At 35.1% G+C, this 144,179-nt stretch overlaps 1 protein-coding gene across 1 annotated transcript; it reads right to left on the reverse strand.

The window, feature by feature from the left end:
- Window positions 1-8,811: 8,811 nt before the first annotated feature.
- On the reverse strand, window positions 8,812-87,904 carry LOC105382237 (protein embryonic gonad). The gene is made up of 3 exons (XM_011552088.3): window positions 87,576-87,904; window positions 49,022-49,099; window positions 8,812-10,568 (listed from the first exon to the last, which is right to left on the reverse strand). Exons 2-3 carry the CDS (start codon window positions 49,097-49,099, stop codon window positions 9,636-9,638), a joined length of 1,011 nt encoding a protein of 336 aa, XP_011550390.1. The 5' UTR covers window positions 87,576-87,904; the 3' UTR covers window positions 8,812-9,635.
- Window positions 87,905-144,179: the final 56,275 nt, after the last annotated feature.

Below are 144,179 nucleotides of genomic sequence, written 5' to 3' on the forward strand. Positions count from 1 at the left end.
GGAATAGTACGAGTATGTTTATTAACAGCATAATCCGTATACAAACAATATTTTTTAAGCTGTATTATATGAAACGCTCCGCTCCGCTTCGCTGCGCTCCGCTTTGTTTTTCGATATCTATGTGCACCTAACACGCTCCTCCTCGCTTTGCTCGTCGTCGCACCTATCTTTAGGTTTGGGTCCTAAGCTTTTTAAGGTTAACCACCGTAAAAATCCGTGCAATTGTATTGCTTTGTTCTGTAACTTAACAACAAATACTACAAATATTTTACCGTATAACAAAATTTTTACTCTATATTTGAAACGCTCCGCTCCGCTTCGCTGCGCTCCGCTTTGTTTTTCGATATCTATGTGCACCTAACACGCTCCTCCTTGCTTTGCTCGTCGTCGCACCTATCTTTTGGTTTTGGTTCTGAAGTTTTAAATACGTTTATGTATTTTTGTCAAATGTAATCAATTTAGTAAAATTAATAATTAATAATGCATCATAATGAATTTAAGCTAATTGATAAAATTTTTATATAGAATTTTAAATTGTAAAATGTAAAACTATACAAAATTAATACTTAAGTCACTTTAGTTTGGAAATAAATGGCATATTATATGATGAATTTTTGTCAAAATCACGAATTATCATATTTCCGATCGGGATTTTAATTTTTCGTGATTTTAATAAATCGGTATTTTATTTTTCGTATATTAAAGTATTCGTATTTTTTTACGTTCGTATATTTAATAATCGTAATAACAATATTCGTGATTATAATATTCGAAATTATAATTATCGTAATTTTTATAATTCGATATTTTTAAAAATCGGTATTGCAATATTTCGTAAATTACATATTCGGTGTTATCAAATTCGGAAAAAAGTTTTTCGGAATATTTGGGTGTTCCCATTTAGTAATTATACCTTCCGTTTGTTATACACAGTGAACGTTATACTTAATAAATTTATATAATATGGGCGTATACCTTGTCAATGTTATTGTCTATTCGTTTTTATACCTCGTATTACTTACCCCAAAACCATAGTTAGTTAGTAGATAGTTTTGTATCTTATTGCTTTTCATATAATAAAATTATTTTTCAGCGCCAAATATTATCGACACTAAGGAGTTTACATTCGTACAAAACGACGCGATTCTTCATCTATCGATATAAAATCGATATTGACCAACAACACTATCAATAACATCATCAAACAGAGCGCGCGAGGTTTGTTCAGGAATTGGAGCAAACTGCGGGTAATTCCAGTAGGAAGTCACCGGCTACTGCTTGCGTGCGCCCGCGCAAGAGCTGGGCTCTTCTTATACGACTCCTTTTTTTTACCCTCCTCCTTCGGCGGTCGGGTAAAAAGGATACCCTACCCTACCGGCCTGCGATACTTTCCATTAACATTGGGGCTTGTTTTCATCTTTTTAGCGTGCAGTCGGGTTTTTTGTTTTTATTGTATGTAATAGGTACGTGTACATACTTAGTCTGTGTACTTTTTGAAAGCAATTTAAATTAAAGTATATTTTTTCTTTTAAGTAAAAATAAACGATTGCAAATTACTAATATAGCTATTTTTAGGAAGTTTATACTTTTAGGAATGCAGTTTAGACCTGCGGTTTGGTGATGATTTGTACAAAGATTTCCATTCGAGAGAGCCATGTTCACTATGTGCTGGTAATTACACCCCCGCAGAGTATACATATAATACTAAACTATTTATTCTCATAGGAAAGATGTAAAATATACAAAATATACTATTTTATAAGCTGATCAGTTGCGCATGGTCCGAGGCAATATCGGCCGAGGTTCGATTCCCGTGAAAATTAAGTCGGCGGGCACGACGTGAGGCGTGCGCGAAATCTTCAGGGGTACACAACCACTAAAAATATATATTTTATGAGAATACGTATTTTGATAGTAAAAAACTAATCTTATCTTATTTATTCTTGCATTGAGAATCTATTTCCATACATTAGACATCAACGGGGATGTAGAGTTTTCTTTTATATCTACACAATTATTATATCCAAAAACATAGGTACATTGATAAAGTAGTCGATAAAATTTCTTTAGATTATTATATTAATTAGGTTCAAATTGTGCTTCATATTTAAATCTAATTTAAGAGAAATAAACTAAAAACTACTATACCAAAGAAAAATAACTTTTTAATAAAATTTTAGTTTATCATCTGACTAGATACCTTTTCTCCTGTATTCCCAAGGAGAGCCATAAATTATCGCTGCTAGTTTGGTATACTATCACTGCTGTCTGCTGTTAGTATCTAGTTTGTTTAAATGTAATCTTCTTTAGATATCTAGAACAAAAATTGTTGGTGACACCAGATCCGTAGCACAGGAGCGGTGGCCAACAAAGGGTAATGTTAACACAGGCTTTGCTATGAAAATAAACTTACTTTTACGTTTTAGATAATTTATTTAGTATTTAATGAAAATAGTACGTAGGAAACTATGTATAAATGCGATTATTTACTTTAAATTGCAGACAATAAATACATTAAGCCAGCTTTTTCCTTTTAGGAGTAATTTTGTGCTATGTCACTGCAACGCGAGTGTATATATCCTCAATCCTTTTCTTACTTACTTGGAGAATAAAGTTCAGCTTATACCATCGATCATGTATCTTTTACTATTACTGACAACATAACATAACCTCATTATCAAAGGCGAGTCAACTCACCGCTTCAAAAGCCCAGTTCATCAGTCAAGCTATAATGAACATAATATTATAATGTTGACGACTTTCGTCTTAATTACATGTCTTTACATCTTTATAGAACCTGTAGTGAACGGAGATGTAGAGTAATGTTTGGTATATTAAGGCCCTATTTCACAATGTCTGGTTAGTGGATACCTGTGAGATAAAATACATGCTGTCACTGTCAAAAAATAATAACAGAGAGTGACAGCATGTATTTTATCTCACAGGTAGCCACTAACCAAAAATTGTGAAACAGGGCCTAAGACTAGCGTTTCCGAGCTATCCTCGTATGGACTTTAAAGGGATTTCCCTCGATCACTGATAGATTTTTATATTTATTTTGTATACCAATATTACTTCCTTGTAAGCTAAATGTAAACCAACACACCTTTTTGGTTTCAAAATGAAATGTTATTCTTAATATATAATATGAAGTACCATTATAAATATATACTAATTTGTTTCCAAATATATATTATTTATATATATATTATTTATATACCTATGTATTACAGCTACCAAATTTTGTTTAACTACGATAAATATTCAAATGAAATGAAGTGCTCGAAGAATGTAAGCCATCTTGATTCTTATCAAAATAGTTCATCCAATTAAAATAACTAAGCCACACTAAATCTCCAAATACGGTGTCGATGATATCTACTAAAGATTTAATCCGGACTAAAAGGTCATTGAAATAAATAAAACCAAGGATAATGATGAAAAGATAGCTTTAATATACAGGATGTTGCAAAAAGGGTACACTAAGCCGAAACCTACATGTGCAGCATGGTATATCTAAGCCCGAAACTGATATCAGAATTTCAAAATTGGCGAAAAAAAAAACATTTTCCATAGAAACTTTGTTGGTCATGTGACTTTTTACTATGGAGAATGTTTTTTTTTTCGCGAATTTTGAAAACCTGATTTCAGTTTCGGGCTTATATACCATGCTGCACATGTAGGTTTCGGCTTAGTATACCCTTTTTGCAACACTCTGTATATATTTTGATACCGTTTTTTTTTGTACATAACATAGTCCAAGATTATTTTTTTTTAATACCACCAAACTAAGTAGTAACCTAAACAAAATATTGAGCAAACACATACATATTCAACGATCGATAAGGCCTAGACTTTCCTAATAACGCCGAACCCCACACCATAGGCGCTAGCCCGATAACCTTTTGTATCTACTGTGTTGGTAGGCAACGCACAATTAGCGGAGGTACAAACAAAATTAGTCCAAGTTTGCATGTTTTGTTTACCCTGTTAAGGCGAACTACTTTATTAAACTCTTCGTTAAGTGTACAAATAGAACACAATGTTTAAAAATACACACACACGCAATGAAAAAGTTCCAGTAAGAAAAACACATTTTCCTAAGCGGAAAAGGCTAGCTTAATTAAGCTGTGTGCAATAATGAGGTAAGTACATTTAAGACAAAAATCAAAAACAAAAAACGTGAACATATTGTTCAAATTTCCTATTGAAAGTTTAAAAAAAAATAGGTTATTTAGTGTCGGAATATTGTAAGTGGAACTGTTTCTCTGCTCGTTGGTGTAAAATAAACATCCACATGTATTTCAATAAATATAGATAGATCTTGGCAATATTCTTGGTTACTGAGTATTGGGAAGTAGGCTCTAAAAATAGAATTAGCATGAAAGTTTTGGGAAAAAATCTTTCAAATGGAAGTCATGTTTTTTTTTTTCAATTGGCGGCGCTAGTTGGCCACACTTCACCTTAAGCCTGAATAAATCTCGGCAGATAAGTCGTCCTCCACTAGGTGGCGTTGCGATGGAGATAGCCTTCCCTGCGCCGGCGCCGATGGGACTCGCGATTTGACTGCAAGTGCTGAGATATTTTGAGTGCATCGAAAGCGACTCAAGAGACGGGCGCTCTCTGTAGTCATTGTAGAACGGCGATGCAATCCGTAGCCTCCTCCAAGATTGTAGGGCTGTTGCCATACCCCCTTATTCATAGGAAAGTTTTAGGATGTTTTAGCTATTTAACTGTTTTGTCCCTGTCTAACTCAGCACAAATTGTTCTTTGACAGAGAGGGTCAAAACAGTTAGATAGCTAAAACGTCCTATAACATTTCTATGAATAAGGGGTAATCTCCACGCTTGGCAGGCGGGTAGACAGGAGATGCCACACAGAAGCAGGGCAGTTTTAATAAGTATCCCTAATACTTACTTATCTTATAAGGTTATTATAGGTTTTTTACTTTATTTTATCACGAGTTATATTCGAATCAATTTATGCATGCAAAGACCAATGCGTCTCGGAACTGTTTTTTTTACCAAACGTTTGTGATACAAATTGCTAAATAAGTCAGTGACAAATTAAAGATAAAAAACCTTATTTATTGGTATTCGTTGGTCACGGTCCGATTCTGTAAACGGTTCCAACTCAGCATGATTCATGTGTTGAGATGAGTTTGTACGCATTTTACTTATTTGGAGAGTCACTGACCTTCCGTGTTTTTTTTTTGTGTTGTGTAGAGTTTTCGAAACGACAGATCAAAAATTGGAGTAATTATAACTTGAATAACATATAGGTACCTAACTTAGATTATAAATTATAACATAGAGAAGTAATTAAATATTCCTTTGTATTAACGTCAAGAAGCCAGATTCTCATATTGCAAACACAGTGACCATCATGGAACCGTAAAACTGTATTAATTCACGTCTCGCGTATGTTTGTAGTCTAAACGAAAAATGTCAGTTTGCGAAAAAAAACTTTATTTCTGACCCTGTCTTTACTTATTAGTTATGGTATGGTGCTAATAATGCTAATACTACCAAACATAAAATTGCGTTTTTTTAATTGTAACCTGAGTCTTTTATCATACGGTACATACTAATTCATCAACTCCTTAGAGGACTGTTGACGATATCTAATTTAAATTTTAATTAGAAACCAATTTTGAAAGTAAAAACATACATTTCATTTAGTTAATTATAGCACTGACATTTTGCTAATCACCGGAATCACCGCTATACAGCTAATCCGATGTTATTGATGCCTCAATTTCCTACTCGTATTAATAATAAAAATACTCATTAAATTAGCCTCACTATTGTTTCAATAGTTACAAGAACGCTTGTCCCCTTAGTAAAAAGTGTTTTTTTTAAATAGCCTTTCAGGTGTCTGTTTTTTGCAGAAGTGATAAGCTTACTACATCTATCGAAGAACTTACTGTGTATTGTGTGTACTTATCCTTATTATTTATTATGTATTAATTTACTCTAAAAACTTAAAGGTTTTAAATTTAAAATCATAGAAGCAGAATGTAACCCTCGTAATTTAATTATAACCCTTACTGGTTCAACGTAAAATATCACATTCTTAAATTAATAATGCCTTAAAATCAGATACTTACCACAAGTATAATTGATGACAAAAACGTTTCGTCGGCTCATTACACTGCCCTGGTTTCGACGCTGTCTATTACAGTGAGGACTTAATAAATCAGCGCCATCTATGGAGATAATGATGAGATTTTTTGGCTGTCGCCGACGAAAGGTGCAATCTCAATTAGGCCGATATCTTTCTCGTTAAATCGGGTGAGTAAACTGGACTTTTTAGGCGTACAGTCCCTGCGAAAATTGTGTGTATGTTTGTTTGTAATTTTCTATGATTGTATCGTAACAGTACATATAATGTGAAAAGAAGCAGAGTCGTATTCATATAGCACGATTTATTAATAAGTTAATTTTGGCTTATAGGATCAAAAATAAATGAAGAACAGACAAAATTTTTATAATCATCCATTTTGTGGAGAAAAAAATTTCAAAGGCCAATATTGTTACGTTATTTCTGCAACAATTTGTTCTTTTGCTTCCTATTTTATTTTCTAACCACATTGATCTAATAAGTCAAAACCAAAAGTTTTTTTTACAAAACACTACACCTACGCTTTTGTCTCCAACTGTCCAAGTTTGCGCAATAATGTAAAACATTCATTCTTACACTAACGAGCTACATTTCTTTCTTTCTTTCGCCGCTTCCAACGCCTGAGTCTCGTACTCGTACATACATCGATATACCATCTTAATACGTATGTTTTAAGATATTTATTATCCGCTTACCCAGAGCCGCAGGATAAATGTGGTGAACTGTTTCGGCATTTTTTTGTTGAAAGCTAATTTATCTACAATGTCATTATAGGGTATTCATTGTAGCTTGTCAACGTAGTTTTTTCATATGTTATAATTTACTTTTAAAAGTATAGTTAACAATATTTTTTTTAAATAAACTATTTTGGTATAAAAAAAGATTGAAATTTGTCACTTTAGAGTTTGTACCATATACTTTACCCATAATACTCGTTTAATAATTTTTATTGCAATAATGTACTGTATTAGAAAATTTAAAAACGCCGAAATATATTTTACTTAAAATTTTACAAAACTTTCAATACTCTGAAATGACTAGTTGTCTACTGGACGTTTAAAAAAATATGATTTGTTACTTCGCACTGCGACATAACCAAAAATATCGTAGTTAATTGAACAAGTTTATATAATATTTTCCACCGAGACGTATTCAGGACTTGACAAGTAAGAGCAACCTATTTTTAATGCACACTATGATGAAAATAAAATCGATACTTACTTTAGTTATATAACGGGCTAACACTCACAAAACAACGAACACCATGGATCATAGGGAAATAAAGGAGAAATAAAATCTGACCCCTTAGCTTAATTTTCATCGTGAACGTGACGTGAAATTTGTAGGGAAATTTTAGTTCTGCTACCGACCGCCAGGGGCGCTGTTCACATTTTTATACAAAATTACTCGATGAATTCTACTTCACGTTCACGATGAAAATTCACGCTAAGGGGTCTGATTCTCACTGGGGCCCAATCGCTAAGTTAAAACAAAATAAAATATAACAATTCATTACTAGATTGACACTAATTAGTGTCAAATTCTATACATTTTGAATCCGACACTCATTTTCAAAACAAGCTCGCGAATACGTCCTGCCTCCAGAAGAGCTAGTACGGGGTGCATTTAAGACGTGACAAGAGTTTTACATCGCGCTCACTCACATCGCACAGCCTCAAGAGCGAGAGGACGGAGAACTCTTGCCACGTCTTAATAGCGCCCCATGCTACAGAGCCTGAATACGTCCGTAGTAATTTTTATGTTTTGTCGCTGCCTGCATTGTGTCAGAATTGGAACAGAATTTCTCTGCTAATAATACCAATTAATTCCGTTATGGTCCGTGTTATTTCCATTTCTCGGCAGGCCCTCTTTTTGTAGGCACATTTATTATGATGTTGTTTTGGCTCTGCCACTAATTATTTTCAACACTGCAAAGTATGACGCTCTACCTAACTAAATAATTCGTAAATGAACAAAATTACAGTATTAAATAACATAAATATACGTCTAAAATATATAATATATATATATATATATATATATATTTTTATATATATATATATATATATGATGATGATGTCCTCTTCGTCGTATCCGACAACAGCGACTCTTGCTACACTCTGTTATGTGCTCTTATGTGGCTGGCAAGTCCGAACTTCGTCTTGAACACCCTGTCACACTGAGCACAGTAGAGCTGTCCCATCCTGTTGTATGTATAGTTGTAGGAGGGCTTAGGGCGTGTCTTCCGAGAGTGGCGTTTCACGTCAAGGTCTTGAAGTCGAGACCTGTATATATATATATATATAGGCGACACTACGAAAATGAATAACGCTATGTCATATAGATATAGCATCTACCAAACTTCATGTTTATTATTATTTTTTTGTAAAAAAAATCATAGAGATTCTTCTTTGACAGAGATTCTTGTTCTGTGTAGTCACAACTGGTCACATGGTGACTTACATTTTTGAAGAACGGTAGTTAATACCTTATTACTTACTAGTCTTCTTGTACGTCAGTAAACAAATTTGAGGTTATTTATTATTCATAAGGTGTATTTTGAGAACTCGACAGTCAGTGACAAATCTATAGCATTGAGATGAGAGAACTACTGTTTGCTTCTGGCCTTTAGTGGCTATGGACACATGTTCTTAAGATTATCCTTAACAGTAGGTAAGTAAAATAAAATTTACAAACAAATATAAGACACTCGCATTTATTAAATGTTTCTTCAATATATTAATTTTTAATATTTTAACGTAAAAAAATGTAAACAAATAAAACATTATCTTATAAAACTGATAACAATATTCGCTGTAATTAGTACTTTGTGATGGAATTTTGAGCTGGAATGACTGACGTTAAACTTATACAGAAATAGTCAGGAAAGTGGAATTACTTAGGTAGTTTGAGTATTAGAAATAAGACTGTACTCAGATTTAAATAATAATTATATACAATTAAAAAGAAATGTAAAATCTGCAACAAATGAAACAAGTAACAAAACAGTTAACACACACATTCGAGAAAAAACTAAATAATTACACAAAAATCATAATTCTCCTAATTACTGACTGAATACAAACCCTAAATTAAAACTAATACAATAAATACTTAAAACAACAAAATTTAAACAAATCACTTTATCAAAACATACATCAAATTTGTACATTTCAATTTTGAGCTTCGTTTCACTGGCCTATATCCCACCTTTATAGGTATTAACTAAATTGGTAAATCAAAACACTGGCATACATTTCACGAACTGGCATTTTTAATACTTAACTCTTAAATACCTATAAGAAATCTATCTACACTAGAACATATTAAATATGGTAGCATTAATTCAGGTAAACTTAAGAAAGAAGGAATGTACAGGACCTTAAAATACTGTATGGCAGAGTATTTTTAAACGAAATAATTATATTCAACTAACTAACGCTAATGGAACAAGAAGACACATGGCGAAATTGACTCACGGTTGTAGGTTAACTATTACTAAGATTACTATCTCATCCAGTCAAAGGAAGTTGTTCAGTTCTTTTCGGGACCAAAGAAAGGTCCAGAGGGTTCTTCAAAATATCTTTGCCTTCATCATTCAAGTCGATGCTGAGTTCTGGCTCCGAGTCACTCGGCTCATTCTTAGGGCTTCTAAAGAGTACAGCAGTAGATTTGAAAGAAAGATCAATAGGCTGGTCCTGCTCTATGGCCACACCACCCGCCGCAGGAGAGTGCAGGATAGAATCGCCACCGTTGCGGTTTTGCCACGTGGACGTTATACCAGGTGGTACCGGCCGTATGTTCAAGGCCGGGATAAACGTACCGCTTCTCGGCGAGAAACTAGGAGTGGACGATCCGCTTCTAAACGGAGAAGTCGGTAAGTTAATAGACACGGCCGAAGACTTTCTTTTTCTTGTGTCCTTTGAGGAGGAATTCCTAATGGCATGTAACCGCACGTCCTTTTCACTGCACGGTGAAGACGCTGATCGGAATATGCTGAGGCCACTGGTACTTCGGGAGCTGTTGTCGTCCTCAGGGTCAGCTGATGATGCTCCAGAGTCGGACGGAGACACGCTTTGCCTCGTCACGTCTTCAGTGAATGGGTTTTTTTCGTTGTGCTTGTAGTATTCCGCCAGGGCTGCCGCTGGGAGCAGATTTGTCGGTATGAACGAAGGATTCATGGCGGGGTTGAATGCAGGCGGTGACTTACTCGTCTGAATGTGCTGCATGTGGTGTTGTTGCTGCTCCTGCAGTAAGCAGTGGATCTTGAACCAGTTGGATCTCCTCCCGTATCTCGAGCCAGACTTGGACATACCGACCAGCAGGCATTTCCGTAGCCGACACGCCTTGCAAGCCGTTCTATTCTTCTTATTAATGACGCATTCACCGTTGTTCTTGCACTCCGATATCGACGACAGGTTGTTGTAAGTGCGCCCGAAGAACGACTGGAACAATGAAAAAAAAAACACATTTAGTTACGTACTTCAATTAATTACAATATGAAATGTCGGGCCAAAAGGTTATAAAAGACATTACTGTAATGACATGAAAATTGGAATTTGGCCGGACCGAGATTCAGAGGGCGCACAATTATCGTATGCTAAACTGACATTTCCAATTTCGTGTTACTAATAACTTTGAGTAAAATATGGAAAAAGTTTTTGGCAAAATCGCATAAGGAATAGCAATTTATCGATGAAACGGTTAAACTGTTTTCTCTTGGAAACAATCAATTCAGGTTCACCAGTTTTGAAATCGACAGTATTTTGAATTAAAAGCAACATTTTTCAAGTAGTCATCGTAAAGTATGTGGGATGTATTAAAATCTGTGTCATAAAGTAGAAGGTTATATCTCACACTTAATATTACAGAAATATGGCCGATTTTGACATAAGAAATGGGGATTTTCTTGAATATTAAATAAATCGTAATGCCGACCTGCTGTGCGGCGTCTCGGCCCTCTTCTTACTCAATTAAACTCATACAAAAGCGTAAATTATGTGACGTTGTTACAGATTCCTTTCGGTTTGGTTTGTGGATACTTTTTTGCAGTAAATAAAGATTAAGCTTATTTTTTTTTTGGATTATACCTAATTACATTTCTGTATCACGACAATATTGCAAACGGATATTATCACGATTTTAATTGGAATATGTTTTCAAGTTGTGCGCGTCCACGCAATTTGTTGGGGCGCCATATTTGTATGACCCGCGCGCGTCTGCGGGCAATTTACGAAATTGTAGCATCAGATAGGCCTGACAATAAAAATTTACGGTTAACAAAGCATCTCTTAAAACTGCGTAAATCCCGCGCAATTGCTTGGAAACTTGAGATAATTCTGCAAACGCATAAGCATCTGACTCAGAGCGAGATTAGAAATTTCAGATAAGTCGGTTTCCTTATGGGTGCGGATCGGTGTTACAGATACCCTTCCGGACAATTTAAGCGTGCTGCCTCGCCAAGCAATAATGAAACTTGATCCTTCGAAAAAAGGAGCAGCTTTGAAGACAACGTTTAATATGTAATAGAGTTAGGTTGTCTTAATTGAACAGCATCTGCTCTCGTTGGGTTTAAACAGGCATTTGAGCTTTAGGTTTCTTTTCAACTCTTATTCTTGTGGATATAAAGTTTGTTTTGGAAGGTTTGCAATACTTTTGTTTTGTGTCTGTGAAGGTGGAGATCGATGTACGTGAGACGCGTGCGTTGTTTCGCAAAATAATAATATATAACAATAAGTACATATTCAATGTTTTAGCTAACATACATAGTTTTCAATATTTACAAGACGAAGTTGAAACAAAATAAAATAAAATCCTGGGAAGATAGTACTTGTTCTTAATACTTAGAAAGTACATACTTAGAAACAAAATATAAAATCAAATTAATATATATTATGAATAGGTAATTAGGCATTAACAGGTGAAATAATTTACAAATTAAATGTATTACACCTACTTAATATCGATATGGGAAATAAAATTCAACAGTTGAAAGCACACGTTCGTATTAACCATAAATCGAATATTTTACATAACATGCTTAAGTAACGATAAAAATGCAATAAGATCATAAACAAAAATATAATTTACAATGAGACGTCACAATAAATCGCTAGTTTCAACCTTAACGAGAACCGAAAAGGTCTTAAATTTGCTCAAAACAGATTTATGTCATTTGACCCACTGATACAAAGATTACCTTTGCAGTATGTAAATGTGGTAAAGTACGAAATTGTGTAATGTTACATGATTTATACGAGTATGTGTAGGTATATCACTTATGTAGATAAAGGACTTTACATCGGTTTAAATACCTAGTTGTAACTATCTCAAAATATTCATGATATTTTTATCAAAACAAGATTCACAGTCATGTGCAATCAGAAAAACAGATATTTATCCTTCCACAGCGCAAACAGTTTAGTCTCTACTTATCTATGAATATGTAAAATAAAAACTGTAGATTTAGGATTTAATAAAATTTTATAAGTAAGCTTTTTTCATACCTCATTTACTCAGGTACCTACTCAACATAATTGATGCCACGATGACTTGTCATTGTTCCGGCCGCCCTACATTCATACTATACGAAAGAATATACGCAATCCTACTAATATCATAAAGATAAAAGTTTGAGAGTGTGTAACTTCTACACGTCAAAATGGCTGAACCGATTTTAATTTTTGGTATGGAGTTAGCTGACACCCTGGATTAACACATAGGCTATTTTTATCACGGAATTGTTACGGGAAAATCTTTTAAGAGGAAGCGAAGCTCGCGGAAAATGCTGGTGTTCTATAAACTATAGTTATATTAGCGAATGTGAGATGTAACTAGGTACGATGATGGGTCCGTAATGCTATGAAATTATCTCGTACTACACCAGTGTAATGAAGTAGCACTCCTTGATATTTGTACGTGGACATAAAATTTAATTATGTTTACCGCCGATAAAACTCAGCGAGGAATTCCAAGCTTTATGTTCTTGTTGTAGGTGTGATATTTGTATGCTGAGAGTTTTGTGTGGCTCATTTGTTTAACTAGAAATTCAAGTGTGGCTGGGCTTGTATAAGCTAAATAATCATAGGTAATGAGAATTAATACGCTACTTCGAATGCTTTTAAAAGAGCTTGCTTAGTCGTTAACTGCACATTTAGTTTCACTGCTATGATTTGATGGTACAGCAGAAGCGTATAAATTGCAGTGTTTATGTGATGTGTAAATAAATATAAAAAGTGTAAAAGAATAAGAAAAATCTCATTAAAACACATATCTTCAACACTTTTTTTGCTCTCTATTTTAATATTTTGGTTTTTATCACATACATAGTAATATAATTATATAGATTCAATATAATTCTGTATTTTTTTTTTTATTTGACTTCAATTATCAGTATGCGGTGTGGGTGGATACGTATGTCTTTAGTTAAATATACTAATCACAACAAGTGCGACGAAAATAGCTTATTCTCGCTAATCCACGTAAATCAGTAGTAATGAATAAGGAAAAGTGGATCTGCCCATAATAGGTGGGTTTATCGTTGAACCGTGAGAATAGGGGCCCGCCTACACTAGCTCGAGAGATTCCGACTCCATTCGTCATTCGTGTAGTATTCTGAGTGCACAATTTTTTGGGACAGTTTTCATTTATAAACCTCGGTTCCCAATATATTCACTTCGCTTTAACTCCTACCTAAGAAAAGAACATATGATCGTCTGATCATTGATATTATGCAACACATCAGTCAGTCATTAGATGGGTGACCGATTTTAAGTGGTTGTTTTCTGGGCGTTAAACTGTGGATCCCGGTTGCTATTTTGGCAGGAGTCGTTAATCCAAGTCAGAGGCCGGGCAGCATGAAAACATCTGACAGTCGGGTTGCCCACTTACCCGACACCCTCTCTCAGCACAAGCTTGCATAAATGTTGGGGTCCATCAAGACGAACTAGGCCCACTTGTAGACTTAGGCCTAAAACCATAGGCCTAACTCCTTTATTGGAAGCGGTCGAAACGATCCAGAGTAAGTATAGTAACTAGGGATGTAACGTTTTACCTATTTACCGGTATATTTGGTTATTTAAAGCAAAACAATCGTGATATTTTGCACACGCTAAGTTGTGATTGAAGCTGGTTCAGCTTCAATTACAACTGAAACCATAAAACATAACATTACCACGATAACGCACGATATCAAATGCCAGCAGTCCACAATCAGATTAGTGTCTTCTCAAGATTTATTCTATTGTTTCTGCCCATAGATCACAGGCAATAGACGGTGGAATACTTACTCGTAAATGCCAATACCGAAAAAATATAATTACGATCTCCAATTATACCTATAATAATATCACCTTTTACATAATAAATACTGTACTTAGGTACATTTTGCCATGGATAGCAGGTGTGAGTGAGTAGGGTAACGTAACGTACCTTGGGACGCTTGTACCTCGGGACATTGATTGTATTTTAAAAACCGGCTAAATAAACACATTAAAATTCTACCCTAGGTATAGTATTTTACTCGCTTGGTAAAACTAGTGAGTCTCGTGATCATACCAGCATCGAGTGTGTGTTGAAGACAATATGAAGTTTTTTGGAGTCAAAAGTAGCTTTTGTATAGTCTTTTGTGTTGCTTTATCTCATTGAGGCATGCTCAAAATAAAGACATGGATGTCACGTATAACTTTTCAGTTATTTAATTTTATGACATGGCAATTATCTGAAAGATTCCTTTTAATTAAAAATAAAGATATTTAAATTTTGGTTAAATATTGCTTTTTTGTACCTTGGGACACGATTAAATTTGTACCTTGGGACACTGTTTCCTATGGCTTTGTACTATGGAAAATGCAAACATCTAAATAACGCCTTATATCTCTGTTTTTATTAGTGCCAGAGTGAAACTAGACAGAAGGGAGATGCTGTTAATCAATAAGAACAGAGATATAAGGCGTTATTTTGAAGTTTGCATTTTCCATAGTACAAAGCTATAGGAAACAGTGTCCCAAGGTACAAACGTGTAACGTACCTTGGGTCAAAACAAGCCTTTTTACTTTTATCTTAATTTAATAAAATCTGGCCACACTAAAGCTTTAGCACAAATACTAGTGATAATACATTATATATCCTACCGAATAAACAAAATTTCACATTAATATCTTAGTTGTACGCTGCGATAGCTTCATTCAAAGTTGGGGTAGTCGAAAATGTCCCTAGGTACGTTACGTTACCCTATACATTAACTTATGAACTTAGATTGCATTATTATTTAGCAATGTTGCATTTTTATAGCGTCATAGGTACATGTTTAACATCCGTGTGAAATCTTGTGAAATGAGATCACTACCATGAGTAATATGTTGTAATTTATAAAAATATAAATCAACCGATCATCTCTTAGTTTAACAACTTTTCTGAGATAAGTGTGTGATTCAAGATACCTATTTCTATTCATAGCAACCTTTAATTTTAATTTTTATTCTAGTTGCGGTGTTTTCCTTGTTTTACCAGATGATATATTAATTAGGTACGTTATGGGGATGTATAAATCAATCAAAATGTAACTTAGCATTAAATAATGTTTGAAATATCTTTGATGTTTCTGTTTATTGACATTAAATGCATTTATAATTTATGGTCTTACGGTGATTAATCTAGTTTCGTAAATTTCCGACAAATAAACAACAACGACGTTAATACGGTGGAAGACAACATCATTAGGAAATTCTTAAATGTTTATTCCTGAATTCATTTTAAGTACTTAATTATTTACCAATGTTACTATCAAATAACAAGTTAAAACAAACTAAGTTACGAAATGTCAAACATGCAACGAAATCTCTATATTTCTTAGTCACTTGTGACATTTTCCTTCCTGCGGTCTAGTTTCGAATACAAGCTCGAATTCGAAGAAAACTATTACTAACACACAACTTATTTCGCTCACGTCTTCTTATTACATGGAAGACCGCTAAATCCAAATATAAATATACCTAGTACGCTCACAATATCAACAACTGGCACGTTCTATTACCTCTAGAGTAAATATATCACATCACCCGAATTAGACTAAGCAAAATAGCGTACAAATAATCATCTGTACACTCGTAATCACTTATAGCACCAAACGAAGGTCTCATCTCTATTAAGGCGGGTTATAACAGATTTTTGTTTGACAGCCAGTGTTGCCAACACAACGCGTAGGTAAATGCACGTGTGAATAATTAGCATAAGCTATAAACTAGTTATTTGGATGCGTGTAGGTCGCGTGGGTCACAGCGTGGGAGGGAGTTCACAGGTGTTGCTCTATTGATGAAAATTATGATTTTAAATTATATATTGACTGCAAACTCGCCTGACATATATACGTATCATCATCATCATCAAATTACGAGCCAAATAAACATGGGATTGTGTGAGATTCTACATAACCATATAACTACAACCATCAAAATATTTTATACCATACTAAAACTGGCAACACCTACAGCCTAAACTGACCCAAATTATACACGTATTCAGAGCATTTTTATAATGGGTTTATTTATAGTGAATGACATCACCGTACAGTATTGCTAAGATTCTTTTATATATTTTATTTTTTGTCTCATTCTGCCTTTTATTTATGTTTAATGATTGATTGTAATATTATAATAACGTTACAAATTGCTATTCGATGTATGAAATAAAATAACGAAAAAGCTAACGATGAATGAAAAAAAGGTAACGATGACTTTTTTTTTTTTTCTAAGGGATCCTATATGCTGCGGTCCTGCGACCTTTGCAGCCTTGCCGAACGGTTGGGGAAGGCGTCGTGAGGCGCCTTCTCCCGTTATAAAGCGACTAAGTTGAGGTCACTTCAGGAGGCTTGCCTCCTGAAGTGTCCTCAGCTTAGGACGTCGCGGTGGGTGGGGGGTGGCGTGAAGCGCCCTGGCACATGTCGAAAGCGTGTGTAAGTTTGGAGGCTACGGCGTGTGCGCCGGATAGATACGACGTTTATACCGATTTATATTTTAGCTTCGTACTTTATTGTTCAAAGAAACTACTGGGTCTCTATTGATCTATTTTACCATGATCCTCTAATACACCACTCTAACCTTAACATATCAGCATGAGCTAAACAACAGTGATTGGTAACAAATATCCCTACAACAATAAAAAGGCTTAACACCCAACCATCGCCCCAGGGGAAGACTAGCCAATAAATTTAAATTATAAACGGACATTTTTATATTCAATTTGGTAATTTTATAAGATGCGACCGCGCGTGAGGTGTGTCGTGTAACTTTTTATGCGTTGTCGAAGAAAATAAACAATCGTAAAGTTAATGAATGCTCGACGTAAAACTTAAATTATGATTTGACAATATTGGGTGAGCGTGGGCGAGGGCTATCTTGGTACTTTAATGTGGAAAGGTTTATGCTTCAATGAACTATTCTGATTACCAAGTTTTTTTTATAGATTTGATAGAAAATAGTATTATGATGCATTTAAATGATATGATATCACAGTCATGGCTAGTTAAATTATTTCAATTTGCCAAGCTTTGCTTGGTTTTTTTGAAGATGAAGGATTATATTTATTGGTAATAAGCAGAAGTACAAATAGGCGACAAACATACAAATTATTCATATCATAACATTGAAATCGGTTTTATAATAAACTTATTCAACGCGTACCAGTTCATTAACTTCAGATCAATATACTGACCGAGATAATTGAATTTGGCAAAGTTTTGATAGCTAGTCAATAACGGTAATATATGATCCTGAATTTAGTACTTCATAGTGTGGCAATTACGAATGGTCGCCATTTTGTTCATATCAAGACCAATTCAATGTAATCGATACCTATTAGCTGGTGAGGTGATTCGTACATTTATTAACTTTATGACCTGAGATTTATAATTTATTAAAGTGTTGTCAAGTCAATTAATATTGTATTTGCAATTTCGATTGAGGTGGCTCGTGTTAAATACTTCTTTTGATTTATACATTAATTAAAGTATCAAATTGTTAAATTATAATTTAAACATTCAACTAATAATTTGAGCATATATTTTACAAATAAAAGGTCTTGTACACGAACCTAAAGTTTTTAATTTGAACAAGTCGCAGCTCCATATTATTATTTGCTTGTCATCTAAGCGTGTGGATGACATAAATTGGGATAATTTTTAAATAGTTAAATATTATGTACCTACTGACTCTATCTTGCTTAGCATCATCCATAATAATGCCAACAATTTGTCGAGTGCCAGCGAAATATTTTGTAGTCAACATTTTATAGCTGTTAATTAATTCGTGGTCTTTGTGTCATGACACATTTTGTAGTTTTTTAATATCTTTTGTTACGTTTTTTTATTATTGTGACATCGGTAAAGTTATCACCAAGCCTGAGTGTAATATTTTATTTAAGAGTTTAAATAATTTTATTACCTTTATATTTTTCAAAAGAAGCTTTTTCAGCAATACTTATTATACACTCACGGGCAATGAAAAGGTTCCACTGAGAAAAACACCAAATGACTTCTAAACGGAAAAGGCTAGCATAATTTTGCCGTTTACAACATTGGATTACATTTAACAGAACATCAGGATATTACCAACAAAACACGGTAATATTTTCTTCAAATTTTAATTTAATTTTTTGAAAAAATTGTGTTTGTGTGTGGTCGGCCTTTTGTGAGTGGAACTATTTCATTGCCCGTGGGTGTAAATTACAAGTAGCTAAAATACTTCTTGTCTTACAGCTAGGTAAGTCGTATTGATGTGCACGAAAGGAGCCTCCCCGAAAGATGGATAAACTGTATTTTATGTACAATGTACGTCCAGCAAACCCTGCGACCACGGCACGGTTCTGTTATCGACGTCGATAAACTCGTTTAATGCTCCACCAATCACAGCGCCACATTCATGACGATAATAATAATAAATACATAAATTATCGGTAAAGATCCCATGAAGCAGCAACAGGGCACGCATCAGCGACTGAAACTATCCTGACTAGCTTATCAATTTACCACGATGACTAACCCTAGACCAGTTGTATAGTGCTCGTCACAGACAGGTTAAGAAGAAGAGTACTCGCATTATATTAACTAAAACCTTCTCTAAATTCCCATGACCATTATTGTCAGAAGATGCCTGCACAGCCAGCTTAAGGACAAAGTAAACCAGTGATAATCGTAGTACTAAGTAAGGCTCTATCTTAATGTCCTGGCTTGCAGTGTAAGGTGCAGAGCCAAAGGTCAAAGTGTATGGAAAACCGAATGATGCATTTGATAAGAATAAATAAGGTATTGTAGGTAATGCTAGCTTTGATCGTGTTAGGCAGGCTTGAGATAATATTGATGATCGTTAAGATCTTTTGAAGTGCTACAGCAACTTAAATCACTATCGTTCTTATAATATGTCATTCCTTTTATTTACTATATTCTCTTATGTTCTTTCGCGTACTTTTTAAGTAACATAAAAACAGTGTCATGATCTTTACAAAACAATAATAACGCCAATCAAATTAAGACATGTCATTAAAATGACGTACAAATGATGCATCAAAATAGTTTAGTTCGACTACTAAAAAAACAGTATGGTACTGTGAGATTGAGGTTATCTTATTGGTAATTTATCATTTCTGTATTTCACCGAGATATCGATCTGTACGGGTGTCTAATGGCATAAGTAGCGGCTTCCGAAATAATGGTTCTAGCCTAGGGGTAAAGAGGAGAAATTTTAATTGTAGCCTTTTGGTTACGTTACAGTCTAAAATAACCCTTAATCAAAGCAGCAGCAACTGATTCAGAAGCAACAACAAAAACTCTCATTTTAATACGAGGTCGTAAGTTCAGATAAGTGTCAAAAATGAAACTTTATTTAAAAGAACAATACTTTATGGTAGCAACAAAAAACTTAGAGGCCCCTTGAATGAAAATTAAATTACTTTCCTTCAATCATTTGGTAATGATATCCAATTTTCGATACGACACGCTCGGATTTCTATAGAGCGTCTGACAGTTTGAGAAATAATAAACTTATTTTTTTAATACTGGTAGAAACAATTATTCTTAACTTATTAGAGATCCGTCCATTTGATTGATTTCAATGGTGTGTTGAGGTATTTTTCGACAGATTCAATTTAGTTTTGCCTCCGGACAGAAGATAGGTACTTGTTACAGTTGAAGGGCAATGATTTTGATGATATAATTTATGAATAACTAATAATTTGTTATTTTTTTTATATCTACTCATTGTTAGTAGTAAGTACTTCTATTATAATTGTACCTAAAATTAAGTTTTATGATATCATAATAACAATATATACTTAGCATTTAATTAGTCACACCGTTAAGTAATTAGGTATCTACTATTAGTTCAATCGCGATTATTAATATGAAAGTACCCAAATTACATAATTATCTACCAATGTAAAAGAAAACACTAACAGAACACCGGACAAACTAAAGTCCATTATTTACACAAGCTCCAATACAATGGACTTACCAAAAGCTGTCTAAATCCGACCATCTCATGTCGATCAAGTTAATATTCCCATCTATATAGCTCTATTAATAAAAGCAACGTTGCGACGTATTAAAACTCAAATTGCTAGGTAACGCTTTAATGATCTCGTATACGATAATTATAAATATATACCGTATGTAGTAATTACATTGTAGACGGCTAATACCCGGCACTTACCAGGCGGTTACTTGCGCAGATAGCTTTATAGTTTTGAGATGACTTTTTATTGGTTTGTTTTTTTTAGCAAAGTTTTAAAGATTGTTTTTACGGGTCAACCTTTTCTGTAAAGTGTGTTAGGAATCTATTTACAGTGGTTAACTAAATACTTATTCAAATTAAATATATTTTACTGATTTATAAGATACTAGCTGTGCCCGCGAGCTTCGCTTCGCCTTAAAAAGATTTTTCCCGTGGGAATTCCGGGATAAAAAGTAGCCTATGTTCTTTCTCAGGGTCTAGACCATACGTATACCAAATTTCATTCAAATCTGTTCAGTTAAAAGAGTAACAGACAGACAGACAGACAGACAGACAGACAGACAGACAGACACATAATAGTTAGGATGTAAGTTATGATTTCAACAAAGAGTACAATAAAAATATCAAAAATCGCAAACAGCATCTTAGCAGTTCCAAATAAATGTTATCTGTGTGAGTAAAATTCTATTTTTGTCTCAATAATAAATGAAATCAAAATTAAGAGATGCTCACATAATTTTATTAAGACTTAATACGAAAAAATAACAAATTTGATTGGACCAGATTCGGTAATGCTTTTTAAATTCGTCTCGGTACATTATGGTTTCCGTTCTATTTTCAAAAAAGGGCCCGTTATTAAAATTCACTTTATTCATTAATGATCGGGCCCTTTTCCCTACGACCGGCTTTTACTTTATTATCATTATCATAAAGATGCTAGTAATTACTTTAGCGTGAGATAAAAATAAAAGAGAAAGATAGTAAACGGTAGGAAATTAGATTGATTAAATATTGCTAGATGCTATAAAAATGATGACTTGCTGGTCTATTTAATGTGTAAACACAGTCGTAACCCGAGCGCTTTCAAACAACGACAGCCCGCGGAATCGCAAAATGCTCTATATTCTCACTAGCTGGCCTGGACGGAGCATACTGTATACTGTCATTGTGTAAACGCTTCTTAGTCCATGTATTTGATTTCCTTAGCACTTGTAAAATACATAAATATTGATGCTCAAACATAACTATAATATTGCACTAAAACTACTCATCATAAAAGATCTGAACCGAACTATCTAATTAACATAAAAAGGCCTCAAATAAGTTCAAGAATAAAACTAGGCAATGAATTAGCTAAGCTATGTGCCTCTTCTTAGCTTATTGAAGTAGGGAATCTCAGAATGTGTGGAGAACTGTAATCATATCGTGAAATTGCCTAACAAATCGCTCAACCTGTCGCAACGTAAGTCGTTTGTACTCCGTATGCTATGTTGCAGTCAAAGTGGTGTTGAAATCCACTATATTTTCTTACTAGGAAAATATTATATGAAATGAATTTTTTAGGTAATTTAAGGCGACATGTCTTTTTTCAGTCTCCTTAAAACTTTAAACGTTTATAAAACAATAGCTCTAATTATAATTCATTTATAAGAGTTTTAATGTGCAAAGTAACTATCTATACATTTTAGGAAAGAGTTAATAAAACATATTCAATTTCCTTCCATAATCTCGCCAAAAGCAAAATACCCGAACTTGAAACTTTACCAGCAGCACATAGAAGATGATACCGCGCACACTACCACACCCACCCGTGTGTCTACACGGTGACCTCACGCACACATTCACTCACGTTCACCTGCCGCGATCCACTCGTGCGCACTGTCACATGTTAGGGCTAGGTTACACTGGGTTCTTTGACTTTATTTAGATCTGATTGTCGTTCTTTTATGTTGGTGTATTTTACAATTTAGAATTAAAGTATAACTTCCTACTTTTACGTTTTATTAAAATCTTTATTATATTTTAGAGAATAATTCTATTACTGAACCTGTAAGAAATTGAGGAAAATGTTGTGGGACTTCTTGGGAGAGGCCTATGACCAGCTGCAGTGGTGATTAGGAGTTGATGATGATGCGAATAAGTATATGGGAAGTTGAATGTTATTTGCCTTTACTTCAGGCTGTGATTAGTCAATATAAACTATATTAATTCGTTTAGTTTATACTCCGCAACCGCGTGTATCAACTTTGTTATCATTCATATGAAGAAGAAAAACTCATTAGGTACTTCCATTTTAAATAACTTCTAACATGACATTTACAAGGCTTCCCCATTTCCTCTCCTAACAGGTCAGTTTCAAGTTACCGGTTAATCACTTGCATTTAATCAACACATACAAATCACCGTCACAATTTATGCGCCCAGTGTAACCCGGGCCTGCGTAAACTCTGACATTCCACACACACACACGCGAAACACGCACACACGCAAACACAATCCATAGACCCACAACGTCACCTGTCGACCTCCCTGGCCGTACGTTATTAATACTATACAACGAGTTCTCAACTGATCCTTTCTTATGGTCACTGCTGAATAATAATATCTGACTTTTAAATGAGAAGAATTTCTAGACCTGTTCCGTTGCTATTGGCGTACGTCATAGGTTAAAAAAAGAATTCCTTACAATTAAATTACCTACCTACATATGTTTTTTTTTTTTGTTTTATAGAGACAATAAAAGTTGAATAATTAGGCTTCGTATATTAATAAACTGAAACTGACCGAATTAATACAAATGTCAAGGTCTTGTTGGATAAGAAATCCTTTACTACCACTAGATATGGATTAGTCAGAATTAGAATACAATGACATAACATCCATGCACCTAGATAGTACCTACCTATTTCCAAAGCCTTCAGATAAATATTTTAATATCACTTTTATTTTTCACACAGAGTTCAGTTAAGCGTGATCAGCTGAGAAGAGGTCCTATTGGTCAACACACTCACACGTACACATTCCAATCTCTGTCTTATGTGTGCTTTTCAATGGAATCCTGAACGCAGACCCGTTTGATGCGCTATCCACTTTGCAATACGGTTGCTTTTGAAACGGGATAGGAAGTGAGATCGCATAGACCACAGAGAAATGTAACTTGTAGAGGTCGTGGGAAGGTAAAACTGGCGATTCGGTTAGTTATATATTAATACTTTAACGGTATACCGTTTTTGATCACAGTAGACCTGGATGGTGGGTATTAATTGTTCGACACTCGATGTATGACGGTGGCGGTACCGTTCAATTGTTTTTTTACTTTCTCTGTGTAAGTAGGAAGTGTTAGGTCGCATTTGTTGAGGCGTTAACTATCTTTAATTGGGTTTTCGTTTAGAAATGAGACAGGGTTTGCTAAAACTGATGGTTTGTTTTTTGGATTATACAGGGTGTTGCAAAAAGGGTGTACGAAGCCGAAACCTACATGTGCAGCATGTGATATATAAGCCCCAAAATGAAATCAGAATTTCATATTCGCTAAAAAAAACATCACGTTTCGCGATTTCAAAAAATTCTGATTTTATTTTCGGACTTAGATATAACAAGCTGCTTATGAAGGTTTCAGCTTAGTACTATACTCTTTTTGCAACACCCTAAATAGAAAAAAAAAACTTAAATATTTACTTAGACTGATTCAAGAAAGTTAGTCATAAACTGCTACGAACAATAAATTGATAAAAAAAAGTACATTACAGTTCAGTTTTAATATTTTTTTTTCAATTAGGTTAGGCTTCATTAGTTAATAGTTAATTTATATTATAACCTTGAATAAATGATAAAAAAGTACATTACATATTATATTATATAACCTAGTAGCTGCATAAACCAGATAATTTTAAACAGAATGTATGTTTTAAGATACATATATTATATAAACAACAATTTACCGTATGACCCTTAATCAGAATAATTAAAAGAGTTGAGACTGTTGACTTTTAATCTAGATTAACTTGATATAGTTTTTTTAAATCGCACCAAAAAGATACCGCATTTTAAAGTAATCTAAATTCACATTTCTTCTTATAGTTCATTAACTATTAACAGATCGATTAAATAATAGTTAATGTAGAAGATCAGTAATTAAAAAAACGAAGCACCGATAATTTATTCTAAATTTCCTTTTAGTAACGACATTTTTAATTAATTTGCTTTTATAATATGGCATCTGGTAGTTTTTTCACATTCGCAAGTTTATCGTTGGAGAGGTTGGTGAAATTGTGTTTTCTGTTCTGTTTGATGAGACCGCTCTGATGATGAATTCCGAGCATATACGGAATCACAGCTTAAGGCTGTCTGCCACTAGAGTGGATCGGAGCGGTGTGCGAGGCAATACTCGTCCAATAAAAGTGCATGAGCGGATTTTTAAGCAATTTCATCGATCGATTTTTGCCTCGCACATTGCTCCGCTAGTGCTCTGATCTGGTGGACAACACAGTGATAATTATTCAACAATACACGTTTTGCTGGAATACGTTTAATTACTAATACTCCTGTTTTTTATTTGAATAGGCAGAAGCAACTTAGAGATAGACGCGCTTTCAACTGTGTTGGCTATTTATTTTACTTGTTTGTTATTTATTTTAAAAGGTTCATGGGTGCTAAAACTGTAAAAATATGTATGAATAAATGATAAATTAACAATAATAAGTTAACAGCTCGATAATAGGAAGTTATTTTGAACAGCTCTATATAAGTACAAATCACCTTATTCTCCCAATATACCTGTCCACTCCATTTATCATGCTCGCATTAACATGCAGTTAATACCTTACTAAACCTGCATGAAATAAATCCGGACCCAAGGTACCTGATCCACTTATTTATGTAAATGATTAACGTGTGAAATCCACACTTCTTTACGTCTTCATAATGGCTTCTTAGACGTGTTTGACCATGTTCGTGCATTAGAATAGTAATGCCGGTAGAAGTGCAACTGTCAGATAATTCTCAATTTCTAGTAAAAGTTACCTGTTATTGTCACTATAATAATGACTATTTCATAATTAAAGTCAACTAGGTATAACTACATTAATATGTGGTTAAAATACGAATTTAATAATTACTCACTAATAATATATGTAGCATCATTAGTGGGTATCTTCGCTGGATAATTTATCTCAAGGTAGGACTAAACCCATCTTCAAAATCTAAAAAAGTCATGCATCATGACACTGAAATTCATCAACGAGCCTACGATTAATTTCGTACAAAATCACCGGTACACAATGTTCATTATTCGTCAAATTTTCTCTACGATTTCTTTTTTTGAATTCCAGTTAGCGACAAATATTAAACTTTCTTCCTCACTTCTCTCATCCACAGTGTCCTGAAGTTTTCTAGGCTCATTAGTTAAGTAAGCAGTGAAGTAAGGCAAACAATTCGACTATTAAGACCATGTTTGCACCTCGCTTAAGCACTTATGTTCCCGTTAGATGTAAGGTGTGTGGCGTGCTATTAGGGTTTCGGGACTGGGGTCACTTTAGTTTTAGAAGTTTCAAAGCACTTGACCACGATATATAGGAAAAGTACCAATTGCATGACAGCCATTGACAGCTCTCATTGTCTCTTTTTTTGATAAACTAGACAAACCCTTTTGGATTCCGAGTGCATCAAGACCTTAACGGCCGTTGAGTGTATAAAAGTAAAGTATACGTATACAACGAAAAATATTTAATTAAATTATAAACTGCTACTATCACGCTTAAAGGAACAATATGAACAGTATGTTTAGCTTAGCTGTATGTTCCTTAACAAGATTATGAAAATTGGTAGGGTACATGTTATTGACAAATGCCTTAAAATAATTCATTGAAATTTACGTAAGAATGTCAAGTCACATTTGAATATTATTACAAGCTTTACAAAAAATACAGTAACAAGATTGTGCCTCAGACATTTTCACCAGCATAATCTTTTTATAATAATGAAATATAAAATCTTAAACTTTTATAAATTGATACTTGGATACTGATATTGAAAAATAATCTTTGTGTAACAGATATAAGGCCTATATAAACATAATTTATTGAACCTATATAACAAGAACTTTAATTTAATCTACATGACAATTCCCTATCATTGGGTCGTTCTGTCAGATTAGGTTTCTATTTATAGTTTAACATGAACTTTGGCCACTATCCAGTATCGTTATTTTGAAACATGCCTTTATGGCCAAAATGGATTAAGTAGATTATCATAAGCTTTTAAGTATTATGTATTACGGCAAAATGCTCCACCAGGTAGGTAGCGATGGAACTGCGTAAATTTATAGTTACATTTCATTTCATTAAAATAATATAATAAAAAATATAAGCTTAACAAGTTCTGCTTGGTGACGCTTCCGCCAATCACAGAAACCCATGTCATAACTCGACGGTTAAATGGCGTAGTGGTTAGTGGCCCTGACTGCTATGCCAAAGGTCCCCGGTTCGATTCCCGGCTGGGGCAGATATTTTTTTAAAGGCTGATATTTGTACTCGGGTCTTGGGAGTTGATATTTATATTTAATATGTATTTGTGTAGATATATCAGCTGTCCGATACCCATAACACAGGTTCTACCTAGCTTGGGGTCGGATGGCCGTGTGTGAGATGTTCCCACATATTTATTTATTTATTTTTATAATTCAGTTCCGTTGAGTTCCGCTCAACCACAGTCTACTACTGAATATCTAATACAATTGTAGTTCTTAACATCTTAGTAGTTTCTATATTATCAAAATTCATGTATACTAAATGATTAGTGATCACAATAATTATAACTGTCTGGCAGCTAACGTAAAAAATATCTAGGCGCACGAATTTAACCTATACAAATTCAGTAAACTTTTGGCACTTAATTAAATTCAAATACACCACCAAGCAACCGGCAGTAATTAACGTAAATACCTACATGTTTATTACCAGTCATAAAATATTAAATGTATGACTGTTTGAAGAAGATGTAAATTATGCAGACAGAGTTTATACAGGCAAGTTGCCATTAGACAAGTACATAGACGAGACGATTGATCCTTGTTTGTTTAGACCGTGAAAGCTGCGCGCGCGCCGCCTACCAAATTGTCCTTAGTGCGTAAAAGAGGTACAGTTCCAATTAAATATATAAAAACTAATGTGGCCCATTGTTTATAATTTACTGTTGGATATGGACCTCCTCTATAGTAATTATTCCTAATTGACGTATGCTACTTTTTCTCTAATATTGTGCGGAACAGGCTAGAGTAAATTATTTATTTTTCTTGGTTCAGCCAGAAATATTTAAACAATATTTACATTTTTATTAGCTGTTTCATCCTCATTGTAATTTTCTAAGCTAACGCATTTTTATAAAAAAAAAAACATTTTGCTCTTATAAATTGATTATTTACTTAAATTATAAATACCTACATTCAAGTTACTTTTACTTCGCAATAGTTTGAGCACGCGTCTGTCGCCCGATGCGTCAAGGCAAGGCTGCCATTTCTTAGTACCGCGTAGACTTAACAATAAGCTACAGGTACTGTGAAAAAGTGTGCACACGGGAGAAAACCTTCTGTAAGTGTATTTGTCGTTCAAATCATAAAGTGGTAACTTATTTGATGAGATTTCTAATTTTATTACTTGTTACTTTATGTTTGTATGTAAATAGAAATACAGGTTGCAAGTTTAACTGATAAAGTATCTACCAGCATGCGTACTTATTATTGTTAAATATATACAATAAATGGTATAAATAAAATATGTATACTTGCGGTAAGTATTAATTATATTAAAAGATACGTTCTACGTATTTTACGTTGGCGAACGTTTCAAATAGCAGAACTTTTTTTTTCATGCAACGCGTTGATCTCTTTTATAGGAAACATCATACAAAAGAATTCAACGCGGAGTAAGTTTTTTTGGTCTCACCATAATATATTTTGTAAATTTTATACAAATAACCGTAAAATATACTATGTATGTATATTTATTAAATAGATTTTCCAACTTTCATCTTCACCGCTGGTCGGCTACCTCGACCATGCATTGTATTGTAATGGATCCGTGCCGAGAATTTACAACTACAAACATCGCATGGACTGACTGAACTATTTCGATTTAGAGTTATTATTAGGAAAACATTCAGAGTTTAATATTTATTGTTTTATTAATATGCAGGTATGTATGTATGTGTTTTTTTAAACAAGACTTTTGCACACATAATCATAATCGCATATCTTAAAAGTGGATGCAGCAATGCACCTCTGCCTACCCCGCAAGGGAGTACATTAGTACAAGGCGTGAGTGCGTGTGTGTGCATATCTTACGTCCGTACTAATGTAAACGTAACAAGAAAAAAATGCTTTTAGCATTAAGTCCACCTGATTGTACATAGTTACTTCTGTATATTGTGCAATAAAAGAATAAAATAAATAAATAAAAAATAGACTACTAAACTGACGAGCTAAGTGGTACACAGGTCTAATGTTAGTATGTAGCAATAAAACTGCCATGCGTAAGATTACATTAATTAAACAAAAAACTAATTTTATACCTAAAAGGGGTAGTCAACTGTTTCCAGTTCAGTACCAACACCCTATCACTGTGTAAGTAACTATAATTAAACCTGATGTAAACATTACTTAGTATTCAAATAGGAACATCATTACGTAAAAACGTAAGTAGATTAATAGGTCAATGTAGGGTTTAGTTTTATTTTTATCGACGAGCTCATTTTTATTGCAATCATGAAGTCTTGAACTTATCGTATTTTGTCCCTTTGTGACTGCAAAAGTCATGTTTTTTGATAAAATTATTTTATTTTAGCTAAAAAGTACCTGATAACTGATTTGAAAATTTCCTACTTTTATATAAAAGTTATAGTTGCCAATGTTGAGACACTACTATTGATATAATCAAAATATAATATTTCCAAAAAAAATATTTTTTTAAATCTTCCAAAATACACCACTATAAAAATACCAGAACTGCTAACGGTTGTACGTATAAGTTGGCTATCGTCGATACTACAATACATTGTCATGTTTATGTGTCCACGAGACTCATTTCATACAATAAAGATTATGTTGACATAACTGGATCTCCATTCTGATGCCCCTAAAAGTGCAATTATGACAAGAAAGAAAACGTCCAAATTATACAAGCCGTCAAAACTGGCTGTAAATAACGTCGATAAATGGATAAACCGTAATAAAATCACTGATAAAACCCATAGAGGGCGACACTGGCTGGAGAGAATCGTAAATAAGAGGCAAATAGAATTTCGAAACGCGTTAAAAGGCGTTCAGCTTAGAATCGAATGGTGAATCGATGCAGCGAGCGTGTGTATCGATAGGCTGTTTCGAGTGATTACTGTAATGACAATTTATGCGTGATTCTAGTTGAATATGTAAACGAGATGGCGCTGTCTGTAAGCGGCGCCGGACCACCCGTGTGACTGCATTCATTTTGTTTCTATTCTTTATCACAACACATTTTACGCTCGACATTTAGATCTAAATAGTTTTTTTTACAACGCATACACTTTTAACTATCTGTATCAAACCTAACATTATATCGTGTCATAAAACTCCATAAAAAAATTACAAACCGTTATGGATTTTCGTCTGTCAAACATGCGAAATTCAAATGATTGTAGAGCCAAATTGATCGTGACAACCTTTCGCATTGTGCATCAGACATCGAGTACTCGATACTGAATCGAGTTGGCTGCGCAAGTGGTCGCGCATCACAACATTATGTCGTGTGTGACGGCGCGTGAAATCTGTGCGCACGCGCGTCTGTCTGGTAATCTAGTTGCGTTTGACTGATGTTCGGTTTAATTTGTATTAGCGTGGGAATGGGTGCGGTTGTGTTTCAATTTGAAGTTCACAATATGTTTCTATCCATGTTATAATAAGGAATTTATGATTAATTTTGCTTCACTTTGCCTTATGCCAAAATTTTATTGAACCTTTTTAAGAAGGGCAAACACAAAAATAAACATGTTTTTGTATTTGCCCTTGAGTATAATTTAATTAAATGTATGGATGTAGGAAGATAATTATGAATCCCGGTAATGTAATTTTACTAATGTGACTTTAATTTAATTGAAAATTGTAGCAGTCGAAATTAATCAGTAATCTTGTTTTAAAATTCCCGAGTGAAAATAACAATTTCTAAAATAAATAACAGGATCTTAAATTTTAATAAATACCTACTTAGCTCATGAGAATATTAATTTTAGTCCCATTTTAAGTCTAATGTAACACTAATAATGGGTTTTTAATTCACGAACGGCAAGTGGTTTGTACCATTTTTTAATTTGCAATTCACTCTTATTTGTCAGGTATGTTAATTTAAAATAAAACTATAAATTTACGGGCCTGATTAAGCCATTCGTTTCCCACTGATATGCGTTTTATTAACAAAATTATTCGTTTTACTAACGATTATTGATGTTGGTTCTATGTAATATTTAGTATCAAATTCTCGAAAAACCACTACATTTCCAACAAATTATTACCAGCTCAGATAATTTTCATGTTAAAAATATTAAATTAACACGTTATTTAATCTGACATGACATATTGCTAATTCGGTGATTTTATGTATGGATGCTAAATACCTATACATACACTAGGACTATTAATGGAAATGAGGGCATAGCTAAATATGTAACTGAAAACACCTCGTTTTAAATTATGGTTTTAAGTTATATACCTACGTAGGATTCTATATTCTAAGACGTATCAGTGTAAATATTGAAATTATACATTTATGAATCGGTTTTAAAATTCTTTGCCACTTCGGATACAAAAAAAAACAATCTTAGGACACCCCTCGCTTTTGGTCAGGGTAAAAAATTATTGCAATGTCGGTACTTTAGTGCTATAGCAATAGCAACTTAGTCTCTATGTTACGGAAGCTGCCAACATTGTATATAAGTAAGAACTAGATCCCAAATCGGTGTCCTACAACACAGAATAAAATTATGTTTAACTAATTTCAACGACAAGATCTGGAACGAAAAGCTGGCCAGGGTGGATAATGCACATTCAGACCTATGGAAAATTGTCAAGTCGCTAAAAAACAAACCTGTAACGATTCCACCTCTTCTTAAGCCAGACGGCACCATGACTTCAAATGCTACCAAGCAATGCAATGAATTAGCTTCTGCATTTTTTCAAAACATGTCTCTAACTGCAAATTGGAGCGATGATGAAACAAATGAAATGGTAATGAAATCCCTTTCGGAACTTAATTCATACCACAGTACCCAGCTACATCATCCTGTGCGCCCTCGCGAAATATGGAAGTACTTAAAAAGTTTTAAATGCCGCAAATCTCCAGGCGTCAACGGTATCAACAACTCACTGCTAAAAAACATGCCCCAAAAATGCATATTAGTACTTACCAAGATATTTAACGCTTGCCTCTTCTTAGGCTATTTCCCTTCATGCTGGAAACTAGCTAAAGTTATAGGTTTAAAAAAATCGGGTAAAGACGAAACCATTCCCTCTAACTACCGTCCTATTAGTTTGCTCCCTTCCCTAGGGAAGCTACTAGAACGCCTTATTCGTGATCGTCTTCTAAAATACGCAAAGCATATAGATGAGCAGTTTGGTTTCCGACAGTCTCACTCGACCATTCAACAACTTGCCCGTGTAGCCCAGCATATTGCTCATAATCTTACGGTCTTATTCATAAAAAAACCTTAAAGTAGGTTTACTGAGCTCAATAGTTACGGAACACATTAAGCCTATTTGAGGTTTCGTAAAAATCTCTATTCATAATAGTTCCGTAAACCTTCAGTAACTATCATAGACCTACTACCTCTAGACTGGCAATCGCCGTGTGCACTATTCTCTTTCTCACTCAAACCATAGATGTTGCCGACAAAAAAATTAAACCTAAATATGGGGAAATTTAAGTTATCATAAAAACAAAACTTGAGTATATCGTCGGTTGATAGGAAAAAGACACTAAAGGCTAATTTTTCAATAGCCAGATAAAAGTTTTGCTGGGAAATAATTTTGATGCTGTTGCGTCTCAATGTTTCTCAATGTTTGTATTACCCAGATAACATTTATCTGAATATTGAAAAATCTGCCTTAGTGAGTTTTTCCTGTCAACCGACGATATAAGAAAAAAAAATTTACTCATACTTATTTGATTTCAATATAATTGTTTAATATACTGTTAGAAGGAATTATTCACAACAGCTTTGTGGCCGCACTCTTATCTCGAGGAATAACACAGAATAGAAGAAAGTTGTCTATGACATGTCTTGTCTATGGACTGAGCGTTCTCTGACGTTTACCGGCATCTTGTTCTCAAGCATAAATTGCGCATGGCTTCATGATTTTAATTTAAGCGAATCCTAGAAAATATAACATAGTAAGTCAATATTTTAACGCTTAAAAATACACAAACTGAGTTGATTGTATGATTCATTGTCTTCGTCCAATCGAAACAATCCTCTTCAAAATGTGCCGAACACAATTTTTGTATGTTTCTTTGGTTCCCAATTTGTGCGACCGGTAATGTCTATCCATTTTCTTGATATTTTTTTTCTGTCGGAAACCTATGAAGCAGAGATAAATGGATGAGCATGAGCATTATAATCGTGGGCCAAATATGTGATGGGGTTTTTTTTAAAGGAAACACGTATTTCGTATCAATACAATAAACTTTATATTATACAGAAGAAATCACAAATAGAAGAAAAAAACGAAACGAACGTTTCCTCACAATGAGAGGCACCTCATTTGAAAGAGGAGAATGACTTCTACAAAATACAATCTTCACAAAAACCGAATTCGTGCGCCCCATTTGTAAACCCAACCCGAGTCCGTTACAATTTCTAGTGTTTTCTTTGCATACTATAATATTTGTGGGTAAAATAAATTTTCAATAACTTGCAACACCATGTGATTTGTTATGATATGGTACCTCGTAATTTTTACTTAAAACTGATACTAAAAGACCTTACAGTATTAAAATTAGTATCGTTTTATATTAAAATCGAGCCAATAGATAGTACTATGATGAATGTAAGCTTGTTAAACTTGATAGTATCTACTTACATGTGAAAATATATCTCATCCATCATTCCATCGTGTTTTCGTTCAATATGCTCTATACAACCGAACAAAATCCACCCACCCATGTCACACACTCGTTAAGTGATGATAATAGTCTAATAAACTTAATAAACACCCACAAATCACTAGCAAATCAAAAATAAATAGCATTTAGAAAATTTTGTTGCAACTGTCAGCCTTTGTTTGACACAGATTTTTCATTTGTTTCATTGTTTGGCACAGAGAACTGACGTAAACAGGCGCCTCAGCAAAAAGGACAAAAAACATTTACAGCTTAACGTTTCTTTCTTACGCTTAATGTAGCTAAGCGTCTCTTTTTCGCAATGTCAGAACTGTCACGATTATACCCCTGTGGTAACTATAGTGATGCTAATAGATTTCACAGACCAAACATTTTGACATTTACCCTATTAAGTTGCCGGTCCGACGAAACCATAAACAAAAATAGCGAAAACTTTCATTCATTTATCAATCTCTATTATCTATGTTAGCCACGGCGCGGCACTTAAAAAAGTTTACGTTGGCTTAAAGGCGCAGTTGGCCAAGCCAAAACCCACAAAAAAAATAATTAAATTTTTACGTTACCATGGCAACTTATTTTCAGCAAATATTAACTCACAACAAATGTCAAATCGTCAATAAAGCAGAACAGCTGTTGACCGGCCGCCATGTTTTTGTACAAGAGGAGGCTTACGGAAGGTGTATAGTAGGGTCCAGCCAACTTTAGCATATCAAGGTTTTACGAATCAGTTGGAGAGTTCTTTAGCGCTATTGATCGTTTATGAATAAAGTTTTTTTGACATTTGCTTATAGCAGGCCTATAGGTCTCCCGTAACTTTTTATGAATAAGACCGTTAATCTGTATACACCCACAGGCATGTTTCTACTGGATCGAAAAAGCGTTTGATACCGTCTGGCATAATGGACTATTAAACAAGCTAATTAAAAACAACGTTCCCTTGGATTTAGTCAAATTAGTACAGTCCTATCTCTCAAATCGAAAATTTAGAGTTCATATGCAAAATTCCACCTCAGATTATTACAACGTCCCTGCAGGCGTGCCCCAGGGCTCAGTACTGGGCCCAATATTATTTATAGTATATATTAATGATATACCTAAACAGCCCCATACTCAGCTAGCATGTTTCGCAGATGATACGGCATCACTTACATCGTCTTAAGATGAAGAGCTGGTGATAGCGCGCCTGCAAATGAGTATTGACCTTATGTGTCAATATTTTAAAATGTGGAAGCTCAAGCTTAAGTCAAAAACCGAAGCCATTTTCTTTACTAGGAAATGAGCCCTGCCCAGGCAACTCTTAACTATTGGTGGATACCCTATTAAGTGAAAAAAATATGTGAAGTATCTTGGTGTTACCATCGATAGGAAAATTAACTGGAGTACCCATGTTGAAAACCTAAAAGTAAAGGGAATAAAACCGATAAATGCTCTCAGCCCCATACTAAATCGAAAGAGCAATCTAAGCCCAGGCACTAAGTTGAAAATTTATTACACTCTAGTGCGTCCCTGCATTACATACGCTGCTCCAGTATGGAGCGGCACATGCGTAACTAATTACAAAAAACTTCATGGGTACAAAACAAAGCTATTAAAATAGCTTTTAAAACCCCCTACCTTACAAACCTTAAAGAACTACATATATCTGTTAATTTTCCCTAGGTTGTGTAGTCGGGATCTTAATCCCGACTACACAACCTATCTTATAAATCGACATATCATAGTTACAGATTACCCCATCACTATATTCTCAACAGTGATGACGCACCGGCCGTTTGAATGCTGTTTGTTGCGACCACCGTCGTTTTTCTAATCTACCTGCAACTATTTAATAGTTTTAATTTGGTGTTTTATTAATTATAGTTTTAAATGCTTAAAATGTTAACTACACAACGTGAACATAATCTGTGACTTAATGATAACAGTATAAAGTGTAATAAGCCTTAATAGAATTATAATACTTACCTACTTAGCAGTGAGTAATAATTAATGCGTAATGTTACAATAGGCATGGTGTCTGTGTAAACAATTTGGTTATATCCTAATATTTTCACTGCTGTATGCCCCTGACTGTGTATTGGTATGTACAAATGTTCATTGTTATCTTTATGATAATAAAGACTTTTAAAAATCAAAAATCACCACATATATTATGGAGGAGACGCTATGTTGTAAAGGAGATTATTTAGCTTTTTATATAAAGTACTTAGTAGTTTCTGCTCGTGAGTGAATATTTACATCTGTTTATTTAATGTTTTATACACGTTTGGTTCTGTATCGTGAAAACTTCGATGCTCAAAACATTATAATTATTGCACATAATTAAACTATAATTTAAGAATGTTTTTCAAACGAACGCAACCTCTTAGTAGTGGGAATGTGCTAATAAAACTTATCGAGAAAGTAATCGATTTCATTAAATCGGAGGCATACTATTAAATCGTATCGATTCGAGTGAGCGCGCCGCATAAAGTGCTAACAGATGACCACCGTCGAAGTTTCCAGTCCGAAATTTCGATACAATTTGCCACGGTGTAATTCTACACGATTTGATTCGATTGCAATGTCCTTATTTTTACGTTCCATTCCGTTATTTCTCGGGTTTAAAGCGTAATTGCGTAACTGAAGGAGTTTTTAATGACACTTAAAATGCAATATTGCTTTTGGCGGCACCTTTTCATTAGTTCCAGATTGTTCATTTTGTAACGTAGCATAGATACAATTAAAAATATTTAGTTTTCTTAGGGCATTTTTTTCAGTCAGATAGAAGTCACATTTTGTGTATGTATAACTTTACGACCTTAGACGGGTGGCGGGTAGTGGTTGGATGAGGAAGGCCGAGGACCGAATGTTGTGGCGCTCCTTGGTAGAGGCCTATGTCCAGCAGTGGATGATTATTGGCTGATGATGATGATGATGATGATAACTTTAGTATGAATTAAAGTACATACTTGATAGTGACATCTACAAAGTTATTTATTTATGATAATATATTATTAACCAGTATTTTTTAAAATTGGCCCATATTGGTTTAAACTACAGTGTAACATACTATAAAAAATATATTAAAGTTTACCTGTCAAACACTGAAATAAAGAGCGGAAAATATTTACAACGAGCTTTCTATAATGCTTCTATATCACTGGGGCACTTCCTCGCAAGTTCAACAATGAAGCTAATCAGCGTAGTTCGATCTTCAAAAATCACTACCGTTAGTTTTGTACAACTGTTATAATTCAATCTCAATAATCAAGTCGATTCAGAATCGAATCAAAGCGAGTGATCGGAATAGTGACGCGCTGTCACTGGCTGGATGACGTGACAAAAGAAAAAAGAAAAAGAAAGTAAGTATTTGAATACGCTAACGATATTAGGTTGGGTTTTTATTTTGTGCAGACTGCAAAAGCGGTACAGGGTGGCGAAAGAAGTTGACTTGATCTGCTCATAATTTTGAAATAACTTCTGTCCTTCGATTTTAAAAACTTCGTGAAAATACACTTCTTAACACTCATACGAAAATTCAATATACCCAATACCCATCGACTTCGTATGAAGACAATCAATAATTTATATCAAATAAAATTTATAATCAATGACTACCTACATAGCAGTAGCTAGTAGATTTAGGGACCTGTATTGACTAGAAAAATCTCATGTCAATGGCGGCCAATTTGCACCCTAAGTGATGGTCCACAGCACTTTTGCAGTATGTAGTTACGGAGACCATTTCCTCTTGTGCGGAACTCCAAATGTCCCATACTCGAAATATCGTTTAACCTTAATGTGCCTTGATAGGCGGCTTGAAATTTTAATCGACATTTTACAAGAAGTGGGTGCGGATAAAATACTTATGAATTATTGTTCATTATAGGTATTATTATTTTGAGGTAATTTTCCTCTTTGTGTTTCAAGTGCCTTTGGTTATTGTTTTCAGGAAATTGATATATTTCTTTAGCTGTATGAAGAAGAGCCTGTTCGAATAAGAATTATCATGAAAAAACTAAAAATGTATCATCTTGTTTTGCTCACTGTACTTACAAATATTGCTGTATTTAAAAAAAAATAGGTTTAATATTGCGAATAACCATTTATCAATTTAAAAAATAATTATTATTATCTAACCAAGATTTTAAAGAAAATTTAGATCTTGTTAAATCATGGAATTAGTTATTACATTTCACTCAACTTCTTCCCATGTAGCGAAATGACGCATGCTTTTGGGACACCTGTATATACCTACATAATTATACGAAGAAGCTCCTCAGAAAGTCACGAGAGCGAATTATCAAAAACTGCTAACAAAAAACGCAAGAATCAACATTTCGTACGAACGAAGCCGTAACGGCGGTTCATAATTTATTTATTACCGAACACCAAAAACGTTGGCCGAATATTTTTGAATTATTCATGTGGCAACTTTTCATTATGCCCCATTATGCTATCTCTTTACCGCAAGTATTAATTTAATTTCAATTAGGTTTGCAGGATTTTGGCTCTGTTTTGGCAAAACGTTCCTTTTTGAACTGAGAATTTCTACGAATAATTATTTAGCCAATATCTATAGTTTCAAATATACTTTTGTAGTAGGTAGGTATGTAGTAATTTTGTAATTTTAAACAATAAAACTAATTAAATTCGAGACATTTCTAATCCAAATTAGAATTGATCAAATCGATCGAAAGCTTCAAAGGGTAGCGCTCTAAAACTCATTAAGAACACTTTATTAGCTAATTTGATCGAAAATTAATGCAATTAAAAATATTTATATGCGTGTGAAACAATAAATGTGACTATAGAAATTAATGTATCCTAATTTTTCTAAGATACCGAAACAGCTACCGATTTCCGGGATACGTATCATATTGGAAGAGTTACGGTCCCATTTACATGTGATTAGCTAGCGTATGTGATCAACTCTTAATTGATCAGATTGATCAGTTAAAATAGCTATGATGACTAAAATTGGAACCGAAGATTGTAGCGCAACGACCTAGCGACTATAAATTTGAAAAATAATAATATGATAGGTACATAGTATGTATGTTTCCCATTTAAATACCTACGTATCCGTTGTAAATTATTGTATTTTTTATTATTGTAGTCATGTTATAAATACCTATTTAATTATTTACGGAATCACTTTTTAACTTATTCATACGATCTGACACTTAAGTCCTATTCGTACAGCATTCTATCAAAGTTCAGTGGTGGCGTGGACTCTGATTAAATGTAACACTTAAGTATTTCTAACGCCCGTCGGAAAAGAGGAGTTTAATAAGTTTAACGTGTCTGTGTATTTGTATATTCGTGATAACATAGCTCCCAATCAGCTGAACCAATTTTCGTTATGTTTTTTAAAGGTCATAGGGTAATGTTATGGTTTGGTATGCCATGTATTTATTTAAATCGGCATAGCAGTTCAATATGACTTTTAGTGTTGAATGTCCGTGGTTTTAACTATAGTAAGGTTATTCACCGACAAACTATGAAGAAGAAGTAAGTACCTAATATTACTCAATGAAATAAATGACCGATATTAAATCCTAATATACGCGAAAATATGTAACTTGACCGGTACCTATCAGACTCTTGCTCTCAATCTAAATTGATTTTATTATTTCTACGAAATAAGATTCCACCTGCGGTAGGCTATTACAGAATGCCTATTTTAATCATTTAAACTGCTTTAATTTATTCACGATATCGATATGGTTCATTAGTATGTTTTAAGAAACGCTAGTCTAGGTAAGTAAGAGATATCATTTAAAATACTCAGAAATTAGAAAGTATTCTGGGTAGTTTTATTCACTAAGTATCTACGTAGTATTTATTATTCTTAACAAGTATTTCATGTTTAATGCATTTTAACTGGCTATCTATGTTTTTTTTACTGATTATATGCAATATCCCGTATAATGTACACTGTTAAATTTTATGAGTGAACCACATGAGGAAGGTCATTGCACCCAAAGTACAGAGGATATTTCATCATGAATATTGATTACCATACAAAATATTAGGTAAAGAATGTATATGAAGGGGACTCAATAAGTTTCAAGATTCTATTATAAAAAGCAGAATTATAATTAAGTATGTAACGAGCCGTTACAAACCAACCGCCCAACACACCTACCCTCACACCGCAGCCACAAGAGCGCCCGGCGTGTGCGAGACGAGGCGGGGCACCACACAGACGACTCCGGAGAATACAAGGGGCGCGGGGCGACCCGCCTATAAATAGCCGCCGGACTGCCGCTAGAGCACCATTCGCCACCTCCTGTTCCGACGAGTGATCATTCCGTTCCCGAGATCCCTCCCCGCACCCATATCTATTCAAGTAATCTATTCACGCACACTAATCTCACATCACCGGTCTCCCCGCGAGGTAGGTTGCTCAACGGACCGAGGCCTCTCGGTTATACGGATGCCTGGGTTGCCTAGTTGAAAGCATCCGTATACCCGACTAGACCCGACACAGTGGGCTGCCTAATTAGCGGAGCGAGGTCCCCCGGATACGTACATGGATGCCTGGGTTGCCTAGTTGAAAGCATCTGTGTAAGTACCGAACTATACAATCACCGGACACACACCAGCCTTCAGCCACACTCTTGTCGACACAAATACACTCCACAAATCCTGGAACAAGTCCACACGCACCACCGGTATTCGCCCGACCTCCTGTACCCTATATCCTTCCCCTTATTAAGATAGTAACGTCCGCGTAGGCCCCTTCAGGGCCCGACCAATATAAATATCAGTAATCGCGATAAGTATTTGTGCATTTGTGTAGTGTGTTAATATTAAGTACGTAAGCTGTAAGTACCTTAGACATATAAGTTAACTTGATTGTAAATAAAGCGGGTCCAGTGCCGCCTCAATTGTGTTACACTAATTAATCGGCATTATTAATTCTCACCCCGTACACCTACCGAGGTTATTTCCCTCCAGGGGCCTCAGGACCAAGATCAGAGTAGTTAGGACCGCTTCACGGTCAGTGTAGATCCCCCAGGCGACCGGGCACTCCTTCAGAGGCCGGCGTCAAGCTGAGCTAGCCTAAGACCGCTTCCCGGTACATATTAATTGAGAGTTATTAGGTAGGTACCAGCCCTAAGCACTAGGGACGTTAGTCATAAGGGTAAGTACCACATTACAATATAGCACCCAACCCCTACTCTCGGGGAAGGCCAGGCAGGTCGATTCGCCCAGGGGTCGCTCCCCGGTGATCCAGACCAGCTCCTGCCGAGCTGCTACATTACATTTGGCGCCCAACGAAAAATCCACATATTCTCATTAATATCTAATACTATTTAGCCCCCCGTAATAACACGTAATTCACTAGAAATAACCAACCGACTGACTAACCGTTCAACTTAAATATCTACCCGTAATCATTCTAAAAATAGACCGACAACCGACCGACCGACCCCGTTTCACAAAAATTACAATTCAAAAGTAAAGAGCAAATAAAATTTTGTTGGTCATTTTTATTTAAGTTGTAGTAACCGATTGCAAACTGGCCCCGTTTTATATTAGGTAAATATACAGCATCAAATGCCAACTTCTTGGATTTATAACCTTAGTAAAGAGGAATTAATAAGGGAAAGTAGGGAAAGGAAGCTACCGACCGTAAATTTAACCGTTGACAAGCTGAGGAAGCAGCTGTCCGACCACATCAGACAAGAAGAGGAGGAGACCTTCGAGATGACATCCGAAGACCAGACCAGAACCGCGAGCCAGCTGAACCTGTCATCCATCGTGAGGGAATGGAATATATCGTTCGACACCGCATGCGACCCGGTTGAGTTCATCGAGCGTTTGGATGAACTGACGTCATCAGGTGACGTCCCGCAGGACCGATTACTACAGGTACTACCTAAAGTACTAAGAGGTAAACCGCTGTTATGGTACAGGAACAACTCCGACAACTGGGAAAAGTGGGAAGACTTCCTGAAAGACTTCAAACTATTTTTCTACCCGGCGGGATACGAGAAAAACCTGCTCGAGATGATCATCGCACGAAAACAACACCACCGTGAATCTTTCGTCAACTACCTGACCGACATACAAACCCTGATGAGAAGGTACGGAAAAATGTCCAAAACAGAAAAAGAAGAAAGAGTCTACGAAAACATGAACGCGAACTACAAGTACTACATCAAAAAGCAAGACTTCACCAGCCTCGGGGAATTAATAAGACAGGCAGCCGAGTACGAGCAAATCACAGAAGAATCCTCATCTCAACAGTGGAACCACCGACCAGACCGACACCGCCAGACACCGAAAAGTCATCCAGAAACGTCACCAGAACCTCGTAAAATTCACGAAAAATACGACAGGACCACGTGCTGCTGGAACTGCGGCAAAGCAGGTCACTCTCACAAGGAATGCCGGGGCAGGCAAGTACTGTTCTGTAGCCAATGCGGAGTCCTCGGGAGACTAACGCGCAACTGCTGCAGAAGAGAAACCAAGTTCGGAGACACGAACATAACCGCCGAAGAAAACCGACCAGAACAACGAATTTTTGAAGACGTGAAAATAGGAAAAATCACCTATCGAGCACTAGTCGACACAGGCTCCACCAGATCCTACATCAGTAGAAATATTTATGAAGAGAACTCGAAAAACGCCGACACTGAAAAAGTCACAGGGATGCGAGTAACCGTCGCAGATGGCAGAGTCATGGACGTGAAGCTCAGAATAGACCCAGAAATCGAGATACGGCAGAGAAAAATAGTACACGAACTCTTCGTACTACCAGCAGAGTCACCGCCAAACCTAGTCATCATAGGGATAGACCTACTAAGAAAAGCAGGAGCCACAATAGTATGGAACAAAAATACCGAAAATACACCGAAAGTCACCGAAGTCGTCGCACCAGAATCAACGCCACCGAATAATAATATAATCAACAGCCCAAGAAAATCAAAATCCCGCAAGCAAAAGAAAAAACCTAAACAACAACATCCACCAAGGTATCCCGACACAGCTTCTATCCAGGAACGAAAAGAATGGTTCGACCGAAAAATGTCCGAAACCCGAAATTCGCCTCAAAACGACCCAACATTTATGATTAAAAACAGCTCACTCCATAAACGAATTGTAAATCCGAGATACGGGGTCAAGATCAATGCACAGTCGCAGTGGAAATTATGCGTTCCGACATTGAAGAGAAGGTCGATTATCGAACAACACCTTAATGAACCGACAACAACAGGCCACCGAAGCACGGGAAAAATCCTAAAAAGCATTGCCGAAACATATTACTGGCCCGGGATGTACAAAGATGTTCTTCATCATATGAAAAAGTATAAAGAACGACTAAAAGCATCGTCATCAAACTCGCCGCAACCAAATTCCACCGAACCGAAGCAATAAGATACCTACCGACGACGTCATCACCCATCGCCAGATGTGCCTAGCCGCGGTACTCATGCGATGCCGAACGAACCGATTATTCCAAACCTACCCTCAATCATCAACATAATGAAGATTGAAGACAAATAGCCATAAAAAGTTAAAACATTTGTATATTTATGACCTAGTCATTCCGTACCGTACCGTATAAATCTTATTATGTATAATTTGTAATTTAATTATAAATATACAACCGAAAAACCGCAATCTATATTGAAAATATAGAAATAGGTAAAAATGTAAACGCAAATGCACACATTTTACACCGTCCGTCCGTAGTATAATATAATATAAGTAAATAATAGACACACAGACATGTTAAACTTATAGCATCCACCTTTTCCCATCAAGTCACAAGTAAAAATTTTGCTCAGACTTAGAATAAGGATTGTAAATTTTTGAACGCAGCCCAATACGTTACTCTGTGAACGTACACAGGTTAGAATTTTAGTTGTCAAGTCAATGTCTAGTGTCAAACCGACCGAGTAAATTTCAGCGTAAGGGCACATGCCGTATAAATTTTAATTTATTTCATATGTAAACAATTTAAAACCGTAAAGCTGAAACCGTATAACTAATGCAATTAACAGGAAAATGTATATCAGCACACAATAAGTATATACACATAGCCTACAATGTAAGTAAAACCAACCATGCATTTTATCCTTGCTCATGTCTTGTAAAAAACAAAATATTCACATCTTTTATGTAGAAAAGAATCCCGAATATAATATACCGTTTCCGTCCGAACTTACCGGCACCAAGCAGGGATGAAATGCTCATGGACAATACCGTGTAACATTTTTTACCAAAGCTAATATTATACTGTGTAAAATTAACCTGATATAAATATCTAAGTAAATAAAATATATCCTGAATCCAGATGATAAAGTACGAACCCGTTTGTAAACAAATGCACCAGTACATGCACCGTTCTCTTAATTTTTCCTTGTATGTATCTACATGACCTGTGAATTTTTACCAGGTAAAAATTCTTCTGCTGAGGGGGGAGAATGTAACGAGCCGTTACAAACCAACCGCCCAACACACCTACCCTCACACCGCAGCCACAAGAGCGCCCGGCGTGTGCGAGACGAGGCGGGGCACCACACAGACGACTCCGGAGAATACAAGGGGCGCGGGGCGACCCGCCTATAAATAGCCGCCGGACTGCCGCTAGAGCACCATTCGCCACCTCCTGTTCCGACGAGTGATCATTCCGTTCCCGAGATCCCTCCCCGCACCCATATCTATTCAAGTAATCTATTCACGCACACTAATCTCACATCACCGGTCTCCCCGCGAGGTAGGTTGCTCAACGGACCGAGGCCTCTCGGTTATACGGATGCCTGGGTTGCCTAGTTGAAAGCATCCGTATACCCGACTAGACCCGACACAGTGGGCTGCCTAATTAGCGGAGCGAGGTCCCCCGGATACGTACATGGATGCCTGGGTTGCCTAGTTGAAAGCATCTGTGTAAGTACCGAACTATACAATCACCGGACACACACCAGCCTTCAGCCACACTCTTGTCGACACAAATACACTCCACAAATCCTGGAACAAGTCCACACGCACCACCGGTATTCGCCCGACCTCCTGTACCCTATATCCTTCCCCTTATTAAGATAGTAACGTCCGCGTAGGCCCCTTCAGGGCCCGACCAATATAAATATCAGTAATCGCGATAAGTATTTGTGCATTTGTGTAGTGTGTTAATATTAAGTACGTAAGCTGTAAGTACCTTAGACATATAAGTTAACTTGATTGTAAATAAAGCGGGTCCAGTGCCGCCTCAATTGTGTTACACTAATTAATCGGCATTATTAATTCTCACCCCGTACACCTACCGAGGTTATTTCCCTCCAGGGGCCTCAGGACCAAGATCAGAGTAGTTAGGACCGCTTCACGGTCAGTGTAGATCCCCCAGGCGACCGGGCACTCCTTCAGAGGCCGGCGTCAAGCTGAGCTAGCCTAAGACCGCTTCCCGGTACATATTAATTGAGAGTTATTAGGTAGGTACCAGCCCTAAGCACTAGGGACGTTAGTCATAAGGGTAAGTACCACATTACAATATAGCACCCAACCCCTACTCTCGGGGAAGGCCAGGCAGGTCGATTCGCCCAGGGGTCGCTCCCCGGTGATCCAGACCAGCTCCTGCCGAGCTGCTACATTACAAGTATATTTTTCGATACACTGCAGAACCACGTCCTAAAAAAATTTATCGTTAATTGTCCGCTTTTCAAACTTAAGACTGAAGAGAACTATTTGTATAAAACAACGATTTCACCCACGCATTGTCACAGTTGGGTCTATTTGTTTTCTTGTTATTTAAATAAAAACTTAATTATGTTAAAATTAATCTCAGGGCGGGCCGTCTAATCAGGGTTCGTGTGTGTTGTGTCATAAATTATAGGAACATTAGTCAATAATTTCTTCAAACAGCAATTACCTAATTCGTTTTGGTAAAATTAAATTGTATTTTTCTTTCATTTACATTGATTTACATACTACTTTTTGTTGGTTCTAGGTAGTAATATATAGATGTAGATGACCTAAAGTTTGATCTCGGAGATACAGAGGTAATCTCTAGTGTCAAGATAAAGCCGAGATAACCTTGAAAAATAGTATTCTGGAGATCTCAAACAAATCGACAAAATAGAGTTTGACATAAAATGTTTTTTTTTCAGTGAAGAGTAAAAATGCTGTCTATTTACCTATAAGTATACAGGGTGTTGCAAAAAGGGTATACTAAGCCGAAACCAGCATGTGCAGCATGTGAGGTATGGTGAGAGTACGTCAGGAATATAGACAGGCTAAGTACCTATCTATGTGGCCGTCTGTGAGATGTCCCCAAAAATATTGGTATATTCCTTTTAAACACCGAATATTTTTTATGGTCTAAGGTTTAAATAGACCTTCTGGTGGCAGTGTCATCGCGATGTTGCAACCCGCTGCACTGATATTAACAGTGGACCCGACACCCGGTTTTGTTGAACAAAAACTGGGTAAATTGATTCCGTGTAGCAAATTACAGGGTTCATTCCATACCGGTGCACCCGTGTTGTTCTTTTAAGGTACTATACATTTACCCCCTTATTTATTAAACAGTTACTGGACGCTTTAGCCATTGAACTGTGTGACAGCTCTCTGAAAGAAAACTATTAGTTCTTTGGCAGAGAGTGACAAAACAGTTCAATAACTAAAGCGTCCAGTAAGTTCTTTATGAATAAGGGGGTTAGAATAATCGATGTGTGTATTTATAACTATGTATGTAAACTTAGGTGAGATTAGTAGATAGTAACGATTTTCACACCTGAGAATACCAAGCTAAGCTGAACTTGCGTATGGATGCTGTCATTAGCTTAAATCGTGCAGAGATAAAAAAAAAACAAGTGAAAATATGTCCTGTGGCCACATGGTCCTAGTTCCTTTGTCCGATAGATCGGACCACGTAAACTCTCTTTTCCGTTTGGACCGATTAGTGGGACTACCCGGAAATGAAACACCACCAATCTAAATACGTGGATTAATTCTACTTTCATGTTGATTCTGAATAAATCCTAACTAATATTATAAATGCGAAAGTAACTGTGTCTGTCTGTTACTATTTCACGCCAAAACTACGGAACGGATTTGAATTTAATTTGGTATACATATGGTCTAGACCCTGGGAAAGAACATAGGCTACTTTTTATCCCGAAATTCCCGCGGGAAAACTTTAAAGGCGAAGCGAAGCTCGCGGGAACAGCTAGTATATCATAATAATTACAAAATAATACTGCTTAGCGTGGAGTAGCCCGATTCTGCAAGTGACAACCGCTCGCCACTCAGCCGCGCGCGGCTGTCATCTATCAATCATAAGATTCATATGTTTTTGAGTAATACACTCACTTTAATTTATAGATCCGCTTTTTGCCCCTGACGAGTTAATTGCTTGCGACAGCTCACAGGAAAAACCAATAGATTTGATCAAGTATGAATTAGATTAATCAGATAAGTTTTTTGATATGATTTGATTAATTGGTGTTATTTGTTAATTTGACATCTAAAAGCTGGGATCTAGCTCGATTTTATAGTAGGCATTATGTTCCTAATCCTATTTTTATTTACCGCGCAGACTTAAAAAATCTAGACCTAAATGTAGTATTAGCAAAGACAATAAATACATCAAACGTGAAACTGTAACAAATAACCTTCTATTAAACAAGTCACTACAATAAAGATAATTTGTAATTCCGTCTCCAGAAAACTACAAATACATTTAAAAGTAAGAAAAAGTGTATATAAAGAACGGAACTTACAAAGTTGGAGGTCTTAAATAAAAGCGCAAAGATAATTTGGGTCCTTTTGCGCGCCCATAAATGTATCAACCGTCAATGCGGAGATAACATTTTCACACCACACTGGTTGGACTTAAGGGACCGTTACATTTTTAAAATACATTTCACATTTTAAAGGAATTGTTTACTACGTGTTTCTTTTTACATTTCTAACATTGTTACTGCTATTTGGGATGCATGCATCAGTTGCCTGAAATATTACTTCTTCTTCTATCGTGACAAATGCACTAAGCTAAAATATTACTGTTCTATTTATACGTCGTCCAGACTACGTCACATCTTTTAGAGTGTCCTAATGCCCCAAAGTGCAGTCAAGGAGACCTGATGAAGGCCAATGATCTCGCAATAAGAGTAGCAAAACACTGGAGGAAGTTAGCTTAGTGCATTCACACGATCGAAGAAGAAGAAGAATACGTCGTTCAGTGCGCCTGGGTAGTCTGACTGACCAATTCTATCACCACGGTGATACACCCTTAGAATAGCGTAACCTATAGCTATACCTAGTAACCTATAGAATAGAATAGAATAGAATAGAATATTATATTTATTGGTCACCACAAATTAATTTATATATATATATATATACATATATAAACTAGGAATAATGAAGAATAGTCTCTATAGTTCTAGTGTTAAGAAAATTCCGAACGGATTCCCTCGAGACCCTTCCTAAATTTAAATCTACTAATCTATTCTGAATGACGACCGAATGGCGTAGTGGTTAGTGACCCTGACTACTGAGCCGATGGTCCCGGGTTCGATTCCCGGCTGGGGCAGATATTTGTTTAAACACAGATATTTGTTCTCGGGTCTTGGATGTGCCCGTAAAATGGCAATAGGCCCGCCCCCTATTACATTGGGACTAACATAACACTCTGGCGAAAAGTGGGTGCAGCAATGCACCTCTGCCTACCCCGCAAGGGAGTACATTAGTACAAGGCGTGAGTGCGTGTGTTGTGTGTATTCTGAAGACTGCTTCAAGTAACCAGTACTACTTTTACCGGGGTAGAATAGAAAATCTATTCAGCAGTATTGGCTGTTCAGTGGAATGTACAATTTTAATTGGCTACTTTAGCGGATTCCCACGGCCATACGGTATTGCTTGTTATCACAGTATTGTGGCTAATACAGGACTTGTAAAAATAAATAGCCTTCAGCCTAATACGGATGCTAGAAAAGACCATACCATTTTAAGTTCGCAGGGTTATTATGGGCAAATTTTGTCGTTTACGGTATTGCTGTTAAGTAAAACAAGTTGAATCGCTTGCACACCGAATCGCAGCAGAAACCTGCAGATTTTAGTAAGGGAATAATAAATAAAATTAAATAGGTAATAATAATATTCTAAAGTAAATCTCCATCTACTTATTAGGTAGGTATCAAATATATGAATAAATTGTATTTTTTGTTCAATAAAAAAAAAATTACACCTAAAAAAATCAGTTACTCTGGAACTCACGCAGAAAAGCTTGTGAATTATAAAAAAAGGTTTATCGGAACTTACTTTGCATCCCTCGCAAGTGAAGGCTCCGAAGTGGAACCCGGCGGCCGGCTCCCCGCACACCTTGCACTGCTGGTTCATCTGAAACAACACACATAGGCATAAATAAATACATATTATACAGGGTGTTGCAAAAAGGGTAAAGGCGAAAAAAATAATTTCATTTTCCATAGAAACTTTGTTGGTCACGTGACTTTTACTACGGAAAAAAAAAATATTTTTTTCGCGAATTTCCAAATTCTGATTTCAATTTCGGGCGTAGATATAACATGCTGCACATATAGGTTTCGGCTTAGTATACCCTTTTTGCAACACCCTGTATAACAAACAGTACTGTGATTACGTTTTTCTCTCGTGAGCAGTGAAAAAGTTTCACTTACAAAATGCTGACTCTAAATTACCGTAACTTTATAATACATTAAATTAAAATTTAAACACAATTTTAACGTTTTTGAGTAGGTGATATTCTGATGCGCAAATACACTTCAATATTGCGGACGGCGTCATTAAGCTAGCCTTTACCATTTAGAAGTTGTTTGGGGATTTTGTCACTGAGACTTTTACATTTATTATTATTATTTTTTATTTATTGAATTAATACATAAAAATTGTAAATACATTGCTCGTGAGCGTAGATGTAATCCATTGGCTACTACAGCATCGGCTAGGACATAAGTCTATCTGCGTCTGCTAATTTTATAGTGGCAATTGAACACGAGAAAATTACATAATTATGAGCCTACCAAATAACCGTCAAAAATTAAATTTCATAGTCTTTACATCCAATTGACATTATATAAAATTAAGCAGACTTCGCCTGTTTTGATGTTTAATAATAATAAAAAAATATTAATTATCTGTTTATACCTACATAGCAATAGCTTAGACTCCAATAAGTAAATAAAAATATTAAATATACGATACGAGTAGTTATAAACCTTTCTTTGGTTTGGATGTCCATATTTGATTGCATCGAACAAATTCATGATTTATTACTAAATGAATCGAGAACTTATTACATATAGTATCAGTTAATTGAGATCGTGTGCCGTCGAAAAACGACATTGACTGGTTTTCTTGTTGCTTCTCCATTAAACAATTTTGGTAGCCAATTATTGGTGAAATTGTAAAATAATTTAAACTTTATTACCTATTTAGAGATCATAAATGAATTTGCTTAAAAGAGCTATCAGAATCTTTGAGAGTTGGTACTTAATAAGTATTTAATTTGTTTATATCCCAAAAAAAGAGTGAGATAAATGGTCACTTACTAGCTTTTCCCTGTCAATCAGATACTTTTTACAATACATTATTTATTTTACGTGTATAAGAGTACTCACAAATATGAAATGCCTAATTAGGTATTTAGCAAAAAAAACCCACTGTCTTATGTACCTACTTAACTTTTTAAACATTTATAGACTCTACTAAATACACTCCCATTTTTTAACAACCTAGGTATTAAATTTAAAGTTTCAACAATATTACAGACGGCGTCTTTAAAGTAGCTTTTTCCGTTTAGGAGTATTTTTGTACTATTGTCACTGGAACTTTTTCACTTCCTCGCTAGATTTAATTTAGTTCTACTTAACGTACATCTATCACTTTCATATTTATTATATTTCAATACCCATTTTAATTATGTACACCAAATAAAATTTACGTCTCGTCAAATCATTCCCGTAAATAGAGATATTGTAGCCGACTAGTTCTATCTGACAGCATCACAATGAAATCAAGCTCCCAACGGCTACCACTTCGCTCCAATATTTATATAAATGTAGCAATAATAACGAATACAAACATGACTCAAATCTGTTTGGGCGTTTGAAAATCATTTCCTACTTATCGACATTGCGACACCTGCTACTAAGCATGAAGAATCAACCTTAAAACTAAAAGATTTAAGCAGAGTTTTGGTTTGACAAAAGTGTGAAGGTACATTTGTAATTACAAGTGTGTAGTTGAAGAGATTACTTAAGTTTATTCGTGGGTGAGTGCCACTTGGTCTGAGGTGCAGCTCGATGGGACAGCTTCCAAAATTCTTAAACAAATACATGCGGTCACGATTGTCAAAATAACCTCAAATTGAAGTGTCTTGGAGAGCTGGCTGAAGGTCATTTGTTTTTTTTTATTCTCAGATGGATGGTCAGTTGTTTTATATGTTTTTAAATTGGGTGAAAAATAAACTATGTAGATTATATTTTTCCTTCTATGCATTGTATAATTAATAATATAATTATTCAACAAACTAAATTAAACTTTTTAAAATAAAAAAATACTCACCATACCTCACACAAGAAATCATTAAACAAATAAAAAATAAACGCTCAGTTAATATTATGTCAGTGAATTGATTTAATTTGTTGCGAACGCAAATTTTCGCATTGCGTGTGAGTTTGCTCAAAAGAGACGAGCGTCTCGCGTGCTACCCATGTGTATTTTACTAAACTTACATAAAACCTTAAAACGGGGAAAAGAGTTCACATTTTTCTTTAAAAATTATACTCAATAATAACACGTTGGCGCCCACGGGTTAACGAGGTAGCGTGACTGAGCACTGTTAACATATCCGCAGATTTTTATTTATTTTTATTTTTTATTCCGCTCAAAGGAATCGCGATGACGGATTGAGTGCACCTCTCGAGCCCTCCGTATAACGACACGACAGGTTGTGGGCAGTTTAATGAATTCCCTCGTCTTATTTTTTTCTTTATTTTTGTTAACGAGCCAACGTCTTCAGTATCAATAACTGTGACAGCGGGTTAATGTGTAACTGACAAGCGATTTCACGATTAGTGTTCCGAACTTGAAATACAAATTACGTATTAAAATATTTTATTTGCATCTCCGCGCTAAACGTTAACTTTGCTAACAAATGTCAAGTCGGACAGTTCTCGTGCACATTTCAAGTTTTTTGACAGTCAATTATTATTCGAGTTGTTTTTTAACAGCTCCACAACTATTTACAAGTTATTTATGATTTTAATATCACACTGACGCGCAGAGGTTAACTTGAGTTTTTATTCGATGTTCGTTTTAATATGCAAAAAATCTGGCGTCACATTAATGTAGGTATTATGTAGATATATTTTGTCTCGTGCCTGCATATATAATATTCAATTGTTCATATTTAAACGGTATTAAAATGGTTATATTTCGAGCTATTTGTTTAGATCAAGGATCAAGCTAAATATCCTGAATGCGAATTGAGACATTAGCGACGATTTTATCAGAAAATTCGCAGTTACCATTTATAAATCGATAAATTCAGCCATGCAAACGATCCATAAACACAGCTTGAGGCGTCTGCCAGTATTTTATTATCTAAATATAAGGTTATTGTGGCGTTATCTATAAAAAATAACCTTGATACGGATTAAATGATAAAATGAAATACAAAAAGTATTTTCATCTTATCAAGTTATAATGATTTTATACAACAATATTTGGCATACATATAGGTGCTTTCATAAGTGAAAACCGTAAAAATTTATGTACCTACATTCGTTTATAAAGACAATATATTATATTATGTGTATGATAAAAAAAAAACATTTAACACACCACCGGCCTTACAGTTTTATGTATATGTAAATAGCAACTTTACCTAACTTAATAAAAAAAAAAACACATAAAATACTGTGGGATTCAAGGAAATAATTGGTTAAGATTAAATGAAATATTCTTTCCAAAATACAAAAATACTTTCCCAGGCCAAAAGTATACTCTTGAAAATAAAATATGATACGTCCCAAGTGGATTCCGTTACGCCGGTGCTACACATTGATAAATTATTGCAAGGATTCTTTTCACTGATAAAAACAGCATACAGAAAAATTCTTAATTTGCTGAAAGATCGATATCCCCTGTCAAATTCTTGTTTTAATAAATTAATTTTGATTTTATCTCACCATATATCTTGCGGATCAAGAGAGAATGAGATGACCAAACTGAATGATACATCAAAGTCTTTTATTTGGGCTGCAAACTTAATATTTTTTTATCTGATTATTACAGTTTAATTAAGTTATTTTTGCTTGCCGCCGTCGGGAGAGAAGTATTGATATGCATCTAAAAGAGTTTACCGAAAAGTACTAAAGAACTTGCCGAAACGGAAACTGGCTGAGTTACATATAGAGAGTTACATATATAATAGATCTCAGTATGTTCAATTGAGTAACTTGGACGATGATTCTGAATTAATATCGCATAAATCAACACTAAGACATAATAAATTTGGAGTACCACAAGGGAGCATTAATGGTCCACTTTTGTTTATTATTTATATTAATGACTTGCCACGTATTATAAATTATAAAAGCATACTTTTTGCTGATGACATATCTATTATAATTCCTAAATCTAATAAATATACAGACATTGACCTCTTCCAAAATGAAGTAAATAATATTATTAACCCATTTGCTGTCGCTGTACTCATTTGAGTACAGCTAAATATATTTTTATTTCTAATACCCTGAGGGTACGTTATTTTTTATTTATATTAATTTGAAAAGAGGGTACTATTATCATTTAGGTAAAAAATATATATGAGGGTATTTTAAATAAAAGTGTTATTTGGAGCAACCATATTTTATGTGTTTGAACAACAGTGCAAGTGAGTAACATTTTGCTATTTTAAAAATATTATTCATTGTGTAAATGTTATTTTTAGTAATAATTATGATAAGTTATATCAACGTCTATAATTGAAGTAAAAAAAATACCACTAATATTGTTTATAACAAATTTTAGAAGAATACTTTTATTGCTGTACTCAATTGAGTACACTGGCCACTTTAGTAGTAAAAAAATACAAATTTGTTTCAGTATTCCCAAAATGAGTCACAAGATATTTTCCCATGAAAATAGCTTCAGAGGGCTTCAGGAAGCAATTTAGGCGGTTCTGGAAGATAGTGACGATGATCGTGAATATGATTTGGCGATAATACCACCCAATCCTAGTGTTGTGACTGATGAAGAGGAACAATCTGAAGAAGATATGGTTACAAGTACGTTGCCACGGGATGTCCCGGATGTAAAAAGATGGTGCACAGTAAACAAAGATAAAACTGAAGTAAAAATTCCACTTTTATTTCAAAATTACAATAAAGGGATGGGTGGAGTGGATGAGCTTGATCAGTCCATATCATTATAGGATCAGATATAGGATCGGGATTCACTGCAAAAAGTGGTGGTGGGTTCTGTTTACCTACAATGTTGGACATGGCAGTTTCAAATGCCTGGCGTTTACATGTTTTGAGCTAGGATGACCCCATGGATCAACTCTTGTTTCGACGTAGTATTGCCAGATACTATCTATTTACGACAAGAAACTCTCAAAAGAGATCGTCCATCCTCTTCTATGGTCGAAGGAATGCGTCAAGATGGATCAGGCCACTATCCACAGAAGCTTAAAAAGCAATTAAGATGCGTGGTGTGTCATGCAAGAGTCCGATGGCAATGCAAAAAGTGTTTGAAAACAGTATGTGTTGAAAAGTTATGCTTCGAAAAATTTCACACATAAGTGGCCACTGTACTCAAACAAGTACACCACTGAGAAATAATGAAAAAAAATAAAAACTTTTTTTTTTGCTTAGTTACTCTGTTTATAGTCATGTGTTTATTAATAAAATAGATCATTTATTAAAAAAACAAAGTTCGTTTCATTTTGGTCACTAATGGGTTAATCAAATTTATCAATGGCTTAAAAATAATAATTTATGTGTGAATGAAAAGAAAACCAAATATATGATCTTCCGAAATCGGAAAATGCAGCCCTTAGATCTCAAAGTTGAATGCAATAACATTGAAATTGAAAGAGTTTCGAACACTAAGTTCCTAGGAATTGTACTGGACGATCATTGTAGTTGAGTATCTCATAATGACTATGTATGTGCGAAACTCAACAGATTCATATATGCTTTATATAAGCTGCAAAGGGAATCTGATGTAAACACAGCCCTTATGGCATATCATGGTTACATTACATCAATATTACGATACTGTCTTATACTATGGGGAAACGGTACCAATATAAATAGAACATTCATACTCCAAAAGCGATGTATAAGAGCAATTGCAAATGCAAAACTGACCGACTCATGTAAACCCTTATTTATAAAATATGGCCTACTATCACTTCCTAGCTTATACATATACGAAGGTGTTTGCTTTGTTTTAAAACATAAAGACTTATTTACAAAAAAAGGTCAATTTCTGAGTTTCAACACTAGGTACCCAAATAACCTGGTGCTGCCGGCCGGTAAGACTGCATTGCATGGTAAAAATTGCCACTATATGCTAACTTGCATGTTCAATAGGTTACCTGCTAGATTTAAGACAGTGAGATGGAACATGTTTGTCAGGGAAATAAAAAAATGGCTATGTACTAAATGTTTCTACACCGTACAAGAATTTATAAATGGAAAACATGACTCATCATAATCATATGTATAATACTGTGTGTTTCTTGTAAAACTTAATAAATATAATGTGTGTAATGAATGTTATTTAACTAATATTTTAATTTGTAATGTTGCATGTCTAAATTTGACAGAATGTGCTGTACTTTCAGTATGATTATTATATATGTCTCAATGATTTTTACTGATTATTGTAAACCAGCTTATTGTGACTTATATTCTTTGCAATAAATGATTTTGATTTGATTTACATACCTACGTTAAACTAATTCTAAATGGATTCTTATATGCAATTGGTTACTGTATAAATGCTTCACTCCATTTAATAATGTTTCAAAGGTGTGATTCTTGATCACGAACTGATTTTGTCAGTACAGTACAGTAATATAGGACTTTCAGTACCAGACAAAAATACTAGCCTACCATACACATGGGTCCTCGGTACACGTCACAACACAACGCAAATAATCAATTACTCCAAATACAACCGTGAGAATAGTCCACTTGTACTGCAACAGTGTCCACTTGGGGACAAACACCAAACACAGAGGTCGCATCTGTCGCTCTGTGACGTGCGACAATTTCTCTTACCTTTTTTGAAGTGTACCAATTGTGAATCCGCGAGCGACATGCAAAGTGGCCAGGGGGGTTACTCTATACTGACTAAAAACAAACAAACGAAAGCCGTCGTGCATTCGGCACGTTTAGTAGGATAGGGTCGTGGCTCGCGCAACAGCGCTCCGAAAATTGTTTTTTTTTTGTCATATAGAGTGACCCCCAGGCCATCGCCGCAGCGTGCTGCCAAGTTAGGCGGCCGCCTTTACCGGGATTTAGTGTACGGGGCTCGCATTGATTGAATTCTGACGGCATTGAGTACTTTCTGATGAGGCAACTATGTATGTATAGTACCTATATAAGCAGAAATTAAGGTTTGAGAAAAATAAAATGATAAAGACACGTTTTTTAAAACTCCTAGGAAAAGGTGTTGTTTGGTACGAGCCGAGTCATTTCCTTTTGGCGTAGGTACTGTGCCAATTGTGGAATACATTTGTAATCTAACTGTTTCTGTAGTAGGTAGTTATTTACTAAAATTTATGATTAACATCCTAGGTGAAAGAAAATAAACAAAGGCAATCCTATGTGATTTATTACTTACAAGCACCCTACCAGTGACTGAGCGGATGGGTCGCTAGTTTGAATTCTACGTTCAAATCGCTTTCGCCATTTGTGGAAAGAGCACTACAGATCTGGCATATTTTATTGCACTAGTAAATTCTACAGTCTTCTCCAGTCAGACTACTGGTTCAAATTGCATATTGTTTTCGTCAATCAGATTTTACGGCTAGCCCTAGGTTACGACTGTGCCTTGATGGAATTACTTAATAAGTTTGTCAGTTAAAAAAGCTTTTATAAATAGAAAGGTCTCAGGTATAGATAATTTTAGTAGTTTGGATACTTATCTAGTAGACATGAACTTCAGAGTGTAATTGGTTGGTGCAGTTACAGAGTTTGAGTATATAGTCCCGAATTCAATTCCCAGCCAAGGCACAGATCACTGAACAGTTTGTGTCAGGTTTGGCAATGGGTCAACGGCAAGTGAGTGGTTAATAATGTACACTGAGAATTTTACTTCGAAAAAACATACCTTAGAAGGTACTTCCTCTTCAGGTGGTATTACAAAATCCCACCCTGTATACGCTCACAAGGACATCCTCTATACTGGGTATTGTATAAAGGGTATACTAAGCCGAAACCTTCATATGCAGCATAGTATATCTAAGACCGAAACTGAAATCAGAATTTCAAAATTCGCGAAAAAATGCAATGCATTTTGCAACACCCTGTATATTAAAAAGGAATTTCCCACCATTACATTCCAGTTCCCTACCACCTGTTCGCCCCAGATCCAGAATAATCTTTCAGTAATAAATTACAAGCTTTTGAGGCGTGGCGCATTGATCGCACAGAATACTTCATAGTCTATCGTAAAGTAACTCTTATTGACCTGTGAATGAATAAACAAGTAGGTATGATTTTCGCCAAATATTTTTTTCTAATAAGTATACTTAAGTTACGTAATTAAATATACAGGTTAAACAATTAAGGGTTATTTTTGCATGAGTTCGTTATTGGCTAAGAAAGTTTTTTGGTAATATTTGGCGAACAATGAAGCTGTGCTTAAACGATGACGCTTTCGATAAAAATGATGGGATTAACTGTGGCAAATGAGATGCTATTTGTCATGACGAAATTGGTAACAACAAATCAGTAATTCTGGGAAATCTTTCGTTATTTTATTTACTTAATTCATGAAACTGAACCACATTGAAACGCTCCACCTCTTAATCGATATTCTTCTATCTATTCGTTTAAAAACTTGCATTCTGATTACGGAGAAGATGATCCCAAGCGATTTGTCCAACTAACGGCTTCAAAGGTTTTAACCTTTTTAGGGTATATTCCCATTTCAACACAGTTCCGTGTGCAATAAGAAAATAAACGTGATAGTTGCTGCAGCTGAATGATTTAAAACGTCCCATTAATTATAGGATTGAGACTTTTTATATTTCCTTGGACTAGAATTAATATTTATAGAGAAACTTAGCTGGTTCTAAGGGACCGACAAGCTAGAGACTAATTGGTTACTATTGGATCGGAGTTTTTGCTGCCTTCCATTCCATACTTCCCATGCTGCGCCGCGTCATCGCTGTGCTGACTCCATCGTTTCTGGTACTTTCTTCCGAAGGTTGCGTGTTCAGATTGCGCGGTCAGCGGAATGTGATAAGCGCGTCGCGAGTGAACAAAGTGCTACGTAGTTATACCGAGTGGTTTATTGTGTGATCTATAAGTTTGTTTTGTTAATTTTGTAATTTCTTTTTTTTGGTATTGTTTGTTTCATGTTTAAAGCTCCGTAAGAGAGGCTTTTGTAACTTACGTATTATGGTCTTGAAAATTTTTGACAAAAATTTTGAAAAACGGGGGAAGTGATGTAGCGACACATCTTATAGTCACGTTTTGCAATGTAAGCTTTCTAGTAACTTCCAGTAGCGAACAATGCGCAGACGCTCTAGTCGTCTCGCGCCCGTCACTTAGACAACATACTTGTAAAATGTAATTGGTAAAATCAGTAAATAGTTTGGCCTCAAGAAATCCTGCGTTCGTCATTTACCATCAACCCCATAGCCACCCGACATGTAATCCTAAAAATCTAAGTGTTGAAATAACCAATTACGTGACAGCTCTGGTTTGATTATTTTTTAAACTAGAGTAATCTGTCCGTTGGGTATGAGGAGGGTACACCGGAGTCTGCGTTATCCTATGAACCTGCCAAATTTATACATACATACGACGTTACAGTATTTTTTTTGCAGATAATCATGAAATTTTATTTGTAACATTAAGGTTATTGGGAAGGTTACTAACTAAATTCCGATTAATTGATCGGAATATACTAAGATATCTCTAAAAAGAGCTGGTTGGTAAAATATAGAGCTTAATAAAATTAACACGAATGAAATACAGCACTTTCCATCCAAAAAACAGATTTTCTTTACTTACAGCCGACCCTTAAAAATGGCATGTACTAAATTGCCAACACTATGTTAAATAATAAAAAGTTTTGAACAAAAACCAATAATGTTAACGAGGTACAAATTGCTTTAATTGGACAACTTATTATTTGCATCGAAAATGGTATTTTGGGCGGGTCCTTTTCTCGCACATTGTGACAAAAACTTAAGTGGACCTTTATAGGACGTCTTCATTCTTAATAGGGTAACTAGTTGGTTGTAAGTTTTTGGTATTGCATGTATTTATTTTAAATGATATTGATTGCTGACACTGATATGGAAATTTTTATCCTTAAAATATATGCTTTTTTATAATTAATCAATAGTTTTTGTATTTTATTTTAAACAAATTTTCACCAACTTTACTTTGCTCATAATAACTGCTTACTTGTTATAAAATATAATTTTAATAGGTACTTATTCAAAAACAAGACTGAAAATAAAACAAAAAACATTTTATATCAAAGCCAAAATGAGGACTGATACTTGTTAAATAACAGCTAGAGCCGAGAAAAGTTATTTAACACCCCGTATATGGACTAATAAATGGGCCGGAACGCAAAATTGCTGTATCGATACATAAAGTTTTTTTTAAAGAAAACAAGTGACATTCTGCCTGTGATAAAGCAACGTAATAACTCTGCAGTACTGTAATAAATCTCCTGTTAGGTCACCTCGAAATTTGACCTCAATCCTGATATAAATTACTTTGTAATAAAAATAAAAAGCAAGACAATTACAAACAAAATACTCGTATATGTACAAAAGTACCACACGCCAAGACCCGGTGTGTTGAGGTTGATTGTCAACTCAATGCGTTTCTGTATAATTGATGAGTTCAATTTTAGGTAATTACCTAATTGATATAAATTTATTTAGAAGTAAATTTATTTAAATTTGTTAAGAAGTTTACTACAATTATTATAAATTTTAGAAGGATATTTATTAGGCTTATTAAGCTAGTAAAATCGAATAAAATATTTGTAATGTAAATAAATATAACCCTCCCAATCCAGTTAAATGAAGTGTGAGGCATATTATACATTACATCACGCCAAGACCAGCACCAATCCGCCAATTACAAATCGAAAAAGTGTCGATTTGAGCCGCGCCCGCGGACGTAGGCAGTTGAAAGCGTTGACAGCTAAAAATTACCCCGTCTTTATTCTGAGTCCTATCAAAAGGTAATTACACATCTCCTTACAGACGTGTAAAGGGCCCTTAAAAATGTTTAAGAAATCAATGAGAGGCTCATTTTAATGGGATTACACTCCCGTTTAGCTCTGTCTGCATGTTTGTTTAATTTGCGTTAATTTTTTTGTCAGATTTCTCCGATGCGTCCGTTTCGAGGTAAGTTTTCTTTTATTTAATAAGATGATTTCTTTCATTGTTGTTTTTTTTACATAATAATGTATTTAGTTATACCTAACCCAATTTACATCAATTTGCCTTTGCTCCTTGGTAAACACAGCCTTTGCTCCTTGGTAAACACAAGGTCATTAACCCGGCCCCAGGGGGATCAGAGACATCTCCTCTGAGCCCCACTGGGGTAGCTCCTGTTCGGCGCGTCCACGTCGCGGGGGTGGGCACCTCTCTCTTCAGTAGGCCGGAGTGAGCTGGTGGCTGAGTTCGTCCAGGGACCCAGGCCTGCGGGGTATAACGCAGAACCCGTGCCCAGGGTTACGGGTGAAGACCTCAACGGTAGAAAGGGCGGAGACAGTGGGTGTCGGTACGGCTTATCTAGCGGAGGAGGCAGGCCTTGTCACAGGGGCGTGAATTCTATGGCCTAGTGTCGGGCAGCAGCGGCATTAGTACTGGTGCGAGGACGAAAACTGGAAGTTCTAGGGCTCTCACCAGACACACCTGCGATGACAGAAAGCAACGGGAAACTACTGTCATTAGAACTCCCTTGTTGGTCAGCTCGACCACAGCAATTATGGAAGAAAGCCCAAAAATTACGGCCCCGAGTTCCCGGCGTTCCTTAAATGGAACAGGGGTGCTAAGAATCTCCGGGAGGAAACAGAAACATAAATTTAGAACGGCAACTTGGAATGTAAGAGGCCTAAGAAGGGAAGAGAAAGTGTTTAATCTAGCTATGGAGATGGATCGTTTAGGGATTGAGATATTGGGATTGAGTGAAGTTAAAATGACTGGGACTGGTAAATTAAGAATACATAAGGATAAGACGCTGTATTACTCTGGAAACGATGCGTCCTCTGAAACTTACGGTGTGGCTATTATCATCAATAACCATATAAATTCAGCAGTCATTAACGTTATACCACTTTCGAATCGCACCATGATGATTCAACTTGACACTAAGCCTCGTAAGATGAATATCATTCAGGTTTATGCACCAACCGCAGACAAGCCGATATCTGAAGTGGAGGATTTCTACAAAGAAGTAGACGAACTTTACCAGCTAACCAAGAAAGAGGATATCAATATCGTAATGGGAGATCTCAATGCGAAGATCGGGCAAGGAGAGGTACCAGGCGTTGTTGGAAAATGGGGTCTCGGAGCCAGGAACGACAGGGGAGATCTTTTGGTACAGTTTTGCCAAGAAAAGGAACTAATCATCGCAAACACAATGTTCAAGATGCCAATGAGACGACTGTATACGTGGACGTCACCAGCACATACAGATGAGAACATAGTTAGAAACCAAATTGACTTTGTGATGGTTAACAGTAGGTTCAAGAACTGTATATCTAGCGCCAAAACCTATCCAGGTGCAGATATAGGGTCAGACCACAATCCTGTAGTCGTAGATATGGCATGTAGACTAAAATACCATAGAAAAAAAATAACAGCGCCGGTGTTGATATTAAAAAACTATCCCAACCAGATATTAGGCCGAAAGTGCACTCTAGGATCAATGCTTGGGCAGCCGAATATAAAAGAGACGTAACAGCTACGCAACGGAAAAATATTTGGTCCAGCATGAAGTGTTTGGTCTCAGATATTAATGCTACTATTTTACGGCCATCAAAGGAAGCACAGAAGCAGGTGTGGATGACTGAAGACATTCTAGAATTGATTCAGAAACGCCGACTCTACAAAAATTCAGACGAAGATAGGTACAGAAGTCTACAAAAAGAAATTCGCCGTAAATGTCGTAATGCTAGATCGAAATGGTACGAAGAACGATGCGAACATGTGGAGTCCTTGTTAGCGAAGCATGACTCATTTAATCTCCACAAGGAGATAAAGAATATGGCCGGCATTCACAAAAAGCGCCAGCAATCTTTCTTGGCCGATGGTAGTGGCAAAATTATACTGGACGTGCAAGTTAAGAAACAACAATGGGCACTGTACATAAAAGAGCTGTTCAGCGACGATACCCGAAGCTGCACTCAAGACTTAGGTGTTGCTGAAGGTCCTAGTATTCTAAAGTCGGAAGTGCTCAGCGCCTTGCATAAAGCCAAATCGGGAAAGGCAGTTGGTCCAGATAAAGTTAATATAGAAATCCTGAAACTACTAGAATCAGATAACATAGCTGCTCTTGTAGATCTCTACAACTACGTGTACGACTCTGGCGATATACCTGAAGACTGGTTGAAATCTACCTTCATCACTCTACCTAAGAAACAGGGCGCAAAGAAATGCCAAGATTTCCGTACCATAAGCCTCATGAGCCAAGTGTTAAAAGTGTTTTTAAGCATTATACACAATCGCATCAGAACTAAATGCGAAGATCAGCTCGAGGAAAGTCAGTTTGGTTTCCGCGCTGGCATGGGTACGAGAGAGGCTCAATTCGCACTCAACGTGCTAGTTCAAAAGTGTAGGGAAATGCAGCAAACTGTGTTTCTTTGCTTTATAGACTACGAGAAAGCTTTCGACCGTGTACAACACGAGGTACTTATTAAACAACTCGTAGCTATCGGCCTAGACAGCAAAGACATACGCATCATCAGCAACCTATACTGGAGGCAATCAGCAACGGTATTGGTGGATGGAGAGGAAACAGGTGCCGTTGGTATTCAACGAGGTGTCCGTCAAGGATGCATCTTGTCCCCGTTGCTCTTCAATCTATACTCCGAAACAATCATACGAGAAGCACTGGAAGACGTGGAAGCAGGAGTCGTCGTCAACGGGCGCGTGGTCAACAACCTGCGTTACGCGGACGACACTGTCCTATTAGCATCCACCCAAGAAGGTCTCCAACAGATTGTAGACAGAGTTTACGAGTGCAGCAGAAGAGTTGGGTTGAACATGAATGTGTCCAAGACGAAATTTATGGTAGTCGCGAATGAGCCCAAAACGACGACAGACTTACGCATAGGAGCGAACATCATTGAAAGAGTCGACAAATACAAGTATCTTGGGTCATGGCTGACGGACTCATGGGGGAGTGATACTGAAATACGAGTGCGTATCGAAATTGCCCGAGCGTCATTCATGAATCTGAAAAAAGTTCTGTGTTGTCGACAACTTTCTATAAAACTCCGTACCAAGATTCTGAAGTGCTACGTGTGGCCCATCGTCCTTTATGGGTGCGAGTCATGGACCATAAAGGAAAACTTCAAGAAAAAACTTGAAGCTTTCGAGATGTGGTGTTACCGACGCATGCTTCGAATCAGTTGGACCGATAAAGTCACCAATGTCGAAGTTCTGAAACGAATGCATAAGCAAGTGGAACTCGTGCGTACCATTAAGCAGCGCAAAGTAGCCTACTTAGGACACGTTTTGCGTAATAAACGATACCAGCTGCTACATACCATAATAATGGGCAAAGTGGAAGGAAAGAGAAGGCCTGGAAGGAGAAAATTGACGTGGCTGTGCAACATCAAAGAGTGGACCGGTGTAAAAACCGTGGAAGAATTATTTGAAACAGCCAGGAATAGAGAGCGCTGCAAAGAGCTGACTGCCAACCTTCAATGATGGAGAGGCACTATAAGAAGAAGAATTTACATCATGTGTTTTTTGTTATTAATCGGAATTAAAATGCATCAACCGGCTAGCGACCACCAAATGTTAACAGCATGTTATTTATTGCAGTCACTACTGAGTCATGCGAATTGAGAATAATGTAACAGAATTTAAATGTTAATCTAGATTTTATTCAAATTCAAACGTTATCGCCTTTCTATTATGTTGGAAATGTACATTATTAGACTAAATATCACAGGTTGCCACCTTTTAATTGATATAATTCATTGAAATGTGTTGAGAAAAATATACATAATGCCGTCATTCTGATGCAATGAATTATCTAGACTACAGCATAAGTAGTAATTTAACCACTTAACCCCTATAAAAAGAAATCGTACTTTTCAATAATATTCTAGCCTACAATAAGTATGCAATAAAATTCAGACTTGGGAAATCTCGACGGATGAAAACATTAACTTTATAAATATTTGTTCCCTATAATATTGTTCACAGCTACACATTAAAATATGTAACAGAAGTGGCAAAACATTAATAGTAAAGTGTAAAATTGACCATGTCAGAATACCTTTCAAAGCAAGAGTGGACAACGTAGGAGCACAATTTAAAATTAGAAATTCCTTACAAATATGGACCGTTAAATCGTTCAAAGTTCAATGCACCAACGCTAGTTCTGCTAAATTTTATGCACCAGTTTTGTAAAATATTGTAATCAGCTAGTTTTTGTTCTTATACTTATGCATATGCTAATGAGAAAATCTGAATTCTTTACTGATATGAATTAGGCACCTTTGTTAATACTTATTTTCCAGTTTCTTGGGATTTTGTTAAAGCCAAAGTGGACTTTACTGCTAACAACTAAGAGTCAATACATCGTGGTTCTTTAGTTTGTTGAGGTGATGGATGGCGGTTCGTTTGAAGAAGATCGCTTTTAGAATGTTTGATTAGAATTTGAGAATGTTATTGAATATCAAATTACGTCCTATTTCTTCTCCTTAATAAATATTTCAAAAAATATCTAAATATTAATTTAAATACAATATTTATTTTTAGGTGTTTTGATTGTTTTTTGTTGGTTTAATGACCTCTAGTGTCACGGTGTTAGCTTTGATGTGTCGTTTGATTTACACATTTTGTCTAATGAACACCGTTTTCGATCACTCCCAAATCTCGCGATCTAAATGTTTAATAATTATTTTCTGTCGGAATTTAAACGGTTGGTGGGCCATCCATGACTAATACCCAATGATACCAATACTGATATTAATGTGAGGGTGTTGCAAACCCAACCATTGTTTTGTATTTAATCTTTCAAACTAATTGCAGGTCCATTAAAACTGTTCTTATAAACGGGAGCGGATTCAAACTGCAGCTTGAGGGTACAAAAAGTGGCCGATTTTCGGTTTAAAATTCATTAATCAATCTTTTATTTTTTACTTTTAATTTTATTTTTGCCTCGGGAAGTTTCCTCTCCAGTGAGAGCCGAACTCTTACGTTTTTACCGATTCGACACGTTTCGCTCGCAAAAAATGAATTTAATAGGAAGAATTTGATGTTTTATTAGGTTAAAAAAATGCTTTAATGTGAAATCGACCGTGACTAATCTAAAAACTGTATTTACTAAGTTTTTTAAACATAAGTAGTTATCATATTATTGAGTATGTATATAATGGCATAGGCTGAATTATTATGTTAAGTTTACAAGAGACTAATAGTCATTATCCCCAAGTCAAGTAGAGTTTGACCTGAGGCTGTGTGAAAAACCAACAGAGCTTTATAACATAAAAATAGGGCATCTACACTGCACACACACACAGTTTCTTTGTATACGGAATTTGCGCTCAGCAAACATGTCAAAAAGTTCGCCTTAACAAAAAAAAATGTTTGACAGCGACAATGTGAGATGAGCTTTATAGTACCGCAAAAAGTTGTAAGTTTTTTTTTTACTGTTAAAGTTACACATTAGTAGGTATAGTGCCACAAACTTATCTGTTCCGGTGACAGCTCACATAAATTTCTAATATTTCATATTTCTATAAGATTTTATGTTTGCTCATATTGTTAATTCGCTTTTGCGGTGTTAATAAACCCATCCAATCTTTTATAATATACAATTCATTTGTAAGTAATGAGATATGGATCAATTTAGTTCGCTCTCACCGGAACAGATAAGTTTGTGGCACTGTAGGTATATTCAGGCGACGGCAGGTGGACTGGGGCAGTTACAGAGTGGTGGCCAAGAACTGGCAAACGAGGAACAGGCAGACCGCCGGCCCGATGGTCTGATGACATTGTTAAGGTGGCCGGTAGACAACTGGACTAGACTCGCACAGGACCGGAAGAGATGGCGTGATAGGGAAGAGGTTTATACCCAGCTGTGGGCAGATACGGGCTGATAATGATGATGATGATGATGAGGTATATTCACAAAACTGCGTTCTAACCTAAAATTTTACCTGTATGCAGGTGTATTTATAAGTATACGTATTATCACATACATATTATGCTTATGCACGCAAAACTGCAGTGCGCACTCAATTTAGCTCTGTCATTTAGATATATTTAAATCGATTTTTCAGAATCGATTGCTCGAGTAATTGTCCATAATAATCCCGATACCGTTGAAGGTGTCGAGGTAACGAGATATCTGGGTGGATATGAGAAAACCGCCTTATCTTTGAATTGAATTTAAATCATAATCACTAAGACATAAGGGTTGAATTCGATCGTTACAAACAGAAAGGAATTTAGTAAGGGCGGATACCCGCAAAATGCTGGTGGTCGGTCCTTTTATGAATTGATACGATGCAATGAATCGATGATTTTTGATACGATTGCAACTGACAGATTTTGGTCAAGTCATTGTAGTGTGGTATGTATTTTTGGTACCTTACGGTGTAAGCTTCAAGCCATGTACCTTGCAAAAGGTTCATTATAATTACACGTTATAATAAGTGAAAGTTGTGCTCGAAAGGGCGTGTAAATGAAATTCTTATAATAATCTTTACCTACCTATCATAATATTATTAGTTACTCTAGCAAAATATAATTACAGTACAATGTTCTCGTAATAAGAAGAAGTAAAAAAATCTCGACCCGGAGATTATCACTCAGAATTCGCCTGCAGTGGTTCAAACGGCGTCCCACGCTTCTTTCCCTGATCTTAGCCACCACTCAAGGACTCGCCTACCGAATGCAATTACCAATCTATCGTACACTGCCATTATGCAAACATCGATCAACCCGTTAAAACACACCCCAATTTTAATACGCATTAAACTGTTGTCGGTCTCAGAGGCCTCTGTAATAAATGACCAGTAATTGTGGCCGAGTATCGGTGTTTTAAGAATAATCGCCGTGTCATGCGAACGCGCATTGCATACTGATATCGGGGGCGAATCTTGGACGTATTAATATGAGAACGGTCAATTTGACCGCTTTTATTTTCTTCAGTTGTTATTGCAACACCACCGTCGTCTAAGTGTTGGGTGTTATAATGTATGTGCGAGAGCCTGAATCACTGCTGATATATATTTTCGTCTATTAAATTTTTACATAGGCAATATTATACATACCTAAAAAATATAATGATTTTTTACCAAAGTTTAGTTGAAACTTTTTCAAGTAAGTGGTAAAATATAACTTATTTTTATTTTTAAATGAAGTGTCATCACTTATTTTGTTGCCTATACCTAGTGGCTATTACTATACTGAAGAGGGGTTAATTGACATTGTGTTCTATCACTCTGCTGTGTTTGGAATATGACTTACTGTCTGTATAAAAATTCTTATCAGTATTTACAAAGTGACCATTTTTATTTTTTGAATATTACAAGAAATCCAAATCTTATACACACCAGTGTATTTTGAGATGAAGATGTGCAATTACATAAACTGGCTTCGAATTAAATTTATTACAACTAAGCTTCATTAATTAATATTTTTGATGTGAACATAAATTCATCAGCTCCGTTTACTTACTCCAAAATGATTTAATCTAAAATCCTATCATTTAGCAAGTATGGCGGTAACTTTTATTTATGGAGGCTATAAATATAATGATTTATAAGTTCACCAAATCATAAAATTTGTGTGTTTCAATTTCAAAATAATCTTACCTAATTCAAATAAGAACTGACATTTATATCAATACTAATTAACGATTCTTGCATCTCTTTGTTTTATGTGTAATAAAAGTTTATTATGTTATTTAACTACGAGTTTAGTTTTTTTAAACTGTAGTACCTATTTGTTTTTTTCGCAAACTTTTCATTACATTATGATGAGTATTTAGAAACAAAACCCCTGCCCCGTTTTATTCGCAATCTCATGGATTTCTACATAAAAGCGTGAGGGAGTGATATTCTCCTATATCCTACAAGTAAAGATATAAAGAATCATATTCTTATCACTTGGAACATTTTACTAGTGCTCATGAAAGGCAGTAGGTATGCGTATTTATGATTCCTTCAATTTGTGAATTCAGATATGTGATAAGCCAACATGCCTGTTATTTCTTGAGGGGTACATACTTTAATCATTTATCTACAAAATAGCTTGTGCTAAGACGATAAACGCAAGTAACCAACCACATCCATAAATACGTAGTTTCAAGAAGCATCTGTTCATAAATGACAACGTATTAGCCCTGTTTTGTAAGCGAAACCCAACCCAATGCTGTTAGTGTTAAAGGTGACAAGAAAGGTTGGATTCTGAATCGCGGTGTGTGGCAACTAATGTGGAAACAGGAGTCAACGTTGATTAATGATGTTGGATTTGACACAGACACCTTAAGGCCTATGGGAATCGCGCTGATTATATTTTTTGGGCGAAAGCGTAACACTGACGTACGATTTTCGTTTTTAGGCAAGTTTGTTGGATTTTAGTATAGAATTTTACTTGCATGATTTATGTATCAATAGATATATAATGATATATGCCTCTGGGGTGCCATAAGACTACATCAACAACATTTATCACTCTCAATCTTATTTACTTACCATAGTTTCCGTGTTCTAGACAAAATCTGTAGATCAGTATCAAGACGACATTTACACGGGTTGTAAAATTCGCAATTTTACGTTGTCTTATGACAAAATTTTATGCACTTCCCTTAAAAGGGCCTACAACATATTTTAGTGCCGAGATGATTATCATTTAATGCCAGTTCAGTTTAACATTTACTATCTTTGCTTGGTTTATGGGAGTTCATGTTGATAGTGTTCTAAACTAGATAGTTAAACTGGCCGTGTGAATAGGTCTTTCTTCGTCTTTCGAGGTAAGTAGGTATATTCTAGTCTATTATGTACAGTCAGCTGCATAAGTAGCTGTACACTTTTGTACCTTGTCAATCTGAAACCGCATATCAATTCATTAATTAAACATTGAGGGTTCGTCAGTTTGACAAGGTACAGATTTGAATAGCTACTTATGCAGCTGACTGTACTTATTGGGTATTTGTTCTGGCGTCCTGCGTACTGAAATAGTTCAATTGCGAATAAACAAAATAAATATAGGTGTAAAGAACCAACTTAATTTCCTTGTCATGTATGATTGGCCAAAGAATACTTATAGTTGGTTTAGTACATTTTTAGGGTTCCGTAGCCAAAATGGCAAAAACGGAACCCTTATAGTTTCGTCATGTCCGTCTGTCCGTCTGTCCGTCTGTCCGTCTGTCACAGCCGATTTACTCGGAAACTATAAGTACTACAGTGATGAAATTTGATGGGAATATGTGTTGTATGAACCGCTACAAAAATATGACACTAAATAGTAAAAAAAAGAATTGGGGGTGGGGCCCCCCATACATGTAACTGAGGGATGAAATTTTTTTTTTCGATGTACATACCCGTGTGGGGTATCAATGGAAAGGTCTTTTAAAATGATATAAAGTTTTCTAAAAAACATTTTTCTTAAAGTGAACGGTTTTTGAGATATCAGCTCTCAAAGTCGTAAAAAGTATGTCCCCCCCCTCTATTTTTATAACTACGGGGTATAAAATTCTAAAAAAAATAGAGGTGATGCATGCTAATTAACTCTTTCAACGATTTTTGGTTTGATCAAAGTATCTCTTATAGTTTTTGAGATAGGTTGATTTAACTGTAATTTTGCTGCTACGGAACCCTTTGTGCGCGAGCCCGACTCGCACTTGGCCGGTTTTTTATTTAAGCCTGTTAATAAAAAAAAATATTTTTTATTAGATCTCTATTATAATGACCGCCATTTTTGTACATAGTTAATAGTATTTAAGTTATATAAGTTTCTTTTATGTGTGTGTGTACAAATAAAGAATATTCTATCTATCTATCTATCTATAATCATAATAAGCATAAATATACACATAATAAGCATAAATATACACATAATACACATAATATTAGTTAACATATTAAGCCCAAGAACATCTTAATTTCTAAGAGAAAAATCTAAAGACACAAATGCTGCAATTAACTAAAACAGTTATAATATTTATCTGTATAGTACAGTTTTAATTAATTCCAAAATTACAGTCGAGTCAACAAAACGACATCGTTTTCATTAGAAAAAAAAATCAACCCATTAATTATTTTAAATGGAGTTCCAATATCGAGCGTTCGTTCAGAAATTGTTTGCTTTCATCATTATTAGAGTGCAATGAATCAATTGGTATCTATCTTTTAATGAGAAAGAGGCAATTACAAACGTGGCTCTAGACTCATAAATTGTTGATGGCGTGATCTGAAACGCACCTCTAATTTCTGAACGGTACCGTCCTCGGAACAAGCGAGTTGTGGAAGAGAAAACTATTAATAAGTTTTAAATATTATGTATCGACGCCATTGGTATGTTATTTATAATGCATAGATTGGCTATACGCTCAAAACAACACGCCTCAAAAATTAATTTGTGAAGTAAAATTATTATTAATATAAAAAATTATTATGATATTAATCATTCCTAATATAGGGTGTCCCGTAACCTACACAGGATCAGGATAAGTACTGTAATGTTGGACAAATAAATTTTGCTCAACGGGAAGGTTCAATGGTTGTTTATTGCTGTATTTATTTTTCGAGTTAAAAAGTCACTTACTACCCTACTTTGAAACAATAATCACAAGTACCTACACTCTTCAAAAAGACCCTCAACGTATACTTGCAAAAAACTAACAACAATAACTTCAAAGGACCCACATAATGTCATTAAACAGATGCTCCAGCTAAAAAGCGTTAAGTGTACTGTCAATGACAACAAACCCCAGATACGAAAAAAATACATGAATATTTGATCCCAAACCAGAATCATTAGTCAAGTTTTTATTAGATTAACTTTGTCCTTTCCGCTTCGCAGTGCGATTGTCCTTGCTTCCTTTTACTCCTGATAATAGCCGAGGCATTTTTACATTAATCACTTCTTACATAAACGGATCAGACAAACTCAGTCGAAATGGCAATTTGATTGTACAAACGCCACTGCTATAACACCGGCATACATTTTACAAACCATTAGATCATCTATGACATAAAAAAATAGATTCAATTTAGGTTGACGTGTTGAAGATCATTTATTATCGATGTCAGAATCGATATTTACGCAAGGATTTTCACCTAGCTATGTGGGAATATTCAATTTGTTTATGCCATCTGTTTTTGTTCAATTGACGCGCAAATCCTCGGTTTGACTAATGATGTTCGAGACGGTCGCAGTAGGGCTGCGGAAGGATTTGGTTGAACAAATAAACTTCGGATTATAAATGAAATCATTAGAGTCACATTTTGGGAGATCACATAGAATACAAAAAAACGCCGATATATTTATAGTAAAGAATAAATCGTCCATAACTTTCACTTTAATCGTCACGCAAACTAAATAATAATTGAAAGCATTCAAGGATACATTCGCGATAATAATAAGATATCACAGCGACGTCGTATATGGCGTAGCAATACTCGATGTAATTTCTTTTACTCTTTCGTCGATCAAACCAATTCGCTGTGGCCATATTTTAGCCAACCGTCACAGCTTCCCCAAGACTGCAGCCATGACAAATAACTCAATCGGGACTCCATCTAAGGATCCAGAATCGATAGTTTCGTTTGAATCGATCCTAATTTATGTTTATTTATGATTATTGCTTAGGTTTCATAATGTGATCCGTTGGGCTCTCCCTAGATGGCAGCGTTTATTCATCCGCAATGCAGTTTTGTAAGTGAAATAATGGACGATTAAGATTCTCGGTTAAGTTAACCTTCTAGGTTTGTTGTGAATGTGCATTGAGGTTTTTGCCCAGTTTTCTTACGAGATGGTTTAATAGTAGCGAACGTTGGATATAAGATGTTACTTATGGTTTTGCTTATGATTGCTCAATGCAATCGCAAAACTAATTTGATACACTAAAAAGTACTCAAATACCGATATTTATTTGCACGAATTGCACACATTTCAATTGACTGGCTCTTCAACCGCATGCATGCACTTAAACCGAAACGTCAAAAATATTCGAACAAATAAATAGATTCTATTGTGAGACATTCGAGTATTCGTACAGTGGCAGCGAAGAAAAGAGGGGCACTTACGCACTTTGAAAATTAATCACGCGTCGCTTTGTCACAGCGTTTGTTGGTAAACTCCGGCGCGGTACAATGGCATTGTGCCAGCCATTGTCGTGATAAAAAATGATACACATTGTAGAGCACCATTATGTTAAGTTTCTCAAATAAATTCGGCAGCCGGATTGCGCAAGTACTGGAAGGATTGATTGGAGCGATTTTTAGAAGTTCTTCTGAGAATCTGATGCTATTTGTTTGTAGTTTAAGATATCAACTTTTGATATGATCATATTTCAAATATAAATAACGTACCTCATTAGAAAATTTAAAACCCTATTGATTTAAAAATGTAGAATTTGAATTTAAGTATTTATTATATCTAAATTAAAATATATAGGTTTGCCCAGCAGTAGGACTACATAAAAAAAAACTTTTGTATAAAAAACGATATAGGTAAACAAAAATACGCCCATATCTCTATCAACACGTGGAGGTCAACTCAGTTGCTATTATAGAAGTGAATCACTTATAATCATTAGCAAGCCATCATGAGATCGTCGCTATTATAACGTCATTACACGAGCGGGTCAAGAAAGGTTTGTTGCACTTATAACCAGAGTAAAATAAACCCATCAAAAACAATAGGTACGGTGGCCTGCGCCTAAAAGTATACAGGCGGAGTTTTTTAAATAGCGATCTCAAGCTCACATGCTGCTCAAGCACATCCACATAAACACCACTGCTACACACATTACACACATTACGTCCCCGGATTTATAACTGATGTAGCTGGTCCCTTCATAATCAAGGATCGCTATTTTAAAAACTCTCCTGTATACTTTTAGGCGCAGGCCACCGTACTTGTCAAAAAAACCAAGTCTCGTAACTCAGTTGTTCTAAGGTAAAAAGTTGTGAGATCCATGTAATACCAAGTCTTATCCACGCACGCATCTCAATCTTAAAAATATTTAATGTTTTATATAAATATATTGACTCGGCCATCGCATGGAAACACGTGTTAATTAAATTATTTAGTGCGATGACTAATTTATTAAATATATTTAAACTTTTTTGTAATAAATTACTTAATACTTGAATAAACAGTATTTATTTATTCCATTTAGTTGTAAGTGGAGCCTTCCGTATCTATCGCGGCAAGACTACCATTCTTGCACTAATACATGTTATACACTTCTTGTTCGTGGGAAAACATTCAATTGGACTAGCCTTTAATATTTTACTCATCATTACACGTTTGTGAGGTTATTTCAGAACCACCCAATCCGATTCTTTACGGACTTGATTTTATTTTCCTATGGGTTATTGGCTATTGTTTTGTATTTTTCATGAACTATTTTGTTTTTATACTTTAGTATATTGGCATAATTAGTTTCATTTTCTTTTCCTGTATTATAAATACCTATGTATTTTTTTAAGTTGTTCTTAGACTAAATTCGAAGCTTTTAAACTGAAGAATAATTATATTATTATTTCTTTGTCCTAATTCAAAGTAACAAATCTGTTCGTAATTACTATTAGCACCAAGTAACTAGATACTTGCTTAAAAAATCATGATGTATCTTACTCAGCCTCTTTTATCTATTTATCGTTTAAGCGTCAGCGCACACCGAACTGCAAAATGCTCGCGCATGGTCGAACAAAATGTAGAACGCATATTCGAACATTTATATCGCTCCTAGCCGTATTCGGCCATGGCGACTGCGTTCAAACTCCGTGTTTTATAGTTGCTGAGGGTTCCGCTGGTGTGCCCTCAAGTGACTTATATAGCCAATCTTGGCTTGGAACGTTCGTGCACACTGGGCACACGTTAAGACACCGTTTACATAATTATAGTTTATGGCCGCTGGTGGTCGGGCCTTTAACTCGTCCCGTTTCGTATCGAGATCGAGTATCCTCTTGTCTTCAAAGTCTTTTGTCTTGACTTGGATCATTTGTCTCCACAGTGGACGATTTTGTGCCTGACTTTCCCATTGAGAGGTTTCGATATTGCACCTCTTCATGTGCCTCTTTTGGACATCTTTGTATCTTAGGAACTGTCCGCCTTGTTTCCGCTTGCCGTCCTGAAGCTCAGAGTAAAAGATGCGTTTGGCAACATTTACTAGAAAGCTCGAGCATGGTCGAGCATCAAGTTGGGACGTGTATTCAATTTTGAAATGTATGGAATTATCATAAGATTAATTTTTCAATGATTTCACAATATGCTCTGCTCTGCTCTGCTCTTGGTGTGCGCTGAGCCTAAATTGCCACCCTGGTTGAGCAATTATGTTGTACAACTAAAGTGCCTACTATTAGTGCAAATCGCTTCATCTTCAAGTTAGCTTCATTCAAGTCTAGTCTAGATTTAATGGAGTGATCTAGTTCTTGTATCGCGAAGTATTAATCACAATTACCGTCCAATTTACGTTAATCTGATAATGAAATTAATAATATAATAATAATAATAATAATAATATGTAGGGACATCTCACACACGGCCATCCGACCCCAAGCTAGGCAGAACCTGTGTTATGGGTGTCGGACAGCTGATATATTTACACAAATACATAGATAGATAGATACTAAATATAAATATCAACACCCAAGACCTGAGTACAAATATCTGTCTTTAAACATATATCTGCCCCAGCCGGGAATCGAACCCGGGACCATCGGCATAGAAGTCAGGGCCACTAACCACTACGCCATTCGACCGTCTTATATATAATTATAATTAAGTGTAGTTTCATTATGTTGCTTTGAAACAAGGGCTGAAGTAATTTATTGTAAGTTGTCGTAGCGCTACATGATGTAAGGAAATTAATAAATAATAAGGTAATTGACGCAAAGCAAAGGAAAGCAATACACTGCATATTATCAATCAGAAGAATATTTATCAGATATAACTACATGAATAACCCTGCGAATGATTCCCATCTTTTCTAGTAGATATAAACTTGACAGCATTAAAAACTGAACTCATATATCAAATCCGGTGAACGCATTGTTTCACAAATATACATACAAATAATTTATTACCATCAGTCTTTTCTGTTCAAACCAGTTCTATATTGACTTCTGGCTTGTACATCATTGTTTGTATAAGTGGCGTAATATTCAAATAATGGACCTAATTCGGGTACAAAAAATGTCGCAATGACTTATTTTAGTTGGATGTTTAACCCCTTTGCTACTTCAGTACAAAATTACAAGCTCCCTTTGTTCTGAACTGGTTTAAGGGTAGCGTTTATGAACTTCCGTATGAATAATTTTGTTTTTGTGTCATTGTATTTTTTCTCTATTATAACGGCCTATAATAGTTATTTCGAGCGCATAGTTTTGCGTTGACAAAACAAGTTTTGTGGCCAGATAAAATCAGCATCGGAATGATTTCGATAGGGATGAGAGTAGAAGCTTGTGGTACAAAATGATTTAGGTAAGCAATTCTTTAAGTGACTCCTCTCTAGCTATTCTATGCTGGCTACTCCCGTACATTCTCTCATTAGAAGGACAGAAGGTAGGTACCTATTTGTATTATTATTATTAAAAACGATGACATGTGTTTTTTTACTGTCATAAATGTACTAAGCTATGCTTGATTGCACGAAATGAACATATTTTTTTCATATTTTATAGTTAACAGATGTGCCTCTAAGAATTTGGCATATCTACAATGGTAGGCGTGGCGTGTTGTATCTTGCCATTTAATTTTGAGATAGGTGAAACAGTTTTATGACACCATGTATGTGATGCAGCAGTTTATAGATTTCATGCCAAACCAACTGACAAATATCTTTTCTTTACTACTACTTACTAGAATCACTTAAAAACATCATTCCACCGATTTAAACTTTCAGTCCTATAAAGTTTGGTTTTGATACATTTTAGTAGGTAGGTATGTAATACCTACATATGTACCTATATGTATAAGAAATTTGTATTGGGATCTAAGATATGCATACCTACCTATATATTACAAATACAGGCCATTGACTCTATTTGTGTGTTAAGAATATAAATGACAAATATTATAGAAGCTTTTATAGTGCTATTAATTGATACCGCGTCTGTCTTATCAATTAATGACATTTGAATAAAACTGTCACAAATATTATAAGTGTTTTGTCACGAGCCACGAATGTTTGACCGGTTTTATGATAATTAAGCAGTAGGGAACATTGTTCTTAGAGTAAAATATCAATAATTATGATCCTGAGCTTGTGATATAAGTGTAAAATATTTTGACCTACCTTAACAATACTTTTTTATTTTATGTAATTTCTATAGAAAAATTTGGTAGGTACATACGTTATCATTTTATTTTAGTGCCTCTGTAAGCAATTTATTACTGCAGTTTAAATAGGATTTTTATTTTAGATATAAACTAATGACGTCATTCAATATAATAATTATGTATAAATATAGCCTTATCTATAAATCTATCGTAATAGCCTAGATTCTTTGTAATTGTGAAAATAATTTACATCAATCCACAGTTTATCATGTTAGTGGAAATTATTTATTCAGTCCAAAACCGAACTAAATTGATATCGAATTGGTAGGTAATTTATTTTAATAAATTTCTATCAACAGAGATTTTGCAGACTTAGACTGCGAAAGTCTAGTATAATATGCAAATGTGATGGGTTTTTTTTAAATAATATACACTCACTAGCAATGACAAAGTTCTACTTACTTACAAAATGCAGACACAAATTTAAAAAAAATTAACTAATAATTTGAACATAATTTTAACGTTTTTAGTGCGAATATTCAGATTCCCAGTTAGATGTAATATTACTATTAAGGAAGGCCTTTTCCGTTTAGGAGTAATTTGGTGGTATTGTCATAGGAACTTTTTCATTGTACACGAGTGGAATAAAAAAAATGCACAACTGGGTTATGATATGAAATACCGAGCATGTATAATAAACGAAGCATTTTTCTTTCACGGCTACACCCAAACTAATACATCGTACGTATAACCATAAACTTATAAAAAACGTTGAACCATAAATAGCCATAAAATTTACATGGAATGACAATTTACAAGTCTTGAATCCAAGCATAGGCCACTAACAAAGTTGAAAAGTAAAAGATTATTAGAAAAAGCGCACTGGTGTGACTCACTGTTTGAATTTTAATTCGAATCTAGTTTACGTTTTTAAATACAAATTCGTCATCTGCTTAGAGCGGCTTTTTATATATCAAGCCTAGTTTCACCATACTTTGTTTGATTATTAAAACCCCTGCTAAACATTATAATACCACTAATCATTAGTGGTTGACTTTTGATTTCAATACGGAAATATTATTTTAAATTACAGTAACAATGCGACAGGGGTGTTAATGATCTAACAGACTGTGGTGAAACAAGGTCTAAAGGTTCCAATCGACTGCGGGCGACATGCAGTTGCAGCTTACAACTCTAGATTATGTAATACAATGGACTCTAAATAATGCTGCTTATTAAACGTATACATCGGAAGTCCATAACATAAGAACTTTATTCTCGTAGCAGAAAGTCATTAGACTAGCTCTTCTCATAAACCATCAAAATTATATTTACAACCTATCACTTGAGTATCTTAGGCCAATAATTTACATACTTAAGTAAACCTATCGACATAAGGCTATATCTTTCAAAAACTTTCATTGGCTACATTAATAATAGCCGTAATTGCCATGGCATACCTAATTACTTGCAATATAGCGTAAATTATGTTCAGGCCTCAGGCAGTATAAAATAGGACTTTTATAAGTATACTCGTAAATAACGAGTAATTTTCCCAAAAAAGGGTTACTTTGCATTTTGTTGACTAAAAGTTTGGTATTTTTTTATGTATTTTGTGACGAGCAAACAACACCTTCAACTGACATCCAGTTTTCCGATTGAACCGATTTTGCCCTCAAAATGTTAAATATTTAATAATTTTTCGACCTTAACATAATGCGTAGCATAAACATCACGGTAAGGAGGCTGCATTTTGACCACTTCTTGAGAAAGGGACCTAAAAATCTTTGACCAGAACGGCATAACTTGTCACCGCACCAACAGGGTTACTCTACCAGGACAAAAACCGAAAGAATGGAGGGTTATCATGCAACTGATATGTTTATTACAACGACATAGAGTCGTGGTTGCTTCGTTTGTCGTAAACTCGAGTGACCCGAGAGCAATTTCTTAACTTTACAAGAAACACCTTTTCATAGAAAGTCTGTGAACAGTTGTTTCCTAGCAGTCGTAATAATGAGCTATTGTGGTCAAAACAAAATGTACAATTGTAATTTCTAGCACGTGGTTTTAGTTCTGCACTTAAGAATGTACCTACGCAAGAGCGACTAGAAATATTGTATTATGTTTAACTGAAGATTATTTACATAGTTATTACACATATTATATTAAAAAGGAGTGTTATAAGGTGTGAGTAAATACACTTATCGGCTGCTATGCGCCCTAATGAAGTTTAAATTCAAGAGTTGAATTCACAAACTTTGTGACTTAATTAGAGCTGTTATGAAATTCTGAATAATGAATGAGGTTCCATCAAAGTTATCCGAATAATGTCATTAATAAAGTTCCAAACAAACGCAAGTCGGTGCCACATGAATCTCATTAGGAGCAATAAACATACATAATCATAATAATATAATTCTAATGAACAAACTGTTGTGAAACGTGACACAAATTTGGCAACTGCTTGACCAATTGTAATCTATAACCGTACAAAATTGTTTTTAATGAGATAAAATTAAATGTAACATATTCGATTAACGTCAAATGACTCGTGACACTAAACACAAAGGAACACAGGCTGTATTTCAACGATTGAACAACTTTATGTACGGTATTAAATAATTTTATTCGTCCAAAAACCTTCACATTTGACCCTGTCATTTTAATAAACAGAATGTGTTTAATTTGTGAACTGGCTCAAAAAACAGATCGTTAAAGTGTTGGAGCGATCGAATTAACTCGTCGGCCACTAGTATTTCGATATTTTCGACTGTCTCGTCAAGAATCTGACGTGTGACAGCTCCGAATTTAAACCAATGATTCATATATTTACTTACCTACTTGAAGTGTACTCGAGTTTTTACTCAAACAAAACGTTATTACGCAACAACATAGGTTTGGTTACTATTAGCTCTTGTTATTTTAATTTGTATATAAAACACAATAAAATATGTAAAATATTCCAGTGACAATCGTAAAACTTGGCAACAAACTCCAGATATTCGGAAGATAAATACGACAGGCGACTTATACTTTTAACAACTCTGTATGCATAATTTGTGCACATTAATCGATTATTTTAATCACGCACTAAAACATCTTGTTATCTGTAAATAGGTATTAAATTGGGTTCTATACATAACAGCACTCAGCGATTAATTAAATTTGAAAAAAAAAACAATTAAGTTAGAAGAAAAAAGAGGAGGCAAAGGTATGTGCCATGATCCGGGCTGTAATCTGTCAGCTGGGTTTGCCCGAGTCATGTCATGGCCTCGCCGGGTGAACGCTGATGTGTCATGTCAAGCGTCATGACATGATAGCTCGTGTGAACCTTCGGACGTACTCGCTGTGGAAGGCACGAATTTGGCGTTTCTTGCTTGTTTGGATTTCGGTGTTTCATTTGTTACGATGAATGTTGTATTACATATTTTGTAGAGCATACCTATTTTCGATTAATGTTTTGTGTATGTGGGTATATAATATTGGTTTTATGTAAAGCTAAACTTTTGATTTCCAATAAAAATAGTGTGTAAATTTTCAGCTTCACTTTTTAGGTTTATGATAAGTAAGTACAAGAAGTTGTCTTCTACTAGAGCAGACAGACATACTATTTAAGGCGTCAATGATTAATAATTTTCTCATCAACACGTGTTAATTAGCGATCAAGTATTAGATAAAGAGGTCAATTTATGAGTCTACCTATTATTTCAACCAAAAGTGTTAGTTTTAATACCCCTCACTTCCTCTTTCATTCATCTTGCTTGCTTATCGGTGGCCGAGAATTTAGATCTGATAATAAAAATATTAATTTAATGTGTAGTTTAAAAAAATACACATGATTTTTACAACTGGTTTCGTAAGATGTCATCATAGATTAGATTTTGGCTGCAATAAAAGTTTTTTTATTAATTAATAAAATTCAAAATAGGGCATCATGGCTACCAATTTATGTAATAGTATTCGTACTTACGATTGGATTAGTCATAAACTTATCTAATTAAAATAGTTTTGTTTAGACTACATTTTTCGCAACCTACTTAATTGAATTTCTTACACTTCTAGGTAGTTGAAATCATAACCAGGCGGCCAGTCCATTCTAAACGTATTAAACCTGGCTAAATGTTATGAGTTTATGCAATGTGTGTCATTATGTGCGTGCTTGTCAGGATCACGGCATTCCATTCCTAAGTGATTCTAGACTTCTAGACTTACGCAGAAATGCTGAGATCTGCTCTGGATTGTTAACCTTTCGTCCGACCACCGCTACTGTAATTAGCTATGAGGAAAACAGTAAGTTATCTTTCCTGTTTTTTTTTCGCTCAGCTCGCTTAAGTCAAGCTTTCTTTATTTTACTTTGTTACATAACATAAGTGAAGAGGCCAATAAATCCTGATTCCTATATTTTTCAAATCACTGAACACAACAAATTTTTGTGTTCAGTGCTTTGCAACAATGGTCAATTTTTACAACAAAATTAAAAAGACACGAAATATTTCATTAATTTCCAGAATATTTTAAGGTCTATTCTTATATTGTGAAATATTAATTCCAGATTTATTCAAACCTGACATTTGCACTTGTTAATTTAGTATCTAAGATAAAAGAATAGACTTTAAAATTATATACCCGTTCCTCGTAAAATTTAAATCTGAATGTTAAACAAATCGACAAGATAGTAAAACGCATGCGTGGACCAACCAGAGAGAATGTAGAGGCGCAGACACTAGACGTCAACATTAAAGACGTAATGTGCGAAATAGACTCCAGGGGGGTCACTCTTGTAATCGACGAACGAACGAACAAGAATTGTCACGCAATCGGCACGCTTAATAGAACGAGATAGAGTCGTGGTTCGCGCAAAGCTTTGGAAAAACAAAAGTGCAGCACTAAGGGCCACTTGCAGAAACATATTAAATCTAGATTTAGTGTCAAATCTCAATTTAAGAAACGTCAGTCCATATAAAATTTGACACTAAATCGAGATTTAACACTAAATCTAGATTTAATATGTTTCTGCAAGTGGCCCTAAGAGATTTAGGTGGAATTTCACCAAACGCTAAACATATTCATTTAGTCGCCTGTCAAACGTTTGCCAGTTAGTACAAAATGTATTTTAAATTTGATTTAAATACCTTTAGCGTTTCGTAAAATTGACTCTAAGAGAGTGACTTTATTCTTTATTTTATCTTATTGCATTATGTGACTAGTGACTACTCCGGTTAGTAAATTTTTCGTTAGATACAGTAATCCTCAGCTAAACTTTGATGACTTATAGGTATTACCTAAATTAATCAATGAGTTTATCAAAACTTTAAAAGTTCAAATGTGTTGTGTATGCTTCTGCTCTATCTATAATTAGGTTAATACTTTGCCTACAACCACAGGAAGTATCTGCTTAAGTTGAACACTGCAATTAGTTAGAATTACTACTAATAAACCTATAATAATTGTTATTACAGCTTTAAGTTCTCTAGATGGTGATTTAAAATAATATTCTAACACCTAAAGTTAAGTAAGAACTAGTTAGCTAACGTATAATTAGTAGGCAATAAAGAAATAACTATTTAGGTAGGTACTACTAAAATTCTAAGGGCATAGTTTAAACACTATAGGCTAGCTTGCAAAAAACTACACTCACGGGCAATGAAAAGGTTCCACTGAGAAAAACACACATTTACTCCTAAACGGAAAAAGCTAGCTTTATGACGCTTTCTGCAACATTGAAGTACATTTAACGGACCATCAGGATATTAACTATATAATATTAAGTAGTATTGTCCCTATTGTGCAATACCTAACGTTATAAAATTATCAAGTTGAGTGTCTTCACTTTAAAAAAAAAATTACAATATATTTTAAGTTATTAAGGAAACAGTTTTGCTAGATTGAAACTTTGACCCCGTCCTCATACATATTAAATATGTATGTTGATTTCGCATTAACGAAGGTTTTAGGCTTGATAACACAAAGCAATTTTGCGCTCATTAGTGGTAATAAAATACTGATTATCATTTATTCAATGGTAATCTACGATCGACCGTAAAATATTTATTTGTTTGACTATTACTGTATTATTACTTTCCCATTAGAAATGTATTTACTATTTATCAAAAAGCAAAAAAAAAACGTTTTAAAGCAAGCCCAGCGAATAAAATTGCAGGAGGGCGGCATTTACGAAGCACCAAGATTGCATACTGATTCAGTTAGGTACCAGATAAAGTGAATCTTGGTATATACACTGAGAAACAATAAAAAAGTTCCAGTGAAGAACCAAAAACGTTAATAATGTGTTTAAATTTGAATATAGGTAATGCAGGTATTAAAAAATTCTAAATGTGGCATTTTAGAGTTGACATTTTGTAAATGGAACCTTTTCATTGCTCGTGAGTGCATTTCAACTACATAATAATATGGAATATAAAAAAAAAAACATTTAACTTGAAGCTACTTTAATCCTGGTACAGTTTTACATTTAAACATAGTTTCCAATGCATAGCTATTAGTATACAAAAAATGTATACTATACATATTTATCGAGTCGATTGTACCTACCCACAATGCCGCCGTAAACTGGTATTATTTAAGACCCGATGTCAATAGTTTGTGATTAATTCCTTTAAAAAAAGCGAGATTTGAATAAAAATGAGGTGATTACCGTATCGACGTGAGATATACGGACAGCGAACTACAAATGATTGGGTCGTTCCACGTTGATCCTCTATTATCTAAAACATATTTTTATTAATATGTATTTTAGTACCGTTGGCAAGAATATAGGAAACAGATATATTTATTTTTATTTATGAAATTGGTTTTATACCTAGTATCTTTTTCTTTCAGTATTTTATTTAAATGGTGTTGTACAATAAAAATGATAGCTTTGTTGAAAAACGTTTAATTCCATATTATGTAGGTATACATATAAATTATATTTATTCATTATTTGCAGGTTTGCCCCACTGGGGGGTCATAGGACGCCTAGAAGAAGAAAAAGAAGAATTATATGCAGGTATAATTATAATAAATTAAATGCGATAAAAAGTTTTCAGATATCGAGGATCAGTTGGGAACAACACACCTGTGAAATATTATGTCGCTTTCTCAGGCCCGTATGCCCCTAAATAATGAGATAGTTTCCAAATGAGATAATGTTCTTTTGAAGATTTCCCATTTTTGTCACACTTATAAATAGTGCCGTTAAATTATGAACAATAAGATTGATAATCTTGCTTTATCGGCTTTCGAGTTAAAGTAAGCTCTGGAACGGTCAATTTGTTTCTAAAACCTGTTGGATTCATTTGTTTTTTCTCTTGTTTTTTCTTCTTCTGTGTTTCGTACTTTTGGTTACGTGGTATTAGGTGGTAAGGAAAAGGTCTGTAGGTTTTATAGTTAGGTTTGCAGAAAACTTTAGAGGGTTACTGTAATGTTAGTCAGTTGAACAGAAAAAAGGTGATTCAGTATATTTTCCCCATTTATATAATTCCTTCTATAGCAAGGTCTAAAAAAAGGTATTGAATGACCCTTTTTTTGTGAATTTAAAAACTTATCTACATCACTACTAGGCAGTATGACTGTAACTCTATCGTACTTAAACCGTTTTTATTTTGTAATTCAAACTAGCCTCTCTATACCTTTAAATCCGAAAACAGAAAGACGTTTTAACCTCTCGAAAAGCTTTAGATAAAAAAACATGTTACGGTAACATATTGCCCCACTACTTTATTTTAATTACCTACAAGTGGTGCCGGACCACAATGGTGACAAAAGAACGGTCACTAGAGGCCCGTAGACTTAGATTCACAATAAACGAAGAAGATTGAGCGTCAGAGAAAAAGAAACACCTCGACAAATAAAACCCCTATTCTACCATTGAGCTCTTATTTTTAATTGAAAAAATAGTGACTTTATTAGATGGTACTGGCACTGCCATTAGGTTGAACGTAAAACGTTTTGACGGTAAACAAAATGCGGATAGTTTTTTTGCTTTGTATTTGTATGTATATTCTTCTTCGTATATTGTTAATCTAATCCCGTAGACCACAATAACATTACGAAACCATGTCACAGGTTAACCGTGTTTCATAGGTACTTACATATACCTAAATGTAAAGCTGTGGAATAAAAAACGATATTATGAAATAATGCCAGTATTTTTCCCTCTGTAATGGGAAAAATATCACCTCATGGGATCCCAAAATATAATTAAACTACAAACAATGAATATATGGCCACAGAATGGGAACAAAGACGACAGAAGTTAAATCTGATAAATCTCTCTATTGAATCTAAATTGAAAAATACTATTCCTGCTCTAAATTTGTCAATGACACGCTATGAAGAAGATTAAATTAGTATTATTATTTTTTTACATCGGAATTCATTAAACTATTCGTGTTCCATAACCACTCATTATAAGTACGATACTGAAAATCTTTCAATAGATTTCAGACGACAGATTTTAGCTTCAGTATAAATAAGTAATTAACCGATTACCAAATACAAGAATAAATCAACTTTATCCCATTAGATTTTTCAATAGTCATATAAACGTTATCTGAGGAATAAAATTGTTGCTGTCACTGTCACATACAAACATTCTGACGCGACAGCATAATGATTCCCCAAATAACTTTTATCTGACCATTGAAAAATCAGCCCTTTGCTTATAAAACCCAAATCACGACCTACGGAAGTAATTCACAAACGTTACTTTATAACAGAAGCATGCACAAAACCCTGTAACAATTGGTTATTGGCTTTCAGATTCAACCCGTAAGTGCAGTATGGAAGTGTCGTAACTGTCGATTTAGTTTACAGCAGGGTGTGGCTTGCGGTCTCACAACGCGTTTCTCTGGACGCTTTTAATGACAGTTTGTGAGAATTGTGAGTGTGCATTTACAGGTTACGTGGTAAAGTATTCAGTGGTAGGCTTCGAATAGTTTCGAAAGATGATTTCGCTAGTCGTTTTGTTAGGTTGTATTGGGAAAGTGTAATGTTTGTTGTTAGTATTGTTTGTTTGTCTTAGTGTGTGTTTTAAGTATGTTGCGGCAGAAATAGGTTTTTGTAGGTTGTTGTTATTGTGATATATGAAAATACCTACCTACAATTGTTTTCATTATCTCGGTATAGAAAATTTAAATGGACATACCTTCCTCGTAAGGTTTAAAATATAATATGTACCTAAGTAGGTATGTACTATATCAAATATTTCCATATTTTCGAACTGTTGATATATTATTCTAATGTTATTGCTAATATTAGTTCAAAACTAAAGCTTGTGAAAACTAAAGTTTTTTGTATCAGCACCTTCGATGGTCATAAGATATTATATGTATTAAAAAGAATATGTCTGTGATACGTGAATGTATTTTTATCTTTAAATTGATAATAATTAGAAAATTGATGTAATTATCAAAAAAAATGTTCTCAAGTTAATCGCTGCAAAATTGAAACAAATAAATAGCAAGGTTTTGTTAAGAAACATTTACTTAATTTTTCATATCATAAAACAAACATCAATCAAAAAAACAAGACGGTGATGTATCATAATCATAATGTTACACATTACACATGTAATAGAATGAATAAAAAAACATACTTTTATTACAGGTCACGGTTTCGGTCAAATGTCATTGTGCAAGTAAAATGTTACCTATGCGTTTATTGTTAAAGTTGAATTTGTATAATCTTTTGGTGATTTCGAAAAACATTGGATGGACCGTGATTCTCGATCTATTCTAGCCGATTGATCTTAATCCGTCAAAATATAAGACATTATAATATGTGTACTTGTATTTTGATATGACAAGGTACTACAAGTAGGTACAAGACCCAAAGGTCTAAACTTAGATTTGTTAAGTCAGATCGCCATCAAATCAAAAGCTAAATCTTGAAACATCATTGTATATATCATGATAGCAAATATTAAAGCACACAATAAAGTTATTTGAATTATATATTTAAAATATAAAATTTGTGCTATTGTCACTGGAACTTTTTAATTGCTCGCGAGTATAATACGCGCTAGATATACCTATATATAATACATTATATTTGTACACCAAAAAAGAATAAAAGAATTAAAAGGTTGTAACTCAATTAGGGTAAAAAAGAAGGTCTACTTGCAGACTAAACGATATATATGTTCATTGATATTGTAGAGACATTAAAACAAAATTATTATAAAGCTGAAACTAAAACTATTATTATCAAATCAACAAACTCTACAGCTGAACCAGGGTTTCACCAGGTTTTCAAGGGTCACCAACCTTGGTGATAGGATAAAACAATTAGATATGTTGGCAGTCAGTCGTTGACGTCCACTGGAATAGATCTGGGTATCAACGTAGGTTTATAAGGTACAGTTATTGAGACGAGAAATGAACGAAAACTTACAATCGTGACAGGCAGTATTGTTTTTTATTTACAAACATACTAACATATCACGTACCTAGTGATAAAAAAAAAACGTACAAAAAGGACATCTCATACACGAACATTATATTTCAAACTAGGCAGAGCCTGTAATATGACAGCTGATATAATTAGCAAAATAAATACAAAGAAAGACAGCTAGGTATATAGACTACATAGCAGGCCTCTATAACAACCATCTCCCACATGCTCATCATATTATGTATGTTTGTCTTGAGCGGGATTCAAACCTGCGGACCCATGATCCAGCAAGTTCACTACTGAATGGGAAACAGAATAGTTTACCGCCAAGATTGGCTATGCATACAAGAGTGCACCAACCACCAAAGAAGCCTGAGTAACTATCAGCTGTCGCCGTAGCCGCATCGGCATGGATAACATCATCTATATCTTTATTTATTTTTTTCCATCGTATTTTGAAATAAAATATAAAGAAAAAGTATTGATTAAAATATAATAAAATCAACATACCTTAAAAGCTTTTTCAGTTACCAGCAGCCGCCAACGTTTCTGGAAATTTTCCTAATTATGTACAAAATAGTTTATAATGTTTATCACAAAACTGCCTTCTGTTCTTCTTCAAACATCACTTCAACTGGAACACAAACGGAAGCACTATCACAAGAGAAGAAGACTAGACTCGAAAGTCGTGACCGAAAAAAGTTTTTATTTTCGCAAAAAGTTCCGCGCTGATTTCAAAATTCGAACACGATCGTGCGTAAGCGCATCTCTGGTTGCGCGGAACGTTTGAGCCGAGCTTTACTCTGATGTAGCCCGTGTGTGACTGTAGGGTACTCATCTTGCACTTCACGAGCAGAGACGACCCTTCTCCTGTCCCGCTCGCACGCACGCCGCTCGACTATCGATGTCTCTCTCGCGCATATTATCAAAGGTTAAACTCGGGTGCCCATCAGTTCAGTCGGCTGTCGGACACGGCGCGGTGAGGTCGCCACGACATTTACCGCTACTTTCTCTATGTCTTTTAGCCATAAAACACGTTGCGTATGGCCCGTCCGGTTATTTTGTCCGTTTGAGTAATTTATTTCGTTTGATCGCCGCGCACCGGCTCAGGTGGGGACCTTAAGCGATTTATGGGGGGATTATTTGAAGGGTGTCGATTGTCGCTTGTTTTATGGGTATGGAGGTTTTATAGATGGTAATGAGGTCGAGTGGTTTCGATATGGGTTCGTTGGCTAGACCAGTTTTGGATGAGGATTTACGGGACCGTACTTTACACACTTGTTTCGTAAGAGATTTATTAAGCATTTCAGAATGACCTTTGACCTAGTTTAATTTATAAAACAAAAATAATAAAAAACTGAATTACTACCGCTTTACATTCCACGGTCAAAAACAAGGTCACTGAGCACCACCAGCCGAAAACGGAAGCGGATTAAAAACCGAAAACTAGATCACATTCAAAAATCGAATTCGCTCGTCAACCAATCAGGTGGTGGCGAAATGACAGGCGCGCTAGATCGTGACGCTTAGACCGATCGCGTTGTCTTATTGGCCTACCGTGTGGAAGCCACGCCTGGTACCGTTATAGGGGGGCAATGACTGCCCCTCGCGAGGGGGGGGGGGGGGTGATGTGTGTCGCATACTATAATTTATTGTTAATGTAAATATTGGTTACTGTAATGGTTGGGTAAGCAAAGTGTATATGTGCGATTTTGCTGAGGATAAATTTAATTAGCAGGTCGGGTTTGTTAGCGTAGTTTCGTTATTTGGGTGTGTTTTGTCGTGTTAATTACTTGACTTAATGCGGGTGTAAATATAAATAAAATCATTATGCAACAGAGATTTCTTTTTTTTGTATACCTATTTGTAACTTTTTTCACGTTTTTTTTAATGTTCATTTTAATTATTTTTTCCTCAGCTTTTTACACTTACCTATTTTAGGTTTTTTTTTTAAATATATCATTTATTGCACCACAAAGTCAAACTATTTTTAACAAATCTTAAATATACTTCTGTATTTAATATAAATAAATCTACCTCTACAACCTAATTAATTAATAATAGCATAAAATACCTACATAAAACCCAAAATTAAACAAATTCATTTTGATTATCATTCTTAAATAAAATAAAAATATCTTTCTATTCAAAATTTACATAGAATAACAATTTCTGTACTTTACTACTCTCTCGACCTATGAACTTAGTGGCGAAACCTGAACGATACACGTTAGTGCTAAATAATGCCATATTCGTATGGATAAAATATTACCTGATTACCGCTGTGTGGTCCTAAGCTACGTTTTATCTATACCTACCTAATATAATACAACAGAAGGAACTACATAGGCTTAAGAAAAAGATGAAAATTATACTCTACTTTAAAAGTAGTCAGAGCGATAAAAGACAGAATACGAACATAATAAATATTTATAAAATATCAAATATTATTTCTGTCTCATTTAATAAATGTATATTGATGAGAGTTTCCTTTATTATGAAATTGAAATACGCATATGTAATCACAATGTAGTTTTTATTTTATTGAAATCAAGCGACAGAAAAAAAACTGTTTCAGCATAGCTACCGGCTCAAATCTTTTACTTGATAAATACTAAAGTACCTACTTAATAAAAGTATTAACTAAACTACTAAACTATGTGTTAAGTATGCAACAATGTGAACCAGCCAACTTGCACTAGTTTATGTTACCGCCTCGCCAGAATACATAAAATCTAAGGTGCAAAATCTAGATTTCATCAGATCAAGAACTATTCCGTCTAAAGCCTCGTCATAAATTACAGATCATGGCTTTATTCTGAAACTGCATTTATTTTTGTACTTTTGAACTTATAAAAATTTTCACTTAATAATACAATATTTCGTATCTAACTATATCTCAGTCTACGGTGAAAGACATTTGACAGACTCTTATTACATTCGAATAAGAGTAGTTTTTGTTTGTATCAGATGTTTTCCCCCGTGGAATGGGATATAGTAATGAATAATGATCTAATTTATAACCAACACATATTCCGTTATGTAAAAGTTGAAATATAAACTGTTTCGTCATCGTCACGAAAAAATATAAACTGTTTGCAAAACAAAAAACATTGCTTAGTAATTACCAAAAAAATAAATGAACTGCAGAATCGCACTGAGCATGCCAAACCTAAAATCAGTCCACATCTGTCATATTCCTGAGAATCTAACCAGAATACACCCGCCAACCGCACTCATAGCTCACTAACCTAAAGCGGCGTCAACAAAAAAGATCAACATGTTAGTAATTTGTTACTATTGCCACTGCGCCCGCGCCGTATGGACATAGAACCTTAAACGACCACGTGACAGATTGGACGCTATGTCGTTAAAAACAACTGTGTTTCGTTTAAGCCTTTTATCGAATAAGGCGCCCTTTTTCAGATGGTTATGAATGGCTTCGGTTAATGCACTTGTTGGTTTGAAAAATAAGTTTTAATGAGTATTTTTAAAGGAATCATTTGCACTTTGCTTTGGCTTTTTAATGTTGAGTTGGCGAATTGAGCGCCAAAGAAGTGGAGAGAATCTAATATGATTTCTTATAATATATGAAGTATTCCAATAAAGTAGAATAACGTATTACGCAAGAAATACAGTTATTTTTACGTTATGGCAGTAATTAAATAAAAACAAACAGTGCTTTTACTATTCTCATTAAATATAATATAAATAAAAATGACAAATGCCAAAAATGCGAACTTTCACTACGCGTTGATCTCTTTTGTATAGAAAAATTTTCTCCGCATAAGTTGTACTTACCTACTTTACGAATAATTTTATAAATTGTTATTTTCATTAATTTCGAACTTATTACTATAAAAATACATCCTTAACAAATACTTCCTTATTCTTAGTTACAAAAATAAATTTTATGAGAGCGCCAAAGTCAATTCTCGCGGTTGTGGCTGTGATGCGCAAGCGCCTGTCACTCAACCTCGCGCGGCGTCGCCGTAGTTCCGGCTAAGTTGAATAGATGGCGTTAGCTGTTGCATTTTTAAGTTTATAAGCACGATAAACATAGCCGTAGAGAAAAGACGATGATAGAAGCAATATGTGGAGGAGGAAAAATCTATTGAATATTATATATTTATAATGAAGTATAGCCTAAAACATATGGCTACATATATACAGGAATGTATAATTTATATTGCCTTTTTATACTCCCCGAAACAAATTATAAAAAACCGAAGGAAGGTGACTCAGGGGAGACTTTTGCAATACTCTGTATTTAAATATTTTTATTAACTGACGCTTCTTTGTTTACACGCTACAAGAAGCAAACTATGTATAACTGATATAATTTATATGAAATTGATTTACTTAGATGCCTTGCAACTTCAATATTCAATGTTTTAATTTATTAGTACAAAAAATATGCTGCACCAATTTCGTTTTTATTTGAAAAATATGCGAGGTATACTTTTTATTGATCCTTTATAAATGTCGATGCTCTATATTTCATTCTTTTTCTACTTTAAAAGTTTCTTTGTCATGTGTCGTATGCCAAAAAAGTTATGAGTCGGTTCTTAGAAATGATGCTATCAAAAATTTAATGTTATTATTATTATTTTTGCTGGTTGCGGTCTACATGATTTAAATATTTAATTCCTTACACCAAATTTAACTGAAAGAGTAATTTTATATATCTTTATATCGCATACCTATCTTTCCACCCAGAAATCGCTTTTAGTGATATGACCGCCTTTTCAACCCATATGTTAGATTGTGGTCTGTTTAAATGATAAAGTATAATCTATCTATTTATGTTCGTAGATAGACTAAGCAATCAAAATGTACCTGTGCTATTTAAATATTTTCCTCGAATCTAAAAATAAATTTATCTGTGTACAAACATTTATTCTTACCCCCTTATTCATAGAGAAGTTACAATACGTTTTAACTAATAAACTGTTTTGTCCCTCTCCGACAAAGAACAATTTGTTTCTTGACAGAGAGGGACAAAACAGTTTATTAGTTAAAACGTATTGTAACTTTTCTATGAATAAGGGGGTTAGAATACAACAAACATTTAATTAAAACTACTTTTCCGAACCAAACATCGTGACACAAAGCGATCAATTTGACTTTCAAATCCCGTAACTTTAAAAACGTAACAAATGACACTCGACAATACTGGACACGCTTGTCACACAAAATCTCAAGTACAATTACGCTCCAAATACAAAATCATTTAACAAATCATTCTATCATTTGACACGATCTTTCAAAATATTTAAGTGCACTCAATAGTAGTCGAAATGTGCAACTACAGAGTTGACCCTTGAATGATCACTGCGTTGAATTGTCAATGAACAGTCCACGGGGGTCCTTCGGACCCTCTCATGTCAATATTTTGAACAATGTTTTTGTTACCATTGTGGCTAGCGAAGATAAATTGTTATTGCCATTCTCCACTGATTGTTATAATTTGTTACGATTTGTTAGTGGGATGGAATAGTAAAGATACGTCTGGTTTTTGGACTCAGTATATATTTTAATATTTGTTGATCTTCAAATGTATCTCTCTTTTATAGAGACTATATGTTATTTGCTATATTTATTATTATTTAAGTAGTAACAATTAAATCCAAAATTACATAGTAATACATAAAATATTATCCCTATTAGGACTTATCAATCACACTTATTCAATTGAAATAAATTACTTAAATTTTCATTATAAAAATTGTGAAACATTTTCACAATAATAACCCATGTTATCTTTACCTACCTATTTAAAACTCTCCGTTTTCTCATGAAATCGTACGACATAAACTTTCCCTACGTATCCATAACACTCCATCCACAGTAGCTAAAACAGTAACCCTCAACCGCTACACAGCATCATTTACCCGTCACCGCCTACCAAATATTGTATAAGAACCCATTGTCACTACGACATCTGTTCCCGATGACAAATGCTGTTTGGGGGTCACTGGGACCCGAGCGACCGTTTTAGTGTTAAACCAGGTGGTAGCTCTATCTTGATTATGTGTTCGTTTTTTTAGACAAGATTTATTTGATTTATTTCGTCTGCGCTCGGCTTAAGATGCAAAGTCAAGTAGGTATAACAAACTTGCGAGGAAATAAAATAATCTTTATGTTGCCGTTTGCAGTACTGAAGTATATAAATTCACCGTGAATCAGAATATTATGAACTAAAAACGTCAATATCTTGATCAAACTCTAAATTAAATGACTTAAAAGGTTCGGTCATTTAGTGTCGGCATTTTGTGGGTGGAACCTTTTCATTGCTGGCGTGTGTACTATCCCACCGAAGTACGTCTAAAGAAAGGTAACGATGTGTCGATGTGCACACAATCGTTAAAATGCCAACCTACTTATGTTGAACGTAGAGTGTAAACCAAACCATAGGTTTCAACCGTGTTTCATGACTTATGTGAACCATAAAATAAGATATGCCTCGGCCTCACAGAAACCTTTGTACCTTAGCAACAAAGATAGCTTATGCCTTTCTTTACCTACTGACTATTCAAGTACACAGGCATATCAATGCTTGTATGTATACCTAGTATGAAATAACTAAACTATTTTGTATTAAGTGAGGTACACAATTCATACGTTATACCGAATATCACATATCACAAAGTCACAACGAATTCATAAATCTACAAAATAATATACGTCGATGGAAATAATAACCGCTGTTGTTAACCAGCGGTTAACTTGAAGAAAAAACTATTAGCATTAAGTTTGCCTATGTACACGGAAACTCGTTTTAAAATAAATAATTTAATATTAACAACACTATGAACTATGAAGCATTACTCGCGGGTAAAAGCTAGTGTACAGTGTGGTCGATACAGTTAAATGTTCCCATAATTTTAATTCCTATGCCTAAAAGTTATTAGACACGCCACATTAAGTATGACAAAAACTTAGCCGTGTAGCTGAACTGTGTCCTGCCCATACACTAACGAAGTGGCATTGTTACGCAAAAAGCTATAATATAAATTCACGTAAAATCAAAGCTTAGCGTATGGTCCAAATAAAAACATATTCACAGACTAACGCTGTGTTGCAGAAAGGGACTTTAAGCTAATGTCGAACTTAAATGTATAGCTGCCTTGCTTTGACAGTATACGGACAGAAAGAGACGTGCATAGATTTAATGCTGACATTAGGTTAATGTTCCTTTCTTCAACTCAGCGTAACCCACTTATTACTATTAAAAAACTGTGGCTTCACATTTTACATTAATTTAACAGTCTTCAGGGCCCGAAGCCTGCTAATATACATAAAAAGTTATACGTCCCTCCAGCTATAATCCATTGATACCACAGTTAGGGTAAAACTGAATAAGTCCCTTATGGCCGACTTCAGTAAATAGGTTTCATTTAGAAAAAAAAAAAAAAAAAAAAACGTCAATTGTCAAAGACTTCCGAATATCTGTCAAATATTAAATTTCGCAGCATTTCATCTAAGCATGGCGACTAATAAGAATAATTTATGGTAATCTATAAATGAGTTGAATAAAATAATACCCTCAAAATTCATATACCTCATTTTAAAGTATACCTATAGAACGTTTAAAAATGACTTCGAAACAAAGGAGAGACTCTTTGTGTCAGTCAAAAGGTCAAAATTTGTATATTACAACGTAATTTGTAAACCTATTTCAAAGTGACAAAAAGCTATATGAATACCAGACGGTGTAGATTTATAACAGCAAAATTAACCAACATATTATTTAATACAGTATCATTGACGAAAAAAACAACAAATCTTATGACTTAAAACCAGCCGCGGATACAAACAAAATCGAACGTATCCAACAATGGGTCGTCCTCAATACAAAATTGACAATAGTCGCAGTTCTTACTCGGGTGAATTTATTGCTACAAATGTTTTGTGGCAAAACATCGTCGTATGTGCTGTGACGAAACGAGACGCAGTCATTTTAGACATGGGACTTTGTTAACGAAGGACTGTTTTATAACATAGTCAGTTTCAGAAAGCGTATTTTTGATGGTAACCATCGATTTAGATAATATATTATGTTTATTAATTATGACTAACTACATACTATACGTAAGTATACATGACTTTATTTAGTACTATGAAATAACTCAAAAAGTAGTTTTTTTTTTCAAAACTGCTAGGTACCTTAACAGTTCTTTTTTGCCTTTCCCTCCCCTTAAATAAACAATAACTTTACAAAATTGAAAAACGTTTTGTAATTAGTCTTATAACAACATACTTACATAATTAATATAAGCTAGTATACTTGAACATTTTACCCAAGTAAATCACAGTTGTATTCCGTTTAACCCACGTTTAGTTCTTATCTGTTCTATTGTGAACCTTATTACATCATTTCCATTGCAGCATTAATAATTTATTTGGAGCTCGTTGTGGGCGATATGACTTAAACAATAGGTGTGCTTACTAATGTGCTGTTCTACATTTTTATAACTTTAAACATGTATGGAAGTCACCAGCCAACAGTAATGAGGATATTAAAGATCTGTCATGTTGAAAATTGCTACACTCACGAGCATTAAAAAAGTTTCACTTTCATAATACCGACACCAAATAGCCCATTTTTAGGGTTCCGTAGCCAAAATGGCAAAAACGGAATACGGAACCCTTATAGTTTCGTCATGTCCGTCTGTCCGTCTGTCCGTCTGTCCGTCTGTCACAGCCGATTTACTCGGAAACTATAAGTACTACAGTGATGAAATTTGATGGGAATATGTGTTGTATGAACCGCTACAAAAATATGACACTAAATAGTAAAAAAAAGAATTGGGGGTGGGGCCCCCCATACATGTAACTGAGGGATGAAATTTTTTTTTTCGATGTACATACCCGTGTGGTGTATCAATGGAAAGGTCTTTTAAAATGATATAAAGTTTTCTAAAAAACATTTTTCTTAAAGTGAACGGTTTTTGAGATATCAGCTCTCAAAGTCGTAAAAAGTATGTCCCCCCCCCTCTATTTTTATAACTACGGGGTATAAAATTCTAAAAAAAATAGAGGTGATGCATGCTAATTAACTCTTTCAACGATTTTTGGTTTGATCAAAGTATCTCTTATAGTTTTTGAGATAGGTTGATTTAACTGTAATATTATATTTGCTGCTACGGAACCCTTTGTGCGCGAGCCCGACTCGCACTTGGCCGGTTTTTTTATATTTATTTTGATAGGTAATAATTTGAACAAAAAAATTCGTTTTCAGTTGGTGATATTATGATGCGCTGTCAAATGTACTTCAATGTTGCATAAAGCGCCATTAAGCTAGCCTAATTCATTTAAGGGTAATTTGTTGCTATTGTCACTGGAACTGTTTCGTACATTGCTCGTGAGTGTATTAAGAAGTTTAGTGGTTTTTATCTATATTGCAGCAAAATAAGAGGACTAAGGTTACCGACATAGCTGTCAAAATATGCAAGCTGAAGTGGCAGTGGGCTGGTCATATCTGCCGAAGAACCGATAACCGTTGGGGTAGACGAGTTCTCGAGTGGAGACCACGAACAGGCAAACGCAGCGTGGGACGCCCTCCTGCCCGCTGGACTGACGACCTTAGGCGGGTGGCGGGTAGTGGTTGGATGAGGAAGGCCGAGGACCGAGTGTTGTGGCGCTCCTTGGGAGAGGCCTATGTCCAGCAGTGGATGATTATTGGCTGATGATGATGATGATGATGCAGCAAAATTGTACTTAGTAATATTGTGACATATAAATATAATTATATTCAAAGAAAAAGTTATTTAGACCAACGTAAGGGCGAGGTGAAGGAAGTGGAAGAAACTACACCAACAAGAGTTCAGCTCGTAAGATACGAAGACGAATTTAAATATTATACATTTTAATTACTTTAACATTATAAGTATGAATTACACTTTAGGGAATTCCGGTTCGGTTTGTATGCTTTGTCAAAAATGTTATTTCCAAAGTATGAATAAAATCCTAAACTAATATTATAAATGCGAAAGTAACTCTATCTGTATTAGTCCCTCTGTCTGTCTGTTACTCTTTCACGCCAAAAATACTTAACGGATTTGAATTTAATTTGGTATACATATGGTATAGACCCTAAGAAAGAACATAGGCTACTTTTTATCCCGGAATTCCCACGGGAAAACTTTTTAAGGCGAAGCGAAGCTCGCGCGATTAGCTAGTATTACCTACATAAAACGTATCACAAAAATAGCTCAATTAAAATAAAATCACAGCAATGTTCCTAAATAAGACCGCGTTAAATCTTTTAAATTCACCATAAATCAACACATTAAAGATTCTTATCCTAAACATAAAAAGACACCAAATTCCACCTTTATTTATAGGGATAGTTGAACACAAATCATAGATTTCGTTATATTCAGATAACCGAAAATGTCTTGTACTTATTGAGAATTGACGATGTGTTAAGATTTATATCGTTATTTAGGATGGTACCGAGCCTCTAAATATTTAGGGTTCCACAGTTTTATAGGTTAAACAGTATTTTTAATTTAAAGAGTCGTGGTGGCTGGGTATAAGGAATCGGCTATCATTCGTGAGGCCGTGGGTTCGAATACTGTCATGAACCAATTAATAATTCTTTAAAAATAAGGAATATTAGTACAATTATAATATATCACGTACTCTTACGGTGAAGGAAAACATCGTGAGGAAACTTGCACATCTAAAGTGGGTGGCTCGCTTGGGAGTCTTGGGGGATAACAATCGTGAGCATAATATAGATGTATATGTAATTTAAAGTGTGGATAAAGTGTAAAACGCCTACATTATATAAAAATTAAATGTAGTGGGTATTATCAGTGCACTTCTCGGCGGCAGGTCAATAAACCCAACACACTAAGCAACTTTAGTAATAATAAAAATATTAATAATAATTGAAAAAAAAAAACACAACAAACCGCCATCTCCAGCCGACATACTTGACTTCGTTGTGACTTTACAAATTTTATTTATGAGGTGTGATGCTCCCATTTCTAAAGAAAAATGGGGTCTTAAAATCTTTAATATAGTGCAGTGTTGCGACAATAGGTAGTATATTAAAAGGCATTTGAAGAGTGAGGCGTGAAAATCCAGTTATAATAGTACAACATTTGGTTCCGTATTATTAAATGTGATTTAGATAAGAATAAATTGTATGCTTCTTTGACGTTAGTTTATGCCCCTGCATGTTGATAAATTATAACAATAGATCAAACATGTTACTGTTCGAAATCAGTACCGACTGCCAATCAGTAGATCTGCAATCTATCTTTAGCGGCAGTGGTACATACCTATTTTACTTTTTTTTACATAACATCACAGAACGGTGTAGCATATTGGATTAGTATTAGTAGACTGTCAAGTAAAGTGTTGTTTACTTAGGATGTTCTACAGGCACATTGACATAACATACGAACCGACATAAAACCAGTCAAAAGTAATCTCATATCCTAAGTACCTACCTACATAAGTCATCCTACGGTTTTAACAAAATTGCGCAAAACTTTCACCATCTCAACTTTGTGACAGCCAAATCCAATTGTCACTTAAGCGCACCTCATATTTACTACTAAAGTAGGTACTCAATAAGTGAAAGAAACAATACATTGGGTTTGTTGAAGTGTGAGTGGAAAGCGTGGGTGTCGCCTCTATATGCGCTAGATAGGTACTCCAATATTAATACAATCTCTCACGGATTGGAATATTGACGTAGGAAAGTGCTATGATGACTATTATGTTGCGCGTAGATTTGAAAAACATAAATAAATACATAAAACCACTCACTCACCTTACGAGCAATGGAAAAGATGGAACTTTTTTATTGCTCGTGTGTATAAAACAGATAGCTTTTTCCGAGATTAGTTTATTAGTTTTACATTGAAAGGTTCTCTTGTAATATTCCCAGGTAAAAATAGCACACACTATCAAATAGCGTGACTTATTATTGGGAACACAATTTTTCAAAATTCTTTGTCTATTCAGAATATACCTATATGCTAAAATACGTGGAAGTCCGTTTACCACATAAAACAAGTAAACTACTTTTAACATATATGGACTAATAGTTATTCTGAACGTTCATTATAACTTAAGTCCAAATAAATACCAGAGTCCCAACAAATTATACATCTCAAATGTATTACCTCAATTCCCTAGCCTTGAAAGCCTATGATTTACGTCTCGGCTCCAGTATTAGCAAGCCGAATGACTTTTCGGTGACTAACGCCACTGTATCACAATGGGATGTTTGTTTTGTTTATTAACTGGGAGTGACAGAAAGGCTTCGTTCTCTCAGCCGTAATACTGGAATTGGAACAAAGTTTAATTTAGTAGGGTTACCATCGTGCTCTTCTGGGAATGGTATGCCGTTTTGTCGTGAAGGTTTGGTAAAGGATGCTTTTGATTAATGCAATCAACAATAAGCACAAAGTAGTCATTTTCAAGTTTGATTTATGGTTATCATCATCAGCCCTTAATCTACAATAGCTAGTAAATAGACATTATAGGTCTTCAGGAACACCTACAACATGTCATCGGGCTACAAATATCTGCCCCTGCCGGGAATCGAAACCGGGACCACCGGTACGAAATGGATACATCATTCGTTGAGGAATATAAATGTTTGGATTTAAAAGCTGTAATAAGCCTAGACATTTAAAAATAAAATGTATGTATAAAAAACTTACGTAAGTACACCAACTAACGTAACAAATTCAAGTCAATATTACATCGGTTGTAAAAATGACAACAACTTTCGATTCTTGCTACACATCGATCGATACATTCAATCATTTATCACTAATTGATTGAGAATAATTTATAAGTAGACTTTGTTCTGATTGTTTCGCGCCGCATCGAATCGTAGCAATCGAGAGATGAATCGCTTGATTTATGATCGATACTCCACATGATTTATATTCGGAACTTGACCGAATGATAAATAATATCGTTACGGCATCGACAAATTTATTCATACAACGATATTCATGTATGATGCTCTATTTTTTATTGTGATCTACTTGTTTATATTAAAATCATTGCGATGTACATTTTACTTTCAAAATTATATTTAAACTCATTCGGTCGCAAATTCTTGATTGTAAATAAAATACATAGCTGTTATATTATTTGTGGGTTCGCGTCGGGCATAACTATATTTTTTGCGTATCTGCGATTAGATGAGAGACACTTCTCCAAACACTGATTCTAAAGCGCTTAGGCCTCTAAATGGGATTTTAATATAGTATATTATATATATCATCGCACTATGACATCAAGGAGCTGGAAACCAATTAGGTACCCGAGTGGAGCCAAGGGCAAGAGCTACTATTATAATGGAATTAGTCTGCGGTCTGAATTTGTGCATTCTATATTTTATCGTAGGATGTAGGTATTGATATACCCGTATTATGTTCAAGAGTGTTTTATTCCATTGTATAAATGGGATCTGTCGCTTTCAGTGTTTAATTTTTTTGGGAAGGATTACCTTCCATCGCAAAAAATATGGGAAAACTGAGTTTACAGCAATTACCTTGCAAATTAACTTAAATTAAATCTGAATGAACCAGATTAATCTATTAATATACTTACAAGCAATGAAAAAGTTAAATCCGTCATTGCCATACAACGTATCACTGGAACTTTTTCAATGCTCGTAAGTGTATTAGCAACAGGAGGCTTGATTATTAAAATTTTTCAACTTGTGCCGTCAAAACCTCTATACCTACGGACCGCTAAAACCCTTTCCTCATCCTCGGAGTATAAATCGCAGCAAATTGATCTCAGCTCATAAATTCATTGATTAGAGCCAAAATACTCACTGAGATTGTAGTTATTAAGTTTTTTATTACGTTTAAGTAAAAATAAGTTTTCGTTTATGAAGCCGCCGTGTGTATAATTTCGCACTCGTTGCCCGGCGCGTGAGGTCACGGGTTTGATACCCGGCCGGGCAAAGTCGGGCTTAAAAGTGAATTTTAATGTTTTTATGAGGTGTATGATGAGAGGTTTTCACTTGATTTACTCTAAATTAGTGTGGTATATTTTTTTGTAGCCGCTTTTGGACATGTCTCATTTGATGGACGTAAAGCTGGGTTTATAGTGGTAGTAAAAAATGCAGAAGTTGAATTTTGCATGTTAATATTAAATAAAAATCTTGAATAAGTAGGTATTGAAATACTTGCTTACACCCTTGTACTAATAGGTACATATATTGTAGTATTGTACATATACCTACATTGTAGAACTTGACTTCTTCTTTGATAATCTTTGGAAAGAAGTAAGAGAGAATGCCGATTGATCCTTGGTACGGCTTTTACGATATTGACGTTTATGAAATGAATCCAATTTTGCATATTTTATTAAAACTTGAAAAGTAATTTCTGTGGGTTTATTATACATAGAATTAACGTAAACATATTATTATTAAAATCTAGAATGGGCTATGTTTTTGCTGATTGCAATCTGAATACAAGTAATGAATCTATTGGCAAAAAGTTTATTATGTCTTGGAGGTCAGATTTGAAATGATTTTCCTGTTTATGGAACTATAATATTGTATCGAAGTCATGGATTTTCTGATATAATGTTGTGATTGATGTGTATTGTGTACATGTGTAATACAAGATGTTGATAACATAAGAAGCTATGGTTGAATTCATGATATTTTACATGAGTTTTTACATAATATTATACTGACGTCTGAAAATGACGGCTAATAATTCAATATTTTATATACCTATAATTCAATAGTTTAATAAATTAATAATTAAGACAAGTTTAGATTCTTTTAAATGAAATATTAAAACAAAGTGAGCATATTCGTTATCATTATTAATGTTTAAAAATTGGTAATTTAAAAGCAATCAAACAGTTTGGCAAACATTTTTGCTAACTCAAAAGTGCAGTCATGTTGAGTTATTATTCTTTTCAATCTTACCCCCTTATTCATAGAAAAGTTACAATACGTTTTAACTAATAAACTGTTTTGTCGCTCTCCGACAAAGAACAATTTGTTCTTTGACAGAGAGGGACAAAACAGTATATTAGTTAAAACGTATTGTAACTTTTCTATGAATAAGGGGGTAAATCTATAAACATGGACGCAAATAGTTGGACAAAATATTCCAATACTGGCCCAACATGTAGACGCATGTTTATTAGGTCAAGTAGTCTCTAATGTACTGGTTTTATCTAAACTAGTCCATTTCCAACACTTTATGTGAGCTTTGATTCGACCCCTGTCCATTACGAAACATAAATTATGTGGAAACTGTCGAAACATTATTTGAATGTACAGTCGCCTAAAGAAATATATTAGCCACCCCAGTGCAAACATTTTAATTTCATAATCCACGAATGGTGATAAGTGAAGTGAAAAATACTTAAGTTATTGTAAATTGTTTGTAATTCCTAGTTTTGTATTTTTTTTATGAGTTTAATCATAAAACTATACAGGGGTGGCAAATGTTTTTTTTTGCTGACTGTATACATATTTATAAGCATAAAGCTATATTTATATTTAAAAGCTCATTAATGCATTTTGAGTGGTCATCCATACACAATATAATAATTTTTGCGTAGTTGACATTACCTGACTACATAACAGTGTTGATAATAGGAAGCAAACGAAATTAAAACGTATTAAGTGGAAATAAATGACTTTACACTTTTGTGCCCTAGCCGGGGATCGAATCTGAGACCTGTGATACAGCAGTTAGGCTCAACTCACACTGCCGCCGAGTCGAAGCGACGCGACGCGTAAATTATATGCGTAAACGCTGGACTCCAGCCGAGAGACGAAGGTCGACGCGCGATTTCATATTTATATACCCCAAATTTGTACTTAAATAATGACACAATAGAGGCAATAGAGGAATATGCTGGTAGCAGAAAAATATGACGCGTCGCGTTGCTTCGACTTGGCAGCAGTGTGAGTTGATCCTTAGAGTTACTGAATGAATCATTATTGTCGGGAGTTTATATCTTCATACATATTCTAATAATCTTGTCGGTGACAAAAACAAGAGCTTGACTACGGTTTACAACATAGTGAAATGCTGCCTAATAATTACGAAATCAGTTGCAGACTGCCCAGGTCCTATCGTGCATCTTTCGAGCAATGGAAATTTTCTACGTACTAAGTGCCAATACCAAACAGCCCCAATTTTTCAAAACATTAAAATTAAAACTGAAAAATTATAAAATATAATATATTAACATACTTAAGTTTTAGTTGATAATATCATGAGGCGCTGTTCAATGTAGCTAGGTATATATTACAGACGGAGTGATTAAAGCGAGCCTTCTCCATTTAGGAGTAATTTAGTGCTATTGGCATTGGATCTTTTTCATTGGAACTTTGTCGTTGTTCGTATGATATATGTCAAATAAAGTTTTTCTTTCTTTCTTTCAAACCCTAGATCACGGGATCCCATCGTTTAGCCACTATATGTACCATAAAGCTTTGAAAGTCACACAGCACTATCTAATGCGACTGTCCCCATTCGACTTGTCGTGTGATAGAGCGAGCTCGGCCACCCATCCGTTGAACGATAGCGCACGCGTAGAGGCGAGCTTAAGGTGATGGTAACTGCCTGTGGATGTGCTATTTTATTTATTTATTGTCCACAAAAATATATAAATAGGTATCTATTATCTACTAGGTATCTATCACAAAAAACAAAGTAAAAGCGGATGTATATACAACTTGTGTTCAAAAGCCTACACGCATTTTGTCTAAAAATCAAATAGAATATTGTACAAATTACAGCAACACTAATAAAATACGTTGTAAAAAAATACTATAGATATAGATAGAATATAGTCCAAAATCACTCTTATCCATGTTTACCTTTCGTTATTTCTTAGGACTTAAGTACACTAACATGATGGTAAATTGGATTAAACTTTTTTTCTGTCATTGTATTCTGCCGCCTATTGTTCTTGTCGTCCGATAGTGCTTGCTCGTGTCGCTACATTAAACGTATTATAGCTGTATAATACTTCACTTATTGGTAAGTGATATGATATTCTTTGTGGGAACAAACGGAGAGTGTATTAAAGAAAATAATATTAGGTAGGTATATGCTCATAAAAACTCGTCACAGTGGAGCGAAGCTCATGAAAAAAGATAGGGTTATGTACATTTAATATATAGATTACTTCACGGTAATTATAATTAATAAACGTAGCCATAAATTACTGAGTCATGTTTACGTGTATTTAATAAAAAGCATTCTGCTTAGTCATCAAAATATGTCACCAATTTATTTCATTTAACAGATTCCGATGCCAACGGTACTTAATTTGTATAAAATTGTACAGGCATAAAAGGTTCTATTATGTAGGAGTTGACATGCTACATCTAAAATTTGCTTTTTTTTATCACAACTGTCACAACACTTTGTTAAGTGTATTTCGTTTCCATTGAGTTAGCTTGATTGTTAAACAAATTTTTGATTCTCTATCAAATTATCAATTAGGTTGGCACCGGCCAGTTTAATCGTATCACTTTAATAATGTTTCTTTTGAAATCTTGTAAGATCAATATACGTATTTATTTATTTAATTCTTTATTGCACAAATATAAAAATAAGTGTACAAAGGGTGGACTTAATGCTACAAGCATTTTCTACCAGTTAACCCACAGGAGGTGCAAGAAAATTTTATTATAAGGTGTGCAAAAAGAAAACAAAACTATTACTACAAAATTAAAACAAGTCACTTAATAATAATTAGCAAATATAATATAAAATACGTAACTATATATAAGTTATGAATATATAAATAAACATAATATAAATAATATATACCTATATATATATATTATTATATAAATATTAATATTATATAACAATAATTAATTAAGAGGTTCAGGAAAGAGCTATCAACTAATCTTACTAAGGTAGTGAGTTCGAGTAAGACGCTTAAAAACGTTGCGAGACGGAGCTTTCCTAATGAAATCAGGGGGGTAAGTAATACGAGGTATAAAAACGAATGGTATAACATTCACAAGGTATACGCCCATATGTTATAAATTTATTAAGTATAACGATCACTGTGCATAACAAACGAAAGGCATAATTACTAAATACATAGGTAATTTCGTAAAGAATAACGTTCAAAAAGTATAATTTCAATTGATATAACGATTAAAATGCATAACGTTTATAACATATATTCTACAACGGATATAATTATCATAATGTATAATGCACAAAAAGTATAAAAGATTGTCGTATCGTATTTTCATTATTATTGATGTTATGTGGGGGTAACGCTCCGCTCCGCTTCGCTGCGCTCCGCTTTGGTTTCGACGAACATGTGCACCTAACACGCTCCTCCTCGCTTTGCTCGTCGTCGCACCTATCTTTAGGTTTTGGTACTAGGGGTTTTGACATTATTATTATTATTGGCGCTATGTGGGGAGACGCTCCGCTCCGCTTCGCTGCGCTCCGCTTTGGTTTCGACGAACATGTGCACCTAACACGCTCCTCCTCGCTTTGCTCGTCGTCGCACCTATCTTTAGGTTTTGGTACTAGGGGTTTTGACATTATTATTATTATTGGCGCTATGTGGGGAGACGCTCCGCTCCGCTTCGCTGCGCTCCGCTTTGGTTTCGACGAACATGTGCACCTAACACGCTCCTCCTCGCTTTGCTCGTCGTCGCACCTATCTTTAGGTTTTGGTGCTAGGGGGTTTGACGGTGTTGGGTAATTAAACACAGATTATGAACTTTATACTAAATGATAGTATATATTTTAATCGATATACGTAATGTATGTTATACGAATTGATATTAGTCCTCGTAAGTATTATATATTTTGATTTTATATAAAATGTACGTTATACCAATTGAATCTTATACCTTATGAAAATATAGATTTTGTTGTTATACGTAACGTTCATTATATGTTGTGAACGTTATTAATGTGAAATTATACATTTCGTTTTTATACGTCGCAATACGCACCCAAATCAGGGAGATCGTTCCATAGACGCACAGCCGTGACCGCGAAAGAGTCAGACATAAAACCAGAGTGGAAGGAGGGTAAGGCTAAAATTAAATTATGAGAAGAACGTAAGTCTCTGGTATGAGTGTCAGATAGAAATTGGAACATAGCCTTTAGATAAGGTGGGGTATTGGGCTCGTGGAGGATAGAGAAGAGAAGACAAAGGATACGCAGGTTCCTACGGTCACGGATGGGGAGCCATTTCAATTGAGCGCGGTACTGTGAAACGTGATCATATTTACGCAGCCCAAAAACGAAACGAATGCACGTGTTCAATAAGCGTTCAAGCTTATTGAGCAAAGCTTCAGTTAGGTCCAGATAGCACACATCCGCATAGTCTAAAATGGGAAGAAGAAGAGAATTAACAAGGGCAAGGGTATTTACTGGAGGTATTCGAAAGTAATTATACAGGGTGTTGCAAAAAGGGTATACTAAGCCGAAACCTAGGGGAGACCGGGGCAAGATGAAGTCCGGGGCAGAACGAGAAGTAAGCTTTTGTGCGTGAATAGTAATCGTGTTCGGAACGGTGACAGTGCCATTTGCACAAACTTTACTCTCCGCGAGTGCGTCCAATCCGAGCGAACAGGTTAGCACTCGTTTTTGTGTTGCAGAGAGAAAAAACTGATATTGCTAGCGTTTTTACGCGATATTTGTTTCGAAAACTGATGTGCAGACCTGTAATTACCTGCGTTACTGTATTATTTTAATCCTGAGGTTATTATAGTAGTCCAAAACATTAAATTCAAACCAGATTTATTTGCCAGTAAAGTTTGAGGATAGAATTGCGTCTTATTTTTTACCTACGTGTGGATTGGGGCAAGATGAACGGGGCATAATGGGATACTATCATATACTATATAATATACATACTATAATAGAAAACTAATAAAGAAACCTGGATAAAATACTGCAAAGAACATTAAAAAGACAACTGACAAGGAAAATCTGCAGAAAAAGCGTCAAACCAATACATACAGAATCGGAAGATAGTTCATCCCAAGAAGAGGATGATGACTGTGCTTGCATCTATTGTGGGTACTTATACTCAGATTCAACCGAAGGTTGGGTCATCTGCGGCGTCTGCAACGGTTGGGCGCATAATTCATGTGCCGGAGTAGATGTGGAAGGCGAAGAGGCACACGTTTGTCTACCTGATTAGCGTTTCCCATCTTACCCCGGAGACGGGGCAAAACGGGAAATTTGCCCAGTTTATGTTTTCATTATTTGCCCAAAAACGTACTGTGATTTTGCATGCTACAACGTTTAATTATAAGAAATAAATATGTAATGATTACCTCTTTTGTTGTAGAATGTTCCTAAAGAGTTTAATTTTCCTTGTATAACAAGTTTTGTCTTAGCTATCTCATCTTGCCCCGGTCTCCCCTACATGTGCAGCATGGTATATCTAAGCCCAAACTGAAATCAGAATTTCAAAATTCACGAAAAATAAAACATTTTCCATAGAACCTTTGTTGGTCACGTGACCTTTTTACTATGGAGAATGATAATATATTTTTTTCGCGAATTTTGAAATTCTGATTTCAGTTTCGGGCTTAGATATACCATGCTGCACATGTAGGTTTTGGCTTAGTATACCCATTTTGCAACACCCTGTAGAAGAAAAACATCCAATTACGCATGTTACATTGTCAGTTTCTATCTGGCAGTTTTTACCGCTATAACATTTTTACAAATGTGTTAATAACCGACAATAAAATACGTTTTACGCATGGTGGTTATAGTGTGATCTTTTGTATGAAAACTTTCTCAGCAATACTATGATTAGCAAGACATTGTAGGTATATGACAAATTGACACGCATAGAGGTATAAGAATTTAGTATTCGAAAATCACTATCATAACAAAGTTGTAATGTTTGGATATAAGTTCTCTTTTAGCTCTCAAGTTAAAAAACCTTTTTTGTGAGGTATGAAATGTAGCTACCTACCTAGTAGTTTTTATAAAGAAAATACCTATTTTAATATTAACAAAAAAAAAGAATTAGATAAAATCCCGTACTAAATAGATACCACCGAACTATTTCAGGAATTCCAGGGTTAATATTAAAGGGGATTTTTTCTGAATTTATACACAGCACCCCATAAATCCGTACCGTATATTCTAATCTAAAGCAACCAAATCTACGGTCCGCATCGGCAAAAACAGCGCAACTTACGAAAAAGCGATCATCGAATGCTCTTAACCTTTCAAACGTCGCGATGACTTGTAGCAAACAAAAACTATTTAAAATGGCCAACAAAGAAGCTCAGCGTGATCATGATCGTAGAGTAATAACACTCCGTAATGACGCCAGGTGCGGAGTAACACCAAATTATTATATTCTGATCGACAAAAGTCAAGGTGACTGATTTGCCGTCTCCGGATCGCGCGGTAATGATCTTTTAGACAAGAAGTGGGAAGATTTTAGATATGCACTAAGTTTTCATTCGAGATACCTAGCTAGTTGGTTAAAGGTACTTACACCCCACATATAAGAGAATGGAATAGAAAATGGGTGGATTCAAATGTGGCAAGTATCTTATAATTTAAAATCTTTTGCTAACAAAAGATTTAAAGAGAAAGAAAGTTAGTGTCAAAATATTTTATAAACCATTAAATTGGAATCAAAACACCTGTACGTTATTTTTCGAGTGTATCATTTTGTATATTATGTCCTTTTCTGTCCAACTCAATCAGCCTAGCTCTCGTTTGAATTCGATCGGCAAGCCATCTTGCACTTAATAAGAAACAAGGCAGGAAGGGAGAGGAATTTCGAAGTTTACCTAACTAATTGTCATCACAAGTTCTTTAATAATTGTATTATGTCTATGGCAGAGTTTTTTGAAGAGTCAGAATGCCACATCCAAACTCGAAGCCCACAATATGCTTCAATGACTACGGATCTCATAATAGGTGCACTGCTCGAGGTGCGAAAAAATCGTCTGTAGAATCTAAGTCTCGATTCGTCCTTAGTCTTAATGTGTTGACGACATTAGGAGCGATCGTGATGATCGAGGTCAATCCTTGCGGTGACCATGAAAATATTTTTCAGGAGAACTTTGTTTAAACATTTGTATACACAATCACATAATTGTAAAGGCATAAAGAGTGGGAGGGAGTATTTTATCAGCGGTCTACTTTTAATGCTCACTTCATGTGTGAGTTGTCTATTTGTAACTGCCACAGAGTTATCTTCATATTTTAGATAATTATAATCACCGGTGAATTTCCGCTATTTCAATCCAATGGATGCCGTCAGCACTAAAAAACTGTCCAGCTGTCCGAGAAATTATTCCAATATAATAATTTAGACTGTATTTATACTTAAGCCTTATTAAGCCAAGAGTCACAATGAAATAATTTTTTGTTTAAAATATTTGTCCCAAATCAATGAAAATCATGGTCACCCTAACGATGCCATCTTGATTGACAGTCACTACTGTTTGTGGTGACCTCTGACAAATGTTGTGGTACCATTATCCGCACCTATTAGAGCCTAGTAAGATTTGCTACGATTTCGTTATATTATCCCTAGTAGGCCTTGAGAATACATTGATTATAGAGATTATCTATATTATGTACTACTAGATCTGTTAATATTTTAGCCTTCACTCATAACTGAAAAGTTTACGCATTGATTGATTATGATGGGTTATGGGACAGTATAGGTACATTCATTTTTCAAAATATTGTGATGAGCCACGAATTTCATAATAATATGTATCATAAATCTAACCCTCTGACTCTCGTAGACCTGTCGCTAGATAGGTAGTTTACTTGGCACTTAGATATTTTCTAATATATTCACAAATTAAAACCTATACACCTGCTGTACTGCAGCCTGAACAAGTAGATAGGCGAAAATGACCACTAACCTCCAAAGTTTTAAATAAAAAGGTAAATTGCCAAAGCACGGGCAATCAAAACAATATGTGACCTATTTCGTGATGCCGTCACGCACACATGGCCGATATGATTGTTGTATGATTGATACATCTGATTTCATTTGCCTACATGAACTCTGACCGCCGGGTCGCGAGACCGTGGGACGTGTGTGTGTACTATCACACGGGCTATTCTTAACATGTTCAACATTTTTCAACAATTATTGAAAAAAAATTAGTCCTGACATTCTGATCTGAATAAGGATGTTTGCATTTGAGATTGTTTATCTAGCTAGATAACATACTTTTATGCCCAGAAGTTAGTATAGCTTCCATTTCAACACTTATATTACTAGCATCGGAAGGCGAGCTAGCTTCAGTGATAGTATACCTAACTGATCATTGAAGTGTAGCAACAAATGGCACGGTCATTTACTGGTTGGTTGACGGTTTCAAGTGGTGGCTTTCTGGATGACGTTAAACCATGGGTCCCGGTTGCTGTTTCGGCAGCAGTCATGAAGCCTATTCGGGTTGACCTCTTACCCGACAACTCCTTCAGCACAAGCATGCTTGTGTTGGGGTCCACCAACTCGCACTAGTCCAGGGGTTGTGATGATGATATTACATTACTAGAAGGTTATTCTTCCTAACAAACTCTAGAGCTGAACCAAGGCTTGTCGCGGTTGGTACGTGGTGACAGGATCAGACAGTCTAGGTGTAAACTATTGAAAAATAAAATAAAAAAACACATGCATATTCCTTATTTTATGATTAGGTACAGCGGATTGCTTTACATTTATTTTAACATAATCAAAGCCAAAACATTTCCTATTATTCGTATTGTTTTAGGCTGGGATATTGAAATAAAATATAATTGCAGTAAGTTTTTGGGCACCTACCCAAAAAGATAAGACACATATCATCACTAATGTATAATGACAGACAAGAACGAGCAACAACAATAGCTTCAATTATTGAGAACAAAAAATGCCTATATCAAATCAGAAAAGCCCGGCTATACGGCCTTCGATTATACAATCCACCGTATCTTGATCTCCTGGGTGGCTACGGGTGAAAGTAAAATGGCAAAGTGTAGAGGTCCATCTCAGGTGGTCGGACGATATGAGTAGTTTTGCACAATAGATCGCTTTTTGAATCAATGTGATGATAGTTGACGGATGGGCGGAAAATAGGTCTTTCTGATTGGTTAGTGTTCTCTGTTTCGGTTTAATGAAGTTGATATTTTGTGTGAGGTTATCTCGTGGATGTTTGTTAACAAATACAACATTATATTACATTATAAACACACAATGGAACAACACTAGCAAACATACCTAGTGTCGTCACCTCTATTATACATATATATTTTCATCAATATATGGTGTAAAAAATTGTACATATATTATTCTAAAACCTTTGTAGGTACATACCCATTATATTCACTGGAGCATCAAGCCTGCATTTTATTTAAAAAATCAACCACTTTTGATGCTCTTGCCAATTTTCGTACCCATCCAAGACCCTAGAGAAAATATCCATAATCAAATGTATCTGAAGGGTAAACTCTATACTGACCAAAAACAAACGAACGAGAGCTGTCGTGCAATCGGCACGTTTAACACAACGAGATAAAGTCGTGGGTCGCACAGCAACGCTCCGTTTTTCGTCATGTAGAGTGACCCCCCTGGCCCGACCTGGAATAGATCCCAGGACCTTTAGCGGTACATTCAGTAACAGCTGCATTGTTTAGTCAATGGTCTTACTACTTAATACCTACCAATGAAAATAGACCAGGCACTTGGTGGTCTTTACAGTTAGGTACGTCTGTAAATATAGGGTACAACAAACCAAAAAAAATATCACTCCTGAAAAATCTGGAGAAAAAAAACCTGAAACTGAAGAATAATACATACATGTAATAATAAGGGAACACGTGGAGCGGTGGTAGCTCAGTCGGGTAAGCGCCCGCTTCTCACGCAAGAGATGCGGGTTCGAATCCTGGCGCTGACATGTACCAATGAGTTCTTTTAACTTAAGTACAATGTATACCATCGCTCTTACGGTGAAGGAAAACATCGTGAGGAAACCTGCATATCTAGATTTAGCACATCAATCTAGATATGTGAACCCACCAACCCGCAGTAGACCAGCGTGGTGGGTAATGGTCCAAGCTTAGGAAGGCAGTTTAGACCTTGGGGATATGCACAAAGGTTCCACTCGAGAGAGCCAGGTGCAGGTACTTACACCCCCACAGAGAATAGAATAGAATAGAATAGAAGGGAACACGTTCGTGTTCTAGTTTATTAAACAACACATAAACTGCATAGCTCATTTCACACGCAGACTTCAATTTCTCTGTCTTCAGTGAGGGTACCCGTACTTAAGTGGTATAAAATTTATTCGCTTGGTCCGACGCGAATTTGATGTTAAGAGAGTTTGCACCAAAATAGTTCACGTTTATGGCTCGCACTCGATCATTGGATTGTTGCTAAACTGTTAAGGGGTAGTTCTTGATATACCTTTATAATATAAATCGCGATGAATAAAGTTGCTCGCATAATTATGGATCGAACTTCACTTCCAGGTAAGTTTGATCACAAATTAAACTTGTCGAAAACGAGGGTTGTTGTAAGGTTTAATGTTGCATGTAGGTGTTGTAAACAACAGTTAAACTGCTGTTCATTGCAGATGGACCGATCCTTGACCTGTGATGTCGGGGTATTACACTCATGATCAATGAAAAAGATCCACTTGCCAATGCTGTTCCATCCAGTTGAAGGGAAAAAGCCCAGGAGAAGGAAGGATTGTAGTAGCTTTAAGAGAGGCCTATGTATTGAATTTTAAATCAACGGTCACTATTTATGTGGCAATATAAACTGTACATCTGAGGATCAATGATGGTCTAAATACTATAACTGTACCTTAAGTAAACTTAGGCAGTGTGCTAGCTATTCTCACCGCGAATGTACTTTCATTCAATCCGTGTATATGTAGGGCGTTAACTTTTATGCGCATTCCCTTCAGGTAAAGTGTACAGTCAGCGAAAAAAGTTATAAAATCAAAACTAAAACTTTGCGTTTGAGAATGAGTTTTTTATACGAGCTAATAAATACAAAAAGTTTCGCGATGTCATGCCCGTACAGTGTAGAGAAAAGAAACTGGCCCCTTTCAGTCAGCATTTTCAATTTCATTGCAATTTCTTTATTATTATTTTTTGCACACCTTTAACATAGTTTCTCCTGTATTTCCTGTGGGTTGACTGGTAGAAAATGCTTTAAGCATTAAGTCCACCCTTTGTACACTTATTAATAATTATAATAATTTTCAGTCGCATAGAGGTCATAGGTTTATTTGCCACAGACAACTTGCACATGTACCTAGTTTGTCCGATATTCACCTTAGTTTTTTTAGTGCTGCATTTGCTGGAACAAAGCAGAAGTTCTAATTGCTTCTTTTTGGTCTGGACAAATTTAATTCGTATGTTCATTGACACGAAAGAAGAAGAAGAAGAAGCAGATTTTTTTTGTTAACGCTACTAGGTAATATTTTTAAATGTTTCTTTGTTTTGCCACAAGACAAATGTTTGTGGCACATTTTGTTTTATAGCTCAACTTTACTGAGACTTAAATTTTATGTAAGTAAGTAATTTTTCTCTTACATCTTAAACGTTTAGTGTGATATTTATCTCCAACCCACCTACCATGCGTGGAGATTATGGCCATAACCCTCTCGAGTCTGGAGGAGGCTGATATCCTGCACTGTCTATTTTTTTTTTTTTTTTTTTTTTAAATAAATTATTATCACTCCACAGACTTTATGTCCGTGCCTTTTGAAGAGTGGTAATTTTTATGAGATATGCACTGTCTATTAATACGCGGTGCATCGTTTGCCACCAAGATGAAAGGATTTGTTACAATTTTTTAAAACATTAACCAAATTAATAATTTGATCAAAATAGCTACGTTTGTAGTTGGTAATAACTGTGGCGTCACCGCGAATTCAAAACGAAGTACCTAATATTTATGAAATAATTTGTGTCAAATTCAATTGCAATTTTTAATCCTAAAATCCTTAGCGAGCTAAGCTAGTCTTTTCCGGTTAGGAGTAATTTGTCGCTATTGTCACTGGAATTTTTTCATTGCTCGCTAGTGTTAGTGTTAGTAGCCTAAAAAGTAAGCATAACTCTACAACACGGAACGCAGTCTCCTAAACCAGGTGTTTTCAACCTCTAAATCCCTCTATCCTATCCCTTTAATACGTTTTATATTATTATATCTATCAGTTATCATATCACGAGCGTGCGAGCGAATCACCATTGGCCTTTCCCAGAGCCTAGCGCGTGGGCTGCGCAGGCGCATAGCAAATGCAAGGTGCTTCGCTGAACTTGGGATGGGATCTCGGGGTCACTCTACAGGGTGTTACAAAAAGGCAATACTAAACCGAAAGGGGGTGACTCAGGGGATCATTGTGAACAACTTTTGTGCCAAAAGTTTTGGAAATACGCGAAAAAACTGTATCTATTTGACCTCTTTTCGGTTTGGTATACCATTTTGGCAACACCCTGTATTTATGATGAAAAGCTATGTTTTGGAGCGCATCTGCGCGAGCGACGACTTTATCTTGTATTAAACGTGCCAATTGCCCGACAGCTCTCGTTCGTTCGTTTTTCGTCAGTATAAAGTAACCCTCGTAATGCCGTATTGTATAGGAATAGCTGCTGTATCTGTATTGTTGCCATATTCTCGGTATTAACAGGATGTTGAAGAGATGGTGATTCATTATTGTAGTCTAATAATTAAGTTGTTCAATAAAAGATAGTGTAGCTGAAATTGGAAAGATATTAACGACATAATGAAGACATCAGCAGGACTCAGAAAAAAACGGCATGAGTATTTATGTTATCGTAGAATTTGCCGTTTAATTAGCCTATATTTGAATGTTATATCAATGTTTATTTTTATTTTAGAACATAAGGTGTGATTTTGCCATCTTCTTCAATATAACCAAGAAGTAATTTTACTGCTAGAAACAGGTTCTTTTGAAACACTAGAATACGGATTTGCAACTTGAAGTCATGACTTACATTCATTCATAATGCTGTATATATACGGTTTTACTTTTATTCACCTATTATAATAATATCTAAAGTAGCGAAATGGCGGTCCATGAGAAACCTATGCCTTGAGGTGATTTTCAATGACAATCAAATTTTCAATGTCGATAACCTTCACAAGTATTTTTAAGCCATTACATTGTTATTTTTAAACTTAGTGCCAATTTCTCCATAATCGGTTATCTAACCGACAGGAATTTGATTTATAAATTAAACGTCATCTCCATATAAAATTTATGACAGATGAGTAAAACGTCACTACTCCCTGGTTATGCTCTAACCGAGAATGGGGAAATTGGTACTTAAGCTTAAAGAAAACCAACGATCGCACCAAATAAATTTCCTCCAATAGGCTTTAAAACTGAAAAACAACGCAGGAGTAAAAAAAAAGAAAAAAACTCGAAATAGCGTGTGTCTACCGCAATGAATGGAACACGAGACCATTCAGGAACTACGCCGATAGCATCCATACAGGGAGCGAGGACATGCGCTTCAATGAACATTCACTATTATTCTGAGGAAAATAGGAATGATTTTCTTTTTAAAAGGGATTGGAATTTGGAATTTTATTATAAGGCAGAGAAACTTTAGGTTGTACTTACCTGAGATGAACAAAATTACTGAAAATAAATTGTATTATGAATTAAGGAAAAGGTTTGGAGTTTTTTTTCAGTGCTAGTATTAGGTTCTACGTATATTTTTACTTTCAGTATCGAATTAGCAGATAGATAGTACAGGGTTTCGATTTCATACTTAACAGTAGGTAGAGTCTTATTAATATGTTAATCTAATTAACAAAGATCTAACTAAGCTGACCATACTTGATGTAATAGGTTTGCAATTATGTAGGGTGGTAGTTTCATAATTAATTTTAACTAAAACAGTACTTAAGACGTTGACTTAACCTTAAACACAGATGAGTATTTTCTAAAGCTACTTGATTGCAATCGTAAAAAAATTATAAATTAGTATTTGTTAATAATTCCGTGGTTTGATCAATATCATCGCCAACAAACACATAGGTACGCACTTTATTGTTAACCGTTCGGTTCTAAATGTTATAGAGATATTTATAAATAGTTCACAGTGCAATAGCTGGGATTATACGTAGGTATGAAAGGCTAAGCGCCGACTACCATATTAATTTGAGCGACACATTTTTAAAATAAGGATGTCAAAATCAAACCCGCATTTTTTTACATAAAGTCATAGGAACTTTATTATTAATGCGACAAATATTGCGCTACAAAAATCGCAAGTACAAAACCATATCTGTCTCTGGTATGTGTTGCTAACATGCATGCTTACAATTTAATCATAAAAACGTAATAAAATTAATAATTGATTCTTGGAAATAAGTTCTTTTGGTTAATTCACTACAAGTTTTCATCCTAATTTAGTATTTTAACCATCATAAGTAAAATATTTATTTTGTTTATACTTAAATAAAATAAAATATTGTAAATACCTACTAGCTCTCGGTCTATGCCGACCAGTTAACCCTTCGCTGCAAGGTGTTCGCTTAATGGCGTGCGATATATCGCTGATAAGGGGCCGATAAGACCCCACGCGATACCAAGTGTACGGGTTAAAAGGAGATAGAGATTAGCCGTGGGATTTCAGAAGTCAATGAATGAATGCGGCGGTGGTAGTTAGAACTCGTTTGTCTATTTGTACGGTATATCTGCGCAAGTTTAATGAAGCTAATTATTTACTTATATGTAGGAATATGATTAAATATTAAAAATAAATGCTAGATTTTTGTATGTATACCTACTTACTGAACATAGGTACTGTATGTCATCGTATAATCTAACTTCTTTCTTCCCTTAAGAGTTCACTCTTAACATCGTAGCTCATTATAAAAACAACATCTAACAAAATAATGATGTAGATATATAATGCAAATTTCGACCACGTGTTGGCGTCTTGCGCCCCATGCCAGGCCTTCTGGTCTCTACAATTTATTTGTCCAGTTTCTCAATCAATATGATCTTAATACGTTGTGCAGATGTTCCTTATCGAGCTCAAAGCCCAAACATAAACAAGACGATAAAACTAACCAGTAGTTTACCCATAATGGCTATCGGAAACATGGATCGCCTCATTTAGAACACTTGTTTTATGCTAATTCAATCCAATTTGACGATGTAGGCGTTTCATAATTAAAACTAAAACGCTGAAAAACGTATCCATAAAAGTTATTTAGAGTATTCCCGGGTCAAGAAAACTTGTCTTGGTAGGACATGAACTTATAATGAGTATTTTGCTGCACCACTATAGAAATTCTATTAAAAATCGAATAAAGACTGCCATTAGGAAATTCTGAAAATACACTCACGAGTAATGAATATGTAAAAAACAAAAAAGTGGCAGGAGGACATGCTGTAAATGGGTATTTTAGAAGTATACTGACAAGCGAATTTTAACGAAAACCTCTCAAATGAAATAAAAATTAGTTTATCTGGACTTATAGGGTAATTTCTATAGTTCTATTAAATCTTGTCAAAATTAAACCTTTTTCTTTAATAACAAAAATATTCTTCAGCTGGACACGGGAATACTTACTACCTATATAGGTATATAATTAAGATGTTTTATAATAAAAATTATTGCCATTTTATTTTTATTTAACCAGTCATAATATTAATACATTTTTTTTATATGGAATTGTTAATTTTAATTTGGTCTTGCATGAATAAATATATTTATAAGTTAAAAAAAAGAATCAAATAAAATGATTTATCTATATACAATAAAAAAAAACATTTTATATGTACCTATTAAGTTTAATTATATCCAACTTCATACTTTGTATAAGGTATCCTAACTAATATTATAAATGCGAAAGTAACTGTGTCTGTCTGTCTGTCTGTCTGTCTGTCTGTCTGTTACTCTTTCACGCCAAAACTACTGAACGGATTTGAATGAAATTTGGTATACATATGGTCTAAACCTCGAGAAAGAACATAGGCTACTTTTTATCCCGGAATTCCCACGGGAAAACTTTTTAAGGCGAAGCGAAGCTCGCGGGAACTGCTAGTTTTAAATAATTTCTTTCATTCCATCCGCACTTACAGTAGCCCAGCGTTCTCTATAAATGTTTCGAAATGCTATATTGATTTAGATAAAACTTCTTATCTGGTATATTTGTGCTGCTTAGTGCAACATAAAACTCACTTTATAGCCTTTCAGATAGTAGTTTAATAAACGATTCTGTCGAGTAAACGACTTTTTGAATTAATATACAAGTATGGCGCATCCGATTTTATTGAGTCGGTCATGTAAATTGAGAAGGTATTATTATTATATTACTTTTCTTTGTGTAAAATATCTAACCGGATGTTGGCTATTATTATGGATAATGTGATTAAATAAACCTGAGAAAATGCCGTTTGCTTATCAAAAGTTCAGTAACTACCTATATATAGTATCTTCCATAATAATCTTTACTAAATTTAGTAACTCCAGTAGAACCCGAATCGTACTAAATTGTATAGATGTCAATTGAAATATTTCAAACTCATATTCTTAAATACGAAGGAGTACCATCCAATCCAATTTAAAATTCAAACTCGACACAGAATACATCTATATGATTAAAACAATTGCCATTCACCGCATCTCAATAAGAAAATACAGTCTTTTCCACCACAAAAGAGTCAAGATGACACCACCAAGGCGCATACAGCCTGTTTATTTAAAGCTGCCAGGTCAAAAGGAACAAAATAAATTATGGTCAGGAGCGTGAAACCGTAAACTATTCGCGTATTAAAACTTTCATGAGTTATAATGTTTTAAGTCTGGAACAACAAAAAAGAGGAAGAAATTTTGATGGAAAAAATGAGGTCCACGACAAGAGCTTTTTAGAGTGGCGTATCACCTGTAGCTTTCATATTTATTTTGTCCAGTGCAACACCAATGCTCAGTTGACTGAGACTTATCTGACTAGGCAATCCTCTCACCACGGTCACATATCCTAGTCTAGCTCCAGTGTTGGTCACCGACATGATAAGAGGAAGAAAACAATTATAAAATATGAAAAACACCGATTTTACAATTACCGAGCGTACTAAATGTTTTTTTTTCAACAAGGGATAGAAAATAATCTGAATAAGCAATATTATCGCTATAAGAGCTTGCGAAAGTTACAATAAATCACATCATAAAACTGATATATTTAGCGAAACACACATTAATTTTAAGAAAAAAATTATTACTAACTTAAAAATAACGTAGTAGTAGATTTGTCTGTGAGTAACTTATCATATAAATACATAGTACATGGGTAATATACGTAATTATATAATTATTATATAAGTACCTTATTATATTGTTGATTGTTAACTTCTTAACTTTATGCATCTTAAGCAGTTCAGTGATGTTCTGAGTATTTAGTAAAAAAATAGGTGTGAAAACTTTATTGGCTTGTGTGTAAACCTCATGTTAATTTATAATATGTAATAGTATAAGCTGCTTGTTTTCCAAATAAAGAAAATTAAATTAAATTTAAATTATAACATTGGTACAGTTAGGGGCTGAGAAAGAAGAGTAGCCTCTAGCCTAGTATTATCACTTGTACGTTTTTTTCCTTTTTTTCTGTTTTTCTGGCAACTACGTTAATGTGTGTGTACTTATGTAATATAAATCTTAAAATCGTGATACTACTTCATACTACCCAATCTAGACGTAAATCACTGTCTTAAAATGTAAGCATAGTATACGATATAAATATTATTCTTTATTACAAAATAAATGCATAATAGATTGAATTTCTTCTAAGAATTAAACACTTCTCCCCACATCGAGATCCGGGGTTCGAGTCGCGGTGGGACATTCCACGATTCGCTCTTGTCACAGTTCCAATATCGCGCCATCGAGAGAAGTGGGCACGACACAGCCACTCGACTCGAAAAAGACAGTTGACAGTCATTGAATAAGAAAATATGAAGATTTTTGTTTCCTTTAGACTAGACGAGGAAATAAAATAGGCTAACGCAGAAATGACACTCGAGAAGTACCTACTATGTGTCCCTTGATGATCACCTTAGATAGATAGATCTGGTTGTGATTTGAATTCAAGGCTGCATTTTCAGTAGGTAGACTGTTCGGCCGAGGCATGTGTAACGTTGAAACGCGTAGAGTGAGTGTAATAATTAAATAACATTACACTTCTTATAACCAGTTCCAACTCAACCACAATAATATTTGAGAATCGTAATTGTTCACTTCAAATCGACACATCGTTGTTTTACTCTAGTATTAAAAACTCATCATATTGTGGTCTGGAATCACATAAAAACTTTACAATATAAAGATAGAATGAGAAAATAATACGGAGGTTCCATGACTTTTATCAAACTCTCATTTTTTTTAATAAAGACTATACTATGATATTTTGTGGTACTTTTCCTCATAATTGATTGTATTATTAAGTATATCTTTAGACAATGTTATTTGGGATGAAATGTTGCTGGATCAAAAGTAATTGGCTGTCGAAACGTTAATTGCTTTGTTTCAAATTCGACTCTCTGTAAATCTAATATTGCACTGGCAATTTTAAAAACGTTTGACATTGTTAAAATTAACTTTTGTGCCTTCAAAATCATCACCATTATTAACTTACACACCAGCCACTGAACCCTAAAACAAATTGACACTAGGGAAGCGGAACTGACGGAAAATCAGTAACGGGTCACTTCATGAACCGTTGTCGACACCTGGGCAGCCATCATCACTTGCCTATGTCATGGGAATGAACACAATAGCTACAAAATTATATAGATTGTTAGATGGAGTTGTCACCGTTCGACCAATAACCATAATGTAATATTTTAGGGTAAACTAGCTGTTGATGGTATTGCTTTTGACTTGAGCCTTATAAGTAGTCTTAGTTCGACGTGCAAGCTTGAAAGAGTTTCCCGTTATATATATATATATATATATATATATATATATATATACCGAACGCTTATATGTAAGTAGCGCAATGCCTAATGGTGCAAGATTTTTTGACTCGATGCAGCCATTGATCATTAGTCAGGACCGGCCACTTAGGCTGTATCAATTTGGTCCTTCGAGCCTAATGATTCTACTTGTACCAGGATGCCAGATCTAAGGTTAAAAAATATATGATTTTCATGCGGTGTACCGTGTACCTCGCTATATCATAGGTAAACTATGTACATATTTGTATACACCAAATCCCAGGGTCATTCTGCGACGTCTTACATAGGTACTTAGCATTTCAGTTTTATTTATAATATTAAATTTACCAACATATTAAAATAGGAATTTACTTATGTTAAGTTATAATTAAAACATAAATGATTCAGCAAACATGCTTCGTCCGGTTAAAAAGTTAAAATAGCCCGCCCCAGGACGCACCCGACCCAAAGGTTCCCATGACGCTGGCAGCATTGCCACGCTGCACTGCGAGGGAGATCCTCTGCATCAAGTACGCCCCAGAGCGCTTGTCATGGCCTATGTAGGTACTATACATAAAGACCAAAACCCAATTAAAATTACAAATGCACTTGACATTTCCACAAACCAATCACTCGTGTGAGATGCACCCGCGAAGAGAACGTATTACGCTACTGGGGATTACTCTAACTTGACAACAAACGAATAAACCAGAGCTCTCATAGAATATTTGTACGTTTAATACAAAGAGATAGGGTTAGTGCAGCGAAATGATATTTTTCATAAGCTAAAGTGACCCCCGCTGTCATTATCTGAGGGAATTATTGTATTGCCGTGATTGTGATTGAATTGATACGGGGCAGGTGAGCTGTGCCACGTTTATTTCCAATATGTGCACGATGGCGGGGCTACGTGTCTACAGATTGATACATACACAAGATAGGTACATGTTGAATTTAGGCAGATGCATAGAACCTTCAATTTGAAGTTTAAATTAACTTTTTATTTAATTTTAAGGATCATTTTATGATCTACGCATCGCAAAAATAACATAGATGTATTTAAAAATATTAATTACAGTAAAATTTGCGAAGGAGGACCAATGTGAGTAATGCTGAATATACAACAACAAACATTACAAATCATTATCATGCATCGAATTATTAGTTTTGAAGCTTAGTAAGAAGCTTAATATGTATACCGAAGTACCGAAATGTAACTTATTTTTTTTAAATACATTCATTACAATTTTAATACCATATTTAAGTTTTAGGTTGGTAATATTTAATGTGATGTTAAATGTGCTTTTCCGTCCGATTTTCTCACTGGGACTTTTTTATTGCTCGTGAGTGTATTGTGTACGTACCTATAAAATTACCATTGCACCCAACACCCAACCCAAGGCTTCAAACGTTAGAATCGTTTCGATCATAACCGGCGACGTGTCATTCTCACGGCCGTGGCCCGTGTCCCCGAGCCAACACCGCCGTGCGGGAATAGCGGACCCCAATTACTAGTGTGCTACAGTTGGTGTCACTGCAGTAGCGAAAGCACGGGGTGCAAAAAAAGAGCCTTTCTGACAAACCTCAGGTGTGTTCTATGCGTCTATTACTGTTTGATCGTTTGTCGAAAACTATAAAAGTTTACGTTTACTTGCATACGAGGTGGCGCCTCTACCGGAAACTATCATGATTTTTTTGACAGATGACAGAAAACCCTGCAGTTTCTTAGTTTTCGAACGTTAGAATACATTCGGCGGCTCACTTCCATCATACCCGGCGACGGTGTCATTCTCACGGCCGTGGCCCGTGTCCCCGAGCCAACACCGCCGTGCAGGAATAGCGGACCCCAATTACTAGTGTGCTACAGTTGGTGTCACTGTAGTGATGGAAGCCTGCACGGGGTGCGCAAAAAGAGCCTCGCGTATTGTACTTTTATACACGGCGACAGTCATGGAAAACATCGTGAGGAAATCTATATATAAATATATATCTATATTATGCACGTCTAGATAAGTGAACCCACCAACTCTCAGTGGACCAGCGTGGTGTGGGAAATGGTCCAAGCTTAAGAAGGCATAGTTTAGACCTTGGGGATATGCACAAAGGTCCCATTCGAGAGATCCAGGTACATGTTTTTACACCCCCACAGGACAGGACCTGGGCAGTCCGTGATTGAGGCTAATTTGACTGGCTAATAATTATTTCACCACATATTGCGATGCATCCGTTGCATACGATGAAACGTAACGAGGTGGACGCTTACCTTTAGGGTGTAATGTAAACCATCGACAGGCTAAGAATATATTTTTTTATGATGCTTGGTGTCTTCTAACACAAAAATATGTCTAATTTTAATTTCCCTGAAAATATAATGGTACCTACTTAATGGATTTTTTGGATGGAATACCTAGGAAGCTTCTTTTTCTTAGAAGGTAGGTACTCATAGATGAACATGACCTCGAGCTTTCTTCACTACACAACGTGTATGCTGTATCTGTACCCAGGCTATAATTCTCCTCAGAGTGTCAATCGGTTGTGTTATGAAATTTTTCACTACAGTAATAATATCACCGTAATAAGGACGGTCGTGAACTTTGCAAAGTTGGCGTGAGCTTCTATAATCCTAACTAATATTATAAATGCGAAAGTAACTGTGTCTGTCTGTCTGTCTGTCTGTCTGTCTGTCTGTCTGTTACTCTTTCACGCCAAAACTACTGAACGGATTTGAATGAAATTTGGTATACATACGATTTGGACCCTGGGAAAGAACATAGGCTATTTTTTATCCCGGAATTCCCACGGGAAAACTTTTTAAGGCGAAGGGAAGCTCGCGGGAACTGCTAGTTTTCTATAAAATTAAATGTATTTATTTTAATGTTGGTTCTTTAACATTGTAACTAGTGAGCTCACTTTACAGGACGTTTATCATCATAGTTGACTATAGGTATAGATATTGTGTCTTGGATGTATGTTTCTTTGCCGTCGGCTAGATTACTGATAAATTCCATCCGCCAAAAACAAGTGCACGAAAAAACATCGACCACAAAAAACCTCCCAAAATGCAAAAATCCAATAAATCATGCCGTAATTCTTCAAAAAAAGTTTTACAACCAAAAAAACTCGACCAGTAATTCCGTGCTCTCAATTCAAAATCACATCACCCACCTGACATTCAATTCAGTCGCCGATTTAACCCTTCGATTGTCGCTGCCAAAAGCTGCTGCTTCTGCGAACGCGCCGCACAATGGGCCGGTATCGCGCTCCGTACGGACATCGCACAATGGGCCGAGTCGCACTATCGTGGGGATATTGAGGCGAAATGTCCGCGGGATGTGCAGATAGATCCGTATCCGGACTCACGGAGTCGGCTGAGATTGGCTGTTGGATTTGGCTGAGACAGGTTGGAAGGTTTAGTAGGGATACGGGTTGAGTTTCCGTATAAATTCTTGAGTATGTGACTCTTGAAAAGTAATTTCTCAACAATATGAATAAAGTTGATGACTTCGTAAGCATGTAAATATGTATTCATCGTAAACGCGCGAACTATTTCATTTTAATTTCCAATTCAACTACAACTTTTCGAATGAAGTATTGAAATTCATTGCAAAAGGTTGATATCACTATCATTATGACCACAAACGCAACTTTATGGACGAATTATTAACAAATAATTACCTGATACCGTACCATCATCCACACATTAGCTATCAATAATCCATCGCTTACCTGTAAACATCTGTCAGATGCATACAAGTTTCGTCACATTTCCAAAGCAAGCGACGCTGCATAAGGATTGTTAATTGCTAATCTTCGGTGATGGTAGCCCCACAGAACTCGTCACATCCATACTTCCCAGGCACAGTGTAGCGCGTGGGCGTCGCAGCTCCAGTGTCGCACGACGTCCCGGCTCCCATTCAGCAGATCATATCACGCGCATCCGCTCTGCAAATATCAACATAATAGCACAGAACAGTCTACAAGTTGTCTGTTTCGTGAATCGCGGGACTGGAAACTGGGAAGCTTTCAAGGTCTTTTGCAAGTCGGAAACTTATTGTTTACGTAAATATATAGGTACGTCATGGTTGTTATGCTTTTTGATGCATTAATTTCTACATAAGTTAAAAATAAAAGTAAAGTAAAATATAAAGTAAAGTATAAAATAATAAGTCAAACTGAATAATTCTAGCCAACACAACAGAAATAAAAGTGCGTGTGTTTTATCAAGAAAACACTTAAAATTCAGTTTTAACCTCTACGGAAGAGAAAACGGAATTTATAAAACGTAATTTAAAAAAAAAACTTTAATCATATGGTATACGTTTTATTTATATCTATAAAAGCGCACATAGAACGCGTACGAAACATTGGCATTCGCTACAATTCCCATTTCTCTCCGCACAGTGTATGGGAAAGTAAAGTCGGCGCGAGGTGCGTGGTCTGCGCACGCATTTGTCAGCCCTCAGCCAAGATTATTTGTCAACGGATTACCCGCCAGTGGACAATGGGTTAAGAACGCGTGCGCTGGACTCAGGTGCGTTTGTTACCATTTATAGTGTAAATATTGCTATTATATATTTTATAGATTTAAGATTTGAAAGCTACAATTTAATTCTAATAGTTGCTAGTGAGTGAGTAAATTTATCAGATTTAGGTATATATTGATAAATACATATATTGGATTTCGTTACTGTGTAATGCAAACTAGCGTTTATATTATTAGCGACAAATTACGAGTAAATAGAGCTCGCCACGTACCTAGATACTCACTGCTTCCTCTAGCTTAAATTTGATACTCTACCTATAATAATAATAAATAATAATAATAAGTAGGGGTCAGCAAACATTTGCCGACCACCCTTAAACTTTGTAGTATTCTGTAGCCGCATTCTTCCTCTTTTCATAGACAATCTATCGCACCTGCATCGCGTGTACGGGTTGCATTCGACCACCCCGCCTGAGAGGTCACTGCCAAGATAACAGTCATTCAGATAAGTCCTATTAATCGAAATCGCGGCCCGACACTGAGATATGTTTGACAACGAATTATACTCACGCACACACGCGCGTTTAAGTGCATACACGCATGTTCGCTTAGCTTAGACCATTGAGGTGCGAGCTCATCGTCAATCTTGCCAGAATGGTTGGTAGTTGTTCAGTAGATACAAGGTGCAAGCCTAATCGCTACAATTTGAACTTGTTAAATGCGAGCTGACGATGCATTTATAAATTAGGGAAATTATCCAGTCTCCACAACAATCATAAGGCATCTCACCACCGGACGTTAGCAATTAACGATCATTAATGATTTAAGTAGTAAAAATATTTTTTACGTTTCAGCTTGTGAGATGTATTATAATATTAGGTATTATGATTTACTTACTGATTCATCATTATCACAACGCATCACGACTCCACTGCAGAGAAGCGTCCAGAAAACGGCCACTTGAAATTCATGTGTTGATCAGTTACGATCACTGAAGGTAGCTCGACGAAGGGCGCTTACTATGTTTAAGAATAGATCAGTAATAAATATTTCGTAAAAGTAGTTGGAATACCCATGTTACCCATGCCTATATTGCAACATCAAAAGATTTTTGAAATACAATAAAAATTATAACCTACTTTGATTATCTAACAAGCACATTAATCCACTATTGCAGAGAACAAAAGAATACTTTATTGCTATCGAGACCAACATTGACAGATCTATATTTCTTAACGTAGAGTTCATTTTTATTTAAAGGTATCACTTAATACCTGATTCAGAGTCTTGTATGATGGTGTTTTCTAAGCAACTAAATCTTCTGTATCTTATTGCTTTAGAATAAAGTGTTTTTTCGAATAAGAATCTGTATATCCCTTGGCAAAGATTGAACTATATATAAAGGTATTTATTATCTGTTTTATGAATAACTAGCTGTTCCCGCGCGCTTCGCTTCGCCTTAAAAAGTTTTTCCGTGGGAATTCCGGGATAAAAAGTGGCCTATGTTCTTTCCCAGGGTCTAGATCTAGACTGTATGTATACCAAATTTCATTCAAATCCGTTCAGTAGTTTTGGCGTGAAAGAGTAACAGACAGACAGACAGACAGAAAGACAGACAGACAGACACAGTTACTTTCGCATTTATAATATTATTATAGTTAGGATTAGGATTAGGATAGTTAGGATGTTATTTGATACGTTGCAATGAAATGGAAATAAATTACATACTCTTGATGTGTAGTGTTTCATTGTCTTGTTATTAATAGAATTAGAACAGTTTGTTCCTAAAAGTCATAAAGATAGAAAATACTTACATGATTCAAATAATATCGATACATGCAAAAAAGCTCTCTTAATTTTTTCATATCACATATATTATATACCTATATGTGTTTGCGGTAGGGAACACTTATCTGTTATACTTACATTTTTGCTAAGTACCTTTATTTCGTATGGGAATATACCTAATCCCCTTATCAAATCCGCATTCGCATCACATGCGAAGCAGTATACTCATCTTTACGCGAACACAAACAAAAGGCGCCATATTTCATTAAATTCCGCGAATACCTAATAATCTCAAATCACGATCTCATTACGGCTCCCCTTTATCTTATAAGTATGTAGTTCTTAACAGCAGGTCTAGTACAGGTTTCATAGTTTGTCGAAAACTATAAAAGTTTACGTTTTCTCGCATCGCATACTAAGTGGCGCCTCTAATGGAAACTATCATGAAACTTTTGACAGATAATGTATGCAGATGACAGGAGAAAACGTAAACTTTTTTCGTTTTCATAAATAGCGAAACCCGTACTAGAGGGTCAGATAAATAGGTAATGCAGTTATAATACCTTAAGCATTGTTTGCAGGTTTTCTGGGCTTGCATGTACTCCCAGTTTGCAGTTACACGAAGATTTAGGTTGCGCTTACCACAATTCTATTGAGTTGAAGCAGAATTTCAAATGGTATGGCAGAGTGGTATTGGCAAATTTAGAGTGATCTGTTGGGTGTGGTATTAAAAATCGCGGCATAGAGCGACGATTACCTAGCGTGAGATTTATTAAATCTTTTCATTATAGCTTTGAATTGGCAAATTGATTCAATTAGGTATTGCAAAATACTAAATAATAGGCAAACGTTTAAAAGAGCAAACAAATGTTCATTGCCAGAGGCGTAAATATTTTGTACCTACATACTATATTATGATCTCAGATCTCTTTGTCTAGATGCACCGATCAAAAAAACTTATTATGTCATATGAATCCTAATATTCCAACTACCAAACATTATCCCATATCAAATTATAGGGCGAAGATTGGAATGCTATTTGATTCATTACTTTTTATCGAAAACTAGTCAAGTCTTTCACCAACCTTTGTGACACTTTGTGATCTTCAACAATCCGAATTTAGGGGGTCACTTTGGCTTACTAAAAACGAAGTATCGGAGCAACGCTGCTAGCCACGACTCCATCTCGTTGTGATAATCGTAGTACCTAACCGAGTGCAAAATTTTCATCGATTACTTTTTGTCAAGGTAGAGTAACCTTCCTCCGAGTAAGCCGCCGTTTAGATTTATGTTGGTTATTTGAATGAGTCAGATAAGGGATCTCGCGTCGGTGCGATCGCCCGCGCTACATCGATACGATCGCTCGCCCACCAGCCCGCGTCATCGTTGGCGGTATTGGATCAACTGCTATGTTCTTCTGCCATCCTAGTACTTTTTGAGTGAACCTATGTAACGTTTTTGTAACGATTTATGGTTGTTTTTTTTTTAATTTAAGTTTCGACTCCGCTTTTCTTTTGTTGAGGTTATTTAAAAAAAAACTTTACTTAAATTGGTATATTATTCAATCTATTCATAGTATACATACCACTGAGGCTAAGTGAAAAACAAAACAACAAAAAATTACCTACTTGACACATTTGTATGTTATTTATCATAATAAAATTATGAATTAGTCAAATTTAAATAAAGTACCATATAAATATTCTCACTGCACACCATTGTGATTAAATACACCAAATATGAAATTATCCAAGCTTATTCAATTACTAAGACAAAATACCACCTTTTAGCACTTAGATAGAATCTTTCATGACCTACATGTACTGACACCTACCTTGACTATAGTCTGACGTGTAAATTGTATTACGTACTATGAAATAACACTAGTTCTCACAATTATGGTCATGAGATAGTCGTGAGGTCTAACATATTGTTAGTGATTCATTCTGTTGTTTGTTCGAATTAATTGTTTGTAGGTATAGAGGTTTTAATTTGAAGAAGTGGTAGGTTGATTAACCTGTAGATTGGGCAATGACCAAGTTAAAAGTAGTATTCATAAAGTTATAGGCTGAATATTATTATCGCGCAGACTCATGTTTTAGGTATTGCTATATATTTTAATATTAATTATTATTATAGAAAAGTAATTTACTTCTATGTTCAAATGACTATTTAATTATGTTTATCTGACTTATCATTTTTAATCGCACTTTCGTAACGCTTCACAAAAATACCGTGGTGTTTCCAAGTGGACTAATTTCATTTTCCAAATAAAATATAATGTTGATGTATATTAATCAAAACGTAAACAAACTTATACCGACCAAGAAACATTACCAACATAAATAAGGCATAAAGCTCACAAAAATCTTTATAAATCGTGTACCAATTAAACGTTAACTAAAGGCCAACTTCGTTATACAGTTTGGATTAATTATTTCTATTGTGAATGAATTTGATGAAAAGAACGTGTGTCCGACTCGCCTGTCAGCACATTTAGAGCTTTTGTAATATTTTATATGTAGTTATCGATAAAAATTATCGATTTTAACTGTATTATAACTCATTCATTTATTTATTACAAATATTAATGAGTAAATATTTAAGACAGAGTGGGAGTAATAGAGCGGCATGAATTTTGCAAAGAGAGTCTTACTCAGGTAAAATCAGACAAATACCTCCTTAGGTGATCCGCCTATAATAATCTTTTGCTGCACCTCTTCTGGCTGGACTTCCGGAGGTAAAGACAAGTATTAATATGATGTAGGATATATTATATAGGTAAGAAAACCTGCACATCTTGATACTAGATGTGTACAATTACTGCATTGTACTCATTCAAAACCGGCTATACGGCTCACAACCTGTCACATGAGTACGATTGTACAACACTATTTTAATCGAGTCACGCTTATAAAAAGATGTTGATTGTGCTATAGGAATGTGTTGGTGCTAACTAGAGTGGTGAAAACTGTTTTCACTGTTGAACCAAAGATTTTCGTCTTCCAACTATGTACCTAATTGTTTCATTACTAATATTAATTATAATTACTGTCTACGGCTGATAAACGTTCAACATCACAGCTTCCGACAACTTTCATTTTATTAAAGCAAAATAAATAATAATATAAATATATATAAATAATGAGTTCCATCACTACGTGATAACCCTCAATTATGAAGAGCACTCAGGAAGGGCACTCAAACACATTGGTGTTGAGGTTTTGACTTGCTGTGGGCGGCCACTCGGCCAGTGTGGGGAATAGTGTTGGGAAACCACACGGGAAAGGTTCCGGGGAAATTAAGCAAGATTTAATAGTTAGGGTGAGACATATTAAATGTTAAATGACAAAGTCATATATTTTATTGATCGTCATATCGGGTTATTAGAATTTGAAATCATAAACAGTAGGACGAAAAAGGTGACTTTGTTTTGAATACAAATTGCGCAAATTAGGAAGGTTATAATAAATGTACTAAGTATCGACTTACATTATTGCATGTGGCAGACATTACCTATGAAATATGTGTATGCTTTCAGTTTCATTCACTTAAGCCAAACTAAAAAAAAATAGGTAATTAGTTAAGAAGTAACTTATTATTTTGCACAATAGGTATATTGAAGAAAGAAAGGTAACTCAAGGATAAGCTTACTAACTATGTATAGATTGTCTAATGAAGTATGTTTTGAAAACTATTACGTGGGTTGAGATAAAAGTGCAATGCTTGTATTTAACATTTGAGCAATCCTCTTCGGATGATTTGGCACATAGGTATATCTAGTTATTCAGTATGGTTTAGTAATAGTTATTATTATTATTATTTAACTCTTTATTCTACAAATATTACAAATAAAAGAACAAAAGGGTGGACTTAACGCTAAAAGCATTTTCTGCCAGTCAACCCGCAGGAGGTACAGAAAAAAATAGGTAATAAGGTGCACATAGGTATATCTAGTTATTCGGTATGGTTTAGTAATTATGACTTTCACAAGAAAACTGCCTACTTTTTCTTTTCTTAGTTGGTACTTTTTATAGCACAGTGGTACAGGAACGGTGCCTTGTATCTTATACAAATACACAGGGTGTTGCCAAAGCGGTAAAGTAAAATTTTATAATATCCAGAAATAGGTGACTTAGGGGCTCATACTGAACCACTATATTGCTCTACGATGTTCATGAATTCGCAAAAAATTCAAATTTTCTGGCCATAGTCTACCAGTCCAGCCAACCAATAACATGTTTATGGAGAAGCAAATGCTTTTATTCCTGTTATGAAAACATATCTGTAATACTTTGATCAGAAACAATAAGGATATGATATTCTCAGAGATTACAGCTCATATTATCAGCATGCGCGCAATGCGCATGTGATATTACAAAATATTTCACTAACACCTGGCGGGATGCGCCGGTATGTGCCCAATCATTAGTGAGGGCTATTGTGTTGGCTTGTTCCACTATGATCATTGATTATGGTCACTATTAAAATTTGGAATATTTTTTAGTTGAGGATTTCAAGTTAAGCAGAACTTCTGGGCCTTTACTAACTGTACTGCATTCAGAGTACTGTGCAGCGAGCACCGGATTCGATACTATTTTCGAATCTACACGAAGGGTCACTTTTACCAAACGCTAAACCTATTTAAATCAAATTTTAAATACATTTTGTACTAACTGACAGACGTATGACAGGCTACTAAATACGTTTAGCGTTTGGTGAAATTCCACCTAACATATTGAAAAAACAATTGTCACTTTTGGAACTAACTTTGCCGTACATTTTGACAGTGACAGTTGACGATACGCAACGTAAACGGAGGTTTCGAATCCTATGCTCGCGCCACTGAATGCTGTACAGTAAGTCAAATATTATTTGAAAAATAAAAAATACAACTATAACTTGACTCTACCTAATTCAATATCACATCGAGGAGTACTAGGACACACACAGGTTTATTTACTAAATAAAGAGCGAAAGTGGGACTGTGTCTAAAGATCAATTTGGTACATGACCAATAATGATATTTTAGTAAACCTAAATGAAAATTCGTATTATAACAAACTTTCATTCCAGCTAAAGCTCTGTCTTCGCTTGATGATCTATATCGACCTTGATAGGTTTATGTATATAAATAAAATTATAGAATTTTATTAGACTGCATCAGACAGGCGCGACCCGCAGCAATAACAGGTCGTATAGATGCGCGAACGCGAGCCAAAGGCAATTAACGCATAAACCGATCCGCGCCTTAAACTATTGCTTTATTTGACCATTGTGCCGTAGCCATTTAATATTTATCATTCTTTTTAATCGTTATTGATTAGTTTTCGAAGAGTTTTCTCTAATCGCATTGCACATAGTACTGTGCTAGAGATAAGATGGTACAGGACTGAAAGGGGACAAAAGAGGGAAAGTTTAATAGTAAGTACAGGCGTAAGAAAATCTAATTACAGAAACAGCTTGAGAACTATAATACAGCTAGATTATGAACTAGAATATACATACCTCTACATATGTACTTCCATCATGACGTCCCTCAGCAGGGACGAAAGTCTTCGAGAAAATTTCTCCATTTGGCTCGAATTCACTTCAGCTCATCTGCAAATTCATGTGTAAAGCAAATAAACTTAGCGAATAACGATTTGACATAACATTTACAAAGTTCGCCAAACATTGTTGGCAAATGTTTTTGTGCTCAGCCACAGTTATAAATGTAAACATTGTGAATGTTCGAAGCGAGCTACAAAAACTGGCCGCAAGTCTCGTGAACGCGCAAATAGTGATCGCGAGCAAAAACTTTTACATTTGCTACATGGAGTTACGAAGAGTAGTGAGTATATAATTTACACCATTGGAGTGCAAGAGAGGAGCCACCTCACATGATGTACCATCTTTTCATTCATCATCTCAACCCATCATGCCCCATTTGCTGGGGCTCGGGTCTCCTTCCAATGAAGAAAGGGTTGTAAGCCTAGTCCTCACGCAGGCCTATTGCGGGTTGATGGACGCTAACATAAGTAATAAACTTGTGCTGAGAGAGTTGTTCGGTGAATGGTCAACCCGACTGTCAGATGTTTACAAGCTGCCCGAGGGCCTCTGACTAGGCTTAGAGACTGCTGCTAAAACAGCAACCGGAAAAAATATTTAAAGAAATTGAAAAACCTATCTTAACTCGACATGCATCATTGGCAGTCACAAAAACTGAAGAAACATGCACAGCACACGATTTAGTAACACTGCTGAAGCCTGTATGTTTGTTGACCGCAACGTAATGCGTAGTAATAGCAAACACACTAAATAAACCTTCATTTGGTTACTGTGAGGAGGCCCAAGTGACGTCACAAGGGCAGTCAGCAACTGACAACTTATCCTGGGCCTTTAGTAAAGGTTTTGCAATTGACGTAAATGAAAAAAGTTATCTGTATACATTATCTGTCAAAAGTTTCATGAAAGTTTCCAGTAGAGACGCCACTTTGTATTTGAGAAAACGTAAGCTTTTTTAGTTTTCGACAAACTATGAAACTCGTACTAGACGCCCTGACTGGCTGCCTCCCCAAGTTAACGTATGAAGGGCAGTCAGCGACTAACTTAACCCGTCTGGCTGATCCTTTCACCAAGGTGATAAACCTAAGACCTGCTCTAGTGTTTATCACCGACACGCTAAGAAGTGGATTTGTGGGTAGTACCTACTTTTATTAAAAACAAAAATTGCAGTAGGTATTCTTCACATATTTATTAATGATACGGATGTAGTGATTTAAAATTACGGTAAATCAATAGTAGGTAATCAAATCACACATTTCATCAGAATAATAAACCACGAGAGTCAATAACACGATGGTCGTTCGATATTTAAAAATAAATCATTTACATTTCGCTACGTACAAGGAAGGGGCGTGACATCGTGAGTCGATGAGTACAAACGTTACAATTATCGTTGTTCTAATTTCAAATTTATATCGAGACTAACATTTAATTATTTTGAATTCAAAATAGATTTTACCGTTTCTATAAATCGATATTTTGGTACTTGAATAAATTTATTGTTACTACCGACCGCCCAAAGTTTCACTTGATAAACATTTTCTATTTTATAATAATTATGTACATATTATTATAATGTGAACCCAAAATTAAAAGTTTTTTACACTACATGATATGTTTAATATAAACTATGTCACAACACAGTTTTATACATACCTTTTTGTCTGTTGAAGTCAAACTTTTCGTACTGTTGTAAATCTAGGTATTAAAAGTTTTTCATAATTTTTCCTAGATTTAACGGATGATGAAATAATAAATCCTTAAAAACAAAATATGTACACCAGTTTTACTCGTTTTTCAATCCACTTGTTTGTTTTAAATGGATAATCATATGCATTAAAAGAGAAAATTATTTAAAGCAATTATAAGCTACAGTTTCTTACACAAATTTAATATTTGCTTACTCGTTTCCCTTAATTATAAGAAAAGATACAGTTATTTTAACAAGTACTCTTTTAAAATAAGGCACCAATTTGGCCATTCCATAATAATTACTTAAGTTCAACTGCAGAATTGCAGAGCACTTTATAATAAGTTTAAAATCTCGTTAACAAACCAAAATCGATCTTCTTTCAATCTTTATAAGGTCGTTTTAATAATTGTGCAGTGAATTAACGTTCACAAACAAGATAATTCGTTTAAAAACAGTTGAAATCATTCCCCAGAAAGTGTTTATTTCGATAACTATATTACTGTACCTAGCCCTATTCAGGACATCTCAGAGATTCCAAAGCGATAGTTAAATAAGCTAGTACAGTGGTTAAGTGAGCGGAAACTGAGACTTGTCACATATTATTTGTGTGCAATCGCATCTGAAGTTCAATGTGTTTCTCATCCGGCTGACTTTACTACGATTCACAACTACTTTTGAATTGCAAACTTGAACTTTACCATTCTGGCACAAATTAATGAAGTGTTTACTGTAAGGGTTTCCTTGTCATCATTTCACCTTTTATAAAGCGGTTACACACTGTACAGTGCAATAATTGTCTTAATTTTCAAAAGTTAAAAATAAAACAAAATGATTTTATTAAGCGTTTTGGAGGATATTTTCACTTTTAAACAGATTAACGAATAATATAAAATACATACCAACTTATCACCATTTGTCTTATTTTGCAAGCGTGACAAACACGTTACGTCCAGAATCAGGACCGTCAATTCAAAGCTAAATAAATAAATTCGCAAGCAGCGTGTTTTTGAACGGAAACCAATTCAATTATTTATTTTCACCTGACGAGCGGTCACGAGTCTCGGCGGAGAAGGTGCCGGGAAATATTTAACTGTCACTTTGAGCTGTCACTTTCTGTATTGATGCGATTAATAGCAACGATTCCATTTATTTATAACTTATATAATATAATGTATATGATAAATATAGATATAATAGGATAATTATCACGAATTGTAAGCGCATATGTACGTGTTGAATAACATAAACCTCCTAAATCAGACATATCGCACCAAACGAATTGTTATAAATTTATGTAGAAAATAAATGTATGAGTTGCAATGCCGCTTGTGTGAAATTCTATACCAAGAATATGTGAATGCGATGCGTTCATTGCATACGACGCCGAAAGGTGGACGCAAGCCTTTATTTATTTATTTATTTAATTCTTTATTGCACAAATATAAAATAAATGTACAAAAGGTGGGCTTAATGCTAAGAGCATTTTCTACCAGCCAACCTACAGGAGGTACAGGAAAACTGGTACAAATATGTGCAAAAAAATAACTAACCATGAAAGATGAAATAACTAAAAACATCACTTAATAACTTTAACTGTTCGTTTCGATACGATTGGCGCATTTGACAGTCCACGACTGACGCTCATCTAACCGGCCAATCTTTCACTCGGTGACAAATCCAGAGGGACAATTTTGACTTACTCAACATTCTCAGAATCAATACATATCTCAAAATGTAAGTTAAAGGATTAGGTAAAACGTGGCTGCGTCAATCACAGTAACTGTCAATGGATCATGAACAGTTAGCTCACATAAAATTTCTTCCAACAAATGTGTCACTTACAAATTACACACGTAATATGTTGGATTCATTTTGACTCTTTTTGGGAAATTTACTGCTAAAGACAGCGCTATTACTCTTCTCCTTACAAATACTACGCACGCGTCCGTTTTAAACTACCCTATAAACAAACCTTTACATCTGACCATCTCTTTTATCCCCTGAGAAAAAAAAGCCAGAAGTCCTGAGAAGACGCCGAGACAAATCGCTAATTTACATATAACAAATTTCTGAGTCACGTTTCTGAGCGGAAAAACGATAAAGTTAAAGAACGATAGATGTCGCTGTATCCATTGTCGAACCTTTAGTACAGTGGCAGTTTCACTACTAGAAGGCTTTGTGACTTTCGCTATTCTTAATACGTCCGATGTAAGAGTTAAATTTGAATGAAAGCGATGCGTATGATGTGGTTTTTACTGTACAGCAGTGGTGGAAACTCAAGTTATAATTCTGTCTGGGGTATTTCTTCTGTTTAAAATGGTTAAACTTTGGTTTAAGATGAAATGGTTACTTACTATTTACTTAACTTCTACGGCACATTGATGTTGAGATATTAGGATCCTCGGGTTGGATATTAATTTTTAATGCAAAAAGAATACAATATTTGACACAAAAAACAACATCAAACGTAGGTGGTACAGACAAAACATAAATAGGTAGGTACTTATAAACTTACAGATGTAGGTAGGTAACTACAATAATAATAAGAATATGTGGGGACATCTCACACACGGCCATCCGACCCCAAGCTAGACAGACCCTGTAATATGGGTATCGGACAGCTGATATATCTACACAAATACATAATAAGAATTCATATCAACAGCCAACAAAATGCAATACCTATGTAGAAATTTAAAACTTGAGTAATACGTAGTAAAAGTTAAGTATTAAGTTAAAGTTTACTTTTATTAATGTATTATCAAGATTTTTGTACATAAAATCTTGCAAGCTGTTATAAATATGGTGCACAGAAACCTGTTAATCATATGCGATGGAATAGCTTCTTACTGTCTTCGTTAAAATCCTTACGTTCCCATCCACATTCAGATCTCTGGTTTTTACGGCCTTTGAACCGAAATAGCACCTTTTCCTTATTACACAAACGCACTGCAGTATCTCATACAGCCCTCATCGCCGTATGTAATACCTGGGTATATCACAACAGTTCTCTATCTACTGAGATTCAATATTGATACATCAAAAGAAATTTTATTAAAATTGATATCTGGTAGGTAGATGTTTCTTTAAGTATTAAGATCGTAAATTTGTAATCGTATTTATGTATCGAGCTTATTTAAATTTTGAGACCACACCTCCTAATTCCTAGTACCTTGAATTCAATAGTTCATTTATTACCGCTAGAAACAGCTCTTTTAAGCGTTGTTTACAAACTTGCAAAATTTTCATATTTTTTAATTTGATACTAATAACCCAAAATTGCACTGTCGTGCAGGAGGCAGCGACCCTCGGCATGAGCTGGCACGAAGTCAAAGGCGTGGCAAAGGACCGGTCAGAGTGGCAATGTACACTTCGAGCCCTATGTCCCTGATTAGGGATCCCTGATGATGATGAATTACCCAAAATATTTCATTGATAGGCAAAAACAGAAAGTGCTACCCTAGTCATCGGGATACCTATCTTGGTAGATAGAGTGCTACTCAACTTTACTCCATTTTTACAACGGCAAAGGTTCAAACATAACGAAGCAATTATTACCTAGGTAAATTATTTCACCTAGACCTGAAAGCTATAACTGTTCTGTTAAAATTTACTCATAGGCACTGGCATTAAAGTGCCGTGTCCATACCCTATTAAATACTACTTAAAAGCGACAATTAGGAATCGCATAAACGCATTCGTTTTATACAATCAATAAAATTCGCAGATAATTTCTGATTCTTTGACCTGATGGGAACAAATACTCGAAGAAAGGTGTAAGAATAATTATAAGAGTGTGAAACAGACTGCAAGATTTAAAAGGCTGGGTAAAAATAATGCCTTAATTTATAAATAAACAAAATATATCATCGTATTTATTTAAACACTTAACAAGATCTCAGTAGGTGGCCCGTAAAAAATCGAACCAAATCAAATGAGAATCTCCAATGATCGTTATTCGAATGAACATCGACAATAAATAATTGGTACAAATAAATCAGTTCGTAATTACTAATCTTATTGACAGCGAAAAATTGAGTTTGCCTTCGTTTCGTGATCCATATGACTTTCAATAAAGTAACTTTAGTTAAAGTCTAAGGCGTGAATAAATCTGGTTCAAACGTGCACATTTGTTCTAAAGTCTTGGATATGCTCATAGAACGGAAATAGGTCTACCTCCTATTAAGGTAGGACTATAAAGTAGAGTTACAATGTAATCAGTAATCACGCAAAACAGCAAATTGTAAAGTCCAAAAAAATACAATCTGACAAGACAGTCAACACAGATAATTTACTTCATTAATTTGAATTCAAACTAATTATCTAAAAAAATACATATTTTTAAAATATATCTTTCGATTTTTAAAGTAATACAGGATGTTGTGAAGGTGTAACAAATAAGGCTAATTATTTATAATGATAACATTTGTTTGATGTACGGAAGTGACCGAGGGCCAAGGTCTAGGGTCGGGTCAGCGTGTGCTGAGTAAGGGTTAGGATACATTGACGGTACTAAAAGTAAGGCTCAGTTTCGAATATACTTATAATAAATATATGTATGTAGGTATATTGTTACAATACTTTTACTTTACAACATACAACCTATATATAAGTATAAGTAGTTGATATGGATAGTTGTATTCCAATCTTAATCCTGACTAATCCAAATCCTGACCCTGAGAAAGAACATAGGCTACTTTTTATCCCGGGATTCCTACGGGAAAACTTTTTAAGGCGAAGCGAAGCTCGTGGGAACAGCTAGTATATTATAAATCTTAGCAAAATGAATAATTAACCAATCATAATAATGCTGAATATAACAACGTGTCAGTTAACCTACGAATCAAATTAGCCGTCAGATCAATGATTACAATATTAGCCTGGCCATAATTTCGCAGCCCTTAATGCTGTGAGGCGCAAGTGTGCACCCAGCTTTAAGTAATAGTCTGTGAAATCTTAAATCAATTTAAAAACAGTTATTACACGATGCCTTTGGAGATTCACTGGCTTTATTGTTTTTAATGGGCCTCGGACCGGCAAATTGTCCGGACATTATGTAAACTCACAAGTTCTGTAACAGAGTATATACTTAAGTAGTATGTATGCAGTTTTGTATGGTTATGGCTTAGTTACTTGTCGTTCCGTAGGTAAGGTAAAGCTGTCAAAAGGGTAACATAAAATATTTTATTTTGTGTCTCCTATACTCCTATCTTAAGTTACATAATTTAACCAGCACATTTTATACTAACCATATCAATATAAAATCTTTTTTAACTTCGCATTTGCAATCGTACTTTTAATACCTCAATATTCTTAACTTGAGGTGTAAGTATAATATTGTGTTTTCATGCGACTCAAGTCAATCTATTTCTAAAACACACAAGATTTTACACTGCCGTACCCAAGATTTAGGCCGTAGCTTTATCCTAACTATCCTAATCCTAACTAATATTATAAATGCGAAAGTAACTGTGTCTGTCTGTCTGTCTGTCTGTCTGTCTGTCTGTCTGTCTGTCTGTCTGTTACTCTTTCACGCCAAAACTACTGAACGGATTTAAATGAAATTTGGTATACATACGGTCTAGACCTAGACCCTGGGAAAGAACATAGGCTACTTTTTATCCCGGAATTCCCACGGGAAAACTTTTTAAGGCGAAGCGAAGCGCGCGGGAACAGCTAGTGCTTAAATATATCTAACAGTAGATTAAGCTTGGCACAACTTAAGCATGTAACTTATTAGTTTATTGCGCCGGCCAGTCCATTTGTCTGCCACATAATTCTAATGCATAAACCGAATAAGTAAGCGCGTTTGTAATGTATGGACTTGATATTGCACTCTGAATTTTAAGCAATAGTATGGCCACAGGATTTGTGCCAAACAATTTGCTTCGGAAATAAAATCCTACATACCTACCTACTTCCCATATTCAATCATAATTATGTATGATATTTATCGCTAAAAGTAAAGTAGTCAGGTAGGTACAGTAACAATTTTTCCAAAGATCCCCAAAAGCCTAATTTCACCTGTCAGTCTTAAACGTCTTGAATGGCCAATGATTGGTAATTATGGCAATGCTCCCAAAATAAGGGAAACTTAATTATTGTTTCGGAATACGTGATGAGACAACTTTTATAAGGCATAGTGTAGTGACGGGCTAGCGCGACTTGAGTTATTTATGTGACTTTCTCACACTGGCGAGTATCAACTCTTACATTTAAGGTTTTATTTTAAATAACAATCAATTGTTTGTTAACAAAGTATTAAACGATAAGCAATATTAAAAACAATGAAAATCATCATGTCTATCGTCATCGCTCGTCCTCGAGCAAACAGATTCATCAGAAGCAAAAATCTCATCGTACGTAACTCCGCGCGAGCGATGATAACGTATAGAACGGTGCCTAAGATAATATGTGAGTGCTATACATATGTTAAATTATTATTGTAACGATTTGGGATTTGTGTTCCTGTTATGTAACAATGTGTGTGTGTAATAATAAATAAATAAATATAAATATAGGTGGTTAGAAACACAAAAAAAAATTATTGAGAAGTCTATGACTGAAATTTTTGCTATAAAAATACTGCCTACCTGTATAGTTATGTAAATAAATGAATAAAGACATAGATACGCATTATTTAATCAAATTTCATCCACTACTAAACATAGACCTGTGTGAAACAACATCAATTACGGTCATATATATACAAATTTGATTCAGTAATCAAAATGAAACGAAAGTAAATGCAATCCACACATCTCAGATACGGCGTTTAATTTCGCAACTCCGACTTTTATTCTCTATCTGAATCTGTTGATATTCCCATGCCTCAATTGTATCATCAATAATGGCAAATGTAAATATTGAATGTTATGAGTAGGTACAGAGGCAGAGTTCTGTAGTAATTCTGGCTACTAATGCACGCTTTTATTGGAATCATCGTAGCTTGCAATGTGAAATGTGTATACTGGACAGTTTTTGAATGACAAAACCGCTGGAAAATTCTACAAAAATGTTCAAGGGAATCCAGATTTTCTGGATGTATAGTACAGTGCTACACACTAATCCAGTGAAAGGAAAAACAAATGTATGGCAATAATAATGCATATTTTAACGCCTTAAAACAAAGTTCTCAGCTTCATTACTACACTTCACTGTAATAGAACGGTGAAATGCATAAACAAATAGCGATTCGTCAGTAGTCTTGCAATAATAAATGTAATAAATAATAATAATATGAACCGGATCACGACTCGTAATGTGGTTCTCATCGTAATCTAATAATGCTGTTGTTAAGGGGAAGACTACGAATACACTTGACTACATACTAAAATTCACTACGTAATATCGAAATTCATTTGAAAGTGTACCGCTGATTTTGAACGAGAGTTCTGTTTTCAAATGGCAATTTTTTATTTGTTCTTGTTGTTTGATGAAATTGGGCCAGGTTAAACTAAAGGTACACCAGTCAAGATTACAGTAAGATGGGTATGTGACCCGTTTCTTCACAATGTTTTCCTGTACCGTATGAAACCGTAGTATAATAATAATTATTGTACTTTTCAAGTCCTTCATTGTAAATAATTCACGGAACATGACGGCTACTTAGATTGTTGATACGGTATTGACACCTGATGACAGTCACACTGTTTCTTTGACTGGGGAACATACACAACGGGCCACTTTCTGCCTTCAGTGAGAACGAGAGCCTTCCACAAATATATAATCGTTTGCAATAGAATCCAACAATCATGTAAACAAACCAAATTGTCACGATTACTCCGGAATCACATACATTTGACCAGCAATTATGAACATAGTCTGATTTCAACGAACGCACCATTGTTTTCACATTATCTTCAACACGGTTTAACTTGTATTTATAAGTTAAATTTGTTAAAACATTTGCAACGTAAAAATTTCGAAATATTTGACAAGCTGTCATCTTAGTTTTTTACTCATCGAACTCTATAAGTCATTAAAAAGTTAGTGTTGTTCGTAATCTGAAGTTATCTTTTATTTTTAATTTTAATAAATTATTTTAATTTAATATTATAATTATTTTTTTCAAGAGCTTAATATAATTAACCAAAACGAAAAAAGGAAGAGGAAGAAATGAAAAAGCTCGACGGCATTTTAGACACGGCAAGCGATGACACAGTGCATTTATAATTAGGGTCACCGGCGACACTTCTGATAGTGATGATGACGAAGACGAAGATTTAAATTTGTTTTAATAAACACTTTTTTATATATAATCAGTTTTATTTTATAGTCTATGGCTTATATATTTAATCTAATTAGAACACTATGACATCACTATGGGCATAAACAATACGCTGTCAATGTCAGCCCGCCATATTTGTTTACATGATTGTTGGATTCTATTGCAAACGATTATAAACGGGAATACAACGCTGTGATATCTAGTAATCCGCAGTCTCCCCTTAACAAGGATGATTCGAATAAGCCCACTGGGCACTGATCATGAGTCGGCAAACAGAAGCCGCCAGCCTCCATAAAGCAACCTTCAATTATTATCCGTACTATTAAATAATAATAAAAAATAATATAATTCAGTTTAGTCAAGTAGACAAATGATTACTTTGTGCGGAATTACCTGGCGCTGTAGAGAAGGATGTAGCAAATGTGTGTTATGTATCGACACTCAGTTAACTTTCAATTTCAAGTTCTTTACGTAGGTTGTTTTAAAGTCTATTTTTACACGTAGATCTTTTGTGTATCTATAAACTAGTAAATGATTCATCAACTCTTATTTTATCTCTCACTTTAAGAATTAAACTGTTTCACAGGGTGTAAAGCCGCACCGGTGAAGATTTCAGTTGTACGTAGGTATATCAAAGAGTACCTACCTACTAGAGCAACATTTCAGTGTTACTAAAAAAGACATCATGAATCATGTATTTTGAATCGTAGTTTTGAAAAGGATTAAGCGATTCTAATGCGTTTTAAGTTATTATAATCTTTGGATGTATTAGACCATTTTACCTATATCGATTAAATGCCCGAAAAGAAAGGAACAACACTAGCCCATTACCGCGGCGCCATCTCTTGTTTTGCTCTAACGAATCAGAGTTGTGGTCGGCGCAGATTGTGGCACGGTAGCGGCATATCATCTCTGTGCTCACTTTAATCTATAGCAAGCATGTTGTAGAAACGAAATCTAGGATAAATTACTTGAGAAAATTAACTTTGCCCTGAAAAACAATGCTTTAATTTGTAATGAGGTGTTTGGCCGTCGGTGGACGTTGTGCTTTAATGACTTGTATAATACGAGTATTATACAAGTCATTAAAGCACAACGTCCACCGACGGCCAAACTAAGTAATTGAGCTTAGCTCGCATAGTTGAGCTAGTTTTTCATACATATGCGGACACCGTAAACTGACGCGCCGAAGTTTAGCCGGCGGTGGACTATCAGCTTTACAATGTTTTATGCACACAGTGTTCCTAAAGGAGCTTCCTTGGGTGTCGTACGAGTATCATCTGTTTGGAGGTACGTTCAGCTTATCGCGGAATCTGGCAGTCAACTGGCTGACTGACACTAATCTGACTGGCCAATCCTTTCACCACGGTGACAAACCTTAGTCTTACTCTTTTCTTTATTATTGAGACGATAAGAAGAAGAAAGCATTAACG

This window comes from Plutella xylostella, chromosome 29 (genome assembly GCF_932276165.1).
Source record: "Plutella xylostella chromosome 29, ilPluXylo3.1, whole genome shotgun sequence".
NCBI lineage: Eukaryota > Metazoa > Arthropoda > Insecta > Lepidoptera > Plutellidae > Plutella > Plutella xylostella.

What these genes read in the sequence shown, in the direction of transcription:
- LOC105382237 (XM_011552088.3), bottom strand. Translation starts at nt 49,099, where the DNA reads ATGAACCAGCAGTGCAAGGTGTGCGGGGAGCCGGCCGCCGGGTTCCAC. An exon ending in TCACTTGCGAGGGATGCAAA is followed by an intron (nt 10,569 to 49,021) that starts GTAAGTTCCGAT and finishes TCATTGTTCCAG; the next exon opens with TCGTTCTTCGGGCGCACTTA.